At 43.4% G+C, this 142910-nt stretch overlaps 7 protein-coding genes across 9 annotated transcripts in view; 4 read left to right on the top strand and 3 right to left on the bottom strand.

The window, feature by feature from the left end:
• Positions 1-7976: 7976 nt before the first annotated feature.
• On the bottom strand, positions 7977-12139 carry ido1 (indoleamine 2,3-dioxygenase 1). The gene is made up of 10 exons (XM_077601804.1): positions 11946-12139; positions 11750-11845; positions 11559-11678; positions 10796-10914; positions 10702-10716; positions 10518-10617; positions 10322-10439; positions 10182-10233; positions 8700-8848; positions 7977-8630 (listed from the first exon to the last, which is right to left on the bottom strand). Exons 1-10 carry the CDS (start codon positions 12027-12029, stop codon positions 8227-8229), a joined length of 1257 nt encoding a protein of 418 aa, XP_077457930.1. The 5' UTR covers positions 12030-12139; the 3' UTR covers positions 7977-8226.
• A 2604-nt stretch (positions 12140-14743) lies between these two features.
• rhobtb2a (Rho related BTB domain containing 2a) lies at positions 14744-26712 on the top strand. Its single transcript, XM_077600846.1, has 10 exons — positions 14744-14940; positions 17297-17498; positions 18513-18616; positions 18733-18918; positions 19734-20686; positions 21565-21683; positions 21975-22125; positions 23200-23288; positions 23365-23470; positions 23545-26712. Exons 2-10 carry the CDS (start codon positions 17319-17321, stop codon positions 23748-23750), a joined length of 2094 nt encoding a protein of 697 aa, XP_077456972.1. The 5' UTR covers positions 14744-14940; positions 17297-17318; the 3' UTR covers positions 23751-26712.
• A 1850-nt stretch (positions 26713-28562) lies between these two features.
• Positions 28563-78735, top strand: pebp4 (phosphatidylethanolamine binding protein 4). The gene is made up of 7 exons (XM_077600847.1): positions 28563-28788; positions 29345-29448; positions 30179-30314; positions 50484-50582; positions 72668-72713; positions 72881-73009; positions 78551-78735. The coding sequence occupies exons 1-7, from the start codon at positions 28786-28788 to the stop codon at positions 78640-78642; spliced, it is 609 nt and encodes a 202-aa protein (XP_077456973.1). The 5' UTR covers positions 28563-28785; the 3' UTR covers positions 78643-78735.
• Positions 78736-84185: 5450 nt separating this feature from the next.
• egr3 (early growth response 3) lies at positions 84186-92958 on the top strand. 3 transcript variants are annotated; one of them, XR_013300431.1, is made up of 3 exons: positions 84186-85051; positions 86628-87910; positions 92880-92958. XR_013300431.1 is itself a non-coding variant. In XM_077601698.1 (2 exons), exons 1-2 carry the CDS (start codon positions 84898-84900, stop codon positions 87749-87751), a joined length of 1278 nt encoding a protein of 425 aa, XP_077457824.1. In that variant the 5' UTR covers positions 84186-84897; the 3' UTR covers positions 87752-88246. The 3 variants fall into 3 exon arrangements, 1 of the variants encoding a protein (XP_077457824.1); XR_013300430.1 differs by lacking the exon at positions 92880-92958 and adding an exon at positions 89080-90742; XM_077601698.1 differs by lacking the exon at positions 92880-92958 and having other exon boundaries at positions 86628-88246.
• On the top strand, positions 92909-124054 carry bin3 (bridging integrator 3). The gene is made up of 9 exons (XM_077601699.1): positions 92909-93004; positions 97441-97489; positions 98659-98699; positions 106328-106389; positions 107784-107920; positions 112229-112269; positions 119732-119873; positions 121114-121248; positions 122303-124054. Exons 1-9 carry the CDS (start codon positions 92997-92999, stop codon positions 122447-122449), a joined length of 762 nt encoding a protein of 253 aa, XP_077457825.1. The 5' UTR covers positions 92909-92996; the 3' UTR covers positions 122450-124054.
• A 68-nt stretch (positions 124055-124122) lies between these two features.
• Positions 124123-136150, bottom strand: acsl2 (acyl-CoA synthetase long chain family member 2). The gene is made up of 21 exons (XM_077601696.1): positions 136051-136150; positions 135133-135229; positions 131727-131962; positions 130867-130981; positions 130704-130768; positions 130509-130610; positions 129516-129615; positions 129266-129444; positions 128744-128776; positions 128598-128649; positions 128446-128519; positions 127403-127480; positions 126695-126829; positions 126491-126625; positions 126246-126414; positions 125600-125688; positions 125405-125521; positions 125050-125193; positions 124878-124979; positions 124733-124804; positions 124123-124528 (listed from the first exon to the last, which is right to left on the bottom strand). Exons 1-21 carry the CDS (start codon positions 136111-136113, stop codon positions 124385-124387), a joined length of 2301 nt encoding a protein of 766 aa, XP_077457822.1. The 5' UTR covers positions 136114-136150; the 3' UTR covers positions 124123-124384.
• Positions 136151-136439: 289 nt separating this feature from the next.
• Positions 136440-142910, bottom strand: part of prkg1l (protein kinase cGMP-dependent 1, like) — a 13387-nt gene continuing 6916 nt past the window's right edge. The window contains exons 8-20 of the mRNA XM_077601697.1: position 142910; positions 142064-142155; positions 141930-141995; positions 141767-141844; positions 140599-140719; positions 140396-140535; positions 139235-139324; positions 139016-139157; positions 138782-138945; positions 138049-138171; positions 137905-137967; positions 136773-136839; positions 136440-136701 (exon numbers count right to left, since the gene is read on the bottom strand). The exon at position 142910 is cut by the window's right edge and continues 77 nt beyond it. Coding sequence (XP_077457823.1) covers positions 136615-136701; positions 136773-136839; positions 137905-137967; positions 138049-138171; positions 138782-138945; positions 139016-139157; positions 139235-139324; positions 140396-140535; positions 140599-140719; positions 141767-141844; positions 141930-141995; positions 142064-142155; position 142910 — 1234 coding nt within the window. The 3' untranslated portion in view covers positions 136440-136614. The remainder of the gene's footprint in view (positions 136702-136772; positions 136840-137904; positions 137968-138048; positions 138172-138781; positions 138946-139015; positions 139158-139234; positions 139325-140395; positions 140536-140598; positions 140720-141766; positions 141845-141929; positions 141996-142063; positions 142156-142909) is intronic.

A 142910-nucleotide genomic window follows, 5' to 3' on the forward strand; every position in this document is an offset into this window, starting at 1 on the left:
TTATGGGGCGGCGGCCAAACGGGGGGCAGGCAGCGCGTCTCAATTAGCTTCTGCGATTTACAAGAAGCTGTCCAACGGCTCTGGGAAAGAAAACACGGCAACCAGGTTGGGGTGGCGACGCCCATCCCGTCGCTCGTGGTGGATTCTTGGCTCCGCCCATTTGTCTCCATTTTCAATGGATTGCCTGTAATGTCATTATACAAGTCCAACAACATTTTAAAGCTTCCCCATAAAGTGCACACGGAAATAAGTAGTCGTAAAAAGTTGATTTATACATTTGCCCGGGGTGCCGGAGCCTAGCCCAGCTAGCTACGGGCATCAATCGGGGCAGACCCCGAATCAGTGACCAGCCAATCGCAGGGGACAAAGACACAAACGACCAATCACTCGTATCTAGGGGAAATTTAGAGTGTTCAATTAGCATAGCATGTACCGTATTTTCACGACTATAAGGCGCACATAAAAGCCTAAAATTTTCTCCAAAATAGACAGGGCGCCTTATAATCCAGTGTGCTTTATATATGGACCTATACTAAAATTGTTATCACCATAAAATAAAATAAATCAGTCGATAGGACAGCTACGGCAAGCAGCCCCCGACTCTACTATTTTCCCGTATATAAAGTACTGCGCAGTGACTGCTGGGATATAGAGTTCTTAATACACCCAGTTCTTCAATAGTCAGTATGACGGCGAGCACACTCATTTGGTGCTCGCCGTCATTTCGGCTGTATTTACAAAAGAAATCCTGCCGCTAGATGTTGGCGTCAACGGAGCATTCAAAACGTAGACTGCGAACTATATATATATATTATATATATTAACTCGGAGCTTGCCGTCATTCCCGGAGGCTTGAGAACTACAACCGCTGGACCCGGCGTTTTGGAAGACTCATTTGGGCAATTGTTTAATTCAGACACAGAAAATGAGGACTTTGATGGATTTGTGGGTGATAATGACGTGAGTAAGTTGTAAAATGTCTAAATAAAGTACAACCCAACTCAGTTTTGCTACCGTTGCATTTTTAAAAACGTGTTTTTAGCGTGTGGGTGTAGCGTGCAAGAACTATATATCGGAAATAGGCTGCTTCCGGTAGCCAGCGCTATTGCGGTTCGATGTTCATCCATATATAATATATAATATATAATATATATGCGTCTAAAAAAACGGTGCGTGCTTTGTGTGTTTAAAATACCGAAATAGCACTCGTTACTGACACTGCGGCTAAAAACACGATGCGACGAATAGTCGTGAAAATACGGTATATCTATTAATGAACCTATCATTTTCTTTTTTTAGAGTTTCGAACGAAAACCCGCACTTTGCGCATTAGTTTGCCCACCCCTGGTCTAGATCTTAGCCGTAGTGGCGTATGGTGACGGACGGACGGTTCTTGGGAAGCCAGCGTGTTTGTTTGGCCGCCGATCTGGGCCGATCTGGGCCGGGCGCTCCGGATCTGGCCCGGCAGGAAGCGCAATGTTTTCACTGGGAAGTTCCGCCGTGGCGGGATTTTCATTCCATCTCTCGGTCGCTGCGCTCAGGGAAGGAAGCCCCTCTTTGGCTTACGTAAGTAGCCAAGGCGGTGTGGGGATTTCGGGAGTTTATCTTGGGTCGGGCCGGGCCGGGCCATGATTGTGCATTTCAGAGGCAGAAAATATCATGCAGGCAAAAGTCAGGTTGTTTTCAAAGCTCCCCAAACCGCAATTAAATACGCAGGAGTTGTTTCGATGACTATTTCGTGGTATTTGGACATCCTACCGGGCGGACATGTTGCCATAACAATGCCAGTTGCGGGTACCCGGAAGTCAAGCACGCACTTCAAAGTACAGACGCTCCCCTACTTACGAACGAGTTAGGTTCCGAGCGATTGTTCATAAGTTGAATTTGTTCGTAAGTTGATTCAGTGCTATATTTTGTATTATAATTTATGTTTAAGGCCTATATAAGTATATTGAAGGTTTATATAAGTGCATTTGTATGTTTAAGGCTTGTATAAGTAACATGCATTGGTTTGTACTGAAAAAAACATTTAATAAAATGGAGAGAATACATACAGTACTGTATACATACATTAGAGAGAGAGAGATTTACTAGAAAGTGGCCGAAAGAAGCTATCTAATGATGATTGCAGTTTTCTTCTTTTTTTCATCATAAATGATGCGGTAGCACTGTATGCCATTATTCAATTGATTTGCAACCTTTGTGCAACATTCAATATTTGGGTCCTGCTGCTCGATCTTTATGTTTATAAATGGTACTGACGGTCGAACGATTCAAGTTGTATTCACGTGCAACGCTCACCACTTTCTGACGCGCATCAAGCTTCGTTATTATTGCCACTTTGGTTTCAAATGAAATGGCTTGCCTCTTCCTTGCACCTCCCTCACTAGAAGCCTTTCGCTTTTCACCAACCATATTGAATAATGGATGCACGAGATATTTAATGATAAAAATGAAAAAGATTCTTTGCGCACTGGACATACGTCACGCACTTACGCACTACAACGAACTGGGCAGAGGAAGGTGGATGCTGGGTGAACTCTCACAGCGCCAGGCGTCGGTATTAGCGGCGGAAAGAAGCACTACTGGGAAAAAGGCGCGCAATACAAAATCCAACTTACGAACATTTTTCGACATAAACGCAATTTGCAGGCATGTTTGTATGTACCGTTGTTCGTAACTCCAATGTTCGTAAGTAGGGGAGCGTCTGTAAAAGCACCACCACCGGCCGCTAGCGAAAATGTTGAAAGTAGCTTGTATTTTGTGGATTGGCGTCAATTGTGGGCGCCCGGTCCCCCCATTTTGAATATCCCAAATGTCTTCTTTATCTTGGAGCGAAAGGCAGGCAGATGGTATCTCGGCCAATGACAGTATAGAGCGTTGCGTGAAAATTTGACAGAAGGCTGGAGTGGCTCTCCGGTTACCAAGGGAGCAAAGGGAGCATTCACGTGGGATTACTGAAAGGCCCGGTGCCGATTTCATCTGCCCGCTATTATCTTCCGACAGCTACTATGTAATCTACCCTGAGCTCATTCGCGTCTGCCTTATCGCTTCGGAGCGTGAAATACGCACGCCACTGAGCTTGGAAGTTACAGCCCACCAAAAAAATGAAAAATAATGCGCATGGTCGTTCGGCCTTCTTTGATTCATCGCTCGCTAGGACGCTAGTCCGTGCCTAATTGGCTATTTTAACATTAAAAATGACCGTATTTGAACCCCTGTAACGAGGAGTGTTCTTTTATTTTCCAACCATTCAATTTACAGTGTTTAACGAGCTAGCTTAGCACGGCATACCCAGAGAAAACCCACACAGGAGCCCACTTGGGATTGAACCCTCTATCTCAGAACGGTGAGGCGGTCGCGCTAGCTAACCTCTCTTCAACCGGCCCCCCCTTGTTCATTTTCGCCGTTTCCTCCCAAGGTTCGCGGGGGTGCTGGAGCCTATCCCAGCTAACTAGAGGCCCTAAGTCGGTGGCCAGCCAATGGCAGGGCACTATGAGACAAACAACCAAATCACTCAACGCTAGTGTCAATTTAGCGTAAAATTAGCCTAGCTAGCATGTTTTTGGGGATGTGGGAAGAAACTGGAGTACCCAGAGAAATCCCACACAACCTTGGGAAAAGGATGCAAACTCCACACAGCGAGGACCCACCTGGAATCGAACCCTCGACCCTAGAACGGCGAATCCAACGCGCTAACCGCTCGCGGCTAACTGTTCAATTGGTAATATTTTTTGGAACTGGATTGGGACTCGAACGCGGATGCTCTTTTGCAAGTGAGTCATATTTTCAAAGCCTTCTGATTTTATAGAGCCTTTTTACCGTTAAGCAACACAACACAAGCCATTACGTGTGCCCGAAAACACGGAAATGGAATTTTAATGACAACGCCAGATAATGGCCGCGCCGGATTTCGCCTGCCGTCAGCAACGGGAAGCTCGCGTGACCAAGTGGGCGGGGCTTGCCTCATATTTCGCTAGCCGTTAAAAAAAATGCCACTTTGCCATCCTCGCGTCGTTGGCGCCACGCTCCTGTTTTTTTTTGTCCAGAAGATTTTTGACGTCGGCGAGCGGGACGCCGGGCGCCGTTAGTTTGATTGGGCGCCACGAGAGCGCGTAAATCCGTCCCCGCCGAAAAGTCGCCGTAAAAAAGGCATCCGAAAGTAGCCGCGATGTCTGTCGCAGGGGTATTGAGGTGAAACTCATCGATCTATTAATGTATTGCGTTCTGAGAGCCTTTTTTGATTGGTGCATTGGAGCCCTATAAAAAATATGCTTTCCCATAAACCCAAGCGAGAAGACGTATTCACTTAGTCGTAAAATCTCGTAACTGTAATGGACGCCGCTGTAGGAAAACAGTGGTCGCAAAATTGATCATTTATTGGTGGGCGTATTCCAACCAGTAAAGTCCATCGTGGACTTTCTTCAAAATATGTTTGGTGCGATTCCTTTTCGCAAAACGTCGCAATTATCGTCGTATTTGACGACAAAGCTACGCGGTTGCAAACATACTTGGACCAGACCGAAATAGAGAAGAAAAGGTTCACGGTGTCAGGTTTCGGTTCTTTTGGGTTTGTCTTGGTGTTTTTTTTTACTGTGTGGTCGGTCCTGGAGATCATCCCCAACTTTTGCCATGTGCCCTCTCGTGTCCTCAGCCAAGCCCCGCCTCTTGCGTCGACCCCGGTCTTCGTAAACACGTAACTGTCGTCGTCTGCCGCTTTTCAGATCGTCTGTTTGTGTCAGCTTATATCCGGTTACAGTGGTACCTCAATATGCGAGTGCCTCGACATACGAGCAATTTGAGATACGAGCAATTTGAGACACGAGCGATTTGAGATACGAGCGATTTGAGATACGAGCAATTTGAGAAACGAGCAATTTGAGATACGAGCAATTTGAGACACGAGCCATTTGAGATACGAGCCATTTGAGATACGAGCCATTCGAGATGCGAGCAATTTGAAATACGAGCTATTTGAGATACGAGTAAAATTTCGGGCAAATATTTATCTTGAGATACGAGACACATTTTGATTTACGAGCATATATCTGAGATCCATCAAGGCCACACTGTCTTTCCTATCGCAACTCCTTGGTGTAATGTCTCTACGAGCAAGGGGGAGCGTTGCATTTTTTCAGTGTGTTTTTTCCCGTTAGTCAGTGCGAATGGCGGAGCTTGTTTGCTAATACGAGAGGAGTATATATACTACGTTTTGTTGGCAAGTGGTTGTGCGTTATCCTATTGTGAGGACATTTGTGTGCATCATTTTGGGAATATTTTCAAGGGAAGACAAAAGCAAACAACCCTCGATAGGTTGCATCTGAAGGTCAGGGTGGAGGCGGGGCCAATAGAGCCAAGCCGGGAGAAGAAAGGTATCAAAATTTCAAACAAAATTGGAATTTAGTTGTAAGGTTAGATGAAACTTATTTTTGAGTGTGTCTGCATCGTCATCCAAGTTCATTTAATTGTGTTTATGTTATGTTACGAGCACGTTGCCGCGCCCCGCCCACTTTATAGCTTTAGCCACTCCCTGTAGTTTTGCGCCCCGGTTGGGACGCGGTGGCTAAAATGAGCGTCAAGTTAGCGAGAAATCGTGCCGAGAGGAAGTCAACGATACCTTTGCCACATAAGAGGCAAATCGCATGTGGCAGCTGAGTAAACATACATACAAACGTATGTAAACACACCACTTCAAATGATGTTATATTTGGTGAAATATCGATCCGATGACTATTGCCTTTGACGGCTTTTCATCATTTTCCTAAGTGGGAGTCCACGCGGGAATGTGGACCTGTCTATGCACGTGCACCCACCCACCAACCCATCTGGGCACGCCGTCCGTCTTTTCAGAGTCTTGGGGGTTGGGGGAGGGGCTCTCGCACCTGGCCGCGTTCGCCGTGCGTCAACGCCGACACTCGTTGGTTGGTTTAACCTTTGAGACAAAAGACGGTGACGTCCGCTAATCCCGGCAGCCGCTTCTTTTCAGAGGGTGCTTGACTCACGTCTCTCGGGCCGATCCCGCAGAACGGCGAGGAATGCTCCTTTCTGTGCCAGACAGGGGCGCTTCTAGCTCATTTTGCACCCCGGGCAGATGACCCCTGGCCCCCCCTATATACAAACATAAGAATATGCGATATTATTTGTTTTTCTCAAAGCACGCGGCCACGTCCGAGCACGTCCGGGGCCTCGTCATCCTGCAGCGACGTTATCGGCTCCCACATGAAAGAGAAGCGTCGCCGTCGTTCGGACGGCTTGCAAGCCCCGCCTCCGCCGGGTGTGGAATTTTCGGCGTGACCCGGACGGCATGATGTCACTTTTGTTTTCCTGCATTGTAGATATGACGCTCGATGGCATCTGATTGCTAAAACGGTCCTTTTGGAAAACGGCTCCATGAGTCACTAAGTGCTATTTTCAAAAGAAGAGCCAGATTACATCGTTGCGGCGAAAAGTTTTGCGGGCCGTGCCTTTCTTTTACGAGAGGTTTTAGCAGCAGAAGAATGCAACAAAGGCCTGTTCATAACATTAAAAAAAACAAAGATCTGCTTTCACTCCTAAAAAAAAGAAAAAATATCAATTGGCTAAGCGTATTTTCCGGACTATAAGACTCACTTTCCCCCTAGTTTGGCTGGGCCTGCAACTAAAACTCAAGTGTGCCTTAAATAGGTGTTTTTTTTCACCGACAACTTCTTTTTATTAGGCTATAGTATATACTCAGTGGCGGTCCGTGGATTTCCTAGTGACTCTACCCTATAATATTTTTTTGGCTAGTGCAGGGGGGTGCTGGAGCCTAACTAGGGCCACCAGGTGGGGGTCTACCTGAATGGGTGGGCACAATGAGACTTTTGAGAATGTTCTATTAGCCTAGCATGCTTTTGGGGGGCGTGGGAGGAAACCGGAGTACCCGGAGAGAACCCACGCAAGCCCGGAGAGAACACGCAAACTCCACAATGGCGTGGCCAGTGTCCGCATGGCGGAAAGGTGAAAAGTTAGCGTCCCCCGGCCACACAATGCAGACATCCTTGGAGATGGTCTTTGTTTAGCGGCGCCGGGTTGTCAGGGAGTCCTCCCGAGCGGGCCAATAAGGAAAGGGATTATTTGCTTTGGCGGCGGAACCAGCGTCTAATCAGATAAGTGCGACATGTGAAACAGAGCGCCGTCCAATTCTCTCCGTATCTGCGTCAGATTCCGCCGACCTTTGGCCCCCTGACCCTCGGAGACATTTTCAAGCACTTCTTCTCGGGTTTCCTCGCTTTGATTTGGAGCGCTTCTCATCACGAGAATAGGACATGTTCTTTAGTAGCTCGGTCTTGAAAGACGAGGGTAAAACCTTCGGATTCGGGACGTCGGAATCCTCTGTCGAAAGGATTTTTACACGCCGACGAAATCCCGTCGTGTTGGAGAATCCGCAAACCAGACGCGCGCTGATCCATAACTATTTAAATTGTACAAAAATTGAGGTACTGTATTTTGACGACTATATGGCGCATCGTATTTTTAGCCGCAGTGTCAGTAACGAGTGCTATTTCTGTATTTTAAACACACAAAGGACGCACCGTTTTTAAAGACGCATATATATTATATATGAATATCTAACCGCAATAGCGCTGGCTATGTCCAGGAGACATCTTAAGTCAAGGGTGTCAGACTCGGTCGGGTTGGTTCACGGGCCGCTTTAACGTCAACTTGATTTCACGTGGACTGGACCATTTTAGATAAAATATTTTGATTTTTTTTTATATATAAATGGATTAAAAGAACTGGATTAAAAGCCCTGAATATTCCATTTTTTATAGATCTAAAACAATGTTTATTTTAGCTTTTTTTAAATATATTTTTAGATTTTACAAAAGGATTTTTGAACTAAAAACACGGAATAATGGATTAAAAAATGACAATGATTGATTTAAAAGGGGGAAAATCAGGAAATTTAATATACATCTATACTCTTCATTTGAATTTGATCCTAAAACACTCATGATTGACTTTCCCGGGCCACACAAAATGATGCGGCGGGCCAGATTTGGCCCCCGGGCCGCCACTTTGACACATGTGATCGAAAGCAACAGCCACAGTTGGAATTACGCTTCGGAGTCGACGCGGGCCGTTGCTCGCCGGCGGCCTGACGGGCTTGGCGGGAGGGGGCCGGGTAAGCCCCGCCCCCCCACCGCCAAGACGTTGCCAAAAGCGCTCTTTTTTTAAAAGGACGGGCTGACTGATTGACTCGTTTTACGAGGGGCCTTGGCCCTCGGTCTCCGGCGGCAGGGCGTCTCGGGTCCGACTCCGGACGGTTTTCAGGAAGCTCATGATGCCGGTGCCGCCCGTGCCGCGCTCCTCCAGCGAGGCGGGGGCCCGGCGTAGGGCCTCGGCCGACTCGGGCGCCTCGGCCAGCCGGCTCTCATTCCGTAGTTGCCGGGCCTTGGCGGCGGGGACGGTGATGAAGCGGGAGACCACGGTGATGTGGTAGCTGCGCATGGCCAGCAGCTGGGCCACGCAGTCCCGGAAGGCGGCGGTCAGCCGCTCGTCGCCCCGCCGCCGCACAAACGTCCTCAGCGGGGGTTGCGCGGAGATGTCCTGGATCAGTCGCTTGTGGGCGGGCAGCATGTAGTCCCTCATGGACGTCAGGAAGCCACCTGCGCCGCGGAGCAGCGCTCAAAAGGCGAAGGGGCCATGGCGGGCCGTGGCGGACCGGCCGGTCTTACCGCTATGGGCCTCGTGCTCGACCCCCAGGAGCTCGTCGAAGCAGTGCAGCAGGCTGCTCTGGGCCGCGCTCCCGCCGGAATACTCCACGGGTTCCGTGCCGACGCCTTCGTAAAGCAAACCTTTGGGCAGGCACGGGTTGTCCTTCCATCTGCGGGTGGAAAAAGTCCAAAACAGCCCTGCTTCAATGAAGGGCTGGGAGAGAGAGACAGACCCTGCCCCCAACCCCCCAAAAATCTGTGGAAATATTCCGAATTATGGCTAACGTGCTAACTATTCGTAACGTTATTAGCATCTTCAATTCGTTTTGACTGGGAGGGGCTAGCAACGATAGTTTTGAGGAGAAATGTTATTGGAAATATGCTATTTCTCGCCCTCATTTTCCTTGATGCATTCATTTTCTGAACCGCTTATCCTCACAAGTGTTGCTGGGGCCTAGCCCAACATACTTTGGGCACCAACCAAGCCAGGGTTTAGCAATTTACAGAAATCATCCTGCTAGCCTAGCATGCATGCTTTGGGGATGCGGGAGGAAACCGGAGCACCCGGAGAAAACCCACACAAGCAACATGCAAACTCCACACAGTGTGGACTGACCTGGGATGGAACCCACGACCCAGAACTGTGAGACCGACCCGCATTTTTCTTTAGAAATCAGAGTAATCCTGCATTTGAAGCGTTGCCATAAACTGCAATTTTGATTTGATTGTTCCGGTGACACCGATAAAATGTCTCCATTATGAATATTCATTGTTATGCCCCTCTGGTCTTTACATTTTCGGCAGAAGCCAGCAGTGGAAGCAGAAAATAATGTTGCCCTGACAACATTATGTAACTGCGTTCGAGATCAATCAAGAGCGAATAAAGGGATTATTATTCAACTTGCAGGATGGCTTCGGTTTGCAATAGGAAACGGAGCCAACCATTAACTTCTATTTACAGTTTCTTCCTTTTTATATCCTCATTGGAAGCGGGGAGGATCCCCGGGCGTCACATTTCCGGACCGGGAAACGTGATGTCTTACTTCCTAGCGTGTTCTGGGTGGGCCTCCCACCGGTGGAACGTGCCCGTAACACCTCACAGAGGCGCTATGCTAATCAGATGGCCGAAAATGCAGGAAAATGGATGTATGGATTAAAAACACATAGATCTGTTTCAAGCGGAGAATAAGATTGATGCTAACCCAAGCCAGAGGGGGCCCAACTCTGGTCGAGCGCGCGAATCCCGTTTCGGCGAAACCTCCGTTCGGCCGAACGGCCATTCGGCGACCTGTCCGTCTGTCAAACGTCCGTCGGCGAAACGTCTTTAGGCGAGTCATCCGAGTACCGGTTTTGGGGGGGGGGCTCGAGGACCGGAGTTGGACACCCCTGCCCTAACCGCTTCACAAGTGGTAGGCCAACGCCGTCTAATCCACGACCCAAGTATTCTATGTTATTCTACGTGTTGACGTCCACAAATGTCATCCATAGCAAACATTGGCGTACCCGGACAAAAAGATCCTCATGATGCCGTAGAAGACCGAAGGATCCACGTGGACTATGTGAGAGAAGTAGAGCGGGATAAAATGAAGACGTTGGTTAGAAGAAGAAGGAAAAAAACCATCCCGCAGCATGCTGGCGGCTACCGTGCATTAGTCTGAGGCAGTCGGCCATCTTGCTTATGGAGTCGCTGATGTCTCCCAAGGCCCGGACCACCGCTTGGGCGTCCCCGCCTCTGACGCCGTTGACCACTTTTGGAATGCTCTGCCGCAAAGTGGCAAGGCTTGGTCAGAACGGAGCGCCCCCGGTGGACGACACGGCCGCCGCCGCCGACGTCTTCACCCTCAGAGCCGGAATGGCCGCTCGCTCCACCATGAGAGTGACCAGGAAGAAGCCCTTGACGCTGGGACCGCCGGGGATGCCGAGCACCAGCTCCAGGTTCCTGCGACGGGGGCGGGGCCGGTCCAGCGTTACCGCCGGATTTTTAGCCGCCGTTTAAAGGGCGCGGAACGCCGACTCTACTCACTCCATGTCCAAGGGCCTGCGAGTGTAAAGGAGAAGGAGAGGTGAGCGTTTGGAAAGATGGCGGCGGCGGGCGACGACCAGTCGTTTGACTTCACCCCTGGGGATCCTTCTTGCGCCAGTTGGCCAGCACCGCGTCGGCGTGGGTGAGAATGGGGGGGAGTCCCAGGCGTTGAGACAGCTCCCAGTACGGAACGGCCAGGGTACGCGGCAGCATCTGGGAGAGGAGATTGACATGCGTCGGCCATCTTGTCGCCGTGACCGACGCCGGAAGCCTCTTTTACATTTTCCAATCGCGGCGCTAACAGACATATTTGACAATGCTGGATTTTCCCGCACAACGGGGCAATGTGGGCGAACGCCCAGGGCGCAATCTATTTGGGGGGCAAAAATTTCCATTATATTCCCAGTTGTATCGACTATAATCCCTCATTTCCACCTCAAACTAGCGGCGTAAATGCCGTGCTCTGCGACAAGAGTTTGCTGAGGGGGCATTGTCTCCCTCTAGTGGCAGTGAATTGCATCCTGACTCATGGAGCCATCCATTAATTTCTTGTTTGGACCAATTTCTTATGTCGTCGTTGATGATTTAATCAGAAAAGTCACCTTTTAACGTCAAGTCAATCAACCATGAGGTACGTTTCATTTGTGGATTTTAATCACTTAATAAGGGGAATTCAAAATAAAATACCAGATGAGGAAAGGCATTTACTTTTTAGGGGATTGTGTAACTTGGATCTTTTTCGTATCATGAGTCACTCATTTGCAAAAAAAAATAAAAAATCGTAACTTGAAACGTTCGCCCCCTACAGGCATTCGTAAGTAGAGGTACGTACGACTATGTTTTGAAGAGATACAGACCTTGACCGTGTCGTTCTCACCCTCCTGCCAAACGTATCCCATAGTCATGACTCCCAGCGCCAGGTGGGCCAATCGCAGTTCCCGGTGCCTCCTTAAGAACTGGACGCTCAGCTGAGGCATCTGCCCGGAAAGGCCAAAAACCGTCCACGCCGTGACTTCCTGCGTGCCTTCGCCGCTTGGTCGAAGCTCACCTGGTGTATACGCGAGCGCAATTCATGCGCGAGAACCAGATCCGGGACTCGACGGGCCACGTCCATCCATGGTTTGTAGTAAGGTGGAAGCTCTTGCTTCGGATGGGAAATTCAACCGTTACATTTCAGAGGCGTCCGGGACGACGGCGCCGTGGCGAGCGCTAGAAACCAGCTAACGGCGTCGCGTCGAACCTACCAGAGGCTCGGGTAGAATGAAACCCAGTTCCTCGGAGACGTGGTACGCATCCAGAGAGAAAACGGGATCTTCACGGGCAGCCATGGACGGCGGGGGGCGAGGCGGCGGGAAGCGAGTGACCGAGCAGGCGTGGGGACGCCTCGCCAGACCTCCAGCGTGGACGGACTCCGGCACAGAGTTCAATAATAAGGCCCCGAGTCAATAATTACGCAACGGCCGGCGTAGAAGAGACCCTGACGTTTGCGCAATGACACATAAAGACTGGAAAATGGCTTCACTTTTGATGGGGTTTTATCTAAGTGGAGATTTCCACAGGCGTCAGCCACCAGATATAAATTCCCGTGCCGCCATGTTCGCGCCAACGTGTACTTAATCATGGCGCTTTACTTCTGTCGCCGTGTCATCGGACGCTTTTATGTCACCAGATGATTTATTTCGATTTTAACCACATTTTTCTCCCTCAGCGTGAAGTTAGCCGCAATTGGGATGTTTTTTGGTTTGGTTTTAATCATCAGGGGGTGCTACCAGGGGTCATTTGTTGCTGTTTTTATTGGTTGCAGAGACAAATAAGAACATGTGTAGGCACTGATTTTCCGTTAGATGACTGGAGATGTTATATTTTTTTTATAGAAAGGTCAATCATTGATTGAGGTTTGAAGATAAATAAAGTGGCAGCCCCATCTGCTGGTGCAGCCTTAACATTGCAGTGCAAAGTGTAAAAAATAAAAGTATTGGTTATTTTTGCACACAGCCATTTGAATTTATTTTCTAAAATCATATTTGTTGTCATTTCAATTTCAATGGAAACATCTCCACAGTTTAATTTTTTTGTTCACATTTTTTAGTACCGTTCACTTATATTTAACTTTGAACCTTTTCAGGGAACTCAAATGATCGCTGCCTGCTCTCCCGGTCAAAAGGGATTGGTCGCCTGCTGGCACTGAAAGGTGAGCATGTGCTTTTCTATTTTAAATGAATTGGACGTCTATCACTGTTAAAGATTTTTAAAATTAAGGGGAGGTTTTTCGGGGCCATATGAAATGTCTTTCTTTTTTTTAATGTCATTTAATTATATTTCTTTTATTAATATGTTATCAATTTATCATTGTATGTATACAATAATGCAATTATGATGAATAACTTTTGAAATGCATATAAGAATATTTTGTGAATTTTTTGGCCCCCATAATCCAAAACTTGAGGCTTTTTTAAATTAGCATAAAATAGTCAATTACTCTAAAAGGGTTCAAGTAAATATATGAATGTAAATGAGCTATATCTTGCAATGAACTCTTGGCTCAAAATGCAAATTTCTTATCCTGTTATCGGCAGGTGGAGTTTGTTGTTAGTTAGCCGAGAGCGTTACGTCATTGCGACCTGTCATGTGATCTCCAAAGCACCGAGCAGGAACAGATTAAAGAGCGTGTGTGTGTTGTTCCTTCTGGTGGACTGGAGGCGGGGCTAGCACACGGATAAACCAGGAAGTCACTTGTTGAAGGCCAATTTGTCCTAGTAGGCCCTAAAAGGGTGGCCAGCCAATCGCAAGGCAAAGGACAACCAATCGCTCACAATTTAGAGTGTTCAATTAGCTTAGCATGGATGTGGGAGTTTGCATCTTCTCCCTGGGCTTGCGTGGGTTTTCTCCGCTACTCTGGTTTCCTCCCACACCGCAAAAACATGCATGCTGGGCTAACTGTAGTAGGCTAAATTGCCTAACCCTAGCTATCATTGGTTGTTTGTCTTCTTGTGCCCCACGATTGGCTGGCTTATCCATTGTTGACATGTTTTGTTGGGGTTTTGGTGCTTGTGTGAGTGACCCAGGTGTTTGCACTTGTCTCGTCAATCAACCCTTGTCTGTGTATTTCAACCCCGTGTTTGTGTGCGTTATTTTTTCCCAGTTTTATGTTGGTAAGGTTATCTTATCTCATTTTCTGAACCGCTTTATCCCTGGGATGCTGGAGCCAATCCCAGCTGACTTTGGGCAAGAGGGTGAAAGATACCCTGAATTGGTGGCCAGCCAATCGCATGGCACAAGGAGACAAACAACCAATCAGTCAAAGCTAGCGGCCATTTAGAGTGTCCAATCGGCCTATCATTCAATGCATGTCTTAAGAACAGGGGTCGGGAACCTTTTTGACGAAGAGAGCCATAAACAATTCATATTTTCTAATGTTATTCCTTGAGAGCCATACTCCGAATTTAAAAGTCAATATACTTGTAAATGGGTGTCTTTTATTTTAGTAATTTCACCACTTTTAAAGTGGAAAAAAATGAATACTTTTGACAACATTCTCATGCAGTTGCTAATCAATGAGAGGATGCATTTCAGAAGAGTCTACTGCAAAAAAAATGGAGATGAAAGCAGTTCTAGATGTAATATCTCAGTTCTGTCACCAGCGGGTTCCATATTTTAGCTCACAGGTTAGCGAAGAGCCAGATGCACCCATCGAAAGAGCCACATGTGGCTCCCGAGCCATAGGTTCCCTACCCCTGCTTTACAATGTGGCAGGAAACCGGAATACCCGGAGAAAACCCACGCAGGCCCGGGGACAACATGCAAAGTCCACACAGGTGGACTGAGGGATTTCTGACTTAGTCTTCAAGAAAGAATAACAAGGCCACTGGCTTTCGCTTGAGATTGATGGCACTTTAAAGTGGATCACTGTGATCTCTCTCTCTCTCTCTCTCTCTCTCTCCCTCCCTCACCCCAACCTGCATCCCTCCCTCCCTTCCTTTCTACCTCCCTCCCTCCCTCTCTACCTCCCTCCTCCTCTTTTCCCCGCCTATTATTAGCCACCGACGCGGCTCCATCCCCACGACGGCGCGCAAGCGACCGGAAGCCTCGCCGAATCGTCTTTTTTGTTTTGTTTTTTTTAAAGCCTCGGCTCGGAGATGAGTTTTGACGGGGGTCGCCGTCGCCAAGGAGCGATCCGCACCCGGCGAAGTCGCGCTTTGCCACCGTCGACCCCGCGCGGCCCTTCCTCGCGTCCCGAAGGTAAGCGGTCGAAAAACAAGAGACGCGTTCGGAGCGATGCTCGAGCGGCTCCCGACAGTCGGCCGTTACATAACCCATAATGCAGCACGGCCTCCTCATGACGAGGAGAGAGGCGGCGATCCCGAATGGGCGTCGTAAAAAAAAACGAAGCAGCCTATTTTGCATCATGTGGGCATTGAAATCGGAATAACTCTACAAATAGTGCGGAATCGGAATAAATGGGAAGGTGGGGGGCTTATGATGGAGTGGGCTCGTTCTTGAATTGACTCACACGGGCCCGAATGGAGACGTTTCATTATTATGGGATGGCGTTTTCATGAATGAAGGTGTTTTTTTTTATGAATGGGCGATGATGCAATTGTTCCCTATGGAGCAAAAAAACAACTCTGTGGATTACGGTAAAACGCAGAGGTGCAAAAAGTGTGTTATCAGTGTGATTAAAAAAATCTGTTCACTATAATCTAGTATTTGGACTGGGAGGGTTGGCAGGTCGTTCGCTGCCGACCTTCCCGTACAGATGGATCGGACGCCGATCGCTGGAGAAGAGTCCAATTTTGAAGGGATTGAGACATAAATATTGAGCAAGCAGATTTGTCCTTCCCTTCCAAGGCCCGAATGACGTCCGCCGTCTCTTGTCGTTGTAAACAATTCCTGCCAGAATACAAATTAGAGCAGGGGTAGGGAACCTATGGCTCGGGAGCCACATGTGGCTCTTTTGATGGGTGCATCTGGCTCTTTGCTAACCTGTGAGCTAAAATATGGAAATTGCTGGTGACAGAACTGAGATATTACATCAAGAACTGCTTTAATCTTCATTTTTTTTGCTTTAATCTTCATTTTTTTTGCTTTAATCTTCATTTTTTTTGCTTTAATCTTCTTCATTTTTTTTGCAGTAGACTCTTCTGGAATGCATCCTTTCATTGATTAGCAACAGTATAAGAATCTTTTAAAAAATATTCATTTTTTTCCACTTTAAAAGTGGTGAAATTACAAAAAAAATTGAAAAGGCACTCGTTTCCATGTATGTATTTTGACTTTTAAATTCGTAGTATGGCTCACAAGGAATAACAAAATAAAAAAGGTTCCCGACCCCTGAATTAGAGCATCTGATGGCAGTGGCTTGAGGGGAGGGGCTAGCGTTACCTTGGAAACAACTCCTTCCTCAACAACCCGCATTTTCCAGGTGCATCAATATTCCAAGGCTAGCAACCTCATGTTGTCGTGGTTCATTAGCCGGATTGGATCGTACGACTAATTGGCGACCATTTTCGGCTGTTTCCGAGTCACCTGGAATAGGCTCCGGCACCCCTGACCAGTTGTTATTTCAATGTACTAGTTTTTAACCAAGACACCCCAAAATTCCTTGCAACATTTTGACTTTTTATAAGGGACAAAAATCTGCATTTTGGGGGATTTTTTTCAGGAAATCTGAAGTTAATACATGTAATATTTTCTGGCAAGTACACAAATGAATGTGACCTTCACTTGTAGTGCTTCCTGATGCTTTATACAAGTACAGACGCTCCCCTACTTACGAAGGAGTTAGGTTCCGACCGATTGTTCATAAGTTGAATTTGTTCGTAAGTTGCTCAGTGCTATATTTTGTATTGTAATTTATGTTTAAGGCCTATATAAGTATATTGAAGGTTTATATAAGTGCATTTGTATGTTTAAGGCTTGTATAAGTAACACACATTGGTTTGTACTGAAAAAAACATGAAACTAATAACGATTGCACAGTTTTCTTTTTTTTTTCATCATAAATGATGCGGTAGCACTGTATGGCATCATTCAATTGATTTGCAAACTTTGTGCAACGTTCAATATTAGGGTCCTGCTGCTCGATCTTTATGTTTAGAAATGGTACTGACTGACGGTCGAACCATTCAAGTTGTATTCACGTGCAATGCTCACCACTTTCTGACGCGCATCAAGCTTCGTTATTATTGCCACTTTGGTTTCAAATGAAATGGCTTGCCTCTTCCTTGCACCTCCCTCACTAGAAGCCTTTCGCTTTTCACCAACCATATTCAATAATGGATGCACGAGATATTTAATGATAAAAATGTTCTTTGCGCACTGGACATACGTTCACGCACTTCCGCACTGCAACAAAGTGGGCAGAGGAAGGTGGATGCTGGGTGAGCTGAGCTCTCACAGCGCCAGGCGTCGTCGGTATTAGCGGCGGAAAGAAGCATTACTCGGAAAAAAATACAAAATCCAACTTAGGAACATTTTTCGACATAAACGCAATTTGCAGACATGTTCGTATGTACCGTTGTTCGTAACTCGAATGTTCGTAAGTAGGGGAGCGTTTGTAGAATACAGAGAAAGAAAGTCTCTTATTTGTATCCAGCTGGCATTTGACGGATTGTGATATGGACTATGAGAGGCCCAACGTGGAAACCATCAAGTGCGTGGTGGTCGGAGACAACGCCGTGGGAAAGACCCGCCTCATCTGCGCCAGGGCCTGCAACGCCACGCTCACGCAGTACCAGTTGCTGGCCACGCACGTGCCCACCGTCTGGGCTATAGACCAGTACCGAGTATGTCAGGAGGTGAGCATCTCAAGCGCTGGGGGGTTTACAGGTCACACATTTTGGATCATTTCTTGGAGATTTTGGGGGAATTTCATGTTTTTTTGGTCACTTCCTGATGATTTAGCCACGATGTCAAGCTGTAATATTATTTCAACTAGTAGAGATGGTAAGGCACAGGTGTCAAAGTGGCGGTTGGGGGGCCAAATCTGGCCCGCCGCATCATTTTGTGTGGCCCGGGAAAGTAAATGATGAGTGCCGACTTTCTGTTTTAGGATCAAATTCAAATAGAGTATAGATGTATATTAAATTTCCTGATTTTCCCCCTTTTAAATCAATCATTGTCATTTTTAATCCATTTTTTTCAGTGTTTTTAGTTCAAAAATCATTTTGTAAAATCTAAAAATATATTAAAAAAGCTAAAATAAACATTTTTTAGATCTATAAAAAAACGGAATATTCAGGGATTTTAATCCAGTTCTTTTAATCCATTTATTTAAAAAAATCTAAATATTATATCTAAAATGGTCCGGTCCACGTGAAATCAAATTTTAATCCATTTTTCTGTGTTTTTAGTTCAAAAATCACTTTGTAAAATCTAAAAATATATTAAAAAAGCTAAAATAAACATTTTTTAGATATATAAAAAAACGGAATATTCAGGGATTTTAATCCACTTCTTTTAATCCATTTATTTAAAAAAATCTAAATATTATATCTAAAATGGTCCGGCCCACGTGAAATCACATTTTAATCCATTTTTCTGTGTTTTTAGTTCAAAAATCACTTTGTAAAATCTAAAAGTATATAAAAAAGCTAAAATAAACATTGTTTTAGATCTATAAAAAAAACTGAATATTCAGGGCTTTTAATCCAGTTCATTTAATCCATTTATTAAAAAAATCTAAATATTATATCTAAAATGGTCCGGCCCACATAAAACCGAGTTGACGTTAACGCGGCCCGCGAACCAACCCGAGTCTGACACCCTTGTGGTAAGGTATGATTTGATGAGACTAAGAATGTTTTTGAAAGGTTTTGGAGCGCTCCCGAGATGTGGTGGACGACGTCAGCGTTTCCCTCCGACTTTGGGATACGTTCGGAGACCACCACAAGGACAGACGTTTTGCGTACGGCAGGTGAGGGGAACGGAGTCACATTTGCCCCACTAGTCGGTTTTTGCTACCCAAATTTGCTTCTGTCGGTTTTTGCTACTTTGCCTGGTTTTGACATCCCGCCTGTGTTTTTGGTTCAGGTCCGATGTGGTGGTGCTGTGCTTCTCCATCGCCAACCCCAACTCTCTGTACCACGTGAAGACCATGTGGTACCCGGAGATTAAACACTTTTGCCCCCGGGCGCCGGTCATCCTGGTGGGCTGTCAGCTGGACCTCCGCTACGCAGACCTGGAGGCGGTGAACAGGGCGCGGAGACCCTTAGCCAGGTTCTGACCGTCCTTCTCGCAACATTTCACTTTTAAAGCTTGTTAAAAGGAGGGAGTAGACTTTAAGTCCAGCAATAGTATTTCCTTTCCTTGATTGTGAACATCGAGCCACGAGTTTTTTGCCAAATTGGATTGGATTGGATAACTTTATTCATCCCGTATTCGGGAAATTTCATTGTGACGGTAGCAAGAAAAGGCAAAGTTAGAAGTTAGAAAGTACAGTCAAAGGCCGCAGAACAACAAAGCACTACAGTACTCCGGTGTCCACCCACATCCCAAAAATATACATGCTAGGCTAATTGAACACTCTAAATTCCCCCTAGATACGAGTGATTGGTCGTTTGTGTCTTTGTGCCCTGCGATTGGCTGGCCACCGATTCGGGGTTTGCCCCGACGGATGCCCGTAGCTAGCTGGGCTAGGCTCCGGCACCCCAGGAAAATGTATGAAACAACTTTTTACGACTACTTATTTACTTATTTAACATTTCATGTCATCTGATTCAAAACAATTGCATAAGCTAACCGAATAACACCATTAAGGTCAAAAAACAACTGCTCATATTAGATCGAAACCAATCCAGAATAACCCCAACATAAAGTAAAAAGGGATGTATTAAGAAATATTCAAATGTAATTAAAAAAAGATAGAAGGGCTGTAAAACACGAAAAACATAAGAGTGTAGAGAGCTACTCCCACTGGCTCCCGTGTGAACGGCGCCATCTTGGAAAAAATAATATATATTTATTTATTATGATTTATTATTTTATTATTATTTATTGATTTATTTTTTGACATGCGCTTTTGTCCTTGGCAGACCCATCAAATCCAACGAGATCCTCCCCCCGGAGCGAGGGAGGGAGGTGGCCAAGGAGCTGGGAGTCCCGTACTACGAGACCAGCGTGGTGGCCCAGTTCGGCGTCAAGGACGTCTTCGACAACGCCATCCGAGCGGCGCTGATCTCCCGCCGCCACCTGCAGTTTTGGAAATCCCACCTTCGGAACGTTCAGCGTCCGCTCCTGCAGGCGCCGTTCCTCCCGCCCAAGCCCCCGCCGCCCCTGATCACGGTGCCGCCGCCCCCGACGGCCGCCGAGGAGCACCCGGCGGGTCTCCTGGAGGACCCGCACTGCGCCGACGTGATCCTGGTGCTGCAGGAGCGCCAGAAGATCTTTGCGCACAAGATCTACCTGTCCACGTCCTCCTCCAAGTTCTACGACCTGTTCCTGGCCGAGACCCGGGGCGAGGAGACGGAGCGGCCATGTCGGGGGGGTGGCGGCGCCCTGTCGGGCCGGGAACTGCTGATGCGCGCCGCCAGCTTCGACGTGTGCGAGAGCAGCGACGATGGCGACCGGGCCAACCTGAGGGCCTGCACCAGCGACGGGACCCTGAAGGAGTCGCAAGGGGGGCGGCGGGGGGGCCGCCTGCTCTCCTCCTGGAGCCGAGCCTTCGTGGGCATCCGCGAGGAACTGGTGGACGACCCGCTGACCTACAGCCCCAGGCCCATGACGGTGGTCCACATGGACCCGTCCATGCAGCCGGGCCCCTTCCGGGCGGTGCTGCGCTACCTGTACACGGGCCAGCTGGACGAGAACGAGAAGGAGCTGATGCACGTGGCCCACATCGCCGAGCTGCTGGAGGTCTTCGATTTGCGCATGATGGTGGCCAACATCCTCAACAACGAAGCCTTCATGAACCAAGAGATCACCAAAGCCTTCCACGTACGCCGGACGAACCGGGTCAAAGAGTGCTTGGCCAAAGGGACCTTCTCCGGTAAGCACAAACTTCGGCGTCAATCTCCCAAATGAAGAAAATATCGGTAAAATATGGAATGTATTTCCCGCTTCCCCTTGGGAAAGGGGGGGGCGAACAAGAGACAAAGAAGTGACCGAACAGCGGCCATTTTGAGAAGCGACATGCCATTCTACCCTCCTATCGGCCCGTGTGCGGTCGATTGGTCGCAGGTCTTTTGGTCGTTGGTCTTTTGGTCGCTGGTCTTTTGGTCGCCGTCTTTTGGTCGCGGTCTTTTGGTCGCGGTCTTTTGGTCGCCGGTCTTTTGGTCGTGGTCTTTTGGTCGCCCCGACCGCGACAACGGGCGACCAAAAGACCAGCGACCAAAACACCGATGACCAAAAGAGCGGCGACAAAACAAGGTAAACAACACGGTCTACGCATGAATAAAAGCCAACAATGGCCATGAGCAGTTTCACTGAGCCGACGTGTGAGTCTATTCAAGAGTTTGTATGTACATGCGTTGTCCCTTTAAGAAGCGACTAGCGTCAGTCAGGGTCTTAACAAGTTCTCCAACAAAAAATAATAAAAGTCCGAGAAATTTGGAGCTTTTCTTTAGCCTAATAATGAATAGGGCATTAAGTATGACTAAATAGTCATTCGCAGTTTGTATTTAGGGAATTTGAGCAACCATTTAAATAGTAATTATCACTTACCTTCCGGGCGACCAAAAGACCAGCGACCAATCGACCGTGTACCCTATCGACCAATGGAGTTTAAAACTATTCCGTGTTTGATGCCTTCTCTGCTTGAAGATTATTTTGATGTTGGGGATTAGCCCTAACAATATCCCAAAGTGGTATTTTGCCCATTTCAGTACTGGAACGTGAATGAACAAAGAGCATTTTTTGTGTGTGCAGATGTCATTTTCAAGTTGGACGATGGAACCATCATGGCCCACAAGCCCTTGCTCATCTCAAGTTGTGACTGGATGGCAGCCATGTTTGGTGGACCTTTTGTGGAGAGTTGCACCAAAGAGGTAATAACAAGATTTTCTTACCCGAGACTATTCATCCGCGTAGCGTTCCCGTGACTTTCACCCTCCATCCGCCATGCCGACGTGCTATAATTACTGCCGAATCGATTCTTGCCCGTCATTGGATCAAATGAGTGGAGCGCCACTCCGTACGAATACAAAGCGCCATTGAATTAGAATCTGGCAGAGGCGTCGTAATGGAATTTGGTCTTCTTCGGTTTCATTTTCAGCGGCTAAAGAGAGCAATATCGATGTGTGCTAGCTTGAAAAATTGAAAAGATGGTCTTCCTCTAGGTTTTGTTCCCCAACACCACTCGCAGCTGCATGAGGGCCGTCCTGGAGTATCTTTACACGGGCCGCTTCTGTTCCCGCTCTGACCTGGACGCCATGGAGCTCATTGTCCTCGCCAATCGTCTCTGCCTCCCCCACTTGGTGGCGCTCACAGGTACAGTCCTACCTCCACGTAATATACAGCTTACGAAAAAGCCTCAGTGGGAAGATTTTGTCTCTAGAGACAAAATATTTCTTTCGGGCGCTCGGGCATTTACTTAAGACACGTGTCAAAGTGGCGGCCCGGGGGCCAAATCTGGCCCGCCGCATCATTTTGTGTGGCCCGGGAAAGTCAATGATGAGTGCCGACTTTCTGTTTTAGGATCAAATTAAAATGAAGAGTATAGATGTATATTAAATTTCCTGATTTTCCCCCTTTTAAATCAATCATTGTCATTTTTTAATCCATTTTTTCCGTGTTTTTAGTTCAAAAATCATTTTGTAAAATCTAAAAATATATTTAAAAAAGCTAAAATAAACATTGTGTTAGATCTATAAAAAAACTAAATATTCGGGGCTTTTAATCCAGTTCTTTTAATCCATTTATAAAAAAAAAATCTAAATATGATATCTAAAATGGTCCAGCCCACGTGAAATCAAGTTGACGTTAAAGCGGCCTGCGAACCAACCTGAGTCTGACACCCTTGAAAGAATCAAAACATTGTATTTTATTTTTAATATTGCTGCGATAGAGTCGCTCCCCTATTGGCCATCGGCAGCATAACAGCCACCGGCCATCATCATTTTCACTCCAAAAAGTTATAACTGTTATCAAAGTGGTCAGCTGTCTCATTATCCTCCAACTTGTTGACGACAATTTTTAGGAAAATGATGAAAAGTCGTCGGATCGGTATTTCACCAAATGTAACATAATTTTAAGTGGTGTGTTTACAAATGTCTGTTTGTATGTTTACTCAGCTGCCACACGCAATTCCACCCCATTGGAAAATAGATTTTTGTGTGTTTAGCACTTATTTCATACAAATTTGGTATCCTTTTATCATTTTTAAAGTGTTTTGGGGTTATATTAGGGACCTTAAAACAACTGGAACAAATTTTCCCATAGAAAATAGGTCTCTACTTGCGTAATTAATTGGTTCCAGAAGTGATTTAGTTTTGTGGATGCACCACTGTGTTACATTGTTGGTGTCGTTATTACAACATTGGTTAATTGGGAAATTTTTTGCAGAACTCTACACGGTAACAGTGCTAACGGAGGCGGCAATGATGGGCGCCGACATTGACGGAGAGGTCTTGGTGTACCTTGACATGGCTCAGGTAATGTGACGGTAGTCCGACTTTTGTCCGATCTTTGGCGGAGGTCATCACGCCGACCGTTTTTCTTCGAGTGTAGTTTCACGGCGCTCAACAGCTGACTGGCTGGTGCCTCCACCACATCTGCACTAACTACAACAGCGTTTGCCGCAAGTTCCCCAGGGACATGAAGGCCAAGTCCGCAGGTGACCTGAAAAGCACGTTTTCTTTACCCGCTGCCGTTTTGTTTGTTGAAACGGGGTCCCGGTCTCAAACACAGACAACCAAGACCACTTTGAGAAGCACCGATGGCCGCCGGTGTGGTTCCTGAAGGAGGACGACCACTACCAAAGAGCACGCAAGGAACGCGACAAGGAGGACTACTTGTACCAGAGGCGGCAGTGCAAACGCAAGTGGCTCTTCTGGAACCTTCCTTCGGCTCCCAACTCCAACTCCTCTTCTTCGAGCTCGTCCGCCGTCATCTGAGCTTTCGGTAAGCTTTGACTTTTAGGACCGGCGGCCAATGATTGACCGCCGCCGTCGCCGTGCACTTTTTCCCCCCCTCTTCTCTGTTTCGTCAAGCTGCGGGAGAGACGCTTCATTTGTCTTTCAGATGTACCGTATTTTCTCGCATATACGCCGTATTTGTCGCCAAAAAATAATGATGACTGAATCCAGGGTACGGCTTATATGCGCATAAATTAGACATGCACAAAACTGCAAGGCGACAAAGACCAAACGCAAGACAATGTGGCCGATGGGGTCATTTGTTTCAAAATAGAGAAAAGATAAGCAGATAACACACTTAACAAAATTAATTTTGACGTCTATGAATGAAATTCAAGAAAAAAAATAAAGCGTATCTTGCATAAAATGTGTAAAAAACTCACTTGTGCCTGCCATTGCTCGCTCAGGGGGGCGCCATCTTACCTAGGGATGACGAACCAGACCACTTCCTGGTTGTACTGCTCACCTGACTTACTTTTTTTGAATTTGTCTACGTGCAGGCGACACCCTATCGGAATCCAGGAATCCATTTATAAAGTATGGTACCTCGATTTTCTTAAAATAAAATGTTCCCTTCAAAGTAACACATATGTACTTCCTATTTAAACCATGAATATGGAGGTGAAAATTTTGAATCAGAGGGCGTCTTATACAAGAGAAATTGTAAAATTCAACCATTTTGAGGCTGCGGCTTATACGCGGATGCGGCTTCTATGCGAGAAAATACGGTATTTATTACGACATGCACGCGGGATTGTGATGCGCATAAAAATGAGTTTCAAAGAGAATCTGTACAGTTTGCAAATGCAGGATACGAGTCATCATCTCAAGTGTTATGTTGTCATGTTATAAGCTGAATTAATAACCAAGTGCTGCTTATCGGCTGCGACAACCAGCAAATCAACACACAACCCGAGTCTCAGTGATTTAGCACTTTGCCCTTAAGTGTTTGTACAATCTAGCGCACAAAGAGTACAGTCCGGCATTGACGACGGGAACGCCGCCTCATTTGACCGTCCCGACCGAACGACCGACCGGATTTGCGGCTGCGGTTACAGCGAATGTGACGCTATTGGCGCACGTGTTCTCTTTCTTGGATGTTTGTATTCACCTTGTAGCGCTAAAAGTCAGTATTAAGTGTCGTGATCTTGTCCGTGGACCCCAAAAATGCGGCGTTAGCTTGCGATTCCGTCAGCGTGCTGGGATATACCGCGTACGTATAACGTGTTAGCGCACTGTACTAGCGTGTGTTTGCTAGTCATTTCATGTTACTCGTCTGGCATGACTTTAAGCCAGGGGTAGGGAACCTATGGCTCGGGAGCCACATGTGGCTCTTTTGATGGGTACATATGGCTCTGAACTAAAATATGGAAACCAGTGGTGAGAGAGCCGAGTCCCAAATGCACCAATAGGAGCGTCACGTCGGCACTGTTGCATTGATTTTTTTTTCATTAGTCTTCTACATCTATTCTCTCATTGATACTCATTGAACTCATTGATATTCATTGATTAGCAACAGCATAACAATGTTGTCAAAATAATTCAGAGTCTTTGTATATTTTAAAAGTGGTAAAATGACTACAAAAAATGACATTTTCATGTATTTTGACTTTTAAATTGTGTGTTTGGCTCTCAAGGAATAACATTTGAAAATAGGAATTGTTTATGGCTCTCTCTTTCAAAAAGGTTCCCCACCCCTGCTTTAAGCCAATCAGAAGTCGGGATGCTGGATACATTCTAATTGGGGCTTATTGTCCAATATTAACAAGACGTTGTCATAACGTTCTAGCTATATTTTTTAGATTAGATTAGAACTTTATTTCATCCCGTATTCGGTAAATTTCATTGGTTGCAGTTGCAAGCACAGACACAGAAGACATTGTAGACCTAGGTAAAAAACTATTTTATTCATTTTCCGTTCCGCTTATGCTCAGAATGGTCATGGGGGTGCTGTAGCCTGTCCCACCCATCTATAGGCAGCCGGCTGGGAACACCCGGAATTGGTAGCCGCCCAATCGCGGGGCACACTGAGACGAACAACCATATACGTAAAGACAAATTACAGTGCTCAATTAGCTTAGCACGCCAACTCCACAAAGAAAGGCAGGAACCCACCGAGGATTGAACCCTTGATCTCCGAACTTGCGTACAATGTGATTGGACTGTCAGCACCCAATCAGGATTCGCCCCGCATCCCGACTCCTGATTGGCTCAGAATCGTGCCTGAATAGCAACGTGAAGTGAATCGCAAGCGTACGCTTTGAACACCTTATGCTACTTGTACACGCTATTTCACATGACACACATAATACATGTTTTACACTTTCGGTATTTCACATTAAACTTATGGAACATGTTTTAAACTGTTGGTATTTCACATGACGCTAAAAATATGCCGTCGTTTACATGAAAGCATCGCGTGTCCCAAGGTTTAAGGGATATAATCAGTATTTTCCGCCCAAAGTGATCAGATCGCTTCCGTCGCCGCAGATTATCAATTGATCGCTAACCGTTAGCCTTCATTCGTTACACGCCATTTGTCATTTCGAGCTGTTTTCGTTGATTCGTGTTTCTTTGTTCAAGACGGTCATCTCGTACGTCGCAAGCGTTTGTGATGTTCCGTGAAAAAGAGGATTGTAAACTGAATGTTAGATGAACAGCGTTAGCATAATGTGCAGTGAGTTACATTGTATTGAGCAGAGCAGCGCGCTAAAAAATGATTCATACTCCATCCCGCAATTTAGACTTGACGAATGGTTTACGTGAAGCGATTTACTTTGGCGGTGACTCATTTTGCTGGCCTCCAATTACGTCAACGCTACTACTACGTATTATATACTGTACAATAAGGACATAGTAGAGAAGATTAAAATAGAAACGCCATAGGACACGTCTATTAAGGCTGTATTTCCCAACCCTTTTGGAGCTGAGACACACCACCAGTATATATTGGATTTTCGATATCTATTCTCAACGTTGACCTTACGTCACCTAAAGTTGAAAGCCACGAACCCCGAACAACTTACGGTTCATATAACGTAAAAAAAAAATCATGTAATTACTTTATTTTATTTTATTTTACAACTTTTTACCTCCTGGTATTAACATATTTTTCAAAAAATAAGTCACACCAGCCCAAAATGCACAATGAAAGAAAAGAAATATATACAAATTACCCTGTACTATAATTTGTCTGGCATTTTTATTTTGTCAGAAACAAAGAACAAACATAAAATCAAGTAATAGTAAAATAGAGAACAACAGACAAAATGGGCACTCGTTAATATGACACATTTACAAATTTTGGAATAATTATTGACTAAAAAGGTGAAAAAAATAAGACACACTTGAGCAATTTAGGAAAAAAGTGTGACTTATAGTCCGGCAAATACGGTATAAACTTCTACTCTAACATTACAGAAAATAATGATAGTAATATTCAATTTTTCTTTTTGGGGAATATTGCAAAGTAGGACTTGTTGGCAGATAATTCCACAATAATATAGACACTTTATGCTAAATAAATGTGACTCTACACTTAGTTATTTTTACTCCGTAATATAATAATTACGGGGGAAAAATGTCTCCTCCCAGTGGTGTGTTTCATATATAAACAAGGCATTTACTTTTTGGAATCTACAGCTAATTTTTTTGCATCAAGGACACCTCACGCCTTAATGTACAGTGTCAGTATGGTATTGAATGTAAAGTAGTGTTGCTTTAAGAAATATCCATTTTATATTTTCAAATGTGGATGACAAGAAATTCATGTGTGCTCGTCTGAACGTTGCATATTTATTTTAATGCCCACAACACAAAATTATGGTCAAATCTAAGCTACGTTAAAAAAAAATAATAATAATCATCCGTTTGCAGCAGGGATCTTAAGTTTGATTTCTTCAATTATGAATGATCCAATGGAAAAATAGTATGGCTATGGGAAACAGACTGGAAGTCATAATTGTAAATAATGGCAAGGGATATGATCTACTATTGCATAGTTTGTTTTTCTACTATGCCTCTTGAAATTTCTGACTTTGAAACTTGCACAGCTTACCAGGTTCTCTTGAAATGACGTGAATAATCGGATACGTAAGCAACATCAGGTTGATTGAAAAGAGGAAAATAAGATGGAATTCATCCTCGGGCCCCTTTTCATGTGTTTGGGTGCTAATATTGCCGCTGCGGAAAAGCACAAACCAAAGGGAGCTTCAGCAGCGACAGGAATTCATTAATATGGAAATGCTGCACAATCACTACTGCATAGTTTAAGAGGCCTTGTTTGGAAATTCTGACAAAAATAAGAGAAACTTCACAAAAAAAGAGAAGAACAATAAAAAAAATATTGAATGTTTTCTCAGTGTTCGAAGCCAAGATGACATTTTCCTTGGTCATCAAATGGTTTTGTTTCTCAAAAAAAAGCTGTTTCTATGGTTTATTGATCTGGAATTGTGTAGCATGTGTTCCTGAAAATAGGTCAAAAGAATTTATTAAATAAAATACGGACCATTATTTGCAGCCTGTGTCTGTTTAACTCCTTATTGGTCAAATGATAAATTTTGGTGATAAAAAAAGCTTCATAATGGTTGGTAAATAAACAATACAATTTGTTTTGCGATTGAGGGCGCTGGACGTCTAATCAGTTTTAACTGGAATTTTTTTTTTCAATATTTCGTTTTTCCCCAACTGTGAAATGCAATTTAAGAAAAAATAATTCAAAAATGTTGTTTTAATTGAATGCCCTATTAAGGGTTAAACAGCATTTCACTTCCTTGTTTACAAAGTGTACACTCAAAATGTTTTGTCTACGTTTTGAATAAACTTTATTAACAACGTACAGCAGCGGTTTAAATAGCATTTCACTTCCTTGTTTACAAAGTGTACATTCAAAGTGTTTTGTCTACGTTTTGAAAAAACTTTATTAACAATGCAGAGCAGGCATTCGATACCACGCTGATATTTTAAACTTGCCACTGACAAGTCAACACCTGCAAAGGAAAACAACTTCAGCGCCATGGTAAGAACTTGTGACTCTCTAGTTAGTAAAAGTATGAAAAAAATAAAGTTTTGGCTTGACATAGAACTTGAGCCATCAACAAGTTAATAAAATTCTGGAAGCTTCGTTGAGCCATTCGAACCTCCGGGATTTTTTATGCCGTCAACTCGCTTAAGGACAACATATTGACAAATTAAAACGCTCATTTAAAATGATGAGTTGCGAAATAATTGTTGTAGTTTTGAAAATTCAATTTAAATATGGATAAATAATCAGCGAATTTTGTGTTTGTCCACCTCTCCGGTAATGGTTTCGCCCACCTCTCCGGTAATGGTTTCGCCCACATTCGCGCGCATTCCCACTGATTAGTATTATTCAGACAGCTGTTCGATTGCGGGGTGTAAATAAAGTTAGCAATCCTAGTTTATTTGCTGTGGTGCTAGCTTGTACCTAATAAACAATTCGCTTTCAACTACTAATAGCCACGATTGCGCACGGAATTCGACAGCCTCAAGTTACTAATGTGGTAATTTCAGGAGTTACCCTAAGTATAATACAACAGAATTCTTTTTTGCAGACTTTTCTGCTCCTTTTTTTCTTCTTTTGTGGCTGCACGTGCGGGTTTAGCCACAGTGAGGCGTCAGGGGAGACCCTCAGTTCGGAAGATGCTTCTTTCTGCGAGTAAGTAAGACAAAACGACATAACACTTGCATAATATTCGCATTTTTTCCACTAAGGTAACAAGCTCTGACCTAGTCCACATCCCCAATGAAACTCAAACATGAAAAATATTCTGATAATTAAGCTGCAAAAAATGTTCATCTCATTTTCTGAACCGCTTCATCCTCATTAGGGTCACGGGGGGTGCTGGAGCCTATCCCAGCTGACTCCGGGGCACACCCTGAATTGGTGGCCAGCCAATCGCAGGGCATGATGAGACAAACAACCAATCACTCGTAGCTAGGGGCAATTTAGTGTCCAATCAGCCTGCCATGTATGTTTTTGGAATGTGGGAGGAAACCGAAATACCTGGTGGAAACCCACGCAGGCCCGGGGAGAACAAGCAAACTCCATACAGGTGGAAGTCACCTGGATTTGAACCAGGTCCCCATAGCTGTGAGGCAGATGAGCGAACCACTCCCTCCACCGGGCTGCCCTCAACCATTTTTTTTTCTTCATATTTTTTCAACTATCCCCCAAAAAATTCGTTTTTCAATTTAGACATGAAAAAGACCCCATATATTTATTTGGTGTATTTTTAATTATTATTTTTTTATATATACTACAAAAGACCCTTGAGTTGCCCCAAAATTTACCTGGGAGTGTCCAAAAATCTTTTAGTATTTTTTAATTTGACATTTTGAGTATCATGACTGCATTCTTAATAACATAGTGTTTCTGTTCATTTAAGCGGTGATCTGGAAGTCATCTACCCAGAGTTGATAGTTGATCAATGCCTGATTGTTCCAAAGGATGACATGAATCTCCGAAAAAAGATCACCAAAGAGTGGAGCGCTCCAACTATTTTCTACCCTCACGCACAAAAGGTAAGACCTTATTTTTTTGTGTGCTAGAATATATTCTTGACTGAAACCCAGATGACACTGCCGTTTCCACAACATTGATCCAAATTAGACAGTTCTGAACAAGTCCTTTAAGTGGAAGGACTGATCAATGATCCCAATTTAAAATTTCTAAAGTGTGAATCAGTTGAGGTTTACGCTACAATACGTTTCCAATGAACTGGAATTGAAAATAATGTGATATTCCATAATCTGTAGTCGTTCTTGTCCCCAAATTTTACGTTGTTCATTTGGTTTAAAGCATTTTTGTAACAAGGAACAAGGTAAGTCTTATAATTGTTCTCATGTACCACACTTTAATAGTCCTTTTTGTTCTGTTTTTGTACTTGTAAAACCAGTTCTATTTTTTTCCTTGGATTCATTTTGTCAAACGCGCGTGCCTATTTTTAACACAAGAGTGCACTAATGTGTCATATTGGTTGTCATAAAATGAGCGGTTCTACCCATACAACACCAGAAGGTGGCGCTAACAGGTCACTTTAGCACTAAAAGGAACAATACGATCGTCTTAGAGACTCATTTTGACATGGCTTTGTCTTAAATGCGTATTTTTGTTGCATCCTAAACAGCTAGTTAGTGACTTTAAATAGCTGGTTAAATGGTTTCGCACTGCCTTTTCAAAATGTTAAATTCTTGTCAATATTCCTAATACTGCCGATATGAAATTCCGATGATCCATCAAAGTGATTTGACTGAATTTGATTTGTCAAAAGCACCGAAGAAAATGGCTAGCCATTCAAACTTGTCTGTAAATGTGATGACTCCTAAATTACAGCTTTCAGGTGATTAATTTAATTTAATAATCCTCTTGTAATCATAGTTTTGCCGCACGTCCGTTGGAGAGCCTTAGAGTGCCCTATTGAAAATGACGTTTTAAGAAAAAAAATGTAATTGAAATCCCGCTTGGATGTAGTTTTTCTCCTGGCTGAATTTTCCCAGCTAAGCAGTCCCGTTTTGGACATGATCTATTGCCCAAAGGCACTTTGATCAATGGTCTCATAATTCTGTCCGGACCGATTCACCCTCGTAGTCGGACGGGAAAACGCATTACGCGCCAGATGAAATCGATAGAAACTTTTATTCCCATTGTAATGCGGCAGCGCGGTTTTTTTGGATGCCGGCCGGAGTGAACGTTGGAGCTATTGGCGGGCTGCGATGGCGCTTTGTATCCTTTCCGCCGCCGTCAACGCGCCGCCGCTATTCTCTGCCTGGCGAACCCGTGGCCGCGCCGACTGAAAAACCACCCACTGCAACACCCACTCGAATGCTGACGAGGGGGGCTCACCTGCTGAGTAATTGTAACGGAGGCCCGTAAACACACACCCAAATACTGCGCAACCTCCAAAGTCTTGAAAATACAAACATTTCGACTTTGGCTAATGCTTATAAGGCCCTTAATGTACACACTTGAGAGGTAGAATAGAAGTTCTATTTTTCTGCCAAATGGCCTCGAAGGATTAACTCTCTTTCGAGGCACTTTTTTTCTAAGGCAAGTGTTTTTAAGGGAAGATTACGACGACTAGTTCCCGTAGCAAGTTTTAGATTTCGGTCCCACCGACAAGAAAGCAAAACTTTTAGCAAAACGACTACCGTATTTTCTCGCATATACGCCGTATATGTTGCAAAAAATGATGACTAAATCGAGGGTACGGCTTATATGCGCACAAATTAGACTTGACATGCACGAAACGCCATAACGCAAGACAACGATACGGTTTATATCAAAATAGAGCGTGCAATGATTTTTAATCTTAAGATTTTCCCTTCAAAGTAACACATTTGTACTCCCTTTTTAAAACCATGAATATGGAGGTGAAAATTGTGAATCGGGCGGCTTATATAAGAGAAATTGTCAAATTCAACCATTTTAAGGGTGCGGCTTATACGCGGAGGCGGCTAATATGCCAGAAAATACGGTACATTTTAAAAACTGGACTTTTTTTAGTCGATTCGAGTCCTCCGAAAATGACGATCGGGCCCGATTTGCGGATATCCCTACTTTTTGCCAGATTTATTTTTTAAAGATGATTTTGGGCTGTCAAAATGTAAATTTCAAGGATTTTAAGGCAATTTTAAGCGTGCGGCTTATACCCAGAGGCGGCTAATATGCTAGAAAATCTAATACGTCTTAATATTTATTTTTCATAAGAACGCCCTCTGTCAAATTGAGCTCTCTTGATCGTGATCAATGGCAGTCATGGAGTTGAACCACTCCCCTAAACGGGTTCACGGCATGTTTTGGTTCCAAAGGAGCTTTTCCTAAAATAGTTGAGTCTCAATGGTAAATTTCTCAGGCTTGAAATCTCCACAAATCAAACACTTGAATAATTGCCCCGAATCACCCACCAAATTCGGACGACGTCCGAAAACGTCTCCATCCGAATCCGCAAAATTCTCACGAATCGCCGTTTTAGTCGTCAAGGAATGTCTTAAAAGGCAGGAAGTTTCAAATCACTCCAACACGGGAGCCCTCGTCGGGATCCCAGCCCAAAAAAAAGGCCTTTTGAAATGTGTTTTTTATTCTTTGGCTAGACATTTGGACGGATGGAATGAGGGTTTAAAGCCTAAGTGTGATTAGAGCTGCCTCAATATGATCTCTTGAGCTTCTAATAGCGCTTTTTCCTCTGTCTCTTTCTTTGCTGCTTTTCGCTCTCTCTGAATGATTTTTATGCTTAGCTAAACATGTGGGGGCGTTGAGAGAGGATTTAAATGCACAGATCCCCCTCTTATTTGCGTGCGTGCATGTGTGTGCGCGCGAGTTTTTGTTTGTTTGTTTTGGTGAATCTTGCCGTTCTTTTCTTGCGAGCCTCCGACGACGGCGGGGCGGCTTTTTAAGGCCGGCGGTGCCCACGGCAAAATCGCCCTCCCTCCCCGCCCGCCCTCTACCACTCTTCCCCCGCGTTGGCGAGGGTGGGCTTCCTCTCGCGCAGACCCCGTCATTCCCAGGAAAGCCTAAGCGTCCGCCCGCGTAGGCCGCGGCGGCAGCCCGTGACTTCCGCCCGTCGTCACGGGTTTTGCACACTAATCAAATGATTGAATAACAGTACTCCAAAATAAGTGGTCAAAAGTCACTCTATGCTGTAATTTTTGAAATTGCGCAATAAAAATCCTTTTTGTAACGGTTCGCGTCTGCATAGTTGAAATCCCATAATGTAAGAGCTACTGATCTTGTGTAGTACAGACGCTCCCCTACTTACAAACGAGTTAGGTTCCGAGCGATTGTTCATAAGTTGAATTTGTTTGTAAGTTGCTCAGTGCTATATTTTGTATTATAATTTATGTTTAAGGCCTATATAAGTATATTGAAGGTTTATATAAGTGCATTTGTATGTTTAAGGCTTGTATAAGTAACAAGCATTGGTTTGTACTGAAAAAAAAACATTTAATAAAATGGAGAGAATACGTACAGTACTGTATACATACATACATACATTAGAGAGAGATTTACTAGAAACTGGCCGAAAGAAGCTATCTAATGACGATTGCAGTTTTCTTTTTTTCATCATAAATGATGCGGTAGCACTGTATGGCATCATTCAATTGATTTGCAAACTTTGTGCAACGTTCAATATTTGGGTCCTGCTGCTCGATCTTTATGTTTATAAATGGTACTGACGGTCAAACGATTCAAGTTGTATTCATGTGCAACGCGCATCAAGCTTCGTTATTATTGTCACTCATTTCAAATGAAATGGCTTGCCTCTTCCTTGCACCTCCCTCAATAGAAGCCTTTCGCTTTTCACCAACCATATTGAATAATGGATGCACGAGATATTTAATGATAAAAATGAAAAAGGTTCTTTGCGCACTGGAGATACGTTCACGTACTTCCGCATTGCAACGAAGTTATTAAATTCAAGAATTAGCTGTGCTCACCAGGTTCGTGTAACAAACTTTTATCATAATTAAAAGACCAACCTGCGTTTTCAATTGACATCCATTGATTAAAAACTCACGCAAGTTTACATTTCTATTAATAAGGAAAAATAACTCGTCAACTCTGCTCAATTTTACCGCTATACTTGAAACAGTCATGTTTTTCCATCAAAAGATCTGGAAATTTGAAGCGTTTTTTAATTTTAGTCATCTAAACTTGCTTTATAGTTTCCTAGTTTGCATAATAACACATTTAAAAAAAAATGCCGACAAACTTTAAGGAAGGATTACTCTGGCTCGTGTGCTTAAAAGTAGGTTAATTTTTTCTTTATTTTTCTCTCCTTGACAGCTTCTTTTCTCTTAGAAGCACGTAATCCCAAAGTGAAGCGATCGTAGCAAGTTTACTTTAAGACGCGCGTGCACGGCTTAGTGGCTTTTTGCCCAAAATGTTTTGTGGTCCGGCAGCGGGTTTAGTTCCACCCGTGTCCCAATCCTCTGATTCACCTTCTCTAAGAAGCGCTTGAGGGCTGCTCATTATGCTTAACGCGCCGTAATGCCTTCGCCTTTCCCGTTTCATCTCCTCGCTGCTCTTATTGTCTTAACTCGGAGCCGGTGGAACAGTAAAAACAGGTTAATACACATTTTGGCAGATCAAAAAAAGATGGTTAAGGTCTTTGTTTGGGGGGAAAAAAAGTTTTTTGACAGGAAGCGACAATCGCAACTTTGCTCCTTTTCTACGAGTAGTGCGGTCATTTACGAAGGCAAGCGCGTACGCACGCTAAAATGTCACATGACAACATGATAGGCGAAAAACGTGGCTCTCGAGCCACATGCGGCTCCTGGTCAAAATGAAGGCGGCTCTTTGATGCTTAACATATTTTATAAAATACTGTGGCTCTTTGTCTCGTTTCATGTTTCTCTCTTAAAACACTTAATTCATCCGGACCCATTAAAAACAAATAATAGATTTCAAAAATAATTTGGCAGATTTTTATGCTCCTTCTGATGTGGCTCTTTGGCTTTCGCAGTTTAAAATTTTGGCTCTTTGGGTCTAATTTGTTCACTAACCCTGCGCTAGCATGAAACTTAGACAAGCATGCAAGCTAGCGTATGTTTTCTGAAAGGTAGCTGGAGCAAAAATTGACAACAATAATCAATTACCGTATTTTCTCACATATACGCCATATTTGTGGCTGATAAAAATGATGACTGAATCGGGGGTACGGCTTATATGTGCACAAATTGTCCTGGAATGTGAAATCCAGCAATCGATTTATGCAGTAACTCAGAAATACCACGTGCGATGATTTTTAATCTCAAGATTTTCCCCTTCAAAGTAACACATTTGTACTCCCTTTTAAAACCATGAATATGGAGGTGAAAATTGGGAATCAGGGGGCGGCTTATATGAGAGAAATTGTCAAATTCAACCATTTTAAGGCCATTTTAAGGGTACGGCTTATACGTGGAGGCGGCTTATATGGGAGAAAATACGGTACATTTTAAAAACTGGACTTTTTTTAGTCGATTCAGGTCTTCCGAATATGACTTGCGGGTATCCCTACTTTTTCGCCACATTAATTTTTTTAAAGACGATCGTGGGCTGTCAAAATGGATGGCATTAGTGGTTCCTTTCAGTTTTTTTATTCTGCGTTTCTCAAGGCAAAGGCTGACCCACACAAATCCAACCTGTGTGCTATCAGCGTAAACAGGATCAGGGCAAGTGTGACCACAATGTTTCACCATAGTTTTGTTGGTGTTCATGAAATATTAAGCAAAAGGTGGGATGGTCTTAGATCCAAGAAGCTTAAATATTCAAGTCTTCAATAAGCCTCCATTTTTTTTCTTTCACCAGCCAATGGCGTCTTATTTTGGCGGCCTGGTTTGTTTGATCACCTCAAGTGACTCGTGGAAGGCCCCGCCCCCAATAAAAACAGATTTAGCTGGCTTTTGCAAAATTCGATCTCGACATTTATCCATCTTAATCTTCTTAACATATTAAATTGACGGAAGCTCGGCGCCCCTGGCGGCGCGGAGTCTCTTCAGGTATAGCGTTGGATTGTGATAAGCTATGTTTTTTTTGTTTTTTTTTGCTTCAGTCATTAGTCCAACTGTTGCGTGCAGTCGGTGTTCTTCCAGCGCTGCCCACACTGCGACGCGGAGGTTTTTTTGGAGCTGAAAGCCAAGCTCGCTCGGAGAGTAGGTGTAGGCGCTTCTTCCCGTCGGGAGGGCGACCCACCACGGGCTTTTCTCCCATACTTTGCGTGACGGACGCTTTTGGCCTTTTCTCGGGACGTCGCGCAAATCTTGGAGACTTTTGCCATGTGCTGGGCTTTGAACGGGCGCCTCCAAAGTGTGCCGGAGATATTCTAATGTGGTTCGTTTGTCGCCGGGGGTGGGGGGGGTTGTGATTTCTTGGCTCTACGCGTCATTTCGAGTGAACTTTACGTGCGGAAACGTTCGTTTTGGCTCAAGTCTGACATGGTATTTAGGCCTGCGTCTGTCTGGGTGACATTGGGGGGGATGGGGGAGGAGCTAATGAGTTGCGGCGATGGTAAAAGCGGGAGTCAGACATTTTTTTCAAAGTTTGGCTGGGCTTGCGTAATTGAATGGAATGTTTTTATTGTTATTATACAAGTTTAATGAGCTATAATGGATAGAATAATTATATTATAATAATTTTGTTATTTATGTATATTTTTATATATGTGTATATATATATGTGTATATATATGTATGTATATGTATATATATGTGTATATAAATGTGTATATGTGTGTGTGTGTGTATATATATATGTATATATGTGTGTATATATATGTATGTATATATGTGTATATGTGTGTGTATATATGTGTATATATATATACACACATATATACACATATACATACATATATACATATATACACACATATATACATATATATATATATACATATATATACACATACATATATATATGTGTATATATATATATATATATACATACATACATATAAGTATTATAACTTATAATAAAATAAAGAAATATTATACAAGTATGAGAGAGAGAGGGAGAGAAATATATTCAGGGCCTACGTGGGTTTTCTTTGGGTGCTCCAGTTTCCTCCTACATTCCAAAAACATGCATGGCAGCCTGATTGGACACTCTAAAACTTGCCTTTAGGTATGGGAGTATGTGTGTCCATGGTGGCCCTTTGAAAAAAAAATGAGTGAATGAATTTCTAGCAGGATTGATCGGGAGTGATGTTGAGGATGAAAATGATGAGATCAGGGATTTTGGAATGTGTCGTTTAGGCTAGAGCTCGTTAGCTAAGTATAGCAGTTAACGTTACATTAACAGACACCATTTGAAAAATGCTAAATGCCCCCAAAATGCAATTTTCTGACTCGGATATTTTTAAGTCTGACATGTTTATTGTCTGTCTGCATTCATCCAGGGATGTTGATTAATTTTCACCTCCCAGTCAAAACCGTCGTGCGTTTTTAATCTAAACGTTTTTTTACGAACTAGCACAAGACACACATTCCGCCAAATTGACCCGCACTTTTCCGAACCATATTTTAAACATTGCCCGTGCTCCAAAATGTCGCCAAAGACGGCGGCAGCTCCACACGCGACGAGCACTTCAAATAAACCACCATTGCTTGCTTCTTTTCATGTCACAGCCAATAGACAAAATTGATTGGAAATGCCTCTCTCTCACAACTGCATTTTCCTCAACCATCATATTTTTCTTTCACAACTGCAGATTACTTTTTATTTATTTTTTTAATTTCTTTGTCCAAACCCCATCGAGTATCGCTTGAGGTTTTTTTAGTTGTTGTTTTTTTATTTTTTTTCCTCAAGTGAAAAGTTGATATTGTTGTCAGAAGGGGAAAAAAAAGGACTTTTTTTCATGTGTGCAGGAATGTAGATTTCTTCCCGCCGTGAAATCCTAATTGTGCCTCGGAGGCCTGCTAGGCTATCTGCGCTCAGCTCAACAGGATTTGTCTGCGTACGTGCGTGCGTGCGCGCTTGCACGTGTGTCAGAATGCGCCTTTTTTTCCCTCCGTGCACAGGATACATTTAAAAAAAAAAGATGTATATTGGCCGATAGCCCGATCCTGTGCTTCTCTCTCTACTTTAAATTATTTTCTTTTTTTTTTTCTGGTCACACAATGAAAGTGGCGTTCTCTCGCCAGGCAAGAATTTTTGTCGCTAATAGCCTAAATTGAAATCCGGCAAACACGTCGTGGGTCAAAAAGAACGTGCTGGCGTGCGTCCGGCGTATTTGCGGAATTGTCGCCGCGCGGGTACGTATGCAAATCCGGGAGAAAATCCGGTGCGCCCGCAGCGACGTCTCCTCCCGGATTCGATTTCGGGTTGCGCCTGACACTCAAAAAAAAAAAAAAAAAAAAAAAAAAGGGATGGCGGCGACGTATATGCCAAGATTATTGCTGTAGTCATTAATTGTTGCTTGAAAGGGGATTAGGATTACCACTCCTTTAGAACACTCCCAACACCTGTCCTTCTTTAACTCCAACCGCATTGCGATTTATTTCTCTTTTTTTTTTTTGCTTATTTCTGTATCAAGTTGGCAAAATAAATGGAGAAGAGAGGCTGATTTATTCAAATGAATCATCGGCGCTGGAAAGGATTCAATACGTGCCACATTCAGATGGGTGATATATTATTCCCTTGGGGAGAGGCGAAGATGGAGCTCTTTTATTTTGTCTTTCTTTATCGCGGTGTCGAGCAGAAAAGCAGAAAAGGCTCAGCTTGTTCTTCGTCAATGGACCAGCCCTTGAACCATAAACCTGTACCTCCTCTGATAACACTTGGCGTCGCGTGGCCATTATATTTTGCGTCGTACGTGAATATATCGACTTCCGCCGAGTGATAGGTCAGATGATGTGATTTAAATGGACTAGACTGGAAAAGACGATGATTGTCAGGCCGGATTGAATGTTTGTTTTTAAGTCAAGTAAATTTTGTGAAGAATTGAAGGAATATTGTTTCCCGGATAGAAGAGATGATATGAATGGAAATGTCAAAAGTAATATTCTTAAAGAGTACGGTTTTTTGCCTTTTGGAGGTAAACAAAGACGTTTGGAGGCGTGACGAAACATGGCGGCATGGTGAAAATACAGTGAGAATTTTTATAAATGTTCATTTAATTTGTTCATTTTTAAATGAATTGAATGGAATGCTTTTGTTGTCATTATACAAGTAGAATGAGATTTAAAGCTTTCACCACATGGTGCACAAATAACAACAAACAGACAAATAAATAATAAACAAATAAGAAACAAATATGTCAAAGTCAAGTCAAAAGCCTTTTTGTTATATGCAGCTGTGTATAATGACAATAAAGGCTTTTGACTTGACTTAATTAATATATAGTAATGATAGATAAATAATCAATACATGGTAATAGATAAATAAGTGGTCAACATCATGAATAAGTCGTATAAGTAGTAGTAATAAGTCTTGATTAGGTCCTAGGTGCAGAACTTGAGTTGAGTATGGTGACAGTATGGTTATTGAGGCTGTTGGTCTTGGCTGTTATGGCTCTGTAGCGCCTTCCAGAGGGCAGCCGGTTGAACTGGTGGAAGCTTATTGTCTTTTATAATTCTCTCTGCCCTTAGGCACCGGGATTTGTAGAAGCTGGACAGGGTTGGAGGGGGCACTTGATGATCTTTTGGGAATCAGTTGGGTAAGAAAAATCTTCCGATGTAAAAATTCGACAACTAAACAAGCTACGATTCCACGGTACGGATGACGATGGCTTTACGGTATTTTTGGCGGTTGACGGAGGGTCCCGGGCGAGGGCGTTCCCCGAATGAGTCAGAAGCCACGAGACGACGCGGCCCCGATCGTCAGACGGGTGGGCTGGTGACACTTGGAACGCAGAAGGCCGGCCGGCGCCTGTCTGTTTTGAAATATTCTCTTTGGAGCTTCCGAGATTGGGGCGGGCGGTCCTCCTGGCTCCCGGTCCCCGTCCCCCGCCACCTTAATAACGGTCCCGTGTAGATGCCTTTTGGTCGCCGTCCACGGATGGCGTCAATAGCATCTTCCTACACAAGAGCGAGTGCGTGGAGGGCATCGGCGAACGTGGGAATAATTTACACTTTCTCACTGTACTACCATCACAAACCATAATTAATCACCACGGAAAAAAATGTGGAAGCCATCTTGGCTGGTGAAACACGGCGTGCCTGTGAACAGCCCCGACACCTCCCGGCGCTCCGTCGAGGGCCAAAGCCAAGCGGGTGTCGACGGCGCTCGCCACTAGCCGCGATTTGCTCTGGAACATGTCGATTCCGTAGAGCAGGGGTGGCAAAGTCATTTTTTTGTCGCCGGCTACTTCCGATTTTATTCACAGGGGTGCCGCAGTTAATGCGTTCGGCGATTGACGGCTTTTCTCGTCGTGGCTAGATCGTTTATACCGATTCTTAATTGCCCGAATCGTCTTTTTTAAGCCACTTAATAGCACGTATTCTCTTGGATTTTAATTTATCTACATGTTTTGGGATAAAAAAAAGGGAAATATTATATATTTATTTTTATCTTTTAATCTTTTTATTTTTCAATTAAATATTAGTAAGCTAGTTTGAAATTTGCATATTTTTCTAGATTTTAAATTACAAAACATATTTTTTATATTTAAGAAAAAAATAACTTATTTTTGTTTACTAATTTAATTTCATTCTTTTTTTGTTGTAATTTTACATTAAATAAAAACTTTATAATTTCCGTCCATTGTTGTCAATGGCAGTGCAATGTGATGCCAGCCTATGTATAAGTATCAATGTCAAAAGTATATTTCATGGCCATGTAGATTTATGACAATTTTCTTTTTTTTGTTCATCTTTTGAATTTTAATAAGATTCTTGGGCTAAAAGAGAACTTTTTATCGTACTGTGTTATAAAATTCTGCTCTGTATTTGACTCGCTGACCATAGGTTGGTCACCAATTTCATGACAATATGATATATTCTAAAATATTTTAATGATATTACTGTCTGAAGCATTTCAATTCCATTCAAGGGCCAAATTTAAAATGCCATATACACTTTTATTCCCACAAAAATCCCTAAAAACGACAAAGCCATTCAAGGGCAGTTTTGCACCCAAACAATAAACATTCAAATGATAACCACTCATTTAAAACAAAATTGGAAATGTGATGGCTTTCTTTTCGAGCTCTTTGTCGCTTGTAAACAATTCATGCGAGCCAGAAAGCACGCTGCTTCCGTGACGGGGTTCATTACGACCGACACGAGTTCAAACGTTATCATTTTCACCGTGGGCTCCAGCACCCCGCCGCGTTTGGTTGGTATGCTGCTGCAAAAAAAAACGTTGTTGCCGTTGCTGGCGGGACGCGCGCTTGATATTCCCGCGCGTTGCCTCTCTCGTACCTGTTAACGCTAGTTAGCATCCTGCAGTTCGCGCGCGTTTGCAGCGATTGGCTTTGGCGCCAGTGAGTAGGTGTGGAAAAGCCAAAGCCAAAGCCAAAGCCAAAGCGAGCGGCGCAAAGTGTCGGAAGCCTCGGCGAGCGAGCAAGATGGCATCCAGGGTGACTAATCAGCTTAACGTGAGCACGGCTGTGGTGAAAGAAGTCATCAGTGTTGAGAGAAATGCAGAAATTGGTCCTAAGGCAGATATACTAATTCCTCCCCCCCCCCAAAAAAAACGGTTTCCATCGCACTCTAATGTTCGCATTGGCTTCACGGAAGAAGCGACTCGGAATGCACAAACATTATTTTCAAACTTTATCCAACTAGCACTCTGACTTTAAAATGCAGTCATTTAAAAAAAAATTCTGGTGGTTAGCTAGTCTGCCTCGCGCTTCTGAGGTCGAGGGTTCAATCCCGGGCGTTCAGACCATCCTCTGTGGAGTTTGCATGTTCTCCCTGGGCTTGCGTGGGTTCAGTCTGGGTACTCTGGTTTCCTCCCACATCCCAAAATCTTAATGCGTTCCGGCCGGGACTGAGCTCGTATGTCGATTTACTCATAACTCAAATTAACGTTTCCCATAGAAATGAAGTAAAAACAAATTAATTCTTTCCAACCCTCTTTTTGCACGGCAACGCGCTCGTAACATAACATGAACAAATTGAAATGAACTTGGATTACGATGCAGACACACTCAAAAATAATTTTAATCTAACCTTACACTAAACTTAATTCAAATTTTGTTTGACATTTTGATACCTTTCTTCCCCGGGTTGGCTCTATTGGCCCCGCCTCCACCCTAACTTTCAGATGCAACCTATCGAGGGTTGTTTGCTGTCGTACTATTCCCTTCAAAATATTCCGAAATTGATGCACACAAATGTCCTTACAATAGGATAACGTACGACCACTTGCCAACGAGAAGTAGTCTTGAATGAGCGATCGCGGGAGCTAACAGGCTAAGGAAGGAATAACAGCCTACCCACGTATTGATTGTGGGTAATGAAGTTTTATTCTGAGAAAGGGTGCCATTGGCTATTGGTGTTGTCTGCACGAGTATACTTCATTACCCAGAAAGCCCTCTTTTTTCCCGCGCATGCGCGTTTTGCTTGTCCTGGTCGATTCGTAGGAGAAACTAATCTGAATAAATCGTTCAGTGCTCGTAGATATGTTATACACGAAAGAGATGCGACAAAAAGACCGTGCGCTACAATGATAAACAGCCTCATGTCATGGCCACCTGGCTTTCTCGCATCTCCAAATTTCTCGTATCTAGAGCGAATTATTTGCTGAAATTTTCCTCGTATCTCGAGCATCTCGTAGGTAGAGCTGTTCGTATGTAGAGGTACCACTGTACGTCAAAATTTGTCTCGTATCTCAAGATAAATATTTGCTCAAAATTTTACTCGTATCTCAAATCAATCATTTTTATCGTATCCGAACGAGTTAGAAAACATTCCCTTAGAAAAGCCAGATTGCGGCCTCATCGTCCCCCGATTCGATTCCGCTCAAAGAGCTAGCGTGGCTAATATAGTGTGTTTTATAGAGTGCTTTAGCTGCACCGTTTGTGGCCCCGCATTCTGCCTTGGATATCAACATGTGACTTTCCCTTGACCATGTGGCTCCTCCAAAGTGCCGATTTATCAGCCACTTCACGCTCCGCTCCCGTGTGGGAGGCAGGCCGACTTTTAAAAATAGGCCCGTTTGTAGGTAGCGAGCGGGAGGCGCTCGACAACAAGCCCGGCTTTATCGCCAGCGTCTTTGTGTAGAATCACGTCTACTCCTCCGGGAGTCCCCCCAGTCTTTACCAATCAAATAGGACATTTCGGGTTTACTTCGGGCTCGGTCCTGCAAATCAAGTTCATTCGCCGGGCTCGGGGCCTAATACCCGCAGGCCGGTCCGTACTAAAACCAAACCAGGTGTGGATACTAGACTAAGAAATACCATCTTGCCTCTAATGCACATGTGTCAAAGTGGCGGCCCGGGGGCCAAATCTGGCCCGCCGTATCATTTAGTGTGGCCCGGGAAAGTCAATGATGAGTGCCGACTTTCTGTTTTAAGATCAAATTAAAATGAAGAGTATAGATGTATATTAAATTTCCTGATTTTTTTCCCCTTTTAAATCAATCATTGTCATTTTTTAATCATTTTTTTTTCTGTTTTCAGTTCAAAAATCATTTTGTAAAATCTAAAAATATATAAAAAAAGCTAAAATAAACATTGTTTTAGATCTATACAAAAAAACTGAATATTCAGGGATTTTAATCCAGCTCTTTTAATCCATTTATTTAAAAAAATCTAAATATTATATCTAAAATGGTGAAATCAAATTGACGTTAAAGCAGCCCGCGAACCAACCCAAGTCTGACACCCTTGCTCTAATGTACACTATTATTATTTCACCCTGAGACTCTTCACCCTTTGTTCTAATGAGGACAATAAATGTATGGAAGTTTACCAAAGGTGCAAAAAAAAGAAGGAAATAGCCTGCTTTTTCATCATCGGCGATATTACCGTTACCGGACAAAAAGATCGATCTTCTGTCTTCGCCATAATCTGCACAGGATGCCCGTTAAGCCCCGTCGTTGTCTTGACGCCAACACGGATACCTGTTAATTACCCGACAAGTTCAAATGTTTTTGAGACTTAAACGGGGATTTCCCATGGATGCGCCGTACGTGAGGTTAGCCGGCCAATGAGACGAGGGCGAGGTTGGGGGGCGTCTTAACGGGCCGCGACGCCAGCGACGCCGTTTGCGATGGGGTCGGGGATAAAGCGTGAACTTGTAAACTCGCCGAGGGGCTTCATACGTTCCTCCCCGGTTTCTCGCTAGCTCACGGTTGCCCTTCGCGGTGTCGTCACTTAGCGGAGCCGAGCTCCAGAGCGCGGGGGGCGCCGTACGAGGGGAGCGATTAGGCAACTCTCTGATTCTCATCCCCGGTAGAGTTCACTGAAAGGTAAAGCGGGAGTTTTCGTCCAAAGAGATACTCAGCTGGGCTTTGTTCTTTGTTTTTTTTCTATTTATTTTTTCCATTTCACTTAATCGGTGGCGTCGGCGTAGGAATTCCGGGTCCTGAAATCGTGACCGTACACTTCTAGGAGCGGCTAAATTCAACAAAGTTACTGAATAAATTAATTCCTTATGATATTGACCCTAATACTGTCGTAGCTCCACTTACAAAATGAATTGGACTTTTTTCCTAACTTGTAAATTTTGTAAGTAGAGGTGTACTTTATATGTGAAGTGCGTGTGAAGCAGGTGTAGTGGACCTATGGCTCGGGGGCCACATGTGGCTCTTTTGATGGCTGCATATGGTTCCCTGTGAGTCCAAATATGGAAAGCGCCGATGAGAGAGCTGTGTCGTTGACACTACCTCTAGCGCCACTTTCATCATTTTTTTTTCGTTTGCCTGCTCTCATTGATTAGTAACGGTGTAGCAATGTTGTCAACAGAATGCAGGGACTTTTTCCTACTTTAAAAGTGGTGAAATGGCTCAAAATGCCACACTTTCGCAGGTATTTTTACAATTCTCAGTATAACATTTGAAAATGATGAATTGTTTCTGTCAAAAAGGTTCCCCGACCCCTGGTGTAGAGTAACCTCAAGAATCAAAAGCATACCTAAAATGTCAACTTATGACTCACTGTTACCGTATTTTCTCACATATAAGCCGTATTTGTAATTCAAAAAATGATGACTGAATCAAGGCTACGGCTTATATGCTCACAAGACTTGCTATACTCTTTCACCAGTAGACATTGGCAAAGTAAGATTTACTATTTGTTGGTTATTTTCGGTTTTGCAGTAAGAAAACAACTATTTATTACTGGATGAATGAATTCCTTATGATATTGACCCTAATACACTCTTACCTCTACTTACGAAATTAATTGGTTCCAAGACTTTTTTCGTAACTTGAAAATTTTGTAAGTAGAGGTGTACTTTATATGTAAATTCTCTAATGGGTTTCACGGTCCTCACACAACTACCAACTTAACCCTTCAAAATTGGTCAAGGTGTCCCAATTTTGTATGAAAGATGTGAGGAAACCCACAAAAATGAGTGAAAATTACGATTATAATTGTCAATCAGGGGGCGGCTTATACGAGAGAAATTGTAAAATTCAACCGTTTTAAGGAAATTTTAAGGCTGCGACTTATATGTGAGTAAATGTTGTATTTTAATAATTGATTCAGCCTTCATCTGTTATTTCGATGGCTTATTGCACGTGTCAAAGTGGCGGCCCGGGGGCCAAATCTGGCCCGCCGCATCATTTTGTGTGGCCCGGGAAAGTCAATCATGAGTACCGACTTTCTGTTTTAGGATCAAATTCAAATGAAGATTATAGATGTATATTATATTCCCTGATTTTCCCCCTTCTAAATCCATCATTGTAATGTTTTATCCATTTTTTCTGTGTTTTCAGTTCAAAAATCATTTTGTAAAATCTAAAAATATATTTAAAAAAAAAGCTCAAATAAACATTCTTTTAGATCTATACAAAACGGAATATTCAGGGATTTTAATCCAGTTCTTTTAATCCATTTATAAAAATAAGAAAAATCTAAATATTATATCTAAAATGGTCCGGCCCGCATGAAATCAAGTTGACATTAAAGCGGCCCACGAACCAACCCGAGTCTATATCTATATTTATTTGTCTTGGACGGCTAATGAAAGGGAGTTTGACAATATTTTTTGAGCAGCCTGCCCTCCTCGAAGCATCCACCTCTTCGTTCAAACATATTTTGCGACAACATTTACTCCATTGGAGCCCCGTCGAACCATTTCAGATGGCAGAGTATGCATCTGTTTTTCCCTGGAGTCTTTCACACATATCTGCGTGCAATTAATGTGGATTTTGACAGATGGAGAGGCGGAAAAAAAATAGAAAAAAATGTCCTGGTATAAGGGAGAGAAGGGTACACGCCACAATGTGTGAAGTCTTGTGTTTTTGCTGCCCGTGCCAGATGGACCGACCGGGCGCAATTCTAACAGGTAGACAAATTCCACGGGCCCGATACGGACGCCAATCGGCGGCAATTACCGTATTTTCACGACTATAAGGCGCACATAAAAGTCTTACATTTTCTCCAAAATAGACAGGGCGCCTAATAATCCAATGCGCTTTATATATGGACCAATACTAAAATTGTTATCACGATAAAATAAAATGAATCAGTTGATAGGGTACACCGACTCTACTATTTTCCCGTAGACAAAGTACTGCGCAGTGACTGCTGGGTTCTTTTGTCAATACACCCAATGGATTGTGGCCTGTATACATCGACATCAATACAGCTTGACAAAGCATGGAAAGCACTGTTGGAAAAGTTACGCTAGCTACCAGCTAGCTACTATTGGCGAATGGATTGTGGCCGCCTGGACGAACGTATAAAACTCAGCGTTTTCATTGACTCGTTTGGACAATTGTTCAATTCAGACACAGAAAATGAGGACTTTGATGGATTTGTGTGTGATGATGACGTGAGTACCGTATTTTCACGAATATAAGGCGCACCGCATTATAAGGCGCACCCTCAATGAATGACACTTTTTTCCATATATAAAGCACACTGGATTATAAGGCGCCCTGTCTATTTTGGAAAAAAATTAAGACTTAAGTGCGCCTTATAGTCGTGAAAATACGGTAAGTTGTAAAATGGCTAAATAAAGTACAACCGAACTCAGTTTTGCTTCCTTTGCCTTTTTAAAAACATCTTTTTAGCGTGTGGGTGTAGCATGCATGGACTATATATCCCAGCAGTCACTGCGCACCGGAAACCGGAAAAAGAGTCTGGGGCTGCTTCCGGTAGCCAGCGCTATTACAGTTAGATATTCATGTATAATATATAACATATATGCGTCTAAAAAAACGGTGCGTCCTTTGTGTGTTTAAAATAATGAAATAGCACTCGTTACTGACACTGCGGCTAAAAATACGATGCGCCATATAGTCGTGAAAATACGGTACGCTTTTACAAAACAATGTCAACTGTTGTAAATTTGGCAGCAAGGGGGGGAAACAGGGTTTTATTTTAGCTCCTTCCATGATAAATGTTCATGAAATATGCTATAAATGGCTATTTCTTTGAATGATAATTGTGACTGGAAGTCATGTTTTGATTCAAAGTGCGCGTCGGGGAAGACGTCGTCAGACTGGAAAATAAGTCCATTATCACAGCGTCTTTGCCTGCTAGCTAGCGAACGAGCGGCGTGTACAAATGAGGATTAAAGAAGTGGTAAGAAGGCAACAGGTCATGCGTGCTTGCTTGCTAGCTAAGCTGCCCGAGGGGGTCACTGATATAGAGTCACTTTTGACAGGCTGTGGAGGAGGCGCCATTGTTGCCCGCGTGTGTCTGCGCGTTACCCGCGGGCGTGCCGCTCACACCGCGCTATTATCCTATTATTAGGCTTACTTGTTTACGCTTATTACCGCTTGTCAGGTAGGCACACGATCCTTCTCAAAGTCAGCATCCCAAGGCAAGGGGGGGCGTGACTGCTACCCGATTGGCTAGTACGTGGGATTAATTCCGAGGATGTAAAAAAAAAACGGGAAATTAATATTTCTACACGAGTTTTCGGATTAAAGGGCCTTTTGGGCCCGAGCGAGACACTTCCGGGGGAGGCGGTCTCGGTTCGATTCCGAGTCACCGAGTGGGAAGTTGGGAGCAAATGTCAAATGGCGAGCGTACTTGTTACGTAGCCACGGGAAATGTCGTTGGGTTGGCACTGAGTCAGGTTTGGAGCGGAGAGAAAAGGGAATATTTTCTATTTATTCGGGTAGATGCCAATGTAGAATAGAATTTTCATGTCACATGACTTACCGTATTTTGCCGTTTAATATACCCGGTTATATGACATGGTTTTTGCTTTTTTTGATTCTCCCGTTTGTGCGCCATTTAATATACCCGGGTATATTAAACGGCAACTCAGCTTTTTGGGCAAGATTTGTATGGTGTTCATGTGGGCATAATTATAGATACTTAAGTTCATTAAAATTCCAAGTCAGACTTTATTCAGCAGTAAGTAGTTTTAGTCTGCAAAATGTTGATTCATGTTCATCCATATATAATATATATGCGTCTAAAAAAAAAACGGTGCGTCCTTTGTGTGTTTAAAATAAAGAAATGGCACTTGTTACTGACACTGCGGCTAAAAATACGATGCGCCAAATAGTTGTGAAAATACGGTATATGTCCATTAACATGAATATAGATTATGTGCTGTCCCTTATTAAATAAATCAAACTCAATTTGCGTCAATACCCTCGGAATGGCCAAAAGTCCCGTAAACACTCTCCGCAGGACGAACCATATCCATATGAACCGGAGCTCCCTGATTGGTCACTTTTGTCCAATGATGGAATCAAGTTTGCGTGTCCTTTAGATTATTTTCTTCTTAATTTTTGCTTCGCTTGGTCATTTTTTTTAAAGGGAACCGCACCAAAAGAACCAAAAGGATTTTGTCCCGAACCAAAGAAAGCTTCCAAAAATGCCTTAAAACGTGACGCCATGCCAGGAAAAGCGGAAAGAAAACCACCGCCATTCACGTGTCTGCTTTGTAACGGAAGTGAAGGTTTAAATAAAAAAAAAATGAATTAAAAAGACAAGACTATCATATGGTCTGGCAGATTTTGGGCGCAGGACCAGAGATGACAAATGTGCTCTCGCAAATATTCAATCTGTTCTCATAAGTCTGTAACTTTTAGGGAGAGACAGAAACAGAATGAAAATGTTCTGGCCACGTCCAACGGGGGACGCCAAGTCGGCGTCCAATGAGTGCCACCCAGTGTCACTTTCCGGGCTTCTTTTCTCACTTGACATCAAATGACAGATTGAGGGCTATTAAGATACCAGCTAGCTTGCTAAGTGGCAGGAAGTTAACTGCCGTTCGTCAAAGCCGGGGGATTTGGCTCCGTGGCGTCCCCACGCTTTGCTCGCCAACTCGGAGAATACGCTCGAACGCCTCGCTGTTTGAATTCGATTCCGTTGAATTAAATGCTTTTATTGTCATTATACAAGTACGGTAGTACCTCAACTTACGAATGCCTCCATTATCAGGTTACAAAACGGACAAACACGGGTATTACGTCTCCCATAATAATTATTTCAGCGGTGAAGGGCACATTTTCATGTGCTTTATTTATTTTAATCTTTTCCTTATAATTTTTTTCTCATTTTTGTCTTTCTTCATACAAAATTGGAACACTTTGACCAATTTTAAAGGGTTTAGTTGGTAGTTGTAAAATGATTTTTGAACAAAAAACACAGAAAAATGGATTAAAAAATGACAATTATTGATTTAGAAGGGGGAAATCAGGGAATATAATATACATCTATACACTCCATTTTAATTTGATCCTAAAACAGAAAGTCGGCACTCATGAGTTACGTTCCCAGGCCACACAAAATGATGCGGCGGGCCAGATTTGGCCCCCGGGCCGCCACTTTGACACGTGCAATAAGCCATCGAAATAACAAATGAAGGCTGAATCAATTATTAAAATACAACATTTACTCACATATAAGTCGCACCCTTAAAATTTCCTTAAAACGGTTGAATTTTACAATTTCTCGCGTATAAGCCGTCCCCTGAGTGACAATTATAATCATAATTTTCACTAATTTTTGTGTGTTTCCTCACATCTTTCATAAAAAATTGTGATACTTTGACCAATTTTAAAGGGTTTAGTTGGTATTTGTGTGAGGACCGTGGAACCAATTAGAGAATTTACATATAATGTCAAATGGTTTGATCGGGTCATTATGTTTTATTTATTTAATTTATTTATTTTATTTTATTTTTTAGGACAAAGAATATCTTCTGGTGATGGTGGATCCCGATGCCCCGAGTCGTGGGAATCCCAAGATGGCTCACTGGAGGCATTGGCTTGTCGTCAACGTGCAGGTACTGACAAAAATCATAAATGACTCAACATTCATTTAAAATAAATAAAATAGGCATTTCTAAAGATCCTAAATTGTTCGAGAAAGTAACCCCGAGGTATTGTTTCGGCTGAAAAACAAAGCGCTACATAGATAGTTGTTATTATTTCAAAAACTGTTAGGTTTATTATTGTTGCATTATTATATATTTGCTTGCAATGAAGAATGCTTTGCTTTAACTTCGGTTATTAACATTAAGAAAAGTCATTTTAATACCGTGACCGTACGATTCGCCGAAAGACGTTTCGCCGACGGACAGTTCGCCGACGGACAGTTCGCCGAAACGGGATTCGCGCGCTCGCTCCGCCCCCGGATCGTGTGTATATGTTTTTCAACCTCGGCACAAAAAAACAACACAATGAGAAACATCCCCACTTTTATTTGTTTGATAAAACAATAAATTAAACACTTTAATTTTTTCGGCGAAACGTCTTTCGGCGAATCGTCCCAGTACCTTTTAATACATCTCTTGCAAAAGTAATGACTGTGGTTCCAAAATGTAAAAACCATGAATGAAAATTGGCCCTTTAAAAGTTTTGCGCTCATCTGCCGTGTCTTTCAGACATAAGCAAAAAAATCTTCTCATTTTGGAGTGTTTGTGTGAAATATATCAATCCCAGACCCATTTTTATTGGCTCATATTGAACCTAATATCTAATAAGCCAGCATGTGTTAATCTATCAATCTGTCAACACATGACATTTCTTCCCCCAGCCAAATTTGGCTGGCGGCCATCTTTTTTTATAGACTTTACCGAGCATTTTCCTCCTTTCTAACATATTTTAAATCTCCATGAAGCCAAAACAAGACCACATTTGAACAGTTTTTAATACAAAAAGTGCAAGTTATATCGAAATGTCAGCAAAAAATCAAAGTGGCATTCAGTTAGACCGCGTGTGTTTTTTCCTCACTTTATCTCGGCATCCCAAATTTTCAAAATGCGGATTTTTTTTGCGCCCCAGCAAACGCCTGCGACAAAAGTGTGGGTGGGAGGAAGTCTTTGGAAACGCCGGCAAAGTTCGCAAGCGTCAAATGGGGGCTCCTTCCCCTCCCCGAACGCCCGAGACGGCTCGCTCCTTCGCCGCCACCTCAGACTCCGCCCCCCTCGCGCTCTTGGCTCGACTCACCCTCCTTCCTTCCTTCCTTCCTCCCTTCATCTGTTCCCCCAGGCGGAGCCGCTCCCCCGACGATCCACACGTCTCCATATTTGACACCCCCAAAAACGGGCACGGCTCCGATCCCCTCCCGTCAGATCCAAAACGCGGGTTCGGTTTCCGGCGCTCGTCACATTCGGGGACTTTTTTTTTTGTCGTTTAATCCCGGCAAAAGCGGGAGATCCGCTCTACAGATTAAAACGCGCGGCGTGAAAAGCGGACGCACAAAGACGCGTTCAATATATTCATCATCGATTGAAAGATTCCCAACGGAATGCGTGCGCGTTTGTTGCCGTTCGCCTTCAATGCGGCGCTTCTGTCTGTTTGGCGACGCTTTGAGCTTGCTTTGAATTTGGGGGAAATTCAGATCTCAGATCAGATGCAGCCCCCCACTTTGCTGTTAGCTTACTGGTGCTAATATAAAAAAAACATCAGCTTTCAGTTCTACTAACAATTGGGGGGCCCAAATGTGGCATTATGTTGACGGCAGGTCTCATGGGATCAATCCATTCGTCTTCGCAAGCCCCGCCCATCCACGCAAAATTGGTCGCCAGCCAATCGCAGGGCACTAGGAGACAAACAAGCATTTGCGCTCGCACTTAAGGACCGTTCAGAGCATTCAATTAGCCTAAAGTGCATGTTTTTGGGATGTGGGAGGAAAGCGGAGTACCCGGAGAAAACCCACGCACACAACATGCAACTAAATATCTGTGTTTTGTCCGATAGATTACTAGCTACTACTCGCATAAATGTGACTGGAAATGACAGGCAGACGTGGAAATTGATCATTTTTTTTATATTTTATTTATTTATTTATACGTGGAGTCTTTGCAAGTGTCTGCGAGTGGAGAAAAAAAATATATATATATACATATACATATACACACACACATACACACACACACACATACACACACACACACACACATACACATACACACAGATACATACACACACATACACACACACATACACACACACATACACACACATACACACACACATACACACACGCATACACACACATACACACACACACATACATACACATACACATATTTATTTATATATTTAAATATATATTTATATATATTTTTAAATAGCTTAATGTTGTAATAGTTTCCAAGGCCGCTCAATTTGACCAATGAGGACACATTTGCCATAAAGCCCCGCCCAGCCAGGAAGTTTGCGTCCATAATTGCAAGGGCCAGCGTGACAAAAGTTTCACCTGCAAAAAGACAGGAGTGGCGCATAAAAGGGAATTCATTGTCAACATTGAGTTTGTTTGAGCTTCCAGTCTCATTTTCGCTGGCTAAAGTTTAGTTTGGACCTTTTTTTTCCCGTCACGCGTCGGACACGTCGTCGCCTCGCGAGGAATTGTCTTTTGGTGTCGCCCGCGTGGGCGTGGACCCTCTCAGGGTCGCTTTGACGCCGTTCTTTTTTTTTTTCGCGCGGCGACCCCTGCTTGGGCAGGAAGGTTAATCAGCCTTTTGAGGGATGCCGGCCCCTGGTGGGAGGTGTTTCATTCGCCGCTCTGACTCGCCGACATCACGCCACTTCTGTCATTTATGACAGATCTTTTAAGAAGGACCACAAAAGAGGGTCCTTGCATTAAAATAAAAAATCAATTTGAATTTGAAAAATAGCATTTCACATTAGATTTGATTCAACTTTACTCATCCCGTACTCGGGGAAATATGGAATTGCATTTTCATACACTAAAAAAATCAAGTTATTTTTTGAAAACCAGTAGAAATACAGTAATCCCTCGAATATAGCAGTTAGTGTAGACAAGACATAGCCGCAAAATCGCAAAGTAGGGTCACTCCTATTAAAAATAAATAAATAATTGTGGATATTCACATTTTTATGAACTTAAAAAATATATATTTTAAAAAAATATTAATAGCAGAAAAAAATCCTAAAGTAGTCAATTTGCGATAAGTGAAGTCGCGATAGCCGAGGGATTACTGTATGTTTTTTCAAAATTTCAGCCGTGCGTCAAGTCGTCTTATACTCGACCCGATCTTTTAAGCGCACATGACTGTTTAGAAATAAATCTACATTTTTGTATATGAGCTCACTAGATCTTAAAATGTTAACTCCAACTTCCATACTCCGCCCCCGACGGAAATAAGCATCCTTAATAAGCATATTGTTTTGCTCTCTTAAGCGCAACTCCAGATTGCGAGCGCTCCCCCCCCCTCCCCCGACTCGACTCTTAAATCAATGCAGATGTTCCGCCGTGTCTCACAGCGATAATTACTCTAACAAGTAAATCATTAGTTTGGGAATAGACGGCTGGGAATAGATTGGCCGTCTCTAGCGCCCCCCTCCCTCGCACTCACCAGTCAAAAGTGACGCAACGTCAACGGCGCCGGGGCTTAATGCCCTTTGCCGCTCTGAGGTGTTTGTTATCGTTGTCAAATCCTCTTTAAGACGCATGTAGAGCCTCGGCTTTTCACGGATTGCAACTTGGCATTAGGCGAATTACTCCAATTTACGCGGGATATCAATTATGCCATGGTTCCTAGAAAAGTCCCTAGCGCAGGGTTGGGCAAACTTTTCGGCCCGGGGGGCCACATTGACTTTAAAAAATTGACAGGTGGGCGGGCCGGGTCAGCACAAGATACGATACATATAAAAAACTGCATCTGTTAACAGTACATATGAAACATAAACAGACAAAGGACTAAAGTATGAACATACTCATCACTCATCTGGGATTTATGGGGTGCTTTCATTAGACTAAAGGTCTGTTCACACATATGTAGAGTCAAATAACACCAGAATCATCTGTGCCATCTTCTGGATGTTTAGAAATTTGGCTGCACTTAATGAAGCCTAAAACTCCGAGACTTTCAGGGAGTTGGACTTGTCACATTGGAGACCAATCCGTTCCAAGTGCAACTCCTGTGGAACCCTTTCCGGCTCTTGTGAGAAAGGACATGACACCAGCTGTCAATTTGTCCAAAATCAGAAAACCGACGGCAGAATTCCTGTGTTTTGACCGCATTAAAAAAAATAAAAAAAATAAAATTATAATAATTTGGGTACTCGGATGATTGGCCTAAAGACGTTTCGCCGACGGACGTTTGACAGACGGACAGGTCGCCGAACGGACGTTCCACCGAATGAACGTTCGGTGGAACGTCCGTTCGGCGACCTGTCCGTCTGTCCAAATTTATTCGTGACCGGATGATTGAACGTTCGGCGACCTGTCCGTCTGTCAAACGTCCGTCGGCGAAACGTCTTTAGGCCAATCATCCGGCCACGAATAAATTTGGACAACGTCGGCGGGACGGATTAAAAGGCCTAACGGGCCGTAGTTTGCCCATGTCTGCCCTAGCGCCAACAAAGACTCACGCCGACGTCCAATGGACGTTTTCCGTGCGCCTCTCTGTTGTCCGGGCTCCCCAGGGGGCGACGGAGTCCGCGTTCCACGTTCCGCCGGCGCTCAGGCAAACACTGAAGTATTGTGATGGTCTGAGAGCAGCTGGCTCGGTGGGTGTGGGCCAATTCCGAGGCCTGCCGAGATCATCTGTTCCACACCTCAAAATGTCCTTAAAATGCAAACTATGAGGCGCGGTGGTGCTGCTGGAATTTAGCAACGTGCCGTTTCATTCAATCTCGGGCCACGTCAACCCCAAACCGGATCGTTTAGACCCCGGCGTGTGTTTAGTTGTTGTTTTTGGGGCCTTTTTGAGCCACTTGGAAAAGGTCTCAAGGCATGGGTTGGAAATCTTCAAATTCCGTGGCTGGTCTCGGATAAGTTTTCTCCACGGGAATCCAATGGAAGCAATGGCGGATGATTTTAATCACGTGTTCGCCGCCGCGTTACGTTGGGTTTGGCACGCCGCCGCCGTTTTGCCTCACCTTGGGCCACACCTTTTAGCTTCAGCGCGTTAGCTATGCAAATGGGAAGCGCCAGTCTGGGAGCCTAGATAGAGTTTCTTAGCGTGGCCAATGGGCTCTCTCCCCCAAAAAAACATGCTTCTCCCTCCTTTATAGTTTATCGTTCTAGCCCTATCATTTATAGCTTAAACCAGGGGTGTCAAAGTCATGTTTTGTCAGTTTGTATTTTATCCGGAGTCCGTTATGTCTTCCAACTAGGCTGACAAAATGAATCAATTCATGAATTGACAGCTTTTCCAGTTATGCTGATCGATAGATCATTTTTTGGGGACATTAAAATGACTACAAATCTTCTCATTGCGTCACTTGATCATAAATGTTCTCTTGTAGTGGATTTTTTTCATTTATTTACAATTGTTTTAGGAGGGTAAATATTAAATCTTAAATATTAACCTTTTGTTTTTTATTTAGAAAACAAAATGTGTTGTTTTTACAAATCTGTTTATTTACAGTGAAAAATAAAAAGGGGAAAGAGGAAACATTTTCCATATATTTAGATTTTTTTTTAATAAATCGGATTAAAAGAACTGGATCATAAGTCCTAAAGTTATAGAGCTAAAGCAGATTTTCAAAAATGCTTTATGAACTAACAACAACACAAAAAAGAAAATTTAGGATTAAAAAATTGCAATTATTGATTTAAAAACGGGAAAAGAGGAAATATTCCCCATATCTGTAATCTTCATTTGAATTTCATCCTAAAACAGAAAGTCGGCTCTCATCATTTACTTTCTCGGGCCGCACAAAATGATGTAGCTGGCCAGTTTTAGGCCCCCGGGCCGCTACTTTGACACCTGTGGCTTAGACTGTTTAGGCGTAAATAGCTTAACTTCTACTCTTTTGATATCTAATTTGTCACATTCCCAAACGTTCAAGAACCCCAAAAAACTAGATCACGTCATAAAAAAGGACCGTATTAACGGGACTATAAGTCGCACTACCCAAAGATAACATATCGAAATTCATAAATTGCACTGGAGTTGAAGTAGCATTTTTTTAATTGATCAGAAAACAAGAGAAAAGTGTATCACACACACGCTTAAATTTTAGCTAGTTTAAACGTAATTAGCGATGTTTCATACGGTTGACAGGTATGCGAATCCAAGAAACATTTTGAATTAAATCACAATTCCAAACATCCATCAGCAGCAGCCATTCGATTTTTTTGTTACAAATCTTTGTATTTTCTTGCCTTCAATTGCGCGCCGCACTTAATTTTATTCTCAATTAGCGATAAAGACGAGCATTGTTCTTTTAGCCTGTAATTATCTCCCGGTTTAGGACAGACCGAACGACAGACCGACAGACAGACAGGCAGCGGTCTGTCTGTCTGTCTGTCTCCATATGGTAGCCAAAAACAAGTAGCCCGAGGCCAAGGAAGAAACAAAGAAAAGCCCCGCTATTATTCATAATTCAAATGTGGTCGGGTACGGCGCGCAACATTTCCATTTTGGGTGGACAAAGGCGCTAGGCGCTAAGCGCTATAGCCCCTCCCCCCTCCCGGCCCCGGCTTACTTTGCACCTGGAGATGGGAACATCTGCGCGGCGTCAGGTAGAAGGAGCGCGGCTAATGACGACGACGGCGGCGAAGACGGCGACGACGGCGTCTGCCCTCTCTCCTCGTACGCCCAGGGAAACAGATTTACAAACATATGCGCCGTGTTTTCAATTCCGTCCGTCCTCGGCAAACGCAAATAACCTTACGGGACATCCATATATTACCGCAAAAGGGGGGAGGGATAGCGAGGAAGTGAACATTTTTTGTCTTCTTTATTTATATATATATTTATGTTTTTTTTCCGCCAAAGTTGCTCCCAACCCATGCGAGCGTTTTCTTCAACTTTAAATTCAGTCCCACTTCGTATTCTTGTTTTTTTTAAATGGAATGTTTAAACAACCGGATGGCGCGTGGGTTCGATTTCAGCTCCTAGTTGTGTGTGCGAATGGTCGTCTGCGTGCGCTATAACTGACTGGCGATCAGTCTCGGGCAGTTTTTTTTTGTTTCTTTTGTTTTGTTTGTTTGTTTACATAACAAAACGACAGATTTTCAAATCGGAAAAGGCCCACACGTGAACACCACGAATGCAAACGTGACCGCATTTCATTTCAGCCCAATGAAGAAAATCAAACAAAGCTGAAATGTGTAAATCCATTCACTTGGGATTTTGTCAGTGCAACGATATCTGAAGTTGATTAGGGCCAACAAAATCCCCCCAAAATCCAATCCAGGCACTCCTTTGAGTTGAATTCTGGTGAGACTTTGGAGCAATGTTTTCCGCCCGTCCGCATTTTGAAGGTTTCCTATCGACGTATGATCTTCACGGAAATGCGACGGTCGCTCCCTTGATGAGCATCAACAACAATAGCCCTTAACATAGAAGCCCAGCTGGAGGTGCTTAGCGTCCATCCGCTCGTTCCATTTATTGTCGGCCGTGGTCGAACCAAAAATCGGAGGTGCTCCCACGTCAAGGTCAGCTTTTTCTTTCTGTCTTCACCGCATTCATCTCAAATGCCATTCAAAATATAGACACATGCTCTAAAACACGTGTCAAAGTGGCGGCCCGGGGGCCAAATCTGGCCCGCTACATCATTTTGTGCGGCCCGGGAAAGTCAATCATGAGTGCCGACTTTCTGTTTTAGGATCAAATTAAAATGAAGAGTATAGATGTATATTCCATTTCCGGATTTTCCCCCTTTTAAATCAATCATTGTTTTAATCCATTTTTTTCTGTGTTTTTAGTTCAAAAATAGTTTGGTAAAATCTAAAAATATATTTTAAAAAAAGCTAAAATAAACCTTGTTTTAGATCTATAAAAAACTGAATATTCAGGGCTTTTACTCCAGTTCTTTTAATCTATTTATAAAAAAAAATCTAAATATATCTAAAATGGTCCGGCCCATGTGAAATCAAGTTGACGTTAAAGTGGCCCGCGAACCAACCTGATTCTGGCACCCCTGCTCTAAAAGGAGTATAAGAATGAATCTTTGAATACAGTGATACCTCGATATATGCGTGCCCCGACATACGAGCAATTTGAGATAGGAGTAAAATTTCGGTCAAATATTTATCTCGAGATATGAGACAAATTTTGTTATACGAGCATACAGCGGAACCGAGAGGCTACTCATAACAACATCATGGCCACTGTCTTTCCCGTCGCAACTCCCTCGTGTAATGTCTCTACGAGCACTGGGCGGTGCCTTGCATTTTTTCAGTGTTTTTTTCTCCCATTAGTCAGTGCGAATGGCGGAGCTTGTTCGCTAATACGAGAGGAGTATATATACTACTTCTCGTTGGCAAGTGGTCGTGCGTTATGCTATTGTGAGGACATTTGTGTGCATCATTTTGGGAATATTTTCAAGGGAAGACAAAACCAAACAACCCTTGATAGGTTGCATCTGAAAGTCAGGGTGGAGGCGGGGCCAATAGAGCCAACCCGGGAGAAGAAAGGTATCAAAATTTCAAACAAAATTGGAATTAAATTTAGTGTAAGGTTAGATTCAACTTATTTTTGAGTGTCTGCATCGTCGTCCAAGTTCATTTCAATCTGTTTATGTTATGTTACGAGCGCGTTGCCGTGCAAAAAGTGAGAAAGGGGTTTCTGGGCCGAAAATGGCAGGCGGCCGGCCCCTCACGCCCCCAAAGCGGTCCCCCGGACCCTTTCGTACATGCAGCGAGCGCCTCTCGCGTTTGCGGCTTAATAGCAAACGCGTTCCACAAACGTGTGGGTTGACGCTCTGACTGTTCTCCGCCACCTAAACGGAGATTACGTAAGAATCCTACACACGCGGGAGCGCACGCACAAACGCACACACGCTACGAATGCACGCACTCGCACAAACTCCAACACAATCTGTAGCTGATTTCTAGAACTTCCATATTCCACACAATTTATACTTGTGAAGTTTCTCTGTGTAGAAGAAAATGGAGCTTTTGGCTACTTGATCAAACCCAAAGTTTATTCTGATATATTCTTTTCTATATACTGAGCGTTGGCACTCAACAAAACAAAATGGCTACACCCACACGCTAAAAACACGTTTTTAAAAAGGCAACGGAAGCAAAACTGAGTTCGGTTGTACTTTTTTAGCTATTTTATCCCGTCATCATCACCCACAAATCCATCAAAGTCCTCATTTTCTGTGTCTGAATTGAACAATTGTCCAAACGAGTCATCGAAAACGCTGAGTTTTATACGTTCGTCCAGGCGGCCACAATCCATTCGCCAATAGTAGCTAGCTGATAGCTAGCGTAACTATTCCAACGCTGCTTTCCATGCTTCGTAAGGCTGTGTTGATGTCGATGTATACAGGCCACAATCCATTCGTAAATAGTAGCTAGCTGGTAGCTAGCGTAACTTTTCCAACGGCAAGCTGTATAGATGTCGATGTATACAGGCCACAGTCCATTGGGTGAATTGACAAAAGAACTACTACATATCCCAGCAGTCACTGCGCAGTACTTTGTCTACGGGAAAATAGGAGAGTCGGTGTACCCTATCAACTGATTCATTTGATTTTATCGTGATAACAATTTTAGTATTGGTCCATATATAAAGCGCACTGGATTATTAGGCGCCCTGTCTATTTGGGAGAAAAATTAAGACTTTTATGTGTGCCTTATAGTCGTGAAAATACGGTAGTCAGAGGCCATTTTCGGGTGAGGTGTTCAATCCATTTTGACTAGGAGGGCTGGCAGCGATCATTTGGTATTTTAAGGAATACAAACAAACCAACAAAGTGATCCCTAAGTAGAGGATTGTTGTGAAAAGTAGCCAAAAAATGTGTTAAAACGGCAGTAGTGCAAGTTAATGCTGCCAGTAGCATGTTATGCTAACTGTCGTGAAATGCTAATGCTAAAAATCTAGTGAGACCATCCCTACAATACAGCAGCAATATTTATGTTATTTTAAAAGCCCCTTTTTTGTCTCCTAGCCATTTTTGTAGCACGTTTAGCGTTCAAGTTAACCTCAAACGAGGACGACCTGGCAAAATGTCTTTATTTTTTTGATTTGGCGAGAAGGAAGCAAGCGGATTGGAGGCTGCCTCGCTCAATACACATAAAGAAAGAGAGTCTTCTCTTATTTAATATGAGCCCCCTTTTCTTCACACCCACCACCATTGTGCACCAATTCCAGTTTTTTTGTTTTTTTTTTCCTGAAAAGATTTCCAGTCGCAGCCGCCGTAGACAATGTTCCCCCTCACAAGCTGTCGTCTTTGTGCTGCCCCCCCCCCCCCCCCCCCAATTGAGTGGAAGCATTTTTATCTGGCCGTGGGCCCCGCCACCAGTTTTGTCCCCGATCGGAAATAGGATCGGAATCTATCGGAAATCGCTCTCGCGGGCGGTATTTTCAGAGGCTCGCATATGGATAAAAAGATTTTTTTTAAACTTATTACCCTATTTTCTCAGATATACACTGTATTTATCACTCAAAAAATGATGACTGAATCGAGAGTACAGCTTATATGCGCACAAATTAGACTTGACATGCACAAAACTGCAAAGACGAAACGCCGTAACGCAAGACAGTGCGGCCAATACGGTCATTTATTTCAAAATAGAGAAAAGATAAACAGATAAAACACTAAACACAATTTATTTTGACGTCTATGAATGAAATTCAAGAAGAAAAAAAAGCCGATCTTGCATAAAAGGTGAAAAAACTCTCAGGACGCTGCCATCTTACCTAGGGACGACAAACTAGACCGCTACGGACACACTTCCTGCTTGTACTGCTCACATGACTTCCTTTTTTCATTTTGAATTTATGTGCAGGCAACACCCTTTCAAATGTGCAATCCAGCAATTGACTTCAACTTTTGTGGTTTCACTACATCGCAGATTTTTAATGTATTTTATTTTTTTGTAAATTCATAAAAATGTGAAAATCCACGCTGAAACTCGCAAGCGGAAGCCACTCCCCTTTCCTCCACTTGCTACTAAGACTCAGCACTGAAGTTAAAAAAAAAAATTAAATAGGGGTGACCCTACTTGGCGGTTTTTCGTTTATTGCGGCCATATGTGGTCTACATTAACCGCGATAATTGAGGGATTACTGTAGTTTTATTTTTGTAATATACAATGTGTTTGTCATCTTATTTTGGTGCCACAAAAAGGATTTGTGATTCACATTTTTTTCTGCTTGGTCGATCACCCTTTTATATGAAATCGTTTAGACTATAAACATTTGGATATATTACTCTTTCCCCCCCGACTCAATCAGTACTGTCAGATTGTCAAAATAAGGCGAATTGGACTCCAGCGCAAAAGTAAGCGATCAGGACTGCCCTCGTTTTGTCACTTTTTGGAATGATTGAAAAATAACGCATGGGGAGGGGGCGGGGCGTACACCAGCAGCAACGTCAACCTTAGCGGGGGGTCGCACTGGGTGGAAGGGGAGTGGGGAGTGCGGCATGCTGATAAAAACAGCTCACTAATAATTATGCTCCCCTAAAATAGGCCGCATTTAAGTACATGGCACGCTTGGCCCTTCATAATTGTACACAAAAACAAGGACTTGACAAAGGACCTCTGGAAAATCGGGTATTTTGACATTGTAATTAAGTGTGACGGCAACGGGTGCAGAAATTGGCAGATATTATAGCGGCCTGTCGAAAAAGTTCTTTGACGGCGGGTGCGGGGCGACCAATGGGGGGCAATTCTTATAAATAAGAAACAGAAATATGACTTTTGGATCTATTAGGTTTTTTTTAAAAACGGTCTTTATTGAGTCATTGAATGAAATAATACCGATACAATAATGCTATTGCTAGCATGTGCTATTCAGTCAGATAACACCGCTTTACCGTAATCGCTCGATTATCACGACTTCACTTATTGCGAATTCCCTACTTTTCGTTTTTTTTTCTGCTATTGATTTTTTACTTTTTAAGTTAATAAAAATGTGAAAATCCACACTGAAACTTGGGACTAGGGACATGTAGCCACAGAGCGACACAATAATCAAGATACAGACGCTCCCCTACTTACGAACGAGTTAGGTTCCGAGCGATTGTTCATAAGTTGAATTTGTTCGTAAGTTGATTCAGTGCTATATTTTGTATTATAATTTATGTTAAATGCCTATATAAGTATATTGAAGGTTTATATAAGTGCATTTGTATGTTTAAGGCTTGTATAAGTAACCTGCATTGGTTTGTAATGAAAAAAACATTGAACGATCGTCGAACGATTCAAGTTGTATGCCCGTGCAACGCTCAACACTTTCTCACGCGCATCAAGCTTCGTTATTATTGCCACTTTGGTTTCAAATGAAATGGCTTGCCTCTTCCTTGCACCTCCCTCAATAGAAGCCTTTCGCTTTTCACCAACCATATTGAATAATGGATGCACGAGATATTTAATGATAAAAAGGTTCTTTGCGCACTGGAGATACGTTCACGCACTTCCGCACTGCAACAAACTGGGCAGAGGAAGGTGGATGCTGGGTGAGCTGAGCTAACACAGCGCCAGGCGTCGGTATTAGCGGCGGAAAGAAGCACTACTCGGAAAAAAATACAAAATCGAACTGACGAACATTTTTCGACTTAAACGCAATTTGCAGACATGTTCGTATGTACCGATGCCCATGTTACTGTAAATAAGAAACATGTAGAATTCCGTACAATCGAAGTGAAATCCTTCTCCAGTCTCCCCACCTTTTTACCAAATGCCAAGAAAAATAATACCTCTATTTGCCGGTTTAAAATAGAATCAAGCACCTTCCTCTTAAAGGTACAGGCGCCTGCAGCCTTCCAGTCAAAAACGGACATCCACCGCCATCAATAGCCGCTAATGAGCTAAAGAAGTGCTAACAAACTTGTGGCTTTTCACTTCTCGGGTTCAACGTTCACGTTCATCCCAGCCAATCCCGTTACAATTAAAGCATCGGCTCTCGCCGCTCGGAAACGTCGACAGGTTTAATGATTATACGGGGGATTATGCGCTGGTGGTATAGATGAATAATTAGCGCCGTGTTCCACTTTTTCCTGCCTTTTTTTTTTGGGCCAACTTATTGATATGCCGTCGGAGCGCCAAGCATACATCGCATCGCGTAAGACCTCTGATCCGCGCTATTGACCAGCATCATGGCCGGGAGCTTTCTGGCAACGTGCTATTTTTACGCGGCGCTCGCTGGAAGAAACCTGTTTACGTTCCAGGGTGATGTATAGTTCACTCGGCTCGGCGCCGCGCTCTATAGATTTCTCCGGGCGGGCTGACGAAATGAAAAAGACAGCGGTGTGTGCGTCGGGCCCGCCGGCAACGCCATTTGCCTGCGAGTTCACGATATGGGTTGAGAGGGGACTTCCTTTGGGGGGGGATTAAATAAATAGCTCTCTCTTCCTTCTCCGCCGTTACGCTACGCAAACAGCTCGCAGGTCCGCGAGCCGCCGTACGTTGGCCGCCGCGCGTTGGCCGCTCGCAGGTAACCAACCGTGAGCCCGGGTCGAAGGTTAAGAGTGGCGAACATTATGCACGCCGGGCCGGGCGGGGCGGCGACTGTAGGAAAAGGGGGAGCGAGCGGCGCAGTTGGGGAAATGGGGTAGGGTGGGCTTTTTTGGGGGGTGGTGGGGGCGGCGTAGAGGGTGCGGTAGGAGGAGCTAGCAAGTTGCATTGTAACAAAGAGCATCACGCCAAGTCCGCTGCTGAAAGTTTCTAAAAAATATTTAAACATACAAAATTTAAACAAAAATTTCTCCCATTTGCTGTCAGGTTCTTTAACAAAACAAATGGCTGAATGTTAAGACCAACTGTATGTATATGTGTGTATATGTGTGTATATGTGTGTATATGTGTGTATATGTGTGTATATGTGTGTATATGTGTGTATATGTGTGTATATGTGTGTATATGTGTGTATATGTGTGTATATGTGTGTATATGTGTGTATATGTGTGTATATGTGTGTATATGTGTGTATATGTGTGTATATGTGTGTATATGTGTGTATATATGTGTATATATGTGTATATATGTGTATGTGTATGTCTATTTATATATGTATGTGTATGTTTATGTATATTTATATATATGTATGTGTATATATACACGTGTATGTATATATATATGTGTATGTATATATATGTATATATACACATACATATATATAAATATATATATATACATACACATATATATATGTATGTGTGTATATGCGTATAAATGTTTATATATGTCTATATATATGTATGTGTATATATGAATGTGTATATACGTGTATGTGTGTATATATATATATATATATATAAATATGTGTATATATATTTTTTTTCAACAACACGCGTATTCATTTATTCATTTATTTATTTATTAACTTATTTATGTCTAAAATGTCTTTTGCTCTGTCTGTATTCTCACCCTCTTGCTACTGTGACAATGAAATTTCCCGAATACAGGATGATTAAAGTTATCTAATCTAATCTAAAAAAACAAAAAACAAACTAACACTGGCACACTACCGTTTAAAATCCCCTACAAATGGAAAGTGCAGCAAGTGGGAATCACACTCGGACTGCTTCGCTGCTTCACAGCCCGGACAGGATCTTTTCATGTGTTTCCCAACCTTTTTTGAACTGCGGCACACTTTTTGCATTGAAAATGGACACCACCATCTGAAAATCTTTTCATTTAAAACTATGTCACCCATTCTCATCATTTTTTTATCAGCAAGAATCACATATACCTCCAAAATTATTCGAAAATCCAATTTTTCACACTGATTTAGCTAAAGTTGATGTCTGCAGACCCTGAACAACTATGCAAAAAGAGGTCATGTTTTTAATCGGATAATTTTATGAATTTTATCCAAATATGACTTCAATCTCCTAATATTACTAAAAAAAATGTTGTGCTCACACAGACTTTAAAAGTTTATACCCTCGAAACCAAATAACTAACTAACCGGTTCATGTTAGAGAAAAATAAGCATAAAAATGACTGTTTCCCCATTTGAATCTTGTAATAATATATTCTATCATTTACCGTTCATCATTTTTTGATTTTAACTTTGTTATCGTTCAATTTTAATCTAGCCATTCAAATTATTTTCAAGGGATTCTCGTACTTTTTTGCAACTGCACCCCACGTTTTTTTAGGGATTAAAAATGGCTGAAATGGATTTAAAAATGATTAAATCGAGTTACCGTACATTTGGCAGCGTACGTTCCCTCCGAATGGGAATAAATAACGAAGACGCGCCGTGGCCCCGAAATGGCCGCGCAAACAATTATGTACTTAGTTTCTTGCCGCAAATGCATTGCACCTGAGCGTTTTTGGACTAAAAACCTTTCATTTCACAAAAGGCCGCTATTGGTCACCGTCAATAAAAGCATAAAAGCATTTATTTCCCACGTTTGTCAAATTAACGGCGTACTCCATCTCCCGTAGGACTTGCCAGGTTGGTTAACCTTTCGCTGAAGTGGGACGGCTTTGCGGCGCTTGGCGTAACCTCGCCGGCGCTCCCGCCTCGATTAGGAAACAAGAATGAAGCGGGCGCCGCCATTGAAAACGGTAATGCCGCCTCTTAAATCCCTTTGTGCCGCCTCTCGTTCCGTAATGACTGAAGACACGGAATGAACCGCGTTCCCGATGAACGGCGAGCCCACAGAAACAAAATAAATACATTTTAAAAAAACAACTAAAAACGTCAAAGAAACGCCATGCCCTCGCTCACTTTTGAGCAACTTTTCAACTTAAATTCAGTCGTATCTCTACTAACAAAATGAATGGCTTCGTAACTTGGATTTTTTTTGTAAGTAGAGCAATACTTTATATGTAAATGTACTCATTTGTTCCAACAAATCCCGAATTTTTGGAGCATCTTTTCAACTTTAATTCAGTCGTACCTCTACCTACAAAATTAATGGCTTTGTAACTTGGATTTTTTTGTAAGTAGAGTAGTACTTTATATGTAAATTTACTCATTGGTTCCAACAAATCCCAATTTTTTTGAGCAACTTTTCAACGTTAATTCAGTCGTACTTCTACTTACAAAATGAATGACTTCATAACTTAAATTTTTTTGTAAGTAGAGCAGTACTTTATATGTAAATGTACTTATTCGTTCCAAAAAATCCCAAATTTTTTAAGCAACTTTAATTCAGTCGTACCTCTACTTACAAAATTAATGTCTTCGTAACTTGGATTTTTTTTTGTAAGTAGCGCAGTACTTTGTACATAAAATTTTGTCTTTCGCTCCAAGAAATCCCAATTTTTTTTGAGCAACTTTTCAACTTTCATTCAGTCATACCTCTACTTACAAAATTAATGGCTTCGTAACTTGGATTTTTTTTGTAAGTAGAGCAGTACTTTATATGTAAATTCCCTCATTCGTTCCAACAACTAAACCCTTTAATATGATCAAAGTATCCCACTTTTGTATGAAAGATATAAGAAACAGACAAAAATAAAAGAAAATCATTTAAAGCAACTGACTCCCCCCGCCCATAGTTGGCTGAGATAGGCTCCGGCGCCCTCCGCCATCCGTGGACTTGTTGTCCAATTTCCCATTAATTGATTCCTTTTAATGAACGTGCGCCCGCGACAAATGTCGCCGCCTACGAAAGAATAGACTGACCTTGGACCAACTTGAGTGGTCAATTACACGCCTGTTGATCACTTTTAATTTCTTAATAATTACATCATTAACACCCTCCTCCTCCTCATTTCTTTGAGTCCTCCTCCCCCGTATCATAAACTTCCTCCATCCTCATTTCATTTGCCACCATTGTCACATACGCGCTCAACTTTTCAAATCTAGCCATTTAACAGTTGGCTTCAGTTTTGCTGAAGTTTGAACTTTTTGCACGGCAACACGCTCGTAACATAACATAAACAAATTTAATTGAACTTAGATGACGATGCAGACACCCTGAAAAATAAATTTCATCTAACCTTACACTAAACTTAATTGTAATTTTGTTTGACATTTTGCTACCTTTCTTCTCCCGGGTTGGCTTTATTGGCCCCGCCTCCACCCTGACTTTCGCATGCAACCTTCCTGCTTGTAGTTGTCGGCAGGTACAGGTCGGACTTTTTCCCCGATGGCAAGGGGTGGCTTTATTTTGGAGGTGGGCACATTGGCTTGACGGCGGGCCGCTTGCAGCCAGGATTCCCTCCGACGGAGTCATCTGGGAAGCCCCGCCCCCTCTCCGGCTCGGAGGCGCCGTTACCTTGGGAACTCGGGCTTCCCTCAGCTGCGCTAAAGTAGAGGCTCATTAGCGCAAGGCTGATTTTTTTGGCCTAACGGGGCAGCGCCCTCCAATCTGTTCTCCGAGGGTTACGTGACCCGACCGGCACGGCCATTTTGTCCACCGATGTTGACCGAAGTTGGAGTCCGCTTGGCCAGCGGACCGTTTGTCTTTCCCAGTCAGTTCATGACCGACGCCAAACGAGCACAAGTTGCATCAATGGCCATTCTTCACTTGAGGAGGAATTTAAACGAGAAATAGTATTGTTCAATCAAATTCAAAGTACACCGCTGCATAAAATTGTATCCTTGTTAAAATTAAGAGTTGTAAACACTAACTTTCCAAACATATTGACCTTTTTTTTTGCCTGAAACACACCCCAAAAAAGAATTGTTTTGGGTATGCCACTTTATATGATGCTAAGAGGTTGACTTACGACAGTAAAGCGGTTAGCACTGTTATCATTGTCGTCCACCATGGTCGCCTGTTTTTTCTTTCAATAATTCTCATTTTTTGGGCTTCATTTTTGGCACAGGAAACACACAACGGGTTTTTCCCGCTAAGAGCGAAGCCCGGCGCTACATATTTCCTCCTTTTGACTCATTCTCTGCCTTTCTTGCACTTCCCACGGCTAGTTTCTTCTTCGTTGGTACCGCGGTCCCTGAGCGAACTATCGGCCAAAAAGTACATTTTTGGAAATTACGAGCTCCCAGGTATGGCTCCGCCCTTATTTGAGGAGCAGGCCAGCTCCGCCCCTAGAGCAAAACTCCCTTGTCGTATTCGGCCTTAAAAGAAGTTAGCGGCCGTCGCCAGCGTCTCCAAAGCGTACGTCGACGGCGAGCTATCGATGGCCACCGGGCCCGCGCAAATGAATGAGCGGCGAAGACGAGGGAGGCGCCGTCTTCGCGAGCGCTTGGCTTGAGTGGAATTGGCGGGGTTGGCAGGAGGCGGGCTAGCGGTCCAGCCTCCGAAATAGAGCTGTGAACACCATCTGTCGCGCTCTCTCTCTCTCTCTCTCCCCGTCTGTTAGCCTGACTGCGAGTGAGCGAGCGAGCGAGAGAGAGAAAAACGCCGCGCTCCCTCCCGGCCACGCAAGAGACGGGCGATCGTGAGTGTGGGCGAGCGTGGGAGGCAGGGGAGGCGCTCACCCGCATGGGACCGAAAGAAAAAGGGTTGTCGGGCGAGAGAGGGTGTTGCGCCCACCCGTTCTGTCCATACTTTGGTCCAATTTGTCGTTTTGTTCGCCAACGGTGGTTTTCATGGCTAATGGGGGGCGTGGCAATGTGTATTGGATCCAAGATGGCGGCAGGTGGCAATATGTATTGGATCCAAGATGGCGGCAAGTGGCAATATGTATTGGATCCAAGATGGCGGCACGGCACGTGGCAATATGTATTGGATCCAAGATGGCGGCACGTACGGGTGCAGTGGCTCTTTGCTCTCCTGTGCAATATTTTAGAATGAACTTGCCTTGACTTTGTTTTTCAATTAATTATTTATGTTTTTATTGGGAAACGCACTTTGTGGATTAGCAACACTAATTTCGTTATACGCAGATGTTGTATAATGCCAATAAAGGCTTTTGACTGGTTTATATGGTCATACCTTGCATCCCGAAAGTTTGTCGATACACTCCCCCCAGGAATCCATATTTGTTATTATTTTTTTGGCTTCTGAACGAAAATCCCAAACTGGAACACCCCCAACAACAAAAAATGGAAAATAAAAACAGCTGTGACGCTTTATCGTGCATAATTATCGCTGACCCAAAATGCCCCGAAATGAACTCATTGGCTGTCATATATTGATTTAATTGCATTCCCATAGCCATTTTTTTTAATGAACGTCTACACTCAAATTAAGGTGAACTATTATTGTGTATGAAGACGCAATCAAAAAATGTCAGCCATGAATGAAGCTGCATCCGAACGTACCTCGTTGTTGCTTTAAATCTTTAGCCTAAAGTGCTAATGTAATTTTTAATAGGCCATCAGTCATTTTAATGATCTTATTTTGGGAATTTGACACTTTGTTCCTCCTACACGCAACGCACTGCAACTCAAGTATTCCCCGATGATTGCCAGGCAATATCGCTCTTTTTTTTTCCATTTTAAACCTATGCATACGACATTCATTGTTTTTAAAGCTATGAATCATAAATGGGACTTTTTCTTTTTTTATCGCCCCCAAAGTTATGTTTGTTTGGACTATGCTGAAAACTACTTTATTTTAGGTAGTTTTAATCCATTTAACGGATGTCTGATGCATGTGAATGCATTGTGACCTTTGACCCCTGATATATTGAAAGTACATTGTTGACATAGAAATTGTTCAAATGCTGTTTTTTTTTTTAGGTCTAGTAAAAACTAAATGATAAAATGTAAACATGATATGAAATGACATTCACTTTATTTATCGGAAAGAAAAAGCAGTAAACTGTTTAAACTGTTTCTTTTTCATCGGGCAAAAAATTCTCTCATTGCGGTAAAAAAGCAAAAATCACTAAATACTCTTATTTGATTTTTTGAAAAATTCTTGTGAAAAGCCAGAACTTTGTTAGTGCTTCTTTACATCTACGTTTTGATTAAAAAACAAAGAGGATCAACTAAAATATTCTCTTTTTTTATGATGAAAAAGTCAATATTCTCTTCTTTATTTTCAAAATGTTATTTTCACCCAGAAACACAAAACTTAAAAAAACAAGAAATATTCTTATTTTTCTGATTCAAATCGATAAAATTTCCTTTTAATTTTTTTTGCTTATTTTTAGAAAATGGAAGTACACAAACACCCATGAAAAGAGCCACGTGTGGCTCGCAAGCCATAGCTTCCCTTCCCCCTCTATAGTAATTTGACACGTCATGTCATTGACTTTGACACCCGCGGCGGCTCTCGATACCACTGGGACGTTTCCGTCAGAGGTTTTCAATCAACGGGTGGGTGGGCGCAACTTGGCGGCGGCGGCGGCGGGGGTCCCCCAGGTGGGCGGGCCTCGGCCTCTGGCCACTTGACGACATCCCGCGAGCGCCGCGTCGTGTCGTCCTCTCGTTGTCACCGCCTAAACGAGCGTGAGACTAAAATCGCCAGTGTTGGCGAGCCGTCGCCACGGCGACGGGCCGGCATCCTCCGGGCTCCGGGACGCCGCTTTTTTTGTTTCTGGCTGATCGGCGGATGAAATGATGAAAATTCGCCCCCGTAAAAAGGACTCTCGACAAATGTAACGCGTCGACAATAGCCGCGTGCGCTTGATATTTAGCGAGCAAAAAAAAAAAAAAAAAAGAAAGAAAAGCGGGCACAGGATTATCAACACAATGAATATGCCGCCTGGCGCAATAATTGATTTATATTTTTTGAATAATCCTTCGTAAATCTCCAATGAGCTCTAACAAAGAGCCAATAGAATGCGTCATTCATGAGTTATAGATTCATATTTTTGCAATTCTTTTTTGTATTTTTATTTTCTTGCAGATGCAGGTCTTGCGCAAGAACTGACCTCAATCTGGGCATAGCATCATGTCAATCTGACATGAAACGCCATAATACAAGACAATGTGGCCAATACGGTCATTGATTTCAAAATAGAGAACAGATAAAACAATTTATTTTGAGGTCGATGAATGAAATTCAAGAATAAAAAACGTGCCATTGCTCGCTCAGGGTGCAAATCCATTTGTACAATATCTCAGAAATGCCACGTGCGATGATTTTTTTTATAAAATATTTCCCTTTCAAAGTACAGACACTCCCCTACTTACGAACAAATTAGGTTCCGAGCGATTGTTCATAAGTTGAATTTGTTTGTAAGTTGCTCAGTGCTATATTTTGTATTATAATTTATGTTTCAGGCCTATATAAGTATATTGAAGGTTGATATAAGTGCATTTGTATGTTTAAGGCTTGTATAAGTAACACGCATTGGTTTGTACTGAAAAAAACATTTAATAACATGGAGAGAATACATACAGTACTGTATACATGCATTAGAGAGAGAGAGAGAGATTGACTAGAAACTGGCCGAAAGAAGCTATCTAATGACGATTGCAGTTTTTTTTCATCATAAATGATGCGGTAGCACTGTATGGCATCATTCAATTGATTTGCAAACTTTGTGCAACGTTCAATATTTGGGTCCTGCTGCTCCATCTTTCTGTTTATAAATGGTACTGACGGTCGAACCATTCAAGTTGTATTCCCGTGCAACGCACATCAAGCTTCGTTATTATTGCCACTCATTTCAAATGAAATGGCTTGCCTCTTCCTTGCACCTCCCTCACTAGAAGCCTTTCGCTTTTCACCAACCATATTGAATAATGGATGCACGAGATATTTAATGATAAAAATGAAAAAGGTTCTTTGCGCACTGGAGATACGTTCACGCACTTCCGCACTGCAACGAAGTGGGCAGAAGAAGGTGGATGCTGGGTGAGCTGAGCTCTTACAGCGCCAGGCGTCGGTATTAGCGGCGGAAAGAAGCACTACTCGGAAAATAATACAAAATCGAACTTACGAACATTTTTCGACATAAACACAATTTGCAGACATGTTCGTATGTACCGTTGTTCGTAACTCAAATGTTCGTAAGTAGGGGAGCGTCTGTACACCTTTCATTGTTTTGATCTTTGCCCCATAGGACACATTTCTCGTACTTTCTCAAATGGTCATTGAACTCATCTTGACCTTTCTGTATAAGTTTGAGCCATTTTTTTGCCTGTAAAATACCAGCGTTTTGATTTTAGATGATAAAAAAAGTCCTTGATTGACTGACGAGTGTGTTCTTTTCCTCTCACAGGGAAGTCAACTGAAGAATGGCACGTTGCAGGGGACCACCATCACCGGTAGGTCTTTTGGGATTATCTCCTCCACTCCTCTATTGCCTGGATTTGCGCATTTTCAGATTACACTTGCATCATCGCCATAATCGCATTTATCGTTTATGCGTGTGTGTGGCTGCAATGCGCTAATTGCTAATTCCCTTTGTGTTTTTTTTTCTTCTCCGCCACAGACTACGCGTCTCCCAGTCCGCCGCCGTCTTCTGGTCTCCACCGCTACCAGTTCCTCTTGTACGAACAGCAGCAGCCACCCACGGAGGAGGCGGAGTCGATGGGCCGGCACGTGAAGAAGTCCCGGCGAGGTAATGACTCCCAGAGGTCACGGCGCCGTTGCCCCCGCCGCCCTCATCTATCTTATCGGGCCTAATCAACGCGGCTGCCAGCTGCTTGTTGTTGAATCAGCGATAAACACTAAAACAAAAAAAAAGATCAAATTATAAATCGGTTTCCGCACGCTGAGAACAAGGGGTTCCAATGACATTTGGATTGGACACCTATCGCTGTCATTTAACTAAGATCTATTCAATTGATTGAGGAAGCGCTTAGCACGTCTGGGATTCGGGGTTCAATCCCCAGTTATCTTCCCGTGTGGTGTTTGTGGGTTTTCTCCGGGTACCCTGGGAACCCCCACGTAGCAAAACCATGCACGCTAGGCTTATTGTCTCATTGCGTGACCGGACGTTTTGTTGAAAGGCGTTTGGTCGAACGGGTTCGCATGCAATTAATAGATTTTAACATTGGGTGAATAGGGATTTAATGACTATTATTTAACATTGAGTGAATAGGGTTAGGGTTAAACAAATGAAAGTCTCGTGACTCAAACCTCGGGACTCGTGAACCCGGCGACCAAATGTCCGTTCTACCAAACGTCCGTTCTACCAAACGTCTTTCGACGAAACGTCCGAGTACCGTCTCGTTACGATTGGCAAGCAACCAATTAAGGGTGTTGCCAAAGTTGGCTGGGATAGGCTCCAGCGCCCTCTTGACCCTCGTGAGGATGAGCAATAGGGAAAATGAATGTTAATGTCTGAATGTTGATTTTTTAATTTATTTTTTGCCCTGCCCAAAGGTCACTTCCTGTTGCTTTTGACTCAGATCCCAATCTAATCATTCTTGAATTCCATTTAATATTGCCTACATTTTTTAAATATGTAGTCAAATCCTCGTTTCTATTAAATCTTTGAGAAGAAGCAAAAGTCTTGCTATGAATAGGAATATTTATGGAAAATAGGGCCGAGCGTAGATTTGTCCAATTTGTCCAGTTTTATAACTAATTGATTCCTTTTAAGGAGGAATCTTCACTGCCTTCAAAATAAAAGTGTGTAAGGGGAGACAGAAATGACCACGCGGGGTGCTCTTTGAGATCGCGGCCTGGTGGCTGGCTGGCGTCGAAGGCAAGAGCGCGGCGCCGTGATTAATGGGAAAGGCTGTGGGTTGGTGGGTTGGTGGGTGGCCGACTGGCGGACTGGCGGGATTCGTACGTGTAGCCGTAGATCTGCCCATTAGCGCACTACGCCGCACTGCAACATTGCAAATGGCTTCAATTACTGTGGAGTGTGCTGAGCTGGCAGCGTGGGCTCCACGAGGCGAGATGAGCAACGCCACGCGATGGCGGTGGCGGTGGCGGCGGCGGAGGAGGCGCCGTCATCCGCCATCAACGGGTCGGCGTTCTTTCTCATCCGGGGAAAACGGATCGGCGTCACTCCGGCCGTGGCTATCGGTCCGGGACACGACGCGACATCCGACGGAGGGTGGGCAGGCCCCTCCCCCGTGCCCCCCTCCCCCTTTCTAAGATGCGGCCCCAGATGAAAAGGAGAAGAAATTGGCAATCAAATTGAGTCAATGACTGGAAGTGGAAAATGATCATTAGGAGTCTCCCACCCACGGATAAACGCTTTGTAAATCGCATCAATGAACGTCGGGGGCCTGACAAATGCTCGCCGTATCGCGGCGAGATCGAGGGAGGGAGGGAGGAAGCCGGGCGATCAAAAAGGAAGGAAGGAAGGCTGGCAGGACAGGTAATAAATGCAGATCATTGAAATATATGTCAAGTGAAGGAATCCCCATTGTAATTTGAGGCCATTTTGTCTGACACTTGGTGGCCCCCGTCAGCCAAAATGTCATCTGGGTTCATCCTTGTTATTTTCGATGACTCCAAATACTTGATAGTTGCTCTCGCGGGGGTTCATTGAGAGGACCGGCCGTGACCACTTGACTCATCCATTTGGATGGCGTAATAACTGGGCCCATGGATGATTCAGCCCACAAAGGCCACATTCGAAGTGGAAGCCCCACTTGCTTCCTTCCCCTTTCTCACTCTTGTTTTTGTTTTGTTTTTTGCTGAAATGGACCTTTCGTCGGGCGACTTCGACGTCTTTTCCCTCCGCCGTAGCTGCGATTCGCATTTGCGGGCTAAAATGAGTCCGAGGCCGAGTGGTTAGGGCCCCCCCACGAAGACCGGAGTCGGGCACCCCTGCTCGTCTGCCGAGTACCGTGAACTGCGTCGCCACTTGACTTTGATTAGTGGAAACGAGGATGCACAAGTAGAGTAATCCCTCAATTAATGTGTCTTGACTTATCGAGAATTCGCTACTTCTCGATCCCCCCCCCCCCGCTATTAATTATTATTATTCATTATTAGGTCATAAAAATGTGAAAATCCACTCTTGCTACTAGGACTTAGCACTGAAGAAAAGTTAAAATAGGGGTGGCCTGACTTTTCAATGATCGCGGCCCTGTTTGGTCTACATCAGTGGTCCCAGGTTTTCGTTCCAACCGGTAAGAGGAAACCTTTCCACCAATCTGCTATCCGAGAAATGCAATCAGTGGATTGCAGTCAGGTGCTTCTTTTTTCAGCAGAAACCTCATTGGTTAAACTGTTTGTGTTGGATCGGTTGGAACAAAAACCTGCACCCACAGCGGCCCTCCAGGACCGGTTTGATGACCTCTGGTCTACATGAACCGCGATATTCGAGGGATTACTGTACTTTGAATGAGCTTCCCCTACTGCAGATAAGTCGGTCGTTTCCATTTGGACATTGTCACCGAGGGGACTGGCAGTGGGGGGGGGGGGGGGGGGGGAACAACACCTCCCGTAGCTTTAGGAAAGACAGAGGAGGAGGAAGAGGCCGAGCTGGCCTTCGTCTCCCCCCCTGGCCGGCTATCTGGCCTTTCCATGGGAGCGGCGGAAACGCCTGGCGTACACAGCGAACGCCTTTGCCTATTTTAAGGTCGCTCGTGCCAGCCGTGGCGATAGCGGGAGATAACCAACGTGGGCTTGGGCGTCCGTCTCGTTCCGCCCGTCTTCAAAGGCGTCGGAGGCCCGTACGGGACCGTAGACCTCCTTTCCACCGAGGCGCTACAAGTATCTTGTAGTTAATAGGAGAGACGGCACGGCGGTTAGCGCGTTGGAATCAACGTTCTGAGACATGGAAGATGGTTGTTATTGTAAATTGTATATACTCAGGGTAGTCAGTCCAGCAACCAAGTGGTTTGTGCATCTGCCTCGCAGTTCTGGGGTCGTGGGTTCAATCCCAGGTAGGTTTTTACTGTGTGGAGCTTACATGTTCACGTTGAGATGCCTGCTCGGGTTTTCCCCAGCCGGGTGCAGTAATTCCTCAAATGGAGACCAAACATGGCCGCCATAATTGAAAAATTGCAAAGTTGAGTCACCCCTGTTAGAACTACTATTTTTATTTTCTTCAGTGCTGAGTTTTAGTAAGAGTGGCTTCCGATTGAGTTTCAGCGTGGATTATCACATTTTTATGAACTTAAAAATATATATGTGTATATATATATATATATATATATATATATATATATATATATATATATATGTATATGTATATGTATATGTATATATATATATATATATATATATATATATATATATATATATATATATATATATATATGTATGTATATGTATATATATGTATATATTTTTTAAATAATTAATAGCATAAAAAAGTGAAGTCGTGATAATTGAGAAAAGACTACTCTGCTTTCCTCCCATCTGCTAAAAACATGCTAGGCTAATAGTACCTTAGCTATTAGTAATCAGTTGTTTGTCTCCTTGTGCCCTCCGATTGGCTGTCCACTGAATCATGGTGTTACCCTCGCTGTCCGCTGGGATAGGCTCCAGCACCCCCCGACCTGTTTTAATACAATATCAATTCTCTGAACATGGATTGGATCCAAAGTGAGCGTCCTATTTTGACATAAAGCAATCCCAGATCCAAATCATAATTTGGAGTTTTTGGTAAAAACAGACTAAAGATGGCGGAAATTGTCTTCCCGGCTGATAATGGACTCTCAGGAGTTTGGAATCGGACCCGCCCACCCCAAATGGGAACGGCGCTATCCGTCCAATGAGTCTTTGTTTCCCAGATGGCTTTTGCCATCCGGGCGGATGCGAAGCGAAGCGAAGCGCCACTCCCTGATGTTCAAAACAGCCGCAAGCGAAGCGAGAGGTGCTGCCTGCGCGCTAGCAATTCTCCAGTCTTGCCTCGGCGTTCGGATCCTTGGACGGCGTTCTGAAAGATTCTTTCCCGATGTCGTCCAGCTGTTTTTTGAATTCCTCCAAATGGAACTCGCCAAATGTCAGTCCGTCCTTTCCCGGACCGCCTCGCTATGTTCGAACAGCAATGTAGCGGTTTCTCTTCGTCTTTCAAAAGCCCGCCAGGTCGCCGTTGGTGGAATTCATAGCGTGAATTTTTTTGTCTTTTTTGGGGGGGTCTGTCCTGGTAAAAAAGGGAAACTGCTGGGAATTTTAGGTTGTCCAAAATTTGAAGCCGTGATACTGTCGCAGCAGCCGGATGGGCGTCTGGTGTTTATTTAAAAGGAGAGAGAGAGAAAAAAATCATGAATCATTCCACCTCCATCATTACAGCAGCATGTTTTATTTTGTGCGCGTGACTCACGGCGGCTCGCTCGGGCCTCGCCGTCGACGCGCTCCATTCGCAACACGTCCGTGGCCTCGCCGTTCTCCACATTCCCCACATCGGACGCGCTCAATACGTTTCTCCGCTATGGGATCGGCCCACGGACAGTCCCCATTTTCCCAACCGTGCCACGGGTAGACCCGTTGTAGTTAAATATTTTGATCCAAGTGCCCTGTTTCATCCACTTGAAACAGTAAATCCTCTTTACGCGTGACCGGATGATTCGCCTAAAGACGTTTCGCCGACAGACGTTTGACAGACGGACAGGTCGCCGAATGGACGTTCCGCCGAACGGAGGTTTCGCCGAAACGGGATTCGCGCGCTCGCCCCGCCCCCGGATCGTGTGTGATCAGCGAAAACAGCGTTTAATGATTAAATACAAATACTAGTATTTGTATTTAATCATTAAACGCTGTTTTTGTCTGATTAAATACAAATCCTAGTGTTTTTATTTAATCATTAAACGCTGTTTTCGGCTGGATTTGTCCGAATTTGAGAGCATTTTGAGCCGTTTGGCGAATGGACGTATATAGACGTTTTTTTGCCATCATCGCAACATTTTACCGAGGAATTCACTTCCCTGGGCTCGGTTCTAATGTCCAAAGAGCTCCAGTATTTGTAATTAATCATTAAATGTTGTTTTAGGATGGATTTGACCCGATTGCTGTCATTTCACGGCTCGGTTCTGCTACATCTGCCCGCCCAAGAGTGCTTATTCCCGGGCTATCCGGGGGTGGGGCCAGCGCGCCAATCCCGTTTCGGCGAAACCCCCGTTCGGCGGAACGTCCATTCGGTGACCTGTCCGTCTGTCAAACGTCCGTCGGCGAAACATCTTTAGGCCAATCATCCGAGTACCCTCTTTACGATGGTGAAAATGTTGTTTTTGTGTGTGTCCGTTAGGTCAGTGGGACCTGATGGCCTTTGTCGACAGATTCCTTCTGGGAGATCCTGTGGCGCGAGTCCAGTTTCTCACCGCAAACCACCAAGACTGAAACCAAATCGGCCAGAGTCCGATTAGCGGTGGTTGCGTCGACTTTGCGTTGTAGCGCTATTTGACAAGATTAAATATCTACGCTCCCCCTAGAGCCCGTCTATTCTTTTTTTTTTTCTTTTGTTTATTCTTTCTTTCGATGGACTTGCGTAAGATTTGGGCGGGCCCACCCGCCAGGGATTTCTCATTAGTTTCCGAAGGCGGCGGACGAGAAAAGGAAAAGGCCCGCTGATACGATACGGCAAGCCGCCGTGGAAAGAGTTGCTTCTAAATCAGTCGGCGGAAACGCGTCAGGGCCCAAAAAAAAAGGGGAAGTCGGGGGAGAAACCGAGACCGCAACGTAACCGGATGCTGCGCTGGAACCCAAAGTGAACTGGAGTGGGTGGGTGGTTTTGGTGTAGCAGATTTAGCATTTACTTTAGCATTTGTTGACAAATTGTCGCGGGAGCGCCGCGCCGGTTAGCGCGTCCACCCCACGGTTTGATTTCCGCTGGGTTTTTCTATTCTCCCATGTGGAGTCGACGTGTTTCCCCCTGGGTTTGCGCGGGTTCTCTCCGACGACTCTGCCTTCCTCCCACGTCCCCAGAAAAACGCGCTAGGCTAATTTCACGCTAAATTGTCCCTAGCTGGTTGGTTAGCGCGTCTGCTACAGCGTTCTGGGGCTTCAATCCCAGCTGGCTCCTGACTTTGTGGAGTTTGCATGTTCTCCTTGGGGCCGTGTGGGTTTTGTCCGGGTACGCCGTACAAAAACATGCACGCTAGGCTAGCTGGTGGAACACTTTAAATCAAGGGTGGTTCAGGGCCACATTAACGTCAACTTGATTTCACGTGGGCCGGACCATTTTAGATATATTTAGATTTTTTTTTTTTTGTATAAATGGATTAAAAGAACTGGATTAAAAGCCCTGAATATTCAGGTTTTTTATAGATCTAAAACAATGTTTATTTTAGCTTTTTTAAATATATTTTTAGATTTAGAACTGGATTTAAAAGCCCTGAATATTCCGTTTTTTATAGATCTAAAACAATGTTTATTTTAGCTTTTTATATATATTTTTAGATTTTACCAAATGTTTTTTGAACTAAAAACAAAGAAAAAATTGATTAAAAAATGACAATTATTGATTAAAAGGGGGAAAATCAGGAAATGTAATATACATCTGTACTCTTCATTTTAATTTGATCCTAAAACAGAAATGATTTACTTTCCCGGGCCACAGAAAATGATGCGGCGGGCCAGATTTGGCCCCCGGGCCGCCACTTTGACACCTGTGCTTTAAATTGTCCCGAACTGTGAGTTGTTGTCTGTACGTACGTACCTTGCGATCGCCCTGGCAACCCATTCGAGGTATCAGTCACCCTGGATAGGTTCCAGAGCTCCTTGCGACCCACGTGAGGATAAACAGAACACAAAATGAACAGTCCCACTGACTTTGAAATGACATTGGCGCAACTCCCAGCAAAAGGCACCATCGATTTTTTCCGTAGCGGACGCGTCCTTGACTTTGAACTGGTTTTGATCTTGGCAAAGTTGGGTAAGAGACCCAGCGAGCCGGTCCACTTTTCCAGCCGGTCGAGAGGAGCCCGCGGACGGCTCGGTAACTAGCGCCCGCCCGCCCGCCGCTCCTCGGGGGACGGCTCGTATCGATAGCCCCGGAGGTGCGCGTTTCCGTCCGCCGCTTTGATGCGGGTGATCGATGGTTGCGCGCTAGCTCCTTGACGCTAGCTCCTTGAATTGACCCCGGTTTGGCGTCGGGGCCTTTGCGGGAGCAGGTAACGTTCCTTTGGTGCTTAAGCCGGCCTGGGTAAACACCCGCGTGGCCTCCCCGTGAACCCTCCCAGATCATTGATCAATTGCTTCCCGGAATTAGCGGCCCGAGCTAGCGCCAAACAAAACAACTCTTTAGCCTTTAGCGAGCGCCTGAGTTTGAGAGAGAGTTTAGAGGTCAGAGGTCAGACGGCGACCCAGTCGTTGCGTGACAAATTTACGGCGGGCTTCCCCGAACGCCTTTTTGATTTTCCTTCCCGTCCTCGTTAGCGCCGACGGGCCGACCGACGACCCTCGAGAATTGGGCCCGTTTAATGTATTCAACGTTAGCTTCATTAAAATAAATGTTTAATCATCCCCGTCGCCTAACCGGGACAAAAGCCATCAAATATGCGCCACGACTGCCGAAGATTTGGTCGGGGAATTGCCAACGCGAAGGCGACGTAAACAGGCTTTATTGTGACGCGCCGAGCGTCGACCCGTCTCCACGGCGACGCGGGATTCCGACGCTGGCCTGCGGGGGAATTCACCCACGTTTCGGCGACGTTAAACGCTCAATAATGTTAAAGTGTCTAAAGGCGACGTTTAAAAATTCACTTCTCGTCGCGAGGGACGGAAATCCGAACGCGCTCTCGTTTGGCACTCGACAACAAGTCGACCGCCAATGACAGCGCTAGATGTCCAAAATGCTAACGGATCTGGTCTGGCTACAACAACAAAAAAACTGGTCTGGCCTACAAGACCAAACTGACAGTGCAAATCAAACTGACTTTGACTGGCAACCCGTAGGTCACAGGTGTCAAAGTGGCGGCCCGGGGGCCGAATCTGGCCCGCCGCATCATTTTGTGTGGCCCGGGAAAGTAAATCATTTCTGTTTTAGGATCAAATTAAAATGAAGAGTATAGATGTATATTACATTTCCTGATTTTCCCCCTTTTAATCAATAATTGTCATTTTTTAATCCATTTTTTCTGTGTTTTTAGTTCAAAAATGATTTTGTAAAATCTAAAAATATATATAAAAAAAGCTAAAATAAACATTGTTTTACATGTATAAAAAACTGAATATTCAGGTCTTTTAATCCAGCTCTAAATCTAAAAATATATTTAAAAAAGCTAAAATAAACATTGTTTTAGATCTATAAAAAACGGAATATTCAGGGCTTTTAATCCTGTTCTTTTAATCCATTTATAAAAAAACTAAATATTATATCTAAAATAGTCCGGCCCACATAAAACCGAGTTGACGTTAATGCGGCCCGCGAACCAACCCGAGTCTGACACCCTTGCCGTAGGTGAAGTGGTTAGCGCATCGGCCTCGCAGCTCTGTGGTCGAGGGCTCGATCCCAGATTCAACCCTTCCTCTATGCGGTTTACATGTTCACCACATCCCTGAGTAGGTTTTCTCCAGGTACTCTTCGTTTTCTTCCCACATCCCCAAAAAACATGTTAGCGAGGCTAACTCTATGCTAACTTGTCCCTAACTGTGATTGGTTTTCCTTTGTTTCCTCGTGCCCTGCGATTGGCTGCCCATCAATTCAGCCTGGAAAAAGACGAGAGCATTTGACTATCCGTGCACCTGCCCTGCTTTTCCGTGAGGTGCTTCCACCCACGGCGACCTGGAAACGGGCTTACGGCGAGCACGCCGAAGCGGACGCCGAGTTTCCAGGCGAAGGATCGGCGGCTCGCGCTCCGCCCCTCCCGACGGAAGTTTGTTCGCCGCGACAAACGCGACCGTGGCGTTCCCTTAAATAGCCACGGGTGGTCCGCCTGAGGAAATGAACCAGCGTCCCCAAATAGACGCTCACTTTCGGGGGAAAGAAAAGCGACAGCTGCCACGACGATCATCAAATCAGATTTTTTGATGTAAATTTTCTTCCGTTTTGAGTCTGATTTTTCCGACCAAGGTGAAAAGTTTTTCTAAATTGAGCCCTTGTGCTGTTTTTGTCTTGCAAACACGGTGACATCAACCATGACCAGTTTGAAAAAGGCTTTTTTTAGTTGTCATCATTTCCTCTGAAGCAATTGTTTCCTCCATTGAAATTGATGATGAAATGAATTGACGACAATTTTAATTCTTCATTTTTTTGGTGTTGACATTTTTAAAACTAAGAGCCTGCAAGCCTCATGTTTTTTTTTTTTTTTTTTTTTTTTTTTTTTAATGATTTAAACAGGGTAGGCAGATAAGAGTATTTTTTTAATTTCTTGTTTAACTAAAAAATAATATACAGTAAATATTCTTTTTTTATGGAACACATTTTTATTATAAAAACAGATAATAGTCTTTTTTTAATTTCTTGTTTAACAAAAAAAGAATATACAGTAAATATTCCTTTTTTATGGTTCACATTTTTATTATAAAAACAAATAGTCGTTTTTTTTAAATTTCTTTTTTGCGGGCCATGAAAACATTCGTGCTGGTCCAGATTTGGCCCCCGCCCCACAAGTTGGAAACTGTAAAACAAAGATGTCAAACTCGGGTTGGTTCGCGTGCCACATTAACGTCAACTTGATTTCATGTGGGCCGGACCATTTTAGATATAATATTTTGATTTTTTTTATATAAATGGATTAAATGAACTGGATTAAAGAGCCTGAATATTCAGTGTTTTATAGATATAAAACAATGTTTATTTTAGCTTTTTTAAATATATTTTTAGATTTTACAAAATGATTTTTGAACTAAAAACACAGAAAAAATGGATTAAGAAATTACAATTATTGATTAATGTTTATTTTAGCTTTTTTTCTTAGTAAGGGAAAATCTCTTAATCGATTTCAAAAGGAAACCAAATTTTTCTTTATGTTCCATATTAAAGTAGAAAACAGAAATATTTTTATAATTTTTTTAGATTTTGCAAGATGATTTTTGACCTAAAAACACAGGAAAAAATGGATGAAAAAATTGTAATTATTGATTTAAAAGGGGGAAAATCAGGAAATGGAATATACATCTATACTCTTCATTTGAATTTGATCCTAAAACAGAAAGTCGGCACTCATGATTGACTTTCCCGGGCCACACAAAATGATGCGGCCGGCCAGATTTGGCCCCCGGGCCGCCACTTTGACACATGTGCTGTAAGACATTTTTAAAAAATGCTATACTAAGACAGTTAAAATATGTTTAGTTTTTGCCGATAACCCCCCAAAATCAAGCAAGCATTTTTCCCCTGCAAAGCCAACGTCAACATCCACTCCGTCCCCTCTCGTGTTGACGTGTCGGGTGTTTTTTTCGAAAGTCGGCTGAAAGAATGTACGGAAAGGAGAAGTTGTTGTGAGTTATTTTTAAACCTGTTGCCTTTCCCACAAGTTAGCAAAGCGAAGCAAAAAAAATCAAAAAAAATGGCGACGAGACGTTTGGTCTACTGCGGATGACTTTTCCACTTCACCCGGAACTTTGTCCATATTGGGCTGCGCGGGGGAGGGGGCGTGGCCGGATGCCTCCTTATATGGGCTGTCATGGCCAGCGCCTCTTGACAAGCCTATCAAGTGAGTGAGTCGCCATTGACGGGGATGGACGTCCAATCCAAGTGGATTTAGACGTCTATTCCAAAAAGTGAACATTATGAGTTGACTAACTTCCAATGTGTATTGCAAATATATATGTATATCCAAAATGTTATGAAAGGGGCATTCACAAACCCTTTATTTTGAACTCTTTTACTCCCATAGACGTCCAATCCACGTGGATTGGTCACTCTCCCAGTCCAATCAGTAATGATTCTGTTCTTCTATACCACACTTTTTTGTGTTAATACGATTTTCTTGTTCCTAATACTTTCCATATTTATGTCATAGATTGTACGTGTTCACACCGCTTTAGCTTTTAATATGTCAACTAAATACCTTTTTATCTTTACTTTTGAAAGAAGCACTACTACATGCCACCCCAGTCATCTCCTATTACTTTTTTTGTGTGTTTTGTTTTCTTTTTTCCTTCCACTTGTAGTTTCCACGGGACTGCCTGACGCGTGGGGAGCCCTGCCTTGTGTGTACGTGTGTCCTTATATGGGCATGTACGTCACGGCAAAGGTTCCATCCCACTATTAATGCCGCCGATACCGCCACACTGAAGTCCCCGAGCCAGCTCCAATAGAGCAAGTATAGTACACCGCCAAGTCAAGCCAAGCCAAGCCAAGCGCGCATATTTATTTCATTTCTTGGATATTTTTTGGGGGGGCGTGCGTGAGTGCGTGTGTGAGTGTATGCGTGTGCGCGTGCGCTCGCAACCCACACTGGAAGCTGAGGCAAAGCCAACGAAAGGCACTCGCTTCTCCCTCCCGAGTCCGAACGCACGACGGAAGGAGGATTCGGGCGGGAGGTGAACAACTTCAAGTCGGGAGCCGGCAGCTAGCTACTTAGCTAGCTAGCTTTCCTTCCTTTTGGTTTCTTTTGGTTCCTTTTGGTTGCTTTTGGTTCCTGGGTTCCTCGGTCGGTCCCTCGCTTCTTTCCTTCTCCGTCCCTGGAGCGACTCTTACTTAATGCTATGACCGGCAAAGTAGCGGAGAAGCTCCCTGTGACCATGAGCAGCTTAATCAACAGCATCCCCGACAGCCTTTACCCAGAAGAGGACGTCCCCACCTCCATGAACATTTTCACCAGTACGGAGTCTATGAACCACTATTCGCAGATGAACGCGGGTGAGAATCATTTTTTTTGTCCTTTTCTTCTCTTTTCTTTCTATTTTTGGAGAGGGTGAAGTCTCTGGTGGTGGTGGGGGGCACCTGTTAGCGCACGCACGCCGCTCTGTCGACGCTCTCCGCCGGCTAAGCATTCCACCGAGCAGGCGCACCTGTGGAGCAAGCGCTTCTTGTTTGTTACTCGTTCGAAATTCGCATTTTCAACGGGAAATATCCTTCAATTCCAATTTAAACGAGGTGCAAATAACTCCCCTCGTTAACATCAACCTCAATTTAAACCCTTAATAAACAAAAAAAAATGATAAAATGCCCCTTTGAAAAAAATGTTGGATTCCACATTGTTTTTTTGTGATTGGGGTTCAAATCAACCTCAATTTAAACCCTTAATAAACCAAAAAAATGATAAATAAAAAAATTGGAATCCACATTTGTTTTTGTTTTTGTGATTTGGGTGGTCGTCGTCTTTTCGAACTATTTGGGCAACTTTTGACGGGGTTAAGCGCTCCGTTTTTTTCTCTAACCGACCGACGCGTCGGCCTGCGTCGGCCCGTTTTCGCTCCTCCGTTTTTAGCGCTCGAACCGCGAGGCCCCGTTTTTGTCATCGCCGACTATTTCTACCGATTCCGTCGCGCAAATTGGCAGGAAATCAATGTGCGCGTTTGCCTGCATTTCCGCGATGCGCATAAAGTGGAAAATGATCACATTGACGCCCACCTGAAATCGCTCTAAACAGACACAACACACACGCGCGCGCACACACACACACACACACACACACACACACACACAGTCGGGCACCGATTTTTAAAAAATCTCACCCGTCCTGACCGCCAATTAAAAAAAGCTGTGAACCCATGCTGAACACGTGTGATGTGTCTTGGATACGTCCTAAAAATAGAAGACAATTACAGAAGGAAAAAAAGATAGAATTAACGAGAGCCGAGTGTGTTGTCTCGTTTCGCAGCCGATAAATTCTTGTTGATCACACACCATTCCTATTAAAATAACCGTTTAAAAAATGAAATGAGGTAACAGTGGTAAAATGGGAAAATGACTAAAACGACATTAGTCCTTTTTAAATGTATGCATTTAAATGGTTAGCCAAATTTCTGTCATTATAAATTGGCATTTAGATGTAAGGATGCATATGTAATTTTTTTGTCTAAAGGGGAAAAGACGTGATATTTTTGGGATCAAATGTGGTGAAAGCCATAAGCCCCCCCCCCTCCGTATTTAATTTTTTTTTGGCATGCAGATGTTTCGTTGAATGCGTCGGGAGGCAAGCACCCCCGTTCCCCGACCCCCCGCCCCCTTTGTAAGCGAGTCAGATGATGTTGAGTTTGGCTGCGCTCCCAACAGAGACAATGACTGGATCCCAAAAACAAAAAAAAAAGACGTGCCATTTATGAGGGCTTGCGGGATCGCGGCGGGCCAGTCGTCAACGCCGCTCTCCCGCCGGGGACGGCTCCCTTCCAGAAAAAAAAAAAACGCCCCCCTCTCCCCGATGCCGACCGTTTGCCATGTCTTCTCCCTTGACCTTTCACCCCTCCCCGCCTTCTGTTTCGCTCTAACCTAGATCACATCATGGACATGGGCATGGGCGGCGAGAAAGGCGGCGGCGGCGGCGAGATCCAGTACGGCTCGGGTTTCCAGTCCAACCGGGGCGGGCAGACGGTCACCTACCTGGGCAAGTTCGCCTTCGACGCCCCGCCCGGTGGTGGCGCTGGCGGCTCGGGCTGGTGCCCCGACAGCAACATCATCAGCCTGGTCAGCGCCGGCATCCTGGGCGTGTCTCCCGGCGGCGGCCAAACGGCGTCCTCGGCGGCGCCCGGCGCGGGAGGCCCCGGCTCGGAGATGGAGCAGGCGTACGGCGCCCCGCTCCCGTCTTACTCGGCCTGCGGCGGCGACCTGTACCAGGAGCAGGTGTCCTTCCACCACAGCCCGGCCGGCGGCGGCGGCGGCGGCGTGGCGTACCCGGCCAACGACTACCACTCGGCGGCGTCCAAGGCCTCGGCGGACGGCGTGGGGGTGGGCGTGGGTGGCCTGTTCTCCATGATCCCCGACTACAACCTCTTCCACCATCACCACCACCACCAGGGCGAGGTGGTGGGCGCCATGGAGCACAAGCCCTTCCAGAGCATGGACCCCATCCGGGTCAACCCGCCGCCCATCACGCCGTTGGAGACCATCCGCGCCTTCAAGGACAAGCAGCAGATGCACCCGGTGGGCGGGCCGATGGCCCCGCCCCCGCACGGCGCCCCGCTGACGCTGAAACCCATCCGTCCGCGCAAGTACCCCAACCGTCCCAGCAAGACGCCGGTCCACGAGCGTCCGCACGCCTGCCCGGCGGAGAACTGCGACCGGCGTTTCTCACGCTCGGACGAGCTGACGCGCCATCTACGCATCCACACGGGCCACAAGCCCTTCCAGTGTCGGATCTGCATGCGCTCGTTCAGCCGTAGCGACCACCTGACCACGCACATCCGCACGCACACGGGCGAGAAGCCCTTCTCCTGCGAGTTCTGCGGACGCAAGTTCGCCCGCAGCGACGAGCGCAAGAGGCACGCCAAGGTGCACCTCAAGCAGAAGGATAAGAAGGCCTCGGACAACAAGGGCCACCACGGAGGGGCGCCGGGGGCCCGCGCCTCTCCGCCGCCGCCGCCACGTTCCTGCGGGGGGCCCGCCTCCGGGCCTTCGTGACGACCCCCGACCCCGCCGGGGGGGGAAAATCCGCGGACGCCGACGACGGGAGCGCCTTTCGGCCTCCCGCCGTTTTTCTACCTTTCCCGACGGAGGAGCCGGACGGACGCCATTTTGGCTCCGAGGACCGATTAAGCGGCGGACTGAAAGGAAGGAAGGGTGAGTGGTCTAAGGGACCGAGGTCAAGACCCAGGTCGAGGCCAGGGCGTTTGTTTTACAAGGCTGTTGAAAAAAAAAAAGTGCAATTGGTTGTGTTTGCGTACCGTCACCGACGACTTCACGGCGGTGGTCTTTTGTTACATGGTGGTGTTCTTTCGTTTTTGTTTTTTTTTTGTATATTAGAATGTTGTTTTCGCCAACGAATGTGCCAAACGTGCGACCTTGTTGTTCTTATTCTCGTGCCTGATTTTTGCCAAACCCGTTGGCTCTAAACTAGCTCCCATTCCACTTGACCAAATGGAAATATCTTTGCGCCATTTCAGGAAAAAAACAAAACAAGCCATTTTTCCTTGCCGTCAAAAAACACCTTGCGATATTGGCCCGCGGAAAATGGCGTCCGTTTAAACTCATGAGCTTCCCTAGACGTCACGTCCGTTCAAAGTGGGCGGGGCGTCGGTTCGGTGTCCGTTAGCCACATTTCGGCTCAAAAATTGGACGACCTCCATCCCCAAAAAAAGCCGTTTGAAGCACTCCAATGCGCACAATATGTAAATATAAAAAGAGCTACACTCATTCAAAGACAACTTTTGGACTAAATCCTGAAAAAAAGCATCAAAATTCTCTTTAAAAAAGGCATTCTAGCATTTTTTGGACATCCCCAAAGTGCTAAATTCTCTGGGACTGCCGCGGAAAGCCAACATTTTGGTTTCTTCGTGACCATTGCGCTAAAAAGAAGCCAAAACTCAAACGGCATCTTCTTTTGAAAGCACTCCACAATCATCTGCCTCTCAAAAGTTGACTTTCACGACTTTCCCGACCAAATTAAGGCCAAAACTCAATCTCCGAATCCCGTGTCGATTTAAAAAAAAAAGCCACGAGACGTCAACGTATCTCCGACCGGACAGATATGGATTTATTAAATGATCACGTTCATATGGCAAGACGGTTTCTCGTTCGATCGGAGGAGGAGTCTTCCTCGTAAAAAAATCTGACGGGTGATGTCATTCTCTTAACAAGAAACGACAAGTTTGCCTGCCCGAGATATTTTGGGGGGGAGTGGAGGGACGGAACGGACAGAGAACGCGGCTCGCACTCTTCTGGCCGGAGGATCGAAAGCAAAAAAAGAGAACGGCTTGCTTTAAAAGTGTTTTTTTTAATATATTTTTTAGTTTGTGTAAATGGCGTCCGATGGCTGGTGAGATTTCCCGGAAGAAAGGTCGTCATGTAGCAGTTCCTGTTGGTGCCATGCAGTAAAGCACAAAGCAATATAGTCAGTCAGTGTGGCTCTCTGATGGGATGACGTCGTCCAGAAATTATTCATGTTAAGTGTCATATCCATGTCCAAAAGTGTCACGTTGGCCCGTCGGTTTGTTTCATTGATGAGACCATATTTTTAAGTATCTATTATCAGCGTCATTGATAGCGATAGCCGTCAATTTCTTTTCAATTGAAATGAAATGCCTGTTTATTGGCAAGTCTCATTTTTAAATGAAATTTGCCACAAAGAAAAAAAAAAGTATCTTTATTCATGCCAAAACTGGTGTTCAATGGGAAACAGTCCATTTTTTTTTAGAACAGATGTGGTTTGTCCAAAACTGTCAATGAGTTCATTCATTGATTTTTTTTAATTGGCATTGTGCAGATTTGTTTTTTTCAAGGGGTGCTTGAGTTGGACACATCAAAAATGCCATTTAAAAGTATAATTTATCTGCTCTAATCAATCAAAGATGTCACATTCATTAGGTGTTGAAATGTTATGATTTATGAATGCTAATTTTTTAAAAATTAGATTTTTTATTTATTTATGGTTCCCTTTTAAAATATTTTTTTTTTTTAATATATACAATTTTTTTTATTATTTTTTTAATTTATGGTGCCCTTTTAAAATACAAATAGAAAATAAATCAGATATTTTCGCTTAACAGGCTAAAAAAAAAGACATTTCAACTTTAGCGAAAGGTCGCTAACAGATTGACAAACATTGCTGCTAGCTTGTTCTGTTGTCATTGATTTATAGAACTGCCATTGACCCATTTTGACTGGGAGGGTTGGCAGCCATCATTTTTTGTCCACCTCTCCCAGTCCGAACAGATTGGACTCCCCTTGCCGTCAATGGCGCTGAAAAAGGATCATTTCAGAACAACCTTTCCACTTCTCAATTTAATGTTTAAGGCCGTCAAAGGCAGTGAATGAGTTGACTTTCAATTTTGGACTTATGTCATAGCTTTTTATAGCCTCTAGTATATATATTTGACCAAAAAAAAAAGAGATGAACTGTTCTTGAATTGACACTTGCTCGGTGAGAATGGATGCGTTTAATTATATAGCGAGTGCGGTGGCGATGGTGGTGGCGGCCTCCTCGCCGTTCGCCGCTCGCCACTCGCCGTTCGCCGTCGCATTGTGTTGAGGAATGCGTTTTTTTTTTCCATGACTAAATGAAGCTATGTAATTACAACCTCACATATTCAATATGTCATTGGTCACATTCTCTTGACTGTGTTTGTCATTCTTTATTTTTTTTCTCTTTTTTTTACTGTGTGTGTGTGTGTGTGTGTGTGTGTTGTTGTAATGAACAGATGGATTCACGCTCTCCTCATTCCCGCCCCCTCACTCCACAGTTTGGCGGTCGCGGGAAAATAATCCTCTGGTGTGAATCCTATAGAATTTTTTTTTGTCGTCGTCGTCGTTGTTAAAGAATATTAAGCAGTCCCTTTCCTGAGAACAATATCATTTATATTTTTTACAAAAAAAAGGAGGCTGGAAGGCGCCTCGTCTTCCTCCTCGGCTCCGCGTTGGAAACTGGCCAGCGTGGGCGGCCATTTTGGTGCCAAACTGGGTGAGTCCGTGTTGGAAACGGGCCAATGCGGGCGGCCATTTTGGTGCCAACCTGGGTCGCCCGTGTTGGAAACGGGCCAACGCGGGCGGCCATTTTGGTGTCAAACTTGGTCATCCGTGTTGGAAACTGGCCAGTGTGGGCGGCCATTTTGGTGCCAAACTTGGTCATCCGTGTTGGAAACGGGTCAACGCGGGCGGCCATTTTGGTGACAAACTGGGTCGCCCGTGTTGGAAACGGTCCAACACGGGTGGCCATTTTGGTGCCAAACTAGTTCGCCCCTTGTTGGAAACTGGCCAGCGTGGGCGGCCATTTTGGTGCCAAACTGGGTCATCCGTGTTGGAAACGGGTCAACGCGGGCGGCCATTTTGGTGCCAAACTGGGTCGCCCGTGTTGGAAACGGGCCAACGCGGGCAGCCATTTTGGTGCCAAACTGGTCGCCCGTGTTGGAAACAGGGCAACGTGGGTGGCCATTTTGGTGCCAAACTTGGTCATCCGTGTTGGAAACAGGCCAACGCGGGCGGCCATTTTGGTGCCAACCTGGGTCGCCCGTGTTGGAAACAGGCCAACACGGGTGCCCATTTTGGTGCCAAACTGGGTCGTAGGGTTGGCCGATCAAAAACAATACGCGATGAAAACTCCAAATGGAAGAAGAAGAAAAAAAGTGACCTCAGTCCGCTCGAGAGCGGAAGGCAGCCGTATGCTAATATTTGTGTTTTAATTGTCCCACTGGGCCGCTGTGTAGATAGTTTGGGCTACTCCAGGGGTGGCTTCAGGGATCTCGTGGCTAGCTAGGGCAGTGTTTCTCAAAATATGCTGAAAAAAAAAAAATAAAACTGAAAGACGGAATACATGTTGCTAGCGTGTATCAATGTCTGACCTTCGCCACATTTGAAGTTGAGAGAAAAGGCTCGCTGGCTTTTTTCCTGGGGGAGGTAAACAAATAGTATAGTCAAGTTTGAGAAACACTGATCTAGGGCGTTTGTTCGCACACGTACTGTTTTTGATTTTTTTTGTTGTGTTGTGTTTCCTTTTTCAAGGCAGTATATCCTCATGTTTGCATGTGCACGGAAATGTTCCCAAGCGCCGCCCGCCTGCCCGCCCCATTTCTGTGGGCGCTCTTCGTTTCTTTATTATGCATGAAAATACAACGGGTGCGTGCGGGAAGAAAGAACGGAATGGCGACCGTTCCGAAGCGGACGGACGGACCATTTCAGACGCACGCTGGGATACATAACTGTTCCGTTCGTTTTTTTTTTATTTTGTTGTTGTTTTTCATGTGGGCTTTTTTTTTAAATTGGAAAAAAAAGGAATAAAAAAAACAAGAGGTCTTGTTTGAAATGTCGTGGATGTCTTTGGAATATTTTCATGTTTTTATTACCTTACAATAAGGTCCTTTTATGACGAGCTGAATATTGAAATGAATTTTACTCTATCCTTGTTTACTTGTCATGCAAATGTTTTGTCATTTCTATGTCAGTACTTGAATAAAGAAAGATACTCCATAGCTAGTGTTTGGTTTCACAAAAGATGTATTTTTGGGGGAACTGAATTCCAAGAAATGACAAGAATTTTTTTAGGTGTTGAGTGAAGTTTTCAGGCCTTTTTTCCAGACCAGCCTTGGAGTTGTTTTGATGGCGTGACCTTAATGACCTTGGATCATCTTGAGAAAGAAGCTCTCCAAAAGTAAATAAGTGACAATTGTTTTGTTTTTTCTTTATGTCCTCCTCTTTTTATAGTTAAAAATGCTGGTTTTTCATTAAGTAAAAAAAAATCTAGGTCCAGAAACTTTATTGACATGTAACATTGACAAACTATTCAGTTATGCACAAAAATATAGCAAAACAATTTAATCTAGTGTTAACATTTTATATTGACTATTTCTAGGAAATTTAAAAAACAACAACTTTAGCCTATTTAAACGTTGAGACTCTTGTTTGCTTCAATTAATTGTGTTGAATCTAGAATTAAAGTAATGATGAAATGTTTTAACTTCATAATATAACTTCCTAACAAATGTACGCATTTAAGCAATACGTTATTTGTTAAACTTGTTTGTCTAGTGCCGTCGAGGGCAGCCAAAGAGGACATTTTATAAAGTTTAATGTTTAAATCGCGATGTTTCTCTCTAAGCAGACTCAAGCGACTAATCCCCCAACTTCCGGTTTCCTGCCCCGGCGTTTGGCCCAAAGGCATGACTTCCTCGAAGGAAAACCCTAACTCTGTGAAACTGGATTAAATATAAACGCCAAAATGAGCTGGTAAGTCACTTTTATTTATTTGAAACAATAACGATTCAGTAGTTTAGTCCAATTCGATCAAGCCTGAAGCGAAAGACTGGTTAGCCGAGCCGGACTTTTGCTATTTCCTGGTAGCTATCAACGAGTTCAAGCTAGTTAGCGCTAGCATTTGTCCAACACCGAAACGCATTTAATATTCTCTCCGATAAATTGGATACTTTCTTTTTGCAACTATTATGTGGGTTTAATGTGTCAAGCGGCGTTGGTTCCTTATTACATTTTGCCAGTTGTGTGGAAAACAAGTTACTTCTGTGAAGTGAGCTAAGCTAACTCGGTCATTTCACGTATACGTACGTAGATCATCCAAGTTCATTTTGGTTCATGTTCTTAGTATAAATCAGTATTTGGAAGTGTAATTTTGGCGTTGTGGGTAGTTTATTTTTCTTACGCTAATTAGTTGAGTGGACAGTAGATTTTTAAGGTGTCCCGTTATCTGTTAACTTTCTGTAGTAGTGCAACAGTTGCTAGCTGCTAACTTACCCAAAGAAAGATTGCATCACCAGAAGTCGTTTTCATGCCTCTATCTGATTTCAATATTGTGCTCTTTCCTATAAATATTTTATACTAATTTAGCTAGGGTGACATTACAGAATAATTTAGGGAAATACATTCGGGAAAAGTTTAATAGGAAGTTAATACATATAAAATAGGAATATGAAGAAATGTCCGGACATGACAAAAATATTGGTTTGTAAACAATAACTTTAAATAAAATATATGCTTTTAAGAGCTCTTTTAAAACGGGTGAGGACGTCATTTGAAAGAAGCTTGCGGCCGGCATGCCATATTCTAACACATTACATTAATCACTGAAAACAGAAGAAACTAAAAGACCATTCAGAGAGAAGTATGTTGCCTAAGCAGCCAAATTCAACGCATCGCTATATTTCTAAACACAGTGACTTTCTGCTCTTGTATCTTAATATTTTGAGCATTTGTGTGGTTGTAATTTTTGGCGACTGGATTTTGAGGAAAGTTTGGCAACTGAACCGACGTGAATGAGGAAACCTATTTGATTGGCCGCTTCCTAGTCTTTGCCAAAAATCGGTCGGAGAGTTCTTCCACGCGTTATTGACTTTGTATGGGAACCCGTCCCGCAATTAGGGAGAAAAAAAACACGCACAAATGCAGAATTGGGCTACACGGGAGCCAAATGAAGTGGCTCGGTCATCTGGTTAGGGATATATTATATACCGTATTTTCTCGCATATTAGCCGCCTCTGCGTATAAGCTGTACCCTTAAAATGGTTGAATTTGACAAACCCCAAATGCCAATAAGACTCTCCCGGTTGGCATAGCATCGCTTTGAGATTTCCCGTACGCGCCCGGCGAAGTGGCTGGGTAACGGAAAGTCAGGGCCTCGAGAAACGGACGAGTTAATGGCTTCCCCGTCGGTTCATTGGATTTACTGTAATCAAATTAGGCAAGAAAAAAAACGACAGGGAAAGTCGCTCGCCATTCGCGAACACGGCTTCCACGAGATCCGCGTTGTCGCCCTCGCGTTTCTGCGCGCGCGGTGACTTTTTCTGACACTCGCCACATTGTCGGCGGCGAGCGGAAGGACCGCCGTGCCGCGGCGTGGCGTCATCGGCTGGGGTCGACCGTCAATGGCTGGCAAGCCGCGGCGGGGCCCGCACGCACGGCCGAGCGCGAGGTCAAGAGCGGGGTGCCGCAGCCCTGAAAAGGGCTCTTTATGGCCCGCATTCCAGCGTGGCCCGCACACTCGCCCCTCTGACGTGACAGCTTTGACTCCGGGGGGGTCGTGGAACGGCGGAACAATCCGGCCCCGCTCCCCCCGCCCCCCGGATCCTCAACCGGCGCTCTGTGCGAGACTGTCGTGCCTTTGTTCGCGCCTACGTGCTTGGGGACGCCGCTGACGCGCCGCTCGCGACGTAAAATGTCGAGTGCGCATTTTCCGCCGCCTGGCCGCACAGGCGTTAAAGGACCCCAGATAACCCCGGCGGTTTTCATCCTTCCGGCAACTCCGCTCGACCGTTTGTGCGCCGTATTTGTCGCTAAAATAATGACAACTGAATGGAGGAGGGTACGGCTTATCTGCGCACAAACTAGACTTGACATGCACAAAACTGCAAAGACGAAACGCCATCACGCAAGACAGTGTGGCCAATACGGTCATTTATTTCAAAATAGAGAAAAGATAAACAGATAACACTAAACAACATTTATTTTGAAGTCTATGAATGAAATTCAAGAATAAAAAACGTACCATTGCTCGCTCAGGGTGCCGCCATCTTACCTAGGGATGACAAACTAGACCGCTATGGAAGCACTTCCTGGTTGTACTGCTCACATGACTTCCTTTATGAATTTGTCTATTGTCTATATTGGAATCCAGCAATTGATTTATACAGTTTTTGTTTTTCAGAAATACCACGTGCGATGATATTTAATCTTGATTTTCCCTTCAAAGTAAAACATTTGTACTCCTTATTGAAACCATGAATATGGAGTATGTGAAAATTGTGAATCAGGGTGCGTCTTAAACGACAGAAATTGTCAAATTCAACCATTTTAAGGCCATTTTAAGGGTACAGCTTATACGCAGAGGCAGCTAATATGCGAGAAAATACGGTATATAATATATCCATAAAATAGTCCCAAATAATGGGTTAACCACAAGACATCAGTTTTTTGAAAAGTATTTCTAAAGCAGGTCAAAGTTTAAAAAGTCCCTCAATTGGCTTCAAGGCAACAGACTAATCAATCAAGTTAATATAAATTACATTGATAACAATCATTTTCCTTGTTGACCAGATGCTGCAATGCCAAAAAAAGAAAGAAAAAGAAAAACAAGGTCATAATTTGTCTTTGTTGCCATTCCGTACTGGGCTAATTGTCCCGTGTTCATTTTTTTTGATTGACTGGATCGGGGAGAGTCGCAGCTCCCGCGCCGCCATTCGGCGTTCCTCCCCGGTTCTCCGTCATCATCATCATCATCCTCATCATCACACCCTCTGTTTTCCATCTCATTAGACCACACACCTTTCTTTGTCGCAGCTGCTGCCTGTCAGACGCAACTGTCCATCACATCGCTTAGATTTCAGCCCATTAGCGCCGTATCAACGACAAGCCGCCAGCTAGCGCTTTGCTAAGGCATTCTCGTCCTCGCTAAAGCGCTCTGATACTTATTCAAGTTCGGCTATTGAAACGGGGGATCAGAGCGCGTGTGTTTTCACTCGGGACCACCGCTCCTCCTTGACTTTTCTTCTAATGGCGCGGAAAAGTTTTTGCCATCGAGTTCATTACAGTAATCCCTCCAATATCGCGGTTAATTTAGACCAAACATGGCCGCTATCATCGAAAAATCGCCAAGTCGGGTCACCCCTATTGTAACTTTTTTTTCTTCAGTGCTGAGTCCTAGTAGCAAGAGTGGCTTCCACTTACAAGTTTCAGTGTGGATTTTCACATTTTTATAAACTTAAAAAAAAATAATAATAATTAATAGCAGAAAAAAATCCCAAAATTGAGTTTTTCATATTTTTTTTTCCCAGAAAAAATGTGAAAAATTCAGTTTTTTCATTCACCCTGTCTCCCCAAAATATGAAAAATTGAGTTTTTCATTTTTTTCCCCTCAGAAAAAAATATGAAAAATTGCTAAATACCCGTACAAAAGTTGTTATACGGCGTACACAATTTACAATGATCAAAGAATGTATAAAATGCCAGAAATCGCATAAGTTGACAGGTATGGTATCTTGATTGTTGTGTTGCTTTGTGGCTATTTAACAAAATACTTAAAACACGATCCATTGGCATTACAGACGCTCCCCTACTTACGAACGAGTTAGGTTCCGAGCGATTGTTCATAAGTTGAATTTGTTTGTAAGTTGCTCAGTGCTATATTTTGTAGTATAATTTATGTTTAAGGCCTATATAAGTATATTGAAGGTTTATATAAGTGCATTTGTATGTTTAAGGCTTGTATAAGTAACACGCATTGGTTTGTACTGTTGTACGAATATTCGTAAGTAGGGGAGCGTCTGTACTTGAAAAAAAATGGATCCGGTCAGAAGTTAAAAGAAGAAAAAAAAGCACCAGCATGTCCCTAATATTTGAGTTAATGGGTTAAATTATAATGGGGAGTGACCTCACTGAACACTTATTTTGCAAAGATGAAATGGCGCGTGCTGTCCATTACTGTCCTTTTGAAGAAAACAGTTTTCTAAAACATATTTTCATTTCCCAGTCTGTGATTGAATTGGACAAATAAGGACTTGTCTAAGAATCCCGCTTCTGCGAGTAAAGGAAGTTGTAAATCCCACTGTAAGCGCGAATTGGGAATTAACAGCTTCCGATTGTTCTCAAATTGTCTTCACCTTTTCCTTTAAGCCTTAAGCACCCCCAACTTGTCTGACTGACAATGTTTGTCTTTTCAGGATCCCCTTCAAGATCGGGCAGCCCAAGAAGCAGATCGTCTCCAAAACCGTACGTTGCCAGAACAAAAGTTCTCTTTTGTCTTCCCCATTGTAAATAATATGGTAGTTTGACCGTCTTTACATCTATGGGCCTAAATTGAATAATAATTTGTTGTCTTTAGCGGCAACTCTATTATCCCACAACTTGAGAACCTGATGCTTTTGAAAGGCAGAAGTTTAAGATGTTGTGGCGGCCAAATGACTTCTAATGTCGCAATATCTCGATTTTGAAGCCCCATTGAAAATATATTTCTTGCGATATACTGCAATCATTTTCTACCAATTATTTATTGCCGACTCCTGGTCAGCAGGTCACGACGTCTCCGATTGGTCGAAACTTCCTTCGTCCGATGACGTAGACCAGGGGTGTCAGACTCGAGTTGGTTCGCGGGCCGCGTTAACGTCAACTTGATTTCACGTGGGCCGCACCATTTTAGATATAATATTTAGATTTTTTTTAATAAATGGATTAAAAGAACTGGATTAAAAGCCCTGAATATTCAGTTTTTTATAGATCTAAAACAATGTTTATTTTAGCTTTTTTTATTTTACTAGATTTTACAAAATGATTTTTGAACCAAAAACAGAAGAAATGATTAAAAATTACAATTATTGATTTAAAAGGGGGAAAATCGGGAATTTTATTTTTAAATGGATTAAAACATCTGGATTAAAAGCCCTGAATATTCAGTTTTTTTATAGATCTGAAACAATGTTTATTTTAGCTTTTCTTAAAATATATTTTTAGATTTTACAAAATGATTTCTGAACTAAAAACACAGAAAAAATGGATTAAAAAATGACTGATTGATTTAAAATGGGGAAAATCAGGAAATTGAATATACATCTATACACTTCATTTGAATTTGATCCTAAAACAGAAAGTCGGCACTCATGATTTACTTTCCCCGGGCCGCACAAAATGATGCGGCGGGCCAGATTTGGCCCCCAGGCCGCCACTTTGACACATGTGACGTAGACAAAGGAAATGGCTCTATTAAATTCATTTCCTGATTTTTTTGTTATCTCGCTCTTGAGTTTAAGCCCGATTCAATTTTAGGTGCTTAGAACTTGTGATTAGACATGTGATGTGAATGGAATCATATTGTACTTTTAAAGTTGTTTAATAATGTAATGATTGATTTGTTTTTATTTATTTTTCTCTCAATGTATTTCCAGGTTGAACGGGACTTTGAGAGGGAATATGAAAAGCTCCAAAAGTAGGTTACCTTTTTTTCTCCAGTGCTCATGAACGACTAAATCCGATTGTTTTTCTTAAGATTTTCCCTTCAAAGTAACACTTTTGTACTCCCTATTAAACCATGAATATAGAGGTGAAAATTGTGAATCAGGGGGCGGTTTATACGAGAGAAATTGTCAAATTCAACCATTTTAAGGTCGCGGCTTATACGTGGAGGTGGCTTATATGCGAGAAAATATGGTAACTGTTGTGCCGTAGTTGCCGGGTAAACCGAAAAAATAAGACGTATAGCAATCGCAGGCTAGTCCGGAAATTACGGTAAAAATAGAGCCAAGGAACGCCTGTTTGAAAAGGTTTTGGAGATTGTTGGACAAAGCAAACGCCGGTGGAATGAATGGAAAAGTTTTAGGCAGGAGGGGTCCCTCAAACCGTTAAGGTGCGCCAATAAATGGAGCGACCGCCTCGTACGCCCCCGTGAGTCAGACAAACATGCTCATACTGGCATTTTCAAATACACACCACCTTCCTCTTCACATTCTTATCGATGCATCACCGACACAAAAGCCCCGATACCTGTTTGGTGCCAGGGTAATCAAACTATCATTTTCCCCATCAGCTATTATTTAGCAATGATCTTCTTTTGTTTTGTTTTTTTAATGAAACATGAACTCACCAACTGCTGGCAGTGAAGTCTTTGAAAACACTTGCAGTTCCGAAACCGACCACTAGGGTTTGGTTCCTCTGGCGCTTTCATCGAGCTCCAAGTAGAAAAGATCAATTAATTCTAGTGCAAATTAGAATTTTGGTTGACATAAATGCTTCATGACAATTGTCCAGGGGGGTGATTTTTATTTATTTAGTTTTTTCTGGACCACAAAGGTTAAGTTGCCATTTATCTCTTCAGAAAATCAACCAGGGTGCGAGTATGAATGAATGAATTTATGAATACCTTTATTGTTTTGTTTTGTTTTTTTAAAATGGTTCTTTTGCCGGAAACTCAATTTATTGTAATAATGAATCTTTTTATTTATTTTTTTATTCTGGTAGATTACGCCTTGCTTTGAGGCATTTTAATGAATGCTAAATTGAAGCTAATAGTTTAGCCAAACTACATATGTTAAGATTGTTATTATGATTCCATCGTTAGCAGTTCTTTGGGAATTATTACATTTGTTGTCTTGCCTGCTTAAAATGATACACTGTATTAAAAAAAAAGAAGAAGGAACAAAACAAAACCAGTTTAAATATATTTGGTCAGTATTTATCAGGCACAAATTTTTGTTTATGAGGCCAGACGCTTGAGGTTTTTGATTATTATTATTAGGCCAAAGATGGCGATATGTAGTTTAACAATTTTACTTGGAATCTAATCCATGTCACATTAAAATGTTGGTTATTTCCTCTTTTCTCCGAATCGAATCGTGCCCGCACTGTTTTTCGGAAATAGGCGTTGTCCGTTTATTTATTCATCTTTTGGATTACAATTGGACCAAATTTTCAGAATGCCATCTTAGTTGTCGTCAAAAATGCGACTTATATTCAAGCGTGACTTTTTTTTCCCCCTCTTCATGGTGTTTTTTTTTCTTTGGGGGGGGGGGGGGGGTCCTCTTGAGACCAATTACGGTACATTTTAAGAGAAGTGCCAGGTCTTTTTAATTGCAAATTGATTGTTAGAGTCGGTATGTTAGACTAAAAAAGCAGTGTACCTCCATATTAGATCTCACCATTATCCACTTCTACAAAAGGATTTATTGGTCTTTTTTTGTGTTTGTCAAATGTGATTTTTTTTTGTTTTAACTGGAAAGTTGCAAGTGGGTGGAGCTAACATTGGGGCAGTGGGTCAAGGAAGCAGCAGCTGTTCCATCAGGCCGGCCTATTAGCACCTTTTAGAAAGCGTTTCAAGGCTAGCGTGATGACGCGGCCACAGCGAGCGAGCGAGAAAGAGAGAGAGACAACGATTGTCAAGTGGCAGCGGCTACGCCAAACATGAATTTATCCACTTTGGCGAACGAGTGTTAGCGGGGGGAGAAAAAAAAAACAGCAAGCTTAATTGTCGGCCTGGTAAAATGCTGTCATTCGTCACCATGAGGAAGTTTGTTAGTTTTTTTATTATTTATTTTACACTATCGGTCAGCAACTATTTTTAGGTACCGTATTTTCACGACTATATGGCGCATCGTATTTTTAGCCGCAGTGTCAGTAACGAGTGCTATTTCTGTATTTTAAACACACAAAGGACGCACCGTTTTTTTAGACGCATATATATTATATATGAATATCGAACCGCAATAGCGCTGGCTACCGGAAGCAGCCTATTTCCGGGTTCCGGTGCGCAGTGACTGCTGGGAAATATAGTTCTTGCACGCTGCACCCTCACGCTAAAAACACGTTTTTAAAAAGGCAACAGAAGCAAAACGGAGTTCGGTTGTACTTTATTTAAGCATTTTACAACGTACTCAAGTCATCATCACCCACAAATCCATCAAAGTACTCATTTTCTGTGTCTGAATTGAACAATTGTCCAAATGAGTCATCGAAAACGCTGAGTTTTATACGTTCGTCCAGGCGGCCACAATCCATTCGCCAATAGTAGCTAGCTGGTAGCTAGCGTAACTTTTCCAAAAGTGCTTTCCGTGCTTTGTCAAGCTGTATTGATGTCCATGTATACAGGCCACAATCCATTGGGTGTATTGACAAAAGAGCTACTACATATCTCAGCAGTCACTGCGCAGTACTTTGTCTACGGGAAAATAGTAGAGTCGGTGTACCCTATCAACTGATTCATTTTATTTTATCGTGATAACAATTTTAGTATTGGTCCATATATAAAGCGCATTGGATTATTAGGCGCCCTGTCTATTTTGGAGAAAATTTTAAGACTTTCATGTGCGCCTTATAGTCGTGAAAATACGGTATTTAAAAAAAATGTAATCTGCCGTCCAGGTTTTGGATCATGTTGGCCACAATAAAATATTGTTAATATTGCCCTATTAATTTGACCCTCCCCAAAGTATCGCCGATAACGTTGGCCATGCAAGTTTTTGTCGGAATAGCAAAAAAAGTCATTTTTGCCACCTGAGAAAAAGAAGCATTGCTGGAAAGGACATCTGACGCCGCTCGCATCTCATTGGCGAGAGCGATAGATAGAAGAAGTAACTGTGGAGATTGTTCCCACAGAGCTGTGCTGTGCTGCGAACAATAAGGCGCCGCGTCGCCGCCGTTGACATTTTTGGAACAAACCTCCATCTGGTCGCCGGCGATTCTCCGTCAAATCCTTGAAAACGTCAACTTGCTCAAAGCCTCTTGTCATACGTATTTATTCATTAACAAGCCGCACTCCCCGTGTGTGTGTCTAAGTCGTGGCCTGCGGGACACGTCTTGCCCACGCTGTAAAAATAACCCCCCCCCCCCCCAAAAGTCCAGTCTGCTGCGGGATAAGATTATTAATAGTTATTGGGGAAAACAAAACTTAAAGAAGTTGAGGAATTGTTTTTACACGTTAGTCAGAGTCATCTTAACTGAATTTTTGGTTTATTTTATTTTTCATTTTCTGAACTACTTTATCCTCACTAAGGTCGCGGGGGGTGCTGGAGCCTATCCCAGCTCGCGGGGGACATCCTGAATGGCAGGGCGCAAAGACACAAACGACCAATCTCTGGTAGATAGGGGCAATTTAGTGTCCAATCAGCCTATTGTGCACGTCTTTGGAATGTGGGAGGAAACCGTAGTACCCAGAGAAAACCCACGCAGGCCCAGGGAGAACAGGCAAACTCCACACAGGCTGACCGACCTGGATTTGGATTCGAACCCAGAACTGCGGAGCCGTGAGGCCAAAGTGCTAACCACTCAAGCCACCGGGCTGCCTTAGTTGTTTATTTTTAACTTAATATGTGGTGTTTTCCCCCTTTTTTCAAATTTCAGGGGTATTATATTTTATTTGCACTCCTTTTTTTAATTGATAATTAAAATAGTAAGGATTATTTATCTATGTTGACTAATTATTTATGTTGACTACTTTTTTTATTACTTATTTAATGATTATTTATATGTGGACTTCATGGCGAAGATTTAAATCTCATTATACTTCAATTATGATAAGAAAGGCATTGAATTCAATAGATGAATGAAGAGAGGAAAAAAATATAATTCGCACTCGTTTAATTCACATTTTTGGGAGGGCCATTTTATGTTTTATCAGAAACCAAGAAAAAAATGATAATAAAAGGTATAACAGGCTAAATACAGTAATCCCTCGAATATCACGGTTAACGTCGACCAGACATGGCCGCCATAATCGCAAAATCCCCAAGTAGGCTCACCCCTATTATATATATATAATCTAGGATTACTGTATGCACCTATTAACATAAGTTTTTTTTAAATATAGCGTAAAGAAACAACACGAGGTTGACTGTACTCCGAAAAAGGGAAAAAACCAATGGTAGAGTAACACGACTTCAACATTGACATGATATAAATGTTAAATACTCAATCCATTTTACACATTGGCGCATTTTAGAAGTAAAATGTGATCGCTTGTTGCCACTCGAATCAATTAACACTGACATTTTAACAAGTCGTCCTGGCAGTTGTCCCGCTAAGAAGCATCTTTTTGGCACTGCCTTTTTATATATCGCTGCTCGAAAAACACGCTTGCTAACAGATGGAGGATTTTTAATATAGCTCCTATTTTTTTTTCTCCAAATAAATCCCAGCAAGTTCTTGGAAAAGATCACGCAAAGTTCAATGGTGGGATTCGGCGCCAACGTCGCATCTTTCCCAAAGTCCACCGGTTCGAGATCCATCCGTCGAAACGAGTCGTGGCGTATTGGCGTTTTCATTTCAAGCCGCTGAAAAATGAGCGAGCGCCACCGAACAAATCCTTTTTGTCTCCGTGTGGGTACCTCATTATGTAACCCAAATCCATTGGCACTTTTCCAATGTATCCGTGCACTTATTGTGCAAAAAAGTCAAGTACTGCAGTATTTGTGGTACATTTTTCACCGTTTGGCTGGCCCTGCCATTTCTCTGTATATCTTTTTATTTTTATTTTTTTTACCACTCTGACCGCCAACACCTTATCTGTTTTTTTTAAGGCTATAGTTTTCCAAAAAGTTCTACCATGACTTTAAAAAGTGTCATGTTTCTTCTTGCTTTCTGTTCAATTCTAAAACTGACCCTTAAAAATACGATTTATACTCCAGTCCAATTTATTTTTATTATTTCCCTTTCGTGGTGCGTTCTTTGGCTCTTGTACTCGAGTGCGTTCAAAAAGTATACTGATTGTATATTGTAAATGGCAATGTGTTTCCATTAGATCCCGATTAATCCCAAGTACAGTAATCCCTCGAATATCACGGCTTCTATTTTTGCGGTTTCACTACATTGGGGATTTTTTTTTCTGGGGGATTTTTTTATTTTTTTGTAAATTCATTAAAATGTGAAAATACACACTGAAACTCGCTATTTTTGGTACATTTTTCACCGTTTGGCTGGCCCTGCCATTTCTCTGTATATCGTTTTATTTTTTTCACTCTGACCGCCAACACCTCATCTTGTTTTTTTAAGGCTATAGTTTTCCAAAAAGTTCTACCATGACTTTAAAAAGTGTCATGTTTCTTCTTGCTTTCTGTTCAATTCAAAAACTGACCCTTAAAAATACAATTTATACTCCAGTCCAATTTATTATTATTTTTCACTTTTGTGGTGCATTCTTTGGCTATTGCGTCTTATACTCAGGTGCGTTCAAAAAGTATACTGATCGTATATGGTAATATGTTTCCATTCGATACAGATTAATCCCACCATTCAATTGCAATTAATCCCAAATGCAGTAATCCCTCGAATATCGCGCCTTAAATTTTTGCGGTTTGACTACATCACAGATTTTTTTCTGTTTTTTTTTTTTTTATGTTAGTTAATTTTTTTAATAAATTCATAAAAATGTGAAAAATCCACACTGAAACTCGCAAGCAGAAGCCACGCCCCTGTCCTCCGCTTGCTACTAGAATTTAGCACCAAAGTAAAAAAATATTTTTATTTTTTTATTTTTTATGTTTTTTTAAATAGGGGTGACACTACTTTGCGGTTTTTATTTATCGCGGCCATGTCTGGTCTACATTAACCGCGATAATCGAGGGATTACTGTACTACATTTTAGGACGAAATGAAACCTCAGTTTATCGGTTCTCCATTTTTAGTGCATTACTGTCCACTTATTGAAAAAAATCTATTATTTAGCTAAATTTGCGCTGAGAAACATCGCCCTCTTGCGTCCAAGCATGACAACATGTCAGGACATGGCGGCTAAATGCTGCTTACTAGTGGACTCAAGTGGAAGTGCAGCCACCTATTGTTTATTTCCCCCCAAAAAACACAAATTTAAACATCGATCCAGACGGAATTTGTGGAATTGTGTAACCTATTCGCAGAACCGTTTATTTTAATATTTCAAATTCTTTTTCCATACCGGCATTCGCTGCTCCCGTCCCGGTCCGGTTTGCGAGGCGCCCCCCCCCCTGCCATTTTCCCCGGAATCTTCCTCCTCAAATTATAAATCCAATCCAAAGCGTAGATGAAAGCGAAAGCTCATTTCCTGGTTCATCAAAGCAAGAGAATGAAGGAAGAATCGGCCGGGGGGTCCCGGGGGACGTCGCAAAAGCCCTCGTTTGGCTCAATTGATAGCTAACGAACACCTCCTTAGTTGGCTAATTGCCGTTTTGAACAGCCATCCACGGAATATGTACGGCGGATTGATGGAAGGCGTAATAAACGCTCTCGTCCACGTTAACGAGAACGCTTACCTGCTTTGTTAATGAGCTAAACGACGCTTTATTAACTTTGTGCGCCGAGTCGCTGAAATGTGTAATTCCCTCCCAAAACGCGTTTTTTTTTTTGTCCGTCCGACGCTTCGATGTTCTCGTTTTGGAGGCAAAAAGCTTGATTTCTGTTACTTTAAAAGCCCTAAATATTCCGTTTTTTATAGATCTAAAACAATGTTTATTTGAGCTTTTTTTAAATATATTTTTAGATTTTACAAAATGATTTTTGAACTAAAAACTGAAAAAATGGATTAAAAAATGACATTTATTGATTTAAAAGGAGGAAAATCAGGAAATTTAATAGACATCTATACCCCTCATTTGAATTTGATCCTAAAACAACTTGATTTCACGTGAGCCGGACCATTTTAGATATAATATTTAGATTATTATTTTTTATAAATGGATTAAAAGGCCTGAATATTCAGTTTTTTATAGATCTAAAACAATGTTTATTTCAGCTTTTTTTAATATATTTTTAGATTTTACAAAATGATTTTTGAACTAAAAACACGGAAAAAATGGATTAAAAAATGACAATGATTGATTTAAAAGGGGGAAAATCAGGAAATTTAATATACATCTATACCCCTCATTTGAATTTGATCCTAAAACAACTTGATTTCACGTGTGATTTTCTCGTTTTGGAGGCAAAAAGCTTGAATTCCGTTACTTTTACCGCCACTTTTTTTTCTTGTCGTTCTTTCGTCTCGTCGACGATTAAAGCCGGCGACCCACATTTGCCCGTCGCGGGTATCGTTCGTCGCCAAAGCAGATTGTGGCTGATCATCTTTCCTGTCTTGTCTTGTCTCGTTTCGTCGCCCAGGTTGGAGGATCAGACGAAAAAGCTTCACAAAGACATGAAGAAGAGCACGGAGGCTGATTTAGGTTTGTTTTCCGCCACCTTCTCGCGCAGTCTCGCTTTTGTCTGCCATCGATCGCAACTCATGGTGGCGCTTGATGTCGATTGGCAGCTTTTTCAAGCCTCCGCGGCGGGTATTTGCCTCGCCCGGGTGCCATCTTTCAACCGCTTCACAATGGGAATCAAACGATGCCGTCGCTACCTTAATCTTGTATCTGTTGGTTATTTTTTTGTTGTTTTTGTTTTGAAACGCTAGTTTTCAAAAAAGTGTTCATAATCACTTCAGTCATGGCACGGCCATTTTGACCCACATGGCTGTCCTTTGCTAATTGTAAACGCCACGGTGAGGTAATTACCGTATTTTCTCGCATATAGGCTCGAAAAAATGATGACTGAATCAAGGGCACGGCTTATATGCGCATAAATTCGACTTGGCGTGCATAAAACGCCATCACGCAAGATGATGCGGACGTCATTTATTTCAAAATAGAGAAAAAATACACAAATAAAATGCTAAACAAAATCTATAAATGAAATTCATGGAACAAAATAAAGCATATCTTGCATAAAACATGAAAAAAATGCATTTACTGGTCGCTCAGGGCGCCGCCATCTTACCTAAGGGGGACAAACCAGACCACTTCCTGGTTGTACTGCTCACATGACTTCCTTTTTGAATTTGTCTACGTGCAGGCAACACCCTTTCAGAATCCAGCAATCGATTTATACAATATCTCAGAAATAGCACGTGCGATGATTTTTAATCTCAAGATTTTCCCCTTCAAAGTAACACTTTTTACAATATAAAAATGATAAAAATGACTTGCTTATTTAAAGTAGCGGCTGCTTCAAAAGTAGAGGGGCTTTGTATTGTTATAATCATTTGCGGGCCGCTTTAACATCAACTTGATTTCACGTGGGCCGGACCATTTTAGATATAATATTTAGATTTTTTTTAAATATAAATGGATTAAAAAAACTGGATTAAAAGCCCTGAATATTCCGTTTTTTATAGATCTAAAACAATGTTTATTTTAGCTTTTTTATATATATTTTTAGATTTTACCAAATGATTTTTGAACTAAAAACACAGAAAAAATGGATTAAAAAATTACAATTATTTATTTAGAAGGGGGGAAATCAGGGAATATAATATACATCTATAATCTTCATTTTAATTTGATCCTAAAACAGAAAGTCAGCACTCAACATTGACTTTCCCGGGCCACACAAAATGATGCGGCGGGCCAGATTTGGCCCCCAGGCCGCCACTTTGACACATGTGAGATAGGATAATGTCATTATTTTCTGTATAAACATTGAACTTGGTGTTCAAAAAGTATTTTTTTCCGAAAACATGAGGGAGTGGTCGTCTTCTAATCGGGATGGTCTTATATCCGGTCTTGCTCTCTTCCTTTAGCCATGTCCAAAGCGGCGGTGAAGATCTGCGCCGACCTTCTGAGCAACCCGCTCTGCGACCAAGACCAGGCCTTCCTGGAGTCCATGACGGCATTGGACACGGCCATGAAGACCATGGATTCTTTCAACCAGGAGAAGGTTAGAAATCTTAAGCTTTCTTTTCTATTTTTGGGCTCTCGCTACTGGATTGGCACTCGTGTACACCTACATGCCAGGAAGGAAAATGAAAAAAAAAACATGGCTTTATGTCAATATTTCAATCCATCAACTCCAAAATTCTCCCTATTTTGTGCCCCCTGCCTCTTTTATTTTTTTAAATATATCGATGGCGTCATCATCCCTATAAAGCAAATCTTCTGTGGATGAGATTTGACTCACGGTTCTCCAGTCGTGCCATTAAATGCACACAAAAAGTTGGTACAGACGCTCCCCTACTTACGAACGAGTTAGTTTCCGAGCGATTGTTCATAAGTTGAATTTGTTCGTAAGTTGCTCAGTGCTATATTTTGTATTATAATTTATGTTTAAGGCCTATATAAGTATATTGAAGGTTAAAAAGTGCATTTGTATGTTTAAGGCTTGTATAAGTAACACGCATTGGTTTGTACTGAAAAAAAACCTAGATTTACTAGAAACTGGCCAAAAGAAGCTATCTAATTCGATTCAAGTTGTATGCCCGTGCAACGCTCACCACTTTCTCACGCGCATCAAGCTTCTTTAGTATTGCCACTTTGGTTTCAAATGAAATGGCTTGCCTCTCCCTTGCAACTCCCTCACTAGAAGCCTTTCGCTTTTCACCAACCATATTCAATAATGGATGCACGAGATATTTAATGATACAAATGAAAAAGGTTCTTTGCGCACTGGAGATACGTTCACGTACTTCCGCATTGCAACGAATTGGACAGAAGAAGGTAGATGCTGGGTGAGCTGAGCCCTCACAGCGCAAGGCGTCGTCGGTATTAGCGGCGGAAAGAAGCCCTACTCGGAAAAAAATACAAAATCGAACTGACGAACATTTTTCGACATAGACGCAATTTGCAGACATGTTCGTATGTACCGTTGTTCGTAACTCAAATGTTCGTAAGTAGGGGAGCTTCTGTATTAAAAGGGCAAATCTCCCGATAAGCTTTCAAATAAAAGCGCTGTCGGCTATCGGACGTTGTCGTTTGCTATCGCGCCGATAGACTCAACACGAGTGAGAAAAGGAGCGCAATCTTGGCGGAAGTCGCTGATAACTAAGGTCATTTCGGCTTGTTTTATTTTTAGATAATCCATCGGCGCGCTATTTTCACAACAGCGCTTCTTCCAAGTGTTTTCTTGAGCTTTGGAAGGTGCTCGTGATTCCATTCCAATCAAACTCAGACAAAGAATAATGCATCATGGGAGAATGCGGGCCACATTTTTTTATACGACATGCCGTTGGTTCTATTGGCCTTTTCTATGGTAACCGCGTTCTCGGTTAACCCCTACTGCATTTTTAAGTGGCCTCAAATATGATTTGTATTATTTTTTCATGGAATGACATGATTGAAATGCGTGATGACTGACTTGAAGCAAAAAAATGAGTCATTCTTGAAGGAAATGTCTTTCTTTTCTTTCTTCATCTGATGGAGAGCAGCCCAACTGTCACTCTCGGGACTCAATTGAAATTATTATTATTTTTTATATTAAATGCCATCGATGGGGCAAGACGTCCAATTCGTTTTCGACGCAAATGGTCGCTCCCACTCATAATGAATATGACGTCTTATCGTGGAAGACAATGATTTCAATTCCATCAAATGTTTTTAACTCCATTTTTTTAGGACCTTAAGTTAATTGGTTGATGATACTAATAATATACGCATATGAAATACAAGTGAGTGAAAATGTGACGTGGATGCCAGGTCTCAATTCTAATGACTTAAATATAGATACAGTAATCCCTTGATGATCACATCATCACTTATTGCAAATTTGCCACTTTGCGATTCTTTTTTCGCTATTAATTATTTTAAAAAAAAAAATGGTTTGTTCATAAAAATGTGAAAATCCAGGCTCAAACTTGTAACCGAAATGCACTCTTGCTACTAGGACTCAGCACTGAAAAAAATAGTTCTAATGGGGTGACCCTACTTTAGCGATTTTTCAATGATCGTGGCCATGTTTGGTCAACCTTAACCACGATATTTGAGGGATTACTGTACTGTTTTGTATGAACCATCTATCTGCCCATTTTTCAACCGTGACCGGACGTTTGATCGCGGACGTTTGATCGCAGACGTTTGGTCGCCCGGACCCAAACAACGCCAAGCGCGGCCTAATCCCAATGCGCTTCCAAGCTTTAACATGACTGACGGCTTCACATTCTCCCCGATATTCCCGCTACTTCTCCCCATCTCACTAAATCAACTTCCTAACCTTGATTCCACGCCGCCTCTTTTTTTACCGCGGCGCTTCCGGCTCCCCGCCAGTTCCGGCGGCCCAACCCCGGCGCTCCCGTCGACGCCAAAGCGGCCACCCTCGACGAGGTTTTGCGCCGCGGGGGCCGCCGGCGAGAGAGGGAGCATGAAACGCGAAGACGGCGGCGGCGGAGGCCCGGGTCTACGTGTTTATTTCTGGGGCCGAGGAGGGCGCGCGGCGGCCCCGCGGCGGCAGCAGCAGCATAGGCCCGGCCCCAACGTAGATGGCGGCGGCGGCGCGGTGGTAGAGAGAGAGAGAGAATGCTGCCGTTTGCAGCGATATCGATTTCCTCTGCCGGGCGAGCGCGTGTATTTTTGGGAGGCGGGTCTGCGTGTCGGGATGGCCTCTGACCCGTGACTCACTGACGGGAGACCGTTGTCGGAATGAGCGAGCGAACGAGCGAGCGAATGAGCGAACTAGCGAACCAGCGCCGGCCGGCCTCGGGCTCGGCGCGGCCTCCGAGGAATAGCTCTGCCCCCCACACCCGCTCCGCGGGAAGGGGCAGAGGGCGCCGGCGCGCTTAAGCAAATGTGCCGCCGCCGCCGCCGCTCTTCTTCCTCGCTCTCACCTTTTTTTTGCGAGCAGCGGCGGCGCCGGGAGAGTCGGTTGCCGCGAATATGTAAAAAGAGAAGAGAAGAGCGAGCGGCAGAATTCCCATGCACCGACCGGGCTTGTTATTGCGTTCCGGTCGGAACCCCCCGCAACCGCAATCAAGCGTTTTGGCACTCGGCGTTACGGGGGGCCGCCCGCCTCGCCGTGCGGTCGGGGCATTTGGGCACGGCGCAGCTGCGACCTCGCTTCTCTAGGCTATCGTCGCCGTATCAGACGACCTTCTTGGAAGGCGGGTCGACGTTAAGTAGCTCGTCGTCCGTCGTCTCGGTCGCGTCCGTCTTTTACGTTGGCCTTCGTTCTGTTTATCGGGAGATTGATCAAAATTCCCACACCTCCCTTAAATTTAGTTTATTTTTTTTAAACACTCATTGACTGTTTGTTCTGCAAGCCCCAGTCATGCTATAAAACAAGGGTGTCAGACTCGGGTTGGTTCGCGGGCCGCATTAACGTCAACTCGATTTTACGTGGGCCGGACCATTTAAATATCATATTTAGATTTTTTTAAATAAATGGATTTAAAGAACTGGATTAAAAGCCCTGAATATTCCGTTTTTTATAGATCTAAAACAATGTTTATTTTAGCTTTTTTTAAATATATTTTTAGATTTTACAAAATGATTTTTGAACTAAAAACACAGAAAAAATGGATTAAAAAACGACAATGATTGATTTAAAAGGGGGAAAATCAGGAAATTTAATATACATCTATACTCTTCATTTGAATTTGATCCTAAAACAGAAAGTCGGCACTCATCATTGACTTTCCTGGGCCACACAAAATGATGCCGCGGGCCAGATATGGCCCCCGGGCCAACACTTTGACACCTGTGCAATAAACTATCTTAACTAAACTCCACCACACCGAAAGATTGAAATCTAACGTTTATTTAGGTTCTTCAAATCAAACTTGCCGAACTGTTTGCAAAGTTTACGCGCCAAAAATGAGACGTAACTTTACGCCATTTAAGCTGTGTACACAAAACTCCGAAGCAAAAAAAAAAAAAAATGATACTAATAAATAGTTATTGTTTAAATTGTTTGTTTGGCAAGAACTTTGATGTGTGAGTGCGGCCCACCTTCCACAGGATTTGCTTTCATGTCGGCGTCCCCTGACGCCGACATGATCCTTTTGTAATCTCCATCTTGATGAATATTCAGGGCTTTAACCTCGGGGTTTGCGTGCCGTAAAATCAGCCCTTTTTTCCCCCTTTTTGGCCCGTTCTTTTCCCCCCCGCACAAACTTTGCGGCTTATCGTGAGTGCCGCTTTCAAAATGGATGTTGTCATTTTGCGCCGCTAATGAGTGAGAAATGAATGGGGATTTGCTTTGAGTTTCAATCACTTTGACATGTTTTTTTATGCTCTTTTTTTCTTTTTGAATACTTTGCAGGTTAACCAGATTCAGAAGACTGTCATCGACCCGCTTAAAAAGTAAGTTTGGCTTCATTTTCTTTTGTTTTGAAGGGATAGCTTCACGTTTGGTCTCAAACAAAAGTGTACGTTTTACTAGTTATCCTTTTTATAAACTCACTTTTGCCATTTATTGGGGGGCAAATCCTTGTTTCAAAAGTGACTGTTTCTAATAAGAATGCGTTGACTTTACATTAACATGCAAACTATAGCGCCAACCTTGTAAGAGTCTTAAATTTCTTCATTTTGATCTTAAAAAAAACATGAAATTAGATTAGATAACTTTATACATCCCGTATTCGGGAAATTTTACTGTCACAGTAGCAAGAGCATGAGAATACAGACACAGAAAAATCCATTTTAGACATAAATAAATAGGTAATAAATAAATAAAAAACATTTAAAATCATAAATAAATAAAAATGTTGTGGTTTTTATATTCCTTCAATTTCACATTGTACTGCTTTGCGTAAATTCTGAGTATAAGTATTCAATTCTTCCGTTTTTAATTTAAAAAGAGAAAATAACCTCCTGGCCACTAGGAGGCAGCACTTTGCAGAGAAGCACATATAACCCTTGACCTCAACTTGAATAAGCATTTCATTTTATAGTTGGCTCGGTGATTAGATATTTGTCAATTGTTCCGATTTGCTAAGAACACAAACTGCCCTTAGAATTACATTTTTTTTTAAATACATTTATTCCTGTAATTAATCGTAACTAACCCATCGATTAATTCAAATTAAAATCGAACAAATTGCCAACGTTTCTTTCTACGTCATCCCAGAACGCCGCTATTTGCATTCCTAAATGCACATAAAGCATTTCTAACATACGCCACCGCCACCTTTTCCTTTCAAATCATTGACGGCAATAGACATCCCATCCATTTTGCCTGGGACGGCGTGCGTATTCATCCGATGGCGGCCAAGGACGCCAAAAGTGTAGCGGGGGAGCCACACCGGAAGAATGGCCGTGTGCTTTTTGTAAAATAGAACAAGGGTCGGCTCGGCGCACTTGCGTGTGTGTGTGTCTGGAAGACAGTTTAGACGTTTGTTATTCCTCCTCGTAGTCGCTGTGTAATTCCATTCATTCGCCTCTGTGTGTGTGTGTGTGTGTGATTGTGCACTTTGAGGGAGTGGTCGGGTACTCCCACTCATCTTCCGGAGGGCTTGTTAAGGTTTTGCTTCCTCCCCGTGACTCCTCCCAAGACTTTACGCTCAACACACGCCTTTAATATCATTCAAATGTTCAGCTGCAGATTAAACAAACAAAAAAAGAGAAAAAATCCACTCCTTGGATTCCTTTCGAAGACTCATCGGTCAGCGTCGGCGTACGAGCTGCTTTTTTCTCTTCTTTTCTTTTCTTTCCTCGTCAACTCCAGTGACGGAGAAATGACAGGATGAAATGCTTCTCATTTCCTCTTCCTGGTGGGCGGCGGTCGGAGATGCTGTGTGTGTGTGTGTGTGTGTGTGTGTGTGTGTGTGTGTGTGTGAGTGTGAGTGTGAGTGTGAGTGCGTGCGTGAAAAAATACAAATACAGACGCTCCCCTACTTACGAACATACAACTTACGAACAAGGGTACATACGAACATGTCTGCAAATTGCGTTTATGTCGAAAAATGTTCGTAAGTTCGATTTTGTTGCGTAAGTGCGTGACGTATCACCAGTGCGCAAAGAACCTTTTTCATTTTTATCATGAAATATCTCGTGCAGCCATTATTCAATATGGTTGGTGAAAAGCGAAAGGCTTCTAGTGCAAGGAAGAGGCAAGCCATTTCATTTGAAACGAAAGTGGCAATAATAACGAAGCTTGATGCGCGTCAGAAAGTGGTGAGCGTTGCACGGGAATACAACTTGAATCGTTTGACCGTCAGTACCATTATAAACAGAAAGATTGAGCAGCAGGACCCAAATATTGAACGTTGCACAAAGTTTGCAAATCAATTGAATGATGCCATACAGTGCTACCGCATCATTTATGATGAAAAAAACGGCAATCGCCATTAGATAGCTTCTTTTGGCCAGTTTCTAATACATAAATATCTCTCTCTCTCTCTCTCTATATATATATATATATATATATATAGTACTGTACATATTCTCTCCATTTTATTAAATGTTTTTTAGTACAAACCAATGTGTGTTACTTATACAAGCCTTAAACATACAAATGCCCTTATATAAACCTTCAATATACTTATATAGGCCTTAAAGATAAATTATAATACAAAATATAGCACTGAATCAACTTACAAACAAATTCAAGTTATGAACAATCGCTCGGAACCTAACTCGTTCGTAAGTAGGGGAGCGTCTGTATTCTCAGACGGCCCCCACACACACACGTGCACACACACGTGCACACACGCACGCACACAAGCGCACGGGAAGGGAAAGGAATACATGCTGGATTTTATTTTTTAGATATTTCATGATAAAAATGAAAAAGGTGGTCTGTATGGCAAAGGGCCCGTTGTACTTCCTGGGCCCGCATCAGCCAACAGGTTGCGAAAGAAAAGCAAAGACGAGTCGGCGCGAGCTAGCGTTAGCGTCCCGAGATAGGAAATTGAAGCACTTTTAATTGGCTTTCTCCGTCGATTAACGCGTGGCATCTTCTTTAACCAACGTGACTACTTAGAAGCCGGTCCTAGCGGCCTCCTCGCCTAAAAGCCGGCTAATATTTCAAGCGGCGTCCATTACGGCTCCATTAGTCCCCACGGCTAATGAAAAGGTCCCCGTTGTTTACGCGGCGTCTCAATAAGTACTATTAGGGTTTTTGTATTGTGGGCAAAGTTATTAATGGAAAGGCTGGAACAATTCCTGCACACGCGATGAGATGTTAGCTGCTTGGAAATGTACTTTAAATTCTTGAAAATGTGTAAACATTTGTCAACAATGGTTTGCGCTCTGAGCTGCTGTCTTGTCACGCAGATGTGGACTTAATCCACCCGCCAGGGTCCCTCCATGACATCATGGCGTTGTTGTGTGTGTGTGTGTGTGCGTGTTTTGGGGGGGAGGGGCTTGGATGGATGTGAGTGCGTGGGCACGGAGGTATTTAGTCTTATCGGCGCCTCCTAGCCTTCTTACCCTTTGTACACTTTGTCTCTTTGGAGATGGATGCTTTGACTCGGGTTGGGACCGCCCCCGGCCGCTTTACGGCCTGCGTCCAACTGGACGTTTGTCCCTCCGCGATGACCTCTTGATGGTTTGCCACAGTTTAGATTCTCCTAACCTGGTGGCGGTTTAAGGTCAAACACTCCGTGTGCGGTCGATTGGTTGCCGGTCTTTTGGTCGCCCGGAAGGTTATTGATAATTACCATTTAAATGGTTGCTCAAATTCCCTAAATACAAACTGCGAATGACTATTTAGTCATACTTAATGCCCTATTAATTATTAGGCTAAAGAAAAGCTCCAAATTTCCCAGACTTTGATTGTTTTTTGTTGGAGAACTTGTTAAGACCGACTGACGGACGTCGCTTCTTAAAGGGACAACAACGCATGTACATACAAACTCTTCTTCTACACTTGGACGTCGGCTCAGTGAAACTGCTCATGGACATTGTTGGCTTTGATTGATGCGTAGACCGTCTTTTTTACCTTGTTTTGTCGCCGGTCTTTTGGTCGTCGGTCTTTTGGTCGCCCGGACCGCGACAACGGGCGACCAAAAGACCGGCGACAAAACAAGGTTAAACAACACGGCCTACGCATGAATAAAGCCAACAATGTCCATGAGCAGTTTCACTGAGCCGACGTCCAAGTGTAGAAGAAGAGTTTGTATGTACATGCGTTGTTGTCCCTTTAAGAAGCGACGTCCGTCAGTCGGTCTTAACAAGTTCTCCAACAAAAAACAATCAAAGTCCGGGAAATTTGGAGCTTTTCTTTAGCCCAATAATTACTAGGGCATTAAGTATGACTAAATAGTCATTCGCAGTTTGTATTTAGGGAATTTGAGCAACCTTTTAAACGGTAATAATCAATAACCTTCCGGGCAACCAAAAGACCAGCGACCAATCGACCGTGTACCCACTCTTCACTCTTGGTCGTCCCCGCGTTTGTTCAAATCCCGAATGGCGAGCTCTGATTTAGTCCAGGAACTGTTTGACTTGATGACATTTAGGCGTCCAATCAGGTGAACTGCCGCAGGAAAGCAAAAGGTGTTATTTGATGTATTTTTTGAAATGTTGCGCTGCCACCGTGGGGCGTTTGCTGTCGTTTTCTTTCCTAAGTAGCAGCATGTGTGCTTTTTTAGCCACAAAGCATAAGCAAGTTGCAGCAGATCAAACTCCCACTCAAATGTTCCTTTCTCACACACACACACACACACACACACACACACACATACAGATACACACACACGCTTTCACTCTAAAGCAGGTGGAAGTTGTTTTGCATGCACAACGGCATCATTTGCTTCCACTTTCGAGGTTAGCCTATCAAAAATTCCTCCTTGTGGCCTGAAGTGTTGTTGTTTTTTCACGGTTTCCATTCCAGTGTGTTTGGATCAGAATTTGGAAACAGCAATGCTACTTGTATTAGGTAGCATATTCACGAAAAGCCATTTTTGTTTTAAAGTGCTTGTGAAAATCTGTTTCCGGGCTGGGGGGGTTGGCCACCCTGAATTGGTGGCCAACCAATCGCAGGGCATAAGAAGACAAAGGACAACCAATCGTAGCCAGGGACAATTTAGAGTGGAATTAGTCCAGCATGTATGGTTATGGGATGCGGGAGGAAACCGGAGTACCCGGAGATTTTGTTTCAAAAATGTCATGAAAATATATGTAATAATATAATGTAACGTAACGTAATGTAATATAATATATGAATATATTATATACAGACGCTCCCCTACTTACGAACATTCGAGTTACGAACAACGGTACATACGAACATGTCTGCAAATCGCGTTTATGTCGAAAAATGTTCGTAAGTTCGATTTTGTATTGCACGCCTTTTTCCGAGTAGTGCTTCTTTCCGCCGCTAATACCGACGACGCCAGGCGCTGTGAGCGCTCAGCTCACCCAGCATCTACCTTCCTCTGCCCAGTTCGTTGCAGTGCGGAAGTGCGTGACGTATCTCCAGTGCGCAAAGAACCTTTTTCATTTGTATCATGAAATATCTCGTGCATCCATTATTGAATATGGTTGGTGAAAAGCGAAAGGCTTCTAGTGAGGGAGTTGCAAGGAAGAGGCAAGCCATTTCATTTGAAATGAGTGGCAATAATAACGAAGCTTGATGTGCGTGAGAAAGTGGTGAGCGTTGCACATATACAACTTGAATCGTTCGACCGTCAGTACCATTTATAAACATAAAGATGGAGCAGCAGGACCCAAATATTGAACGTTGCACAAAGTTTGCAAATCAATTGAATGATGCCATACAGTGCTACCGCATCATTTATGATGAAAAAAAGAAGAAAACTGTGCAATCGTCGTTAGATCGCTTCTTTCGGCCACTTTCTAATACATAAATCTCTCTCTCTGTCCAGTACTGTACATATTCTCTCCATGTTATTAAATGTTTTTTTCAGTACAAACCAATGCGTGTTACTTATACAAGCCTTAAACATACAAATGCACTTATGTAAACCTTCAATATACTTATATAGGCCTTAAACATAAATTATAATACAAAATATAGCACTGAATCAACTTACAAACAAATTCAACTTATGAACAATCGCTCGGAACCTAACTCGTTCGTAAGTAGGGGAGCGTCTGTATATCCAGAAATAAAATCAAGTTGAAATGCGAAAAATGATTGTCATTGCCATTTAGTTTTGTATTTCATAACAAAATGTCAAAATTGCAGTGCATTTTCCAGTTTATTGCTTTAATTTGTTTTCATTGATAAAATGAGACGCGTATTCCTGCTAAAAATATTTCTGACCTCTGTGACCTTTGCCATTTGCTCAAATTGGCTCCAAATTTGATTGAAAGTGGCTTGTCTCATTTTTATTGTTTTTCTTTCACCCCAAACGTTTGTTCTGTTACGATCAAACCAAATCAAAGCCGTCCCAATATGTACGGCCGGCACCAATGCTCCCCGTTAAAAAACCACGCAACAAGTCCCGCCACCGAGCTTCCCCGGCCTGTTGCTAAGTGACGGACGGACCGGTCTTCTCCTATTTTTAGTGCCAAAAAGACAAAGACTACTTTTGGATGCTAATTGACGGCAAATGGAACGCATCGTGCCTTTTTTTTAACCGCAAATAACGAGCTCGTCGACGCCAAGTCGTCCTCCGGGCCTCCGACGATAACCTCCGCCGGGAATCGTATTTACCCATAATAACTTTTACAGTGGTACCTCGTCATACGACCGTTCGTCATACAATATTCTCGTCTTACGAGGGAAATTTCGATTGAATAATTCGCCCGTGATGCGGTCAAAATTTGGTGATGCGACCAAGCCAGGTGGCCATGGCACTGTCTTTTTTTGCATCTCTTTCGTGTATAAAATATATCGACGAGCACTGGGCGGACTTTGCATTTCCACACCCGTTTTTCCCCCCACTTAGTCTACATTTACATACCAGGTAAACAACAATGGATCGGTAGAGTTTTGCAAAGAAAAGATCTGGAATATACACTCGGTAATCCATACCTGTCAACCTCTGCCGATAACTGCCCTTATAAATGATTATGATTCCCCTTACAAACCCCCCAAAAAACCTTCCAAACACCGTACGACTCGTACGGTGTTTGCAAGGTTTTTGGGGGGTTTGTAAGGGATTGAATCATAATCATTTATAAGGGCAGTTATCGGCAGAGGTTGACAGGTATGGTAATCAGACACGGGGAAGCGGCAAGTTCCAAACAACTCTTGATGCGTTCGTTTTGAAGACTCCGGCGGAACGCCCGGGTGGGGTCAACCCTTAGAACTAAGGTCAAAAAGACTCAAACAAAATTAGAAGTCAGTGTTGTGTGAAGTTACATTAAACGTTGAGTGTCTGTATATAGTTATCCAAGTTAATTTAAATTTGTTTGTTCGTTTACGATTGCCATGGATGAAGTCCCCCCCCCCCTAACACCCCCCCCTAACACCCCCCCCCCTCACCCCCCCCCCCCCCCCCCCCCCCCCCCCCCCCCCTCCGTGTGTGTCGTTACCTTCCCCTCCGCGAAATGCGTCTAATTTTACTTCTATTAAAAACATTTTATTACTATTAAACCACTCGTTATTTATTACTTTGTCAATACATGGTGAATTAGAAGAAATCAAACATTTTTTCCAATCCAATATCCTGTTTTTGGTGTTTTTTCAGAGGGTTGGAACCAATTCATTTGTTTTCCATTCATTTCAATGGGAAACGTCCGCTCGAGTTACGAGAATCTCGTCATACGATCTCAGTCTCGGAACGGATTACGATCGTATGTCGAGGTACCACTGTATTAACATTTCACGCCACGCCAGATGCCGGCCTCGCCGTGAATGCTTTTTTTCTTTTCCCCTTTTAACGACACGCGACGTTCTTCTCCTCCTCAGGTACGGCGGCGTGTTCCCCAGCCTCAACATGGCCGTCAAGCGGCGCGAGCAGACGTTGCAGGACTACAAGCGCCTGCAGTCCAAGGTGGAGAAGTACGAGGAGAAGGAGAAAACTGGGCCCGCCATGGTCAAACTGCACCAGGTGAGAAGTCGAGTCGAAAAAAACACCAAACGCCGACGGGTAAGCCACAAAAATAGCCGAGTCGGTGCGCGTTTGCTTGCTCCGTCACCCACGCTAGCGAGCGAGCTGTCAAGTTTTTAAAAAGCGCATCTACCGTCAGTGAAAAAAAATGGAGATGCGCCCCAACGCACGCTGGCGAGGCCATTACCCGAGCGCGCGCATTCGCGGATAGCGTCGCTCAAGCTATTGGCGCTAACGCGCATAACCATCCAGTCAGCCAGGCAGCCACCCACACACGGTTAAGCACAAAAAAAAGCAGCGTCAGGGGAAGAAAGACTCGCAGAATCTGCCTTTTGACTTTCTGCCGGCCTGCCCGCCCGCCCGCCCTCGGAATCCCGCCGTAGTTAAAGAAACGGCACCGGCGAAAATACGCCGCTTGATTTCCGAATGAGGGGGAAAAAGACACGTTTGAATTGGACTGATGCTCTCGATTCTGGTAGACGGAGTAGCCACGAATAAATGCATTTGCACACACACACACACACACACACACACACACACACACACGTACACACACGTACACACGTACACACACTCTGGTGCTGAAGGCCACTCACAGCCAAGTCAACCCACATTACCCACTCGCTGGCGATTACAGCTTTTTTTCGTGGCCCTTTCTCCGTGGGAATTAGGCAAATATTCTTCTCCACACAAAAAAAATATTGGAAAAAATGCCAGCTGACTTTTGTTAAAAATGGAGCAAATTTTCCATGATGTTGCAATCCAATGACTTTTGTCTCCTTTCGGGAGTTGTTAAAAAATGTTTCCACTAATATAAACAAGATTTTTTTTTCATGTAGAAAAAAGACAAAATGAAAGTAGAATGTAGTTATTGTTCAATTGAATGAACCCAAAAAATGCTTTGATTTGGAGTTCATTCTATTTATTTTAGAGTTTTTTGTTTGTTTGTTTTTTTCTTATTATTGAGTCACAACATTTGATAAGATTCTTCGTCCAACTTTCCTCAATGTTACAATTTGGTCGCATTTCCAGCTAAAATACGATGTAAAAAATAAATAAATAAAGTGTTTCATATTATATTGTGATGATCTAACAGTGACAATGATCATTGCCAAATCAAACCAACCATGCTTTCCAGTGAATCATCCTCATTGGAATTGGTACAATTTTTCATCCTTTTAATCAGATATTTGGTGTTTTTTTTTTTCCTCATTATGTAAACCAAATCAATGTGTTGCAGGCCCAAGAGGAGCTGCGACCGGTCCGCGAAGACTTTGAGGCCAAAAACAAGCAGCTGTTGGACGAAATGCCCAAGTTTTACCAGAGCCGCATCGACTACTTCCAGCCCAGCTTCGAGGCCCTCATCCGAGCGCAGGTTTGTGGCGCTCCTAACGGGATTAACGCGGGGACGACCGGGGGGCCCGTCTGGCCCCGGGCCGGCGCCGAGCCCACCTCCTCTTTGGGCAGCTGCGCCCGGCCCAGCCCACTTTGATTTCCTCTTCCTCCTTGGCGGCACGCTCCTAATTAGCAAAGCAGATGATTGCTCATTCATCTGCTCTTTGAAGCGGCGACGCCGGCCGTCCGGCGCAATCCAATCTTTTCAATTGGAAAATAAAATGAATCAGTTGATAGAGTACGCCGACTCTACTATTTTCCCGTAGACAAAGTACTGCGCAGTGACTGCTGGGATATGTAGTAGTTCTTTTGTCAATACACCCAATGGATTGTGGCCTGTATACATCGACATCAACACAGCTTTACGAAGCATGGAAAGCAGTGTTGGAATAGTTACGCTAGCTACCAGCTAGCTACTATTGGCAAATGGATTGTGGCCGCCTGGACGAACGTATAAAACTCAGCGTTTTCAATGACTCATTTGGACAATTGTTCAATTCAGACAGAGAAAATGAGGACTTTGATGGATTTGTGGGTGATGATGACGTGAGTACGTTGTAAAATGGCTAAATCAAGTACAACCCAACTCAGTTTTGCTTCCGTTGCCTTTTTAAAAACGTGTTTTTAGCGTGTGGGTGTAGCGTGCAAGAACTATATATCCCAGCAGTCACTGCGCACCGGAAACCGGAAAAAGAGTCTGGGGCTGCTTCCGGTAGCCAGCGCTATTGCGGTTAGATATTCATATATAATATATAACATATATGCGTCTAAAAAAACGGTGCGTCCTTTGTGTGTTTAAAATACAGAAATAGCACTGGTTACTGACACTGCGGCTAAAAATACCATGCGCCATATAGTCGTGAAAATACGGTAGTCAATTTTTCAGACTAGGAAATTTAAAAAAATACACAATGAAGAGAAAGCAAAAAAAATTCAATTGGCTTTTGGAGGATAGGTCGCATTTTTGGGGGGAATTTTCATAAGCAAACTGGTTTCAAGTAAGCGTCTCTGGTCTTTTTCCGTCCCGGCCGCAGGTGGTGTATTTCACGGAAATGTACAAAGTGTTCAGCGAGCTGACGGATCAGATCGACACAGCCGGCCTGACGGACGAGGAGAGACGGCGTCAGAGCGAGGCCAAGCTCAACGAGTTGCGCGCCCTCTCCATCGTAGCCGACGACTGATTTTTGCTACGGTCCACTTGTTCTTTTTCCTCACACGACAAAGCCATAAGCCCAAAATCCACATCCACTACCACGGACAACAGCAATTTCCTTATTTTTTTCCCCCCAAAGGAGCCGTTTTAACAAGGAGCGCTTGCTAACTTTAGCATTCGACGTCCAAAAGGAGCGCTGAAACGTTCAGTGCCGGATTTGACGTCCTTTGCTGTCAATAGCAGTGAAAGAGTTGTTTTTAATTCGAAATATTTCCCTTTTTAACAACACTGTTTTTTTTTTAAATGAGAAATTCATCTTTATTCTTCTCAACAGGTAAACTAGAAAACATTTGAGGCAGTCGACTTATTTGAATTGAAGCCTGTTGCTAACCAAAAGAGCTCCAAGCGTAAGTAAAGCCATTTTTTTTTTAGATTATTACAGGAGATGATGTTCACAAGATGGGAAAATTAGGCCGGGAATTTTGGAAAGGTCACGTCAGCTTGGTTGCCATGCCGCTGGCTAGATGTCCCATCTATCTGGACAGGGTGAGTCTGGCAGCAGCCGCTTCTCCCTTTTTAAATCAATTTTCCACATTTTTTTTGTTGTCCGTAGTAATAAGTTCAATGCTGTAATTTTAAAAAGTATTTTTTTTGCCAGTTGGTCTTGAAATCCATTTTAATTTGATTCTCTTTTTCCACATTTTATAAATTCATACAAAATAGATATATGTTCAATTATACTGTAAAATCCAGTAAATGTAATGGTTAAAAATCCTGCAAATTTATTTCATTGTTCCTGAGTTAACTGAAAAAAATATACAAACTAATAATAATAATAATAATAATAATAATAATGATAATTGAGACCCGGCATATCATTTCGATGTAATCATCACATAAATAGACACCAGGGGTTACAATTTTTTTTTTTTAATTAGTAGAAATTGTCACCACCTCAACATAGATATAATTCATATTTTTACTTAAATAGGAGCTACGTTTTGCCATAATTTTGTGTTAGCTGAATCTATGACCTCCAGTAGTACTTTGAACTTTTTAATCTTGTTTTTCCATAGCTAACATGTTTTTTGTTTGTAAAAAAATTCCCTTCATGGGTCTGCAACAAAAACTAAGGCTAGGTCGCCCTCTGCTGGCAACGAACTCTTCCATACTCGTCCAAACTATCTTTTTTCTACTTAAACTATGACAGTCCCTCCAAAGTAAAATCTACATATCATTTATACGCTCATTAGTAACAACAATTCATTTCTTTTGGGGTTAAATCGCAAATTTACTATTTATGAAACATAGTTATGTTAATATTTTGTGTAGAAATGACTTATTCTTTACAGAACTTGTTACTCTTAACGTTTTGTAGTAATATTTTCCTAGTGATGATTCATTTTTGGAAATAACTTGAAAGGCAAAACTGGAATCTTTTCAATTTGTTATTTATTTTGTGCTTGTTTAACTTGATGTGCCAATCAATATTGCCCAATGTAAGTACATTTTTAATACTACATTTGTCTATCTTTTTCTTTTTCTTTTTTACATTTAACATTGTTGCTATGATTTGTGTTGCGCAACAATGTTTTTCATGTCCAATCAGAAAATGAAATTCATGCCAAACGGACTCGACTCTGCGTTTCCTTTCACAGACTTCCGTTATTTCAAACCCAAGACAAAAACAGGTGAGCCATCTTTCATGTTCCGGTTTAATCGGTAGTGTCCACTGGTTAGAAGCCAACGTGTATTTACAATCCAGGAGGCTGCGTAATTAGGTTTATGAAACCAAATAGGGAAGGAATCTGGCTGGAAGGTAAGGTGCGGCTAAAAGCTAAAAAGTAAGTTAGCCTTCGGCACAACAATTCTTTTGGTCCCTTTTTTAATATCGATAGCGATATACGTACATGTTAATGGTCAGTAGGAGTGAGAACGGAGGGAATTAGCATCGACGTGTGTTTCAGACGAAGGCCGTTTGGCCGTACATGGCGGCGATCTGCTCCTGGAAATGCCGGCGGATGTCGGCGCGGCGGCTTTTCAGCGTCGGCGTCAGGAGGCCGTTAGCCACGCTGAACGTCTCTGGATGCAGGTAGAGTTCTCTCACCTGTGGGGCGAAGTTACGGTTACGATCGTCTTTAGGTCGACCCTTTGGAAAAGGTCGAGCTAAGTCGGCAGTGCTGAAAAATTAGCTTTGGGCGGTTAGTTTAAATCAGGGGTGCTCCGACGTCGACTTTTCAAGAGGGCAAAATAGCTTTTTAGGGGCCGATTGAAATTTAACCACGATAAAATAAGTTGATAAGTTGCTCACCTGCTCAAAAGATTTAAGCCCCGCCTCCTTCCCAACCGCTCTCATGTCCTCCAACACGGCTTTCTTCACATCCTGTAGGAAGGATTCAACTTCTTTTTAATCCTCCCAACGAAAATTAACATTTTGACCAAGTGTTTTTACTCACGGGAATTTGGCACAATTCTTCATAAGAGTCCACAAATCCTCGTTCCTTGGCCCAGGCCACAAAAACCTCCGGATCGGGGACGACGATGCCCACCAGGTGAGACTGAATGCAGAGGAAAAAAACACGAGTCAAAGCCTTGTGAGGTGACGTCCCACCGGTACGCGATACGTACTTGTAAACTATCTCCGTGCACAAAGACTTGCAGGACGGGAGCGCAGTGCGTGTAGACGTTTTCGATCTTTTCCGGAGCCACGTATTCCCCTTGCGACAGCTTGAAGAGGTGCTTCTTCCGGTCGATGATGCGCAGCGTCCCGTTCTGAAAGGCAAAAAGTGTCTTGGGCTAACTGTCTTGGCTGTTTTTTTTCTTTCTTAGCAAGTATGAACGCTTGAAATAAAGAAATTATTAGAAAATGAGATCCTTGTGCTTGAATTTTGTACTCGTCGCTGGTAAACAAACGCCATTATGCTTCCAAAAGCTAAAGATTCTATTTCCTTGCTTCGAATGAGTTTGCGCTGTGCAAATTTACCGTAAGCCACTGTCCCACGTCCCCGCTGTGCAGCCAGCCGTCGGCGTCCAAAGCCTCGGCCGTCCTCTCGGGGTCCTTCAGGTAGCCTCGGAAGACGCTGGGGCCGCGGATGCAGATCTGAAAATAAGCCGGATATCAAAAAGCACGCATTTAATGGAAGCGTCTCGGAGCGCAGACTTGAAATACGCCTCTTACCTCTCCTTCTCCGTTTTCTGCAAAGTAGTTCATGTCAGGGATGTCCACCAGCTTGACTGTAGCACAGGGCAAAGGAGCGCCCACGTGTCCTGAAGTTGAAAAGCATATATATTTCAAATGTACACAGTGCGGTAACACAACACACATTCCCTTCTGAGGTCATATGAAAAGATGTTTGGGTGGTGATCTGCCTACTACTAGCTGACTGAAGTAAGGTAAGTGAAAGACAGTGAGAGGTAAGTGCATACCTGTATCCAAAACAGCAGAATGCCAAATTACGAGTCCGAAATGATCACTTATTTGGGTCTTTTGCCTAGAAAACGCACCTTATGGAGAAGCACTACCAATTTCGTCATACGCAGTTTCTGGGTGTGATGACAAGTAGGCTTTTGTTGTTGATGACGACAGGGCCTATGTCCGATTATTATTATTATTATATAGCCTATTTTCTGGCATATAAGCCGCCCCCGCGTATAAGCTGTACCCTTAAAATGGTTGAATTTGACCATTTCTCGCGTATAGGCCACCCCCTGATTGACAATTTTCAACTCTATATTCACGGTTTTAATAGGGAGTACATATGTGTTACTTTGAATGCATGTCAAATCTAGTTAGACAAGCCCCGATAGTCAAAAGCAGAGCTCACCGGCGGTCCAATCCCCCGGCATGGAGAAGGTGCAGCCGGCGGTGCACTCCGTCTGCCCGTAGCCTTCAAAAATGAAGCATCCCATGGCGGCCCGGAGGAAGGAGAGCACCTTGGGGCAGATGGGCGCCGAGGCGGTCAGGGCGAAGCGTAGGTTGCCTCCCAAGTTAGCCTGCAAACCGATTAAATCAATTCAATTCCAATGGGTTAAGGCCCTTACATCAAGCAAGCCGTCAAATTCCACTCACCTGAATCCTGTTGAAAACCAGTTTATCCCAAAGACTGTTGTTGCGCACCACGCCGCCGCTGAGCTCGGCCTGCTTCCTCCTGACGGCGTAGTGGAGCAAAGCTCGCTTCAGCGGGGACCGGACCGAGCCCAGGATCTAAGGAAGAGTAAATAAATAATAATAATAATAATAATAATAGACATGCGCAATCGTCGGGAAACGCACCTTGTCGTAAATGCGGTTGAGCACGCGGGGTACGACCGGGAAGAAGGTGGGCTTCAGGGTTTTGATGTCGTCCATCAGGAGGGAAATGTCGCCTTGGTAGAAGCCCACTCGAGCGCCGTGGCAGAACATGGACACCTGGAGTGGTTTCAAGCACTGTCCGTCAAATGCTAGCCCCTATTTAGCGTATTGGCCCGAATATAAGACGACCCCCTCAACACCAAATTCTATTTTCATACAGAAAATAATGAATGAAACAAATGATTATAACAATGTGATTTTGCCTCATTCAACTCATGCAAAATCGATCTATCACTTAATATCTGAACATTTAAATGTCAATTAAAGTGCAATTTTTGTGTTTTAAAATGTTGTAGATGAACCAATCTAATGTGATAAAACAACAAAGTTGCAATGACTGCATGAAGCACCAGTGTTCAGCAAGTTCAAAATATCTGGCGCCATCTAGCCTTGTCAATGGGTATAATGTTGAGACCCCGAATGTAAGACGACCGACATTTTTTCAGTTCTATTTTAAATCGAAAAACCAGGCTTTTTTTTTTTCAAACCAGAAATTAATTGAACGAGAGTGCCCTCTAGTGACCGATCGTGTTGACTTCACGGTCGGCCAGTATTTTAACATTCTAACGGTTGCGCGCCCAACCAAAATTGTGCGGAAATTAGGACAATGAGCGAAGATGAGGAGCCCACCTGAATCATCCTCTCGAACATGTGAGCCAGCGGCAGATAAGAGATGGAAACGTCTTCTTGTCGGATGACGAAGCAACCCTGGCGGAGAGAAAAGGAGGAGAAAAGATTGAAGGCCTCCAGGGAGCGCTACCAGACACTCCATCAAGAGGCAATTAGCGTAAGCGAAGTGGCCCAATCAAACGCTCGGTTAAACGGAGCGCCGCGCACAGCGGGGAGGAAAACGAGAATATTTATGCCGCCATTCCGTAAGCGCCATGTTGCTCTAATCTATGTTACTTCTTGATTTCTGATCAAATAAATTGCCTTCCAAAAACTGCAACTTATCGTTTTTTTTCCTCCTTATTCTTGGTCTGGTGCGACTTATGGTCCGAAAAATAGGCTACTTGAATTGCTCCAAATTGAATGCGACCTTCCGGATGCGGTGTCAAAGTGGTGGCCCGGGGGCCAAATCTGGCCCACAGCATCATTTTATCCGGCCCGAGAAAATAAATCACGTCCCAACTTTCTGTTTTAGGATCAAATTCTAATGAAAATGTATATTATGTTTCCTGAATTCCCCCTTTTTAAATCAATAATTGCGATTTTTTTATCCATTTTTTTCTATTTTGTTTGTAGTCCAAAAAGCATTTTGTAAAATGTAAAAAAAAAAAAATCAAAAAATATTTTCAGTTTTCCACTATATTATTGAACATCATTTAAAAAAATATTTCGTTTGATTTTGAAAAGAACAATTAAAAGACATTTTCCTTTACTAAGAAAAAAAAGCCCCTAAACATTGTTTTAGATCTATAAAAAATTAAATATTTAAGGCTTTAGATCCAGTTGTTTTAATCTGATTTTTAAAAAATATATCTAAATATTATATGATTATATTACATTAAATGAAATTGAGTTGAGGTTAATGCGGCCCGCGAACCAACCCAAGTTCGACACCCTCGTCGTAGTGTGTACGCAGCAGTACTTTACATTACGCTTGCGGAATGGCGGCAGCCATCGAAAGGCACGTCGGGGGTGCCGTGAGGCCGGCCGGACGGCATACGGACCTCCAGGATCTTGATGACGGAGGATGTGTTTGAGGCGATGTTGCCGTGGGTGATCATGGCTCCCTTGGGTTTGCCTGCGGATCAACAAAACAAACAAACTTGAGTTTAAGCTAAGCAAGTCCATGCTAGCGTGCATTAGCATGGAACGCTACCTGTGGTTCCACTGGTGAAGCAAACCACGGCCAGATCTTGCGGCCCGGGGGGCTAAAGTGCACCGAAATCCAAGATTAGCAAAGCAGGCTCCTTTTTGTACGAATGAGATTTTTAGCGTACCGCGACGACACTGTTGAAAACTCACCACAGGTTCTTTGAGGTTCTGTCTTCCCAGATCCTACAACGAGATGAGCGGATGTGAGGATCAATGGAAAAAAAAGTAGCGTATTGTCCGCACTATAAGACGCACCTTATTTTTTTTTAGTAACATTTAACGCATCATAAGACGTAGTAGTAGGGGAGTGTGTTATACGGTACTCAGAGAATTGGTCGCCGGACGTTTGGTCGCCGGACGTTTGGCCGCCCGGACGTTTGGTCGCCCGGACGTTTGACAACATGACAGAGTTTACTGTTGAAACCAGCTCTCAAAAATATATTCATGAGAGAGAGTTTAATATCTAAATATCTACTGTTGAAATCAGCTCTCAAAATTATATTCACCCGGGCGACCAAACGTCTGGTCACGGTGTTATACATCCGCTAGATGGAGCTGTAATAGTAGTTAGGAGTTGTGTGGTACATCAGCTGGATGGATTATAGTTATATATATTATAGTTATAAGTAGTTGCGCCCTATAGTGCGGAGAATACAACAACCGTCCGCTTACCATGAGCTGTGTCCAATGAAGAAGCTCCACCTGGCAAGCCCTGGCCCTCTCCACAAAGGCCTGGCCCACCTTTTCGAACAGAACCAGGCGGCAGAGTTTGGGGGTGACGCCCTTCTCCTTGTTCTCCAGCAGCGAGGCGGCCTTCTCCTCACGGTCGCACACCACCATGGACAACTCCGCTGAAATTGAGAATGCAGTGAGTTCTACAGAATCCATTTTTTTTTAAACTCATTTTAGGGACGTCTCTCACCCAGATGGAGAATGTGGACCATGGCCTCCAAACCGAGTGTCTCGTACAGAGGAACCAGGGCCATGGAGTACGTGTAGCAGGCCAACTCTGTGATAATCCACTTCCGCCAACAGAGGGAGACAAAGAAGAACCTTTACTTTGACTCAGTCAGCCGGACGACGCTTTGAAAAGGGAAGTCAAATCGCAGCCAGGCAAACAAAGCCGAACGAATGTCTTTGTTTACCTCGCTGCAAATTAGAAAGGCACTTTCTAAGATAATAATAATAATTATAATAATTATAAAAATAATAAAAATAGTCGATTTGCCCTCTCTCGGTCCAGCCTGGATGCTAGAATGGAAATGTTAATTATAGCAGGCGACTTGCATGATTAAATAGCCCTCTTGCGACACCTAGTGGCTGCATGCAGTCTCTCTTCCACACATTAATTTTTAGAGCAGTAAATGGACTTTATGGATACCAACCACAGGTGCTCCTGGCTAAATTTTTGTGTCCTGGGTAGCAAAGTGTACAAACAAACAAAATATATTAGTTATCAACTACTCTTTTTAATGCAAACGTAAGTCTTCCCTTCCGGATAATTGGATTGAGTTTAAGACTTGCACTTTTCTGACCTTTTGAAATGCCAAATCATGGACGACATTACAGTATGGAAAAAAATGTTGCCTCGTTTTAGACTGGATGCAGTGGCACTTCACTGACACTAGGGGGCCTCTACAAAACCTCGACGCCACTAACTTGGCGTGAAAATTAACAATAATATTCTAGACAACTAGCGAAATATTTTTTTTAAAAAATAGGTGGGCTGACATGCACCCTAGGCCGTAGCAAAATAGAATAATTACTGAAGAGACTACTGAAAGACATTTTTCATCTTTCTGAGCTAGTTTCCTAGCGATGTGAAGTCATTATGGGATTCTGCTCTATGTTTTCAGACAAAGCCGCGGTCGATCGTGTCCCTTTAATTCCATTCAAGCGAGGAGCCTCCGCTTACCTCAGGTCTGTTCTGCGCAAATATGCCGACAAATTGTTGAGGGCCGGGCTGGCAGCCTTTGGCCAGGAGACCGGAACCCAGCGCCTGTGCTTGCTCGGCCACCTGTCCGCTCCCAAAAGACAACGGAGGAACGAGTTGGACGCGGCGACAAGGTGAGGTTGAACGTGGTTACAAGAGGTGTCTTGTCATACTTACGTGGGTGTAGGATATCCACTGGTAGGGTTGGCCGGGCTTCCTGAAGCCAAGACAGGGCGCATCGCCTTAAAAAAAGGAGCAAACAACCGGAATTTGACTATTTTTGGTCACAAGAAAAAACATCAGTCAGTTGGAAGTTGGCTGGCAATTTGAAAGAACTCACCCGCGATCCTCAGGCCTCTCTGGAACATGTCGTAGGCCGTCCTGGTGTCGGGGTGGTAGAACTCCAGCGGCGAATCATCCGGAAGCAGAGCCGAGCGCCGGCAGCTCGGATCGCCCTGAAATGGCAAGGATGTCGCTAGCCTCCAAAAACAGACGCCGCTTGCCTCCAAAAGATGCCGCTATTCTCAAAAAACAGATGGCGCTAACCTCGAAAATGCGTCGGAAAAAGGACGCCGCTAGTGTGGGAAAAAAAAGGACGCCGCTAGCGTCGGGAAAAAAGGGCGCCGTTAGTGCAGAAAAAAGGGTAGTGGAAAAAAAGGACGCTGCTGTTGTGGAAAAAAACGGCGGCGGTGTCGTGAAAAGGGACGGCGCTTGCGTCGAAAAAAAGGACTCCGCTAGCGTAGAAAAAAAGGATGTAGTCGAAAAAAAAAGAGCGCCGCTGGCGTAAAGAACAGGACCGCGCTAGCTAGCATAAAAAAAAGGGACCCGCAAGCTAGCGTCAAAAAAGGGACCCGCTAGCTAACGTCGAAAACAGGGACGCCGCTAGCTAGCGTCGAAAAAAAGGACGCCGCTAGCGTTGAAAAAAGGACGCCGCTGGTGTCGGAAAGGGGCGATCAAAAAGGATGCCGCTAGCATACAAAACATGCCGCTAGTGTAAAAAAGGTCACCACTAGCATAAAAAAAGGACGCCGAAAGCCTCCAAAAAAGGTAAGCTAGCGTTGAAAAAAAAGAGTGGCGCTAGCGTCAAAAAAAGGAAAGAAAAGGACTCCGCAAGCCTCCCAAAAAATACGACGCTAGCCACCAACCAAAAATGCACGGCGCTAGCCTCCAAATAGGGATCCCGGGAACGGACGGATGTACCTCCACGGCTATGGACTGCGCCCGAAGGTCACAAGGGGGCGGCGTGGGGTGCGGACGGGTCAGCAGCCAGTAGGCGGTGAGGGACGCCAACGCTCCCAAACCCAGCAGGGACAGCGTGGACAAGGACGAATGAGCGGACGGTGGCAGGAGGCCGTCCGCGGCGCTCTGGTCCGACGAGGAGATTTTCAGTCCCACGTTGGCCCCGAGTTTCTGCAACCACTCCTGGAAATGCATCGCTGGACGAAAAAAGAGAGAGGGGGAGACAAAATTTAGGACACAGCCCAAATGTTTTTGTACGGCGCCATATTTTGCCTTCAAATTGAGAGCGCCGCTTTGATAGGAATTTAGATTGCGCTTCACCACGAGAAACCGTTTTGTGAGAGCGATTACAGCTCGTCAAAGTAAAACGTAGAAGACGTACTTTTTGATACAACAAGCGAGGACTTGGTTTTGACAGTAGTAGTAGTAGTAGTAAAGTAGGTGTGTCGTATTTTCTGGACTATAAGTCACACTTTTGTTTCATCCTTTGACACTCCAGTGCGACTTATATATGTATTTTTTTTCTCTCTGCCCACTGACAGCCTATGTTTTTTTTAAATTGTGATTACACAAGTACAACTTTAATATGTCTGTTCCAGTTTTCGGATCAAATAAAAATATAATATGAAATAAATTTTGGTCTATTTTTTTTCCTCCTCGTCGTGCATAGTTGGGCTGCGACGATTTACTATAGTCCCCCAAAATACGCTAGATCAAGGGTGTCAGACTCGGGTTAACGTCAACTCGATTTCAAGTGGGCCGGACCATTTTAGATATAATATTTAGATTTTTTTTATAAATGGATTAAAAGAACTGGATTAAAATCCCTGAATATTCATTTTTATATAGATCTAAAACAATGTTTATTTTAGCTTTTTTATATATATTTTTAGATTTTACAAAATGATTTCTGAACTAAAAACAAAGAAAATATGGATTAAAAAAATATCAATTATCGATTTAAAAGGGGTAAAATCCGGAAATTTTATATACATCTATACTCTTCATTTTAATTTGATCCTTAAACAGAAAGTCGGCACTCATCATTGACTTTCCCGGGCCGCACTAAATGATGTGGCGGGCCAGATTTGGCCCCCAGGCCGCCACTTTGGCACCAGTGCTCTAGATGTTACTTTTAACCCATCCTTTAAAGTAGAACGTAAATAAACGAACGATGAAAGGGCACACGTTGCGCAACGATACGCTTTGTGGTCCGATCATTGGACCCTTCCTTCCGAAACCCCCGGTTGTGGAATTCCGTCGCCGAGCGATGCCATCCATGAAAAGAGCGGGTCACGCTGGGACGCTCACTTGGCAGGGCGGGCACGGCCACCAAATGAAAGAACCTGGAGCAAAACCAAAAAAGTGACGACGTACCCCCCGATCCCCCCTCATTTACTGTCGGGGGGGAGGAACGGCTGGCTCGCGACCCGTCCTCGGCACCCCCCCGAGCATGTCACTTTAGATTGTTCATATTCCAATTGAACAAAAGCAGAAGGCGGGGAACATTTTCATTTTAATTGAGTCGAGTTCACGCCAACTGGGGTCTTCTCCCCCCCCCCAAAACAAATGGACGACGACAACCTTTCACCCACTTTCTTTCTTTTTGACCCCGGAAGAGAGGGGAACTTTTACAATCGGCCATCTTGGCGGGATTCCCGGTCGACGTTGGTCTGGCTTTTTACGACGCCGTCGCCGGTTTACGCTAACGTCCGGCCCATTTTAATGGCCGTTAGCGCTCGGCTATGGGAAGACGCATTTCTGAAAACGGGGGTCCTTTATTCATCGTCATTAATTCCTTCCGCCGTCACTGTCGTCGAGTTTAATGGCGGGGAAATCAACAGCGTTAGCGTCCCTGCCCAAGCGGGTGATAAATCAGCGCGCCGCATAAACGTGTGGCGCATGAATAAAACAGTTAGCGCACATTTAACGTCCCGCTATTTTTACATGCTGATTACGGCCCGGCGGAGGAGTGGTTAGCGCGTCAGCCTCTCGGTTCTGGGTTCGATCCCAGGTGGGTCCTCCTGCGTGGAGTTTGCATGTTCCCCCTGCATTTGCATGGGTTTTCTACGGGTGCTCCGGTTTCCCTCCACATTCCAAAAACATTCATGCTAGGTTAATAGTACGTTAAATTGTCCCTAGCTAAGAGTACTTACTCGCATATAAGCCGTATTTGTAACCAAAAAAACCTGATGACTGAATCAAGGCATAGATGTAACATTTACTCTTTGTTGGTTATTTTCAGTTTTGCAGTAAGAAAATAACCATTACTGGATGAATTATGATATTGTATCTCAGAAATACTACATGACTTTGATGATTTTTCTTAAGATTTTCCCTTCAAAGTACACATTTGTAGTCGCTATTAAAACCATGAATATGGAGGTGAAAATTGTCAATCTGGGGGTGGCTTATATGTGAGAAATTGTAAAATTCAACCATTTTAAGGCAATTTTAAGGGTGCGGCTTATACGTGGAAGAGAGTTTTTCATAGGATAGAAAAGTGAAAGTGTGTCAGAAGAGTCCGGAAGAAAATTTGAGGAACGTGAAGCGTAACATAAAGGAATTAAGGGTTAAGAATCGACAAAGGAGCCCCTGATAGGCTAAAAATGAAGTTCAGAGCAACAACAAGTGCTTCCACTTGCCCATCCCCCACCCCGGCCCATCTCACCACTTGGGTCGCCCCTACTATTCATCAAGACTATTGTGGACCCCCAGACGTTAGCTACCGAAGACCATTGTCTCGCGGCTAGGAATCCCTAGAAACCCTGTGGAAAAATAAAGAAGACAACTTGTTCCTTCCGGGTTCCATCCACAGGATCTGCATGTTCTCCCCGGGCTTGCGTGGGTTTTGTCCAGGTACTCTGGTTTCCTCCCACGTCCCAAAAACATGCACGCTAGGCTAATTGTATGCTAAATTATCTCTAGCCATGAGTCTGATTGGCTATTTGTCTCCGTGCGCCCTGCGATTGGATGGCCACACAATCCGGGTGTCCCCCGCCTTGTGCCAGAAGTCGGCTGGGATAGGCTCCAGCACCCCCCGCGATCCTTGTGAGGATAAGCGGTTCAGAAAATGAGTTAATGTATTGAGTATCAGTAAAAGTTATGCATGCACAAGGGAGTCTAATGAGAAAAAATGATGGTTACCAAAGGTAGATGTTAGCTTATAGGTTAGCCGAGAGCCCTATGCATCCATCGAAAGAGCCATATATGGCTCACGAGCCATGGGTTCCCCCCTTTGTTAATGGATTTGTTTCTAAATGAGTTTTAGACGGCTAGAAAAGGACCCCAAACATGGCGATTTCGCGTGTGCAACCCGATAAAAATGAAGAATACAAGTTGACACCCAACCCAGACGTGCACGAACCTGAAGGAGGCAGAACGCCCGTGCACGTCCACATCCACGTTTCCGATTGACGTTCGCAGACGTTCAAACAGACTCGATGAGATGGAACGCCGCAGATCTGAAACATTTTAAAAAAAATGTCAACGAAAGCTGCTCGGTAGCCGATTGACAATGGCGGGGAATTCCTCCCCCCCTGACCCAGAAAACTATTGGGGGAGACGCGGGGGGGGATGATGGGGATGGAGAGGGGGGAGGCTTTTCATGGGCAAGAGAGGCCAAGGGAGGAGAATGAGTTCGGCCTCCGTGCAAAGTGAGCTAGCATGTTGGGAAACAAGGCAATGGAACGTTTTTCCCAATTAAAAAGCCCAAAACCGGACGCCATTTGTTTAAATTAGACGACTTGTGTCTTTAAGGGATTCGACGTCTATAGCCGACAATGGCATTGGCACGCCATTCATCATTGCAACTGTAATTTCACTAAAAAAATAAGGACATTTTGGGATTTCGTCGGCTGAACACTTCATCATTTTGACATTGAAACTTTTGTGTTAGCCAGGCTTTGTGAAATGTGTAATTAATTAGTTCGGGCAGGTGTACCTAAAAAATGGCCGGTGGGGCCACGGAAGGGGAAAATAGTTGCAAGGTTAAGCCGGTTAAGATTAATTAGTTGATGGAAAAATTATTAGAAGCGGTCTGTTGTTGGTATTTGGCAATAGAAGGTGTTTAATAGACACATATGAAAGTTTATCATTGATTAACGCTACGTCTCGGACGGCGGTGACGCCGAGGAAGGGCCAAAACTTGGACTAAAACTCAAATTTGGGACCGAAACTTGGACGGAACTTTAGCGAACAATGGGAGGCGTTCAGAAGACTTGTGAGGGTGGAATTTAAGAAGAATAAGAGAGAAAAAAGTCGGGAAAAAGCAAAAGATAATCACCTGTTGCTCCCCTACTCCGCGCTTGATGGCTTCGCGCTGGAAAAGTATTTTCCGTTCATCCATCGGAATCTACGTTGCGAGCGAAACCACAACTGGTTCCTGTTAGTCTTTCAAAATAAAAGCCTAGCACGCTTTTGAAAATGTATTGAAATAACAATGGCGTGGCCAGTGAGGGACAAAGTGGAAGTCAGTCATTTGTTACAAGTCATAAAAAATGCTAATTCTTCTTTTTAATGGTCATTTTTAGTCAATGATGGACATGCAAAATATGAATTCGAAAGAAAAGACTTCCTGTATGTTTTTTCCATTTTTACTTGACAGCAGGATGGAGCCAAATCCTGTCGTCACCGTCATATTTTGGAGAACTATCCCAATTAAAAAGTCAAATATTGAGAGAAAGCTGTTTATTGCATCACTAAATCACATGTTGTTGTTGTTGTTTCCACTTACAAAATAATGTTACACAATATCTGCTGATAATATCAAATATACTAAATAGAAGAAGCTATGACAGGCAGCGAGTGAATTTGCAATGTCGACAAAGGTCAAAATGAAGTTTCTCCATCAGAAGTCCTCCCATATTTCACATTGCTCCTCCGGGTTTCCGGCATAATGGCCGTATTTCCCGCTGTTGTTCCAAATGTGTTGAACCTGGAAAAGACAAATCCACACACAAATGAGAACTTGTTTAATGTGGTCACTTCAAAACCCGGAATGCTTACTTTTGGGCAGAACGGTGGATTTAGGGTTCTTCTACTTAGTCCATCCCAGTTGAATCCTTCAAACCATCTAATGAAAGACATTGAATTGATTTATTTCCCATTTGGACTGTCAGTGACGCCGATAGCTGTCCAATCTATTTGGACTGGGAGGGCCCCATGAACATTGGCCCCTACCAGTTCAAATGAATTGACGTCCTGGACTGTCAATGGTAGGTAATGAGTTCCCTGCAAGGATGAAAAAGGGCTTAATTTGTGAATGGGTTCAACAAAACTAACTTAAAATTTTTAATATTTATTTTATCACTCTAACTCCGCCCCCTGGAGCGATGAAAGTGGTCCTACTAACTCCGCCCCCTGGAGCGATGAAAATAGTCTTGCTAACTCCGCCCCCTGGAGCGATGAAAACAGTCCCACTAACTCACAGGTGTCAAAGTGGCGGCCCGGGGGCCAAATCTGGCCCGCCGCATCATTTTGTGCGGCCCAAGTAAGTCAATCGTAATTGCCAACTTTCTGTTTTAGGATCAAATTCAAATGAAGAGTATAGACGTATATTAAATTTCCTGATTTTCCCCCTTTTAACTCAATAATTGTCATTTTTTAATCTATTTTTTCTGTGTTTTAGTTCAAAAATCATTTTGTAAGATTATAGATGTATATTATATTTCCTGATTTTCCCCTTTTTAAATCAATAATTGCAATTTTTTATCCATTTTTTTTCTTTTGGTGTTTTTAGGTCAAAAAGCATTTTGGAAAATCTAAAAATAAATATATAACAATATTTTTGGTTTTCCACTTTAATATTGAATATCTATATTTTTTTAATTGTTTCCATTTGAAATGAAAAACAAAAGATTATTAGATGTTTTCCCTTACTAAGAAAAAAAAGTTCAAATAAACAGTTTTATATCTATAAAAAAACTGAATATTTAGGGATTTTGATCCAGTTCTTATAATCCAATTTAAAAAAAAATCTAAATATTATATCTAAAATGGTCCGGCCCACATGAAATCGAGTTGATGTTATTGCGGCCCGCGAACAAACCCGTGTTTGACACCCTTGCACTAACTCCTCCTAACTCCGCCCCCTGGAGCGATGGAAGCCGTCTCACTAACTCCGCCCCCTGGATCTTACTTGTGCTTTCGAATGTCCTTGGCCCCATTTCTTCCGCTCCCCAGCCTCTCGGAGGGACGGCGCCTTGGCAACGGAGAAGACGTGAAAATCATTACACGTTTGGCGTTGCCTCATCGGCGGCGCCGACCCTCCCGCTCCCCCCACCTGCACAGTTCCTTGATGAGGCCAGAGGCGGTCCCGCCCACGGCCTTGGGAAAATCCACGTCATCCATGCCGCCAGCGCTCTGGCTCACGAGCCTCATCGGGTCCGCGCTGTCGAAGGGCAGTCTGGACAAACGGACGGTATCATACTTGGATTGGGTACTCGGACGTTTGGTCGCCGGACGTTTGGTCGCCGGACGTTTGGTCGCCGGACGTTTGGTCGCCGGACGTTCGGTCGCCGGACGTTTGGTCGCCCGGACGTTTGGTCGCCGGACTTTTGACAACATGACAGAGTTTACTGTTGAAACCAGCTCTCAAAATTATATTCACCCGGGCGACCAAACGTCCGGGCGACCAAACGTCCGGTCAAGCTTGGATTGCGGATGACTTCTCGCTTCGAACGGATTGGACGCCAGTGGCCATCCACGGTCGCTTTTTTTTTGTCATTTCCTGTTTCCATTTTACGTTTCCTGTTCATTTTGGGTCAATGAAGAGGAAGTGACTGGAGATCAACAGGAAATGATCGGTAATTGCCTTGAAATAATCAGGAAGTGACTCAAAATCAACAGGAAATAATCGATATTTGCCCCAAAATGAACATGATGTGACTCAAGATCAACAGGAAATGACCTGTAAATGCCCCAAAATGAACAGGAAGTGACTCCAAATCAACAGGAAATTCCTAGCATATGAATGGATACGCTCTCAGATCACATTTGGCTCCACAAAAACTCACGTGCCAGTCAGGAGCTCAAACACAAGAACCCCCAAAGACCAAAAGTCCACGGCGACACCATGGCCCTGATTGGAGATGACTTCCGGGGCCATGTAGCCCAAAGTCCCGCAAAAAGTGTACGTTTTCTTCCCCACCTCAATCTTCTTCAAACATTTGGATCCCGCCTGGTGGAGAACAAAGACAGTCACGGTTAGCGTCTCTAGGTCGGGCGTGGGTCCGAATCCCGCCGCTTACCAGTTTGGCGTACCCCCGTTCGTCCAGCAGGACGTTCTCGGGCTTGACGTCTCTGTAGACCACGTTTCGAGCGTGAAGGAAGCTCAAGGCCTGCGTGACGCAAGCCGCCAGGAACTTGGCGGCACTCTCGTCCAGACGGACTCTGCGGAGCGGAGCGCCGACCCGCGGGGGTGACTTCCGAGGTCGCGCTCGCCCTCCGCCGTGAAAGGAAAGACGTACTTGTCTTTGAGCGAACCGTAGAGATCGCCATGGAGACAAGCCTCCGTCAGCATGAAGAGCCGCTCGGCGTCGCGGAAGGTTCCGTGCAACCTTGGAACAACAAAAGGCACGCTCTTTTCTTTATCTCTTTTTAATACAAGCATGTTATAAGCACATTTTGCAGTGAATTTAAAATAATTGCTTTTTCGTCCACAAAGCTAAACTCATACAACCTTCATTTTGTGGCTTCTTTTTCCTGACAGCATTTTTTTTTCTAAGCTTTTATAGGGCAGTCATCGTGAGGTGTTAGCTTTTGGGGGTTTAGTTAGCATTTGTAGGCTAGGCTTTTCCCCCGGTGTGACCTGATTGTGAGATTGCCCATGGAGTTCACTTGTTTCCCCTCCCCCGACGTCACTGGTGCCGCCCAGGTGTTTCTAATTGTCTCATCAAACCGTGTCTGTCTAATATAATCCCGTTTATTTGAGAGTTCTCATGAGGATCGCATGCCTGTCAATTTATATATTTTCCCCTATTTAATACATTTTTTGATCATTCCAAACTGTGTACGCCGTATAACAACTTTTGTATGGGATTTTTTAAAGTACATTATTTTTAATAAAAATATATATTAATATAAAAAAATAAAATTTTAAAAATTCAAAATCCATACTGGCCTTTTAAAGAGTTTACTAACTACCAAAACACAGCCACTTGGCCACAGGTGTCAAAGTGACGGCCCGGGGGCTAAATCTGGCCCGCCGCATCATTTTGTGCGGCCCGGGAAAGTCAATCTTGAGTGCCGACTTTCTGTTTTAGGATCAAATTCAAATGAAGAGTATAGATGTATTTTACATTTCCTGATTTTCCCCCTTTTAAATCAATCATTGTCATTTTTTAATCCATTTTTTCTGTGTTTTTAGTTCAAAAGTCATTTTGTAAAATCTAAAAATATAAAAAAAAGCTCAAATAAACATTGTTTTAGATCTGTAAAAAAACCTGAATATTCAAGGATTTTAATCCAGTTCTTTTAATCCATTTATTTAAAAAAATCTAAATATTATATCTAAAATGGTCCGGCCCAGTGAAATCAAGTTGACGTTAAAGCGACCCGTGAACCAACTCGAGTCTGACACCCTTGCACTAGGCGAGTTAACAAAACCATATCCATAAAAGTGTCCTCACCTGACGAGGAACGGGCAGGAAGAATCCATGAGAACGTTGCGCTCTCTCAGAACATTCTCTCGTAAGTTGTTTTGGAGGATGGCCTTCTTGTCCAGGACCTTCATGGCAAAAACCGTCTTGCTGTTCTTCTTGTGTCGCACCTAGAAAAGCGGGAAGGAAGCATCAGGCCAGGCGGCAGAAGGCGGGAAGGTCGGCAGGCTCACCAGGTCGGCGTGTCCGAAGGTCCCCGCCCCCAAAGTGCCGACGATCTGGAAATCGCTCAGGATGGAGGATGAGAGGAAGGCGGTGGCGGCAGCGGCGGCGATGGCTTCCTTGTCTTCCGACCTGCTCACCAGTCCAACAAAGTAAGGGTGTTTTTCAATTAGGGTGACATGAAAGACCACCTGTTTTCCATGCTAGCCATCCATTTTCTCAGTCCTGGGGGGGTGCTGGAGCCGATCCCAGCTCATTACGGGCAACAAAGGGGGACGCCCTGAATCGGCGGACAGCCAATTGCAGGGTATGGAGAGACAAACAAACAATCACTCGTAGCTAGGGGCAATTTAGCCTACAATTAGCCTAGCATGCATGTTTTAGGTATCTGGGAGGAAACTGGAGTATCTGGAGAAAATCCACGTAAGCCCAGGGAGAAGCTGCAAACTCCACACAGTGAGAACCGACCTGGGATCGAACCCATGACCCCAGGACTGTGAGGCTGGCGCGCTAACCACCAGGTAATGTTATGTTGATTATTTATTTCATTATTAATTATTTCTTATTATTAATTATTTCTTATTATTCATTATTTCTTAATATTCATTATTTCTTATTATTCATTATTTCTTATTATTAAGTATTTCTTATTACTAATTATTTCTTATTATTAATTATTTCTTATTATTAATTATTTCCTATTATTATTTCTTATGATTAATTATTATGATTAATTATTCCTTATTATTTCTTATGATTAATTATTTATTATTATTATTTCTTATGATTAATTATTTATTATTATTAATTATTTATTATTATTATTTCTTATTATTATTTCTTATTATTAATTATTTCTTATTATTAATAATTATTTCTTATTATTATTTCTTACTATTAATTATTTCTTATTATGATTAATTATTTCTTATTATTATTAATTATTTCTTATTAATATTTCTTATTATTAATTCTTCATTATTTATTTATGATTATTTTTTTTTCGTTGTTTTTTATTTATTTATCATGATTATTTATGCTGGTTGAAGGACATTTAATCCCGCAAGGCTCAATTGTGACTTTAACGACGGCGGCCTGGGAAGAAAAACCCAAATTCTGAAGTTCCGAATTGGCTCCTTTCCGAGGTTTCGGTGAATTCTGGACTGAACTTCTCCTTACTGGTCTTTACGTGCCGTGTTTTGTTGTCCCTCGGGACTGCTTTCCAAAACCGTCTCTCCAATAACGTCTCGAAAAGTCCTGGAAAAGAGAAGAAAAAAAATCCACCCCGGATGCTTTTGCAGGAATCCGTATTTCCCAGAGCGTTCCCGGTGAAGCCTTTTACTCTCGTCCAATGAGGAGACAGGCCACGTCGCTGGCCGCCATCACGTTCCCGGCGCGTACTTCCTCCCTAAACGAGGAGACAATGGAATTGTGGGAAAAGAGCGAGACGCCAACGTGAGCGGTCGCCCATCTTACCCCCACAAAGCTTTTTCCCCGAACCACTGTCTCTCCGAGAGCTGAGAAACCACTCGTTCTTCGTCTCCCGCCTTCTTTTCGGTGACGATGACCTGCCCGACCCCCCCCAAAAAAGCAAAAGGTGACCGCCGTCAGGGCCGGTTTTTGCGAGGGGCAATGAGGGCGACCGCCCAGGGCGCCATCCATTTTGGGGCGCACTTTTTTAAAAAAAATTATATTCCCAATTGTCTAGATTTTACCAAATGATTTTTGAACTAAAACACAGAAAAAATGGATTTAAAAAAATGCAATTATCGATTTAAATGGAGGAAAATCAGGAAATATAATATACATCTATAATCTTCATTTTAATTTGATCCTAAAACAGAAAGTCAGCACTCATTATTTACTTTTCCGGGCCACACAAAATGATGCGGCGGGCCAGATTTGGCCCCCGGGCCGCCACTTTGACACCTGTGTTCTAGTTGATGATTTCACATGATAGAAGACCAATATAAAGTCAAGTTTTAACTTGAATCCAAGCGTCCAAAACACAATTTAATCCCAAAAAGGGCAAAGGGCAAGCTACATTTTGAGCACTGAATTTAGGTACATAATGTTATTCATTCATTCATTCATTTTCTGAACTATTAATCCACACAAAAGGTCGCGGGGGGTGCTGGAGCCTATTCCAGCCAACTACGGGCACCAGGCAGGGTACACCCTGAATCGGTAACCAGCCAATTGGGCAAGACAAAGCACACAATCTATATTTAAGATAAATAAACAATGATATTTGATTGATTTTTGTTCTCTGCCATTCTAGGGAAATGAGTGAAATGACCTTTGGCCCCTAACCAGCCCTACC

The sequence above is a fragment of the Stigmatopora argus genome, chromosome 5 (genome assembly GCF_051989625.1).
Source record: "Stigmatopora argus isolate UIUO_Sarg chromosome 5, RoL_Sarg_1.0, whole genome shotgun sequence".
NCBI lineage: Eukaryota > Metazoa > Chordata > Actinopteri > Syngnathiformes > Syngnathidae > Stigmatopora > Stigmatopora argus.

Excerpts from the sequence above, each read along its gene's own strand:
- ido1 (XM_077601804.1), bottom strand. The coding sequence starts at position 12,029 with ATGGCTGCCCGTGAAGATCCCGTTTTCTCTCTGGATGCGTACCACGTC. Across the intron at positions 11,679-11,749 it reads TGCGCTCGCGTATACACCAG|ATGCCTCAGCTGAGCGTCCA; the intron begins GTGAGCTTCGAC and ends CTTTCCGGGCAG. Across the intron at positions 10,440-10,517 it reads CGGCCATTCCGGCTCTGAGG|AGCATTCCAAAAGTGGTCAA; the intron begins GTGAAGACGTCG and ends ACTTTGCGGCAG.
- rhobtb2a (XM_077600846.1), top strand. The coding sequence starts at position 17,319 with ATGGACTATGAGAGGCCCAACGTGGAAACCATCAAGTGCGTGGTGGTC. Across the intron at positions 21,684-21,974 it reads TGGAGAGTTGCACCAAAGAG|GTTTTGTTCCCCAACACCAC; the intron begins GTAATAACAAGA and ends GTCTTCCTCTAG. Across the intron at positions 23,471-23,544 it reads CATGAAGGCCAAGTCCGCAG|ACAACCAAGACCACTTTGAG; the intron begins GTGACCTGAAAA and ends TCTCAAACACAG.
- pebp4 (XM_077600847.1), top strand. Across the intron at positions 29,449-30,178 it reads GAAGATGCTTCTTTCTGCGA|CGGTGATCTGGAAGTCATCT; the intron begins GTAAGTAAGACA and ends TGTTCATTTAAG. Across the intron at positions 50,583-72,667 it reads GGCTTGTCGTCAACGTGCAG|GGAAGTCAACTGAAGAATGG; the intron begins GTACTGACAAAA and ends TTCCTCTCACAG.
- egr3 (XM_077601698.1), top strand. The coding sequence starts at position 84,898 with ATGACCGGCAAAGTAGCGGAGAAGCTCCCTGTGACCATGAGCAGCTTA. Across the intron at positions 85,052-86,627 it reads CTATTCGCAGATGAACGCGG|ATCACATCATGGACATGGGC; the intron begins GTGAGAATCATT and ends GCTCTAACCTAG.
- bin3 (XM_077601699.1), top strand. Across the intron at positions 97,490-98,658 it reads AGCAGATCGTCTCCAAAACC|GTTGAACGGGACTTTGAGAG; the intron begins GTACGTTGCCAG and ends ATGTATTTCCAG. Across the intron at positions 107,921-112,228 it reads ATTCTTTCAACCAGGAGAAG|GTTAACCAGATTCAGAAGAC; the intron begins GTTAGAAATCTT and ends AATACTTTGCAG.
- acsl2 (XM_077601696.1), bottom strand. The coding sequence starts at position 136,113 with ATGGATGAACGGAAAATACTTTTCCAGCGCGAAGCCATCAAGCGCGGA. Across the intron at positions 126,830-127,402 it reads TGTTCGAGAGGATGATTCAG|GTGTCCATGTTCTGCCACGG; the intron begins GTGGGCTCCTCA and ends AAACCACTCCAG. Across the intron at positions 124,805-124,877 it reads AAGAATTGTGCCAAATTCCC|GATGTGAAGAAAGCCGTGTT; the intron begins GTGAGTAAAAAC and ends TCCTTCCTACAG.